Source organism: Anastrepha ludens, chromosome 5, assembly GCF_028408465.1.
Source record: "Anastrepha ludens isolate Willacy chromosome 5, idAnaLude1.1, whole genome shotgun sequence".
Lineage (NCBI taxonomy): Eukaryota > Metazoa > Arthropoda > Insecta > Diptera > Tephritidae > Anastrepha > Anastrepha ludens.
The window spans coordinates 86,043,788-86,184,529 of NC_071501.1; the positions used below are offsets into that span (position 1 = coordinate 86,043,788).

The 140,742-nt window shown below is 37.1% G+C and overlaps 1 protein-coding gene and 1 long non-coding RNA gene across 2 annotated transcripts; one reads left to right on the plus strand and one right to left on the minus strand.

The window, feature by feature from the left end:
- Window positions 1-47,199: 47,199 nt before the first annotated feature.
- LOC128862841 (uncharacterized) lies at window positions 47,200-110,846 on the minus strand. Its single transcript, XM_054101612.1, has 3 exons — window positions 110,645-110,846; window positions 51,779-51,979; window positions 47,200-48,525 (listed from the first exon to the last, which is right to left on the minus strand). Exons 2-3 carry the CDS (start codon window positions 51,876-51,878, stop codon window positions 47,966-47,968), a joined length of 660 nt encoding a protein of 219 aa, XP_053957587.1. The 5' UTR covers window positions 51,879-51,979; window positions 110,645-110,846; the 3' UTR covers window positions 47,200-47,965.
- On the plus strand, window positions 102,161-114,359 carry LOC128862842 (uncharacterized). The gene is made up of 3 exons (XR_008454555.1): window positions 102,161-102,604; window positions 113,916-114,007; window positions 114,271-114,359. It is a non-coding gene; the product is annotated as an uncharacterized LOC128862842 (long non-coding RNA).
- The last annotated feature ends 26,383 nt before the right edge of the window (window positions 114,360-140,742 follow it).

Here is a 140,742-nt window from a genome sequence, read left to right on the forward strand (position 1 = left end):
TCTGAGAAGATTTTAGTGCTAATGAAAATTTTTTTACTCTTATAAAATTTGATAATTTAAAAGTGCAAATTTAATTTTTGGCTCCATTTAAGGCTATGTAAAAATATTAAATGCCCCTCTCTCAACTCTTCTTAAGATTGAAAACCTTTTTACACATTTTAAAAAGCCTTTGAATTTATTGAATGCAAATTAAAACCATAGAGGTGTAATCGTTTCTTCCGGTCATCAATCCTTGGTGAGACATAGGACATTAAGAGTTATATTCATTTTAAAAATACACAAGAAAATACCAGAAAATACTAAAGAAACCATGTTGACATTTTTACAAAAAGAGTACCTTATCTAGTTATTGTACATAACTTCAAATATAGCAAAAAAATCGTTCCCTTAACAAAAGAGTCTCGCTTAACAAAAAAACCTCATAAATTAAATTGTACATAAGCATAACACATTTATTTAAAAAAAACGCACATTTTAAAGACAATTTGTCACGCATACAAAGATCTTTAAGTGATTAAATTAAAATTTGTTGGGTTATTTTCTTTGAATGGGCATTTTAGTGCGTTTTTATAGCCAAAGCTAGGCAACACTGCAGCAGCGAGAGAGGTATTTGACTGCCGAAAGCAGAAGAACACCAACAACACCGGCAATCGCGGGCAATGCCACCAGATGTTAAAAAAAGTAAAGCTAAATAAAACTGAGTGAATTGTTTAAATAATTATTAAAAAATGTATATTTTACAAAATTATAAACATGACATTTTAATTAGAACAGCTAGAAAAATGTCATGAAGAAAGAACTAAAACTTGGTAATCTGGCCATACTGCAGCTAAAAATCACGTAACTATTTGTCAAATTCGCTGAGCGCAAAGTAACGGGACCATGATAGGCACCATCTCATTATTCTTTCCATCATGTAGTTGGAGTAGTAGTAAAGAACTTGGAATCAGCCAGAGTGCTACTTGCGTAATTATTCTCTATGTGTTCTCCAGCTACCGTTACTGCTCTCGCTTCTGTTCATCCGCTGCTACTACCATAGCTACTATTTGGGCACTGTTCGTTGTTTTTGTTTTGTGAAATACATTTTTTATGCGTTGCAACACCTTAGAATAATTATGTTGGGTATATTTTTAAAGCCTCTAAAATGTTACGTCAAATAAATTCCATCGATTGATATCTTGACCATTTTTTAACGATTTACATATTTATAAATATCTAATTATTATTTATTTGAATATTTTCTATGATTATTATTATAGAGTTACTCCATCTCGGTAGGGTTCGCAACTACCGGAGATAACATGTGTCCCGGATATCGGCATCAAGGGACAATGCTCTGTTGTTTTGTGTTACGATGTAGTTATGTTGTAAGAATGTAAAATTTTAATAGATCTGGTTTAGAAAGGACCTTACTATATTACAAGTTTTCAGTATAACAGCTTTTTGTATTTGTGCGTGTGTTTTCTCGTTTATATTTATTGATTTTAGGTTTTGTACGAAAGTGTTGTGTAATATTCCTGTTGCTGAAATAATAACACTAGTCTACAAGGAAAAGTATCCGAAATAATTTAAACTAATATCTGCTTCTCTGTCCATGCAAAATTCGGATTGATAACTAAAATTAAATTATTAGTTTGAGTTTTCGAGATATCCTAACCTAAAAGTGCAAAAAACCCCATTTTTGCCCATATTTGAGGTTATGTAGCCTTGCAGATGTTTTCTTTCACCAAAATTAAAGGATGGCATCTTTAAATACAATCCTTCTTTTTTCAAATGGCGTTTTGTTTGCTCAAATATCATTTTTTTTCGCAGAGATATCGCATTTTGAAATTTTCATGTTTCGAAATTTTCCTACACCTGAAAATCGATTAAGATAACATAGACATGATATAGTCGATTACTAATTTTCTTGGGTTTGAGGGCCTGAAATATATGGATTAATAGTATGTAAATTTGGAGTTTGTGGGTAAGCCTGCTTGCGGCATGATAGGGGTGGTTACTAGGGGTTAGGGCTGTGTGTGACTCGGTACCCAAAGGTTAGATAGTGTAGGGGTGTGGAGAGTCAGCACACTTATGGTGTGAGACAAAATTTTAAGAAAAATAAGACTCAATTCAAGAAAATTAGTAATCGACTATATCATGTCTATGTTATCTTAATCGATTTTCAGGTGTAGGAAAATTTCGAAACATGAAAATTTCAAAATGCGATATCTCTGCGAAAAAAATTGATATTTGAGCAAACAAAACGCCATTTGAAAAAAGAAGGCTTGTATTTAAAGATGTCGTCCTTTAATTTTGGTGAAAGAAAACATCTGCAAGGCTACATAACCTCAAATATGGGCAAAAATGGGGTTTTTTGCACTTTTAGGTTAGGATATCTCGAAAACTCAAACTAATAGAGCAATTCTGAGGCCAGATTTGGATTCAGCGCATCATAAACCTTCGGAAATATATAGTCTGGTTTCTGGGTCTGAATATTGGTTAAATTTTGTCGGCCTGTGTAATTGGTACTATTTTCACTTCATTTTGTTTCCATATGTTTTTGATTTCTTGTGCAAGCTCGATGTATTTTTCAATTTTTTCTTTATAGTTGCTGTGTATATTAACGTCATTAGGGACACTTATGTCAACTAACTGTGTGATTTTTTATTGTTATATCTGGTCTATTGCATATTATTGTCTTATCAGTATATATGGTTCTGTCCCAGTATAGTTTAAAGTCTTCGTTTTCTAGTATGGTTTCAGGTGTATATTCATAATATGGTGCTGTGTCATTGGTTACGTTGAGAAATGTGGCTATTTCCTTGTGGATGATTTTGCCTACTGTATTGTGTCTTTGTGTGTATTTTGTGCCAGCGAGCATTGGGCATCCTGCTGTTATGTGATCTATAGTTTCTGTGTGTATGTTACATTTACGGCATCTGTCGGATGCGATGGTTGAATATTTTATTATGTATTTTCTGTAGTTTTTTGTGGCTATGATTTGGTCCTGTATTCCAATGATGAATCCTTCTGTTTCTGCTTGTAGATCTCCTTTTCTTAGCCACGTATATGTGTTTTGCTGATCTATGTTGACATTGCTAACTATATGTGGATGTTTTCCGTGTATTTGTTTTTGTTTCTATGCTGCTAAGGTTTCTTCTATTGTATGTTTTGTTAGAATAAGGCTTTGGTTGTGGAGGTTAAGAGGCGTTAGTTCTTTGTCTGCTAGTACTATTGCTTTATGAAGGGATGTGTCTTGGTTGTAGAAGTATGTTCTTAAGTTATTTATTTGGTTGTTGTGCAGCTGATGGATATCAATAAGTCCCCTTCCTCCATTTTTTCTTGGTATTGTTATACGCTTTTTACATGAATGTGGGTGACGTTTATTATGTTTTGTTAATTTCGTTCTTGTGGCTGAATACATATGTTAACAACGGTATTGCATATGTATTCATGGCTTTAAAAAGGTTTTTCGAGCTCAAGTAGCTTTTCAGGATCTAATTTATATGCGCTAGATACGCAGCGGTTAATTCTTTTTTAGTTGTTGTATGGACTATTTTTAAATTCTGTTTGAAACCTAGGTATGTATAAAACTCATTTTCTTCCATGTTTCATTATTTAGTGTTTCTTTTGTGTTTCTGTTTGTCCATTGTCCGTGTTATATATGTTGGGTTTTGTATTTATCTATTCCAAATTCCATTTTTATATCTATAGGAAATTTCTCAGTTATTTTTTATTAATCTTTGTAGTTCTTGTTGATTTTTCGCATAGAACTTTATATCGTCCATGTATAATAGGTGATTTATTTTGTGAATATTTTGTTTTTGACTTTTTATATCAAATCCATATTTTGTTTTATTGAGTATGTTTGAGAGAGGATTCAGACATATACAAAACCCTAGCGCACTTCGTGCATCTCCTTGAAATATTTCGGTTTTTATTTTAATTGCATTTGTTGTTATATTTTTGGATGGAGTTTTTTAGAAGTATTTTTGTTGTCCAGTTTTTCATATTTATTTTAAGGAATTGTACATATTTTGGGTATTTTTTATATATTTTTAGTACTTGTAATAGCCAGCTATTATTATTACTATTACTATTGTTATTTATTAAAATTTAACTAAAATTATAGATTAATCTAATGTAATCGCACTAACTACCAGGAACTATCGGTTTATGCTTTTTTTCATTTTTATTTTATTTTTAGTAAGACTTGATGGCAGAAGCTATTAAATATTGAGGAAACAGCAGTAAATGCAAAAAAAGCTGGATATTTCCGGGGAAACCTCAAGTGATTAATATTTACTTCGAACAAATGATCTCTTTTGAAACATGAGAGCATGCGGACAGACCATAGAAATCTTAATTTTTACGGTTATGTTTGGCTCGCCGATAATTCCATTTTTATATAATATACTAGCAAACCCGGCCCGCTTCGCTGAGCACACTAAAATGGAATAGATGTGGTTTAGAACAGAAAAGATATGGTTTTCATTTTATTTATTTCTTTATTCTTTATTCAAGCGCTTTGGCATAAACAATATTTTTTGTTTTTCTATTTGTTTTTGAGTAAATATATTATATAATGTTGTTGGCTTCCCAACACGTGAACAGCCAACGTATAGTTGACCATGGGTGAATACTGGTTCTTCTAAATTCATCCCGCATATTTCTAAAGTTTCCCCTTGTGATTTATTGATAGTTATTGCAAATGCTAAACGAATGGGCAGTTGCAAACGCTTGAATTCAAATGGCAATTCAGGTGGAATCATTGGAATTCTTGGTATTAGAACGTCTTCATTCTTGAATTTGCCAATTAAAATAGTTGCTTGGATAACATTATTCATCAATCGTTTGACTACTTCATTTTGTTCTTGACGTTCTTCTGATGTCGCGTTATTCCGGGCATTTCTCATACGCCTATTATTATTTGTCGAACGACCAATATGATTACGTGATTGTCTTGGCATTTGTACTGTAATAAACATGATTGAGACCCTAGTCACGGAACGGTATGAAAAATACTCTATACTATAGAAATCATCAACAGCTTCCATTTGCTACCCATATTGTACAAACACATCCTAGGGTTACCCGGGTCCACGTTTTGGCCTATATCTCGAGACCCTGGTATCCGATTCTTAAAATTTTAAAACACAAACCTTCTCCACATATGTCCTTTCAATGTGGCAAAGTTTGGTTAAAATCGGTTGAGCCATTCTTCATAAAGTTCATCACAACGCGAAAAACGGCTGAATTTTTATATATATAGATTTGGAGCAGATAACAGCTGCACTAATTACCTCATTATTTGTAAAAACCAAGCATTTCTTTTTTTTTGCAATGTGCCGCTAGCCTGTGTCAAGAGTGTCAATCATTTGTTGTTGTTGAAGTATCATTCACAATATCACAGATATGCCTTAGAGGTAACAGCTAAAGTTACTCTCCCAACTGTGCTTTCGATGCGTGGTACCATTACTTTGCTCTCAGCGAGTTTGACAATGAGTTACGTTGATTTACCTTTTTTTTTTGTTATTTAGTCTCGGAGTTTTAGTTCTTCTTTCATGGCATTTTTCTAGCCTGTTCTAATTAAAATGTAATATTTATAATTTTGTAAAATATAAATTTTTTAAAAACTAGTTCAATAATTCACTCAGTTTTATTTAGCTTTACTGTTTTTAGCATCTGGTCGCATTGCCGGCGATTGCAGTTGTTGTTGGTGTTATTCTGCTTTCAGCAGTCTAATCTCTCTCTCGCTACTGCAGTGTTGCCTAGCTTTGGATATAAAAACGCACTCAAATGCCCATTTCAAGTAAATAAAATAACAAATTTTTATTGAGTTACTTAACGAACTTTGTGTGCGTGATAAATTGTCTTTAAAAAGTGCGATTTTTTTAAATAAAGGTGTTATGCTTATGTACAATTTAATTTATGAGTTTTTTTTTTTTTAAAGAAAGTCTTTTATTGCGGGAACGACTTATTTGCTATACTTCAGGTTATGTAACCAGATAAGGTACTCTTTTTGTAAAAATGTCGTTATGATTTTTTTTAGTACTTTTTGGTATGTTTTTGCTTATTTTTACTATGAATACACCTCTATCTATGCCCTTTATCCCACTAAGGATTCAGGACCGGGCGAAACGATTACACCTCTATGGTTTTAATTCCGCATTCAGTAAATTCAAACGCCTTTTAAAATGTGTAAAAAGGTTTTCAATGTTAAGAAAAGTTGAGAGAAGAACGTTTAATATTCTTGCATTAACTTAAAAGGAGCAGAAAAAATTAAATTTGCACTTTCAAAATATCAAACTTTATAAAAATCAACAAATTTGCATTGGTACTAAAATCTTCTCAGAGTGACCTTTTTTAGCATTCTCTTGTTTAATAATATAGTTTTTTCTGGTATTTCTGTATTTTCAATTCTTGTGGCTTGTATGCTTTTTATGCTTTTTTAACCGGAATATGTTGCTCCTTCGATCTCTTTATTTCTAAGTCACTATCGCCTTCTTGTGACATTATTAATTCAGTTCCTTCGCAACATTTTTCCAAAATTCCTATGCTTCTTCCTTGGAGCATTTTGTAAAACCGTGTGCCATTCTGGTTTTCGCTGTAGCAACTCCAGCAAGGCCGCATATTGTTGCTTTGCAGTTATAATTCTAGACCTGTTAAAGGGTATTTTTGCAAATTAAACACTGCAAGCATATTTATGTGATAAAAACTTACATTTTAACGTTTTTGCTTTTTAATATTCGTCTTTCTTTTAATTTTTCTTTTTGTTCCGCCACCCAAACTCTATCGGAGAAAAATTGTGGGAAAACTGACAATTTGTCGTTTGCAACACTAAATAGGATGAGCTGTAACTCGATATTATTATCGAATACTTTGGTATTTTTTAGCACGATCATATATCTAATACTTTCTCTATTTATTTTTTTTTCAGTGAGCTGAAAAATTCTTCCCGCCCAAAAGATGGAAATAATCTGTGAAAATTTTCGTGTGATGACTTATTATGATTTTCGACGTGGATTATGGAGACATGAGTGCACTGATCAACCTACTTTGACTTTTGACGTTGAAGCGCCACACTTAGCCAGTGTGAAATGCTGGTACGACGAGTATCAACGTGGCCTTCGATCTCTGCAGTACGAATTTCGTAAGGAGCGTCCAAAAACGGTTGTTGTACCGAAAACAGTCAATACTCTGCGTCAATCGCAAGATCGTCTTGTTACATATTGCAAGATAAAGGCAACCGCAGTCATTAGTGGGACCAGCCAATATACAATATTGCGTAAACATTTGGTCGTGAGGAAGTTTTGTTCTCATTGGATGCCACATAATTTGATACTTACGCAAAAAAGGACACGAGTTGAATAGTGCAAAGAAAGGTTGAAGAAATTCAGTTTCGGAGGTTCAAAGCGCGTCTATGACATCGTAATAGAAGACGAATCTTGAATTTGAGCTCGAAACAAAGCAGCAATCAACAGTTTATATGTTCCAAGACGAGCTTAATCAGACAAAAGTAGTTCACGAAAGAAGCACCTCAAAGCAAATGGTCGCCGGTTTTCTCGTAAAATCTGGTTATGTCCTAACTGTACCACTACAGAAACTTAAACAGTCCATTCTGAGTGGGACACAATCATATGTTTGCCCGAAGTTTCCGCAGGAAAACCAACTGCCAAAGAAGAATAATCATTCTTCACCAAGACATTGCGACAACGCATCGGCTCACTCAAGCGAGTTTTTGAGTACTCTAAAGATCTAATTGATAGGTTACTCGCTTTACATCGCTGATTTTGCACCTAATGATTTCTTTTTTTTCCCCTGAACATCACAAATAAAAAGCGAGGTAAACGTTTTTCAGCACCTGAAGAAGTTGTTGAAGTCTTCAAACGGCTCGTTTTAGAGGTATCCACTTGTGAGTGGCAAAAGTGCTTTGAAAATTAGTGCAAGCAACAGCTAAAATGTATTGATTTCAAAGCAGAATATTTGGGAAAATAATAAAGCCATTTTCATTACTATTTTACTATGTTTTCATTATTGGGCGGAAAATATAAAGGCAACCCTCGTATATGCTGGTACGCGTACTCTCGTATTTCCTTACAAGATTTGTGCCATATGCGACGCTCTCATTATCTGACTGAGGGAGTTGTGGCGCGCGCCAGATTCATGTCACGCTAACTCAAACTTTCCAGCTCAGCTTTGCACAAATATAACAAAAAGATTCTGCTGTGATGCAATTTGATAATTGACTCTCCTTCACCGTTCCTAGAAATGTTACGAAATATTAACACACCCTCTGCCTCTGCAATTTGGCGCACCCTTCACTCAGCTTACGACTTTTGGTGTCGGTTTGCTTTAAGAAGTCAGTAAAAAATTCACCTTTTAACTCCTATTTCGTTCTGCATTTAATGAAAATACAAAAGCCGGCGCGGAAAAGTGGGAGAAAGCGGTAAGGAGTTGAGAAAGTAATGGATTGAAATCGTAGAACGCGTGACGTGACGAGTAGAGCGCGCGAGACAGACTTTGCATGATTGCTAATGTATTTTCTATATCGCAAGGGTGCGTGTGTGTGTGACTGTACGTATTATCTTAAATTGCACACACTTTTATGAAAAATTTTACATACATACATATGAACGTCTTGAATGCTTTCATCACTTAAGGCGATGCTGCGGCGCGTGCGTGACACGCAGCCATGTTGTTGCCAGTCGAATGGACTTTGCCACCTGACAAATGACATAATTAAAAAGTCCAACAACACGCAACGTCAACGGAGACAACGCACGATTCACCTACGTCGCCATGGCTTGTATGCGTATTCAAGAACTACCAACACAAACAAAGCTATAATCATCATCATTGGCGTCTCTGCTTATTCTCTATGCTGCCATGGCTGTGAAATTGAAATATTCTAGAAAACATTCGCTAAATGTAATATAATATATTCACATGTGTGTGTGTGTGTGTTTCATATGGCAAAACAACGTTTTTTCGACAAAGAATGGAGGTAAACATGTCACGCACGGCATTCTTGTCTGATATGTGGTTGCTGATATTTCTTAATTTTCTCCTAAAGGGTGATCAGATGGGAGGTACTTTTTTCCATTAGGGTTTCTTTGAAAGATCACGTGTGACTGCTGTCAAACTAAATACGTAATTTTTTCAGCAGGATTACGAAAATCGACGCTTTGTGGACGCTCTTATGGTGTACATAGCCGTCCTACCGAAGGCACTATTCGACAAATCCTCGGCAAAATTGAGAATAATTTTACACTAATGGTTGATACTCGACCGATTTGACTACGTATAGCCCGAAGTGAAGATAATATTGCGGCTGTAAATGAGGGTTTTGCCGAAGACCCGGAAGAATGGATTCGGTGCCGATCTCAACCCAAGTAGGCTCACCTTATGGCACGACTTAGCCGATTGTACACAAAGAACTTGGTTTGGAAGAGTTCGAAATATAGTTAGTCCAGCCGCCTAATATTTCAAAACGTCATAATTGCATTCGCTGAGCTCTTGAAAAACTCGCCAAAGATCCACATTTTGGGACCCGAATTTTGATCAACGATGAGGTCGATTTTTGGCTTAATAGCTAAGTCAATAAGCAAAATAGCCGCTTTCGGGCTGAAGAGCAACCCGAGCCATTCCCGAAAAGCCATTACATCTATTGAAAACAATCGGTTTGTGCGGCCTACGGGCTGGAGGAATCATCGGCACAGGTTTCCTCAAAGACGAGGCTGGCGCCAAAGTAACAGTAAATGGCGAACTTTATCGCGCCATAATAAACGACTTTTTGGTGCAGGAAATTCAAGCCTCTGATCTTCATAACATTGGGTTCCAACAAGGCGGCGCTACTTGCCATACAGCCTGTGAAACAGTGGATTTACTGCGTCGTCGTTTCGCCATTTGGTGAGCAATTTATCTCTCGTCTCGTACCAGTGGATTGGCCAACAAGATCGTGTGATATCGCACCTTTGGACTTTTATTTGTGGGGGTTTGTAAAGTCTATTTGCTTTGTGGATAAACCGGCTTCAATTGAGGCATTTTTTTTTTGTGGGTAAGGTGGTGGAAAATGTCTAATGCCTCATCAAGGCTACCGTCGTAGCAATGGTATGTCCGTAGACTAAAAAAACTCCCTCTCGTTTGGAATCGTCGGCCACTCTGGAACCGCTTTCGCATTCCTTCAGAGTGACATTCCACCTTCCTCATTACAAAGGTCTATACCTAGGTACCTGCTCGATTGAGGCATTGGAAGCCAACATTACTAAAGTTATTCATGAGATAGCGACCGAAGTCCTCCAGAAAGTCATTACGGCTAACCGAATTAAGGGCAGTTGCGGCCAACATTTGAAAGGGATTTTCTTTAAAAAGTATAAATTAATGTCATGAATAATAAAGACGGCCCAATCCATTTGAATTTTCGTTGCTTTACTCCAATTTAAAATCCGATACCTCTAAATCCATCACCCTTTACAAGTATTGCAGATACACCAATCACACACGCATTTCTTTCCAGGATTTGTCTTTGGAACTTTAGAAATATTAGTCGGTTTTTGTTGTTTCTTTTTTTTTTGTTCTCTTTAGTTCTTTGACTAATTTATTTGCACGCAAATTTTCAATTAAATTCTCACATCGTAACGAATTAATTTAATATTCTGTGAACTCGTATGCGAGACGGGCAGCATAAAATTTATCAATTCGTTCAATTTAGTACTTGAAAAAGGCCCATTTAAGATTTGCACCTCCTCATTCCGTTAACACTCTATGGTAGTCTTTTAAGTCAAAACTTTTTAACAAAGAAATAAAATATAAAATAGGCTCACACATAACTGGATTATCCACTTTTTCGAGCTTGACTCCCAATCCGTATTTAAAAAGCGAGATTAACCAAGCAAAAAGCAAAATAACCCATACAAAATTGCTCTCCTCAAATCTGAGACCTTAAAATAAACTTAAATTATTAAAATACATTTTTCCATGCAACCCTGTGTTTTCTATATTGTCGATAATTGTTTTTACGAATGTGAGGAAAAAGATCGAAGTAAAAACAGATCCACCACCATCGCTATCCCACAGCATGCCGCTATGTAATGCAAAGCATCCAATACGCCTTTGGCCAGTTTTCCGCGCAAAAGGGCCAGTAGATAGGCTTCGAGAAGCGCTTTTGGGCCACTATTGCGCGAATTGCTTGTCAATGGCCCACAAATCGCGCACTACACAAGCGAGGGAAGGTGCAGACGATGCGCCGAGAAACACCACACCGAGCTGCATTTCCCGGAGGAACGACGCTCGTGGAGCGAGCAAGTAGCTGAGGAGGGCAGCGATATAGTATCGGTCAATGCGTCGGACATTACTACGGAGACACCGTCTCCCGATCAAAATGCGACTGGAGTGGAAAGCAGGACTTTCCGCCCAATTGAGTCCACAGCAGAAACAAGCCCTTTCTGTTCTAGCGAAGACAGGGAATTGGTGACGAGGCCCCTCCGACCACAGCTATAGCATCAACGACGGCGCCAGCGTGGATCGGAAACCAGGCCTTTTCGATCACCTGCGCAAACGACGTTGGTGCGTCAACAACCAACACGCAATGTTAGACTGGCGGCTAGACGTCACCAGCTAAGACGACCGCCCGGTTTCCGTGCAGGATGTTTAATCCCCGGGGCAGGCGCTACGACCAGTGACGACGATATTTCCAACAGCCGTTATAAAAATCGGAGCTAGGGGGATATCTCATAGTAATAAATTTATTTACAGATGGTGAACTTCCTTCAACCAGCAAAGCAATTCCAACGCCAGGCAATATTGCTTTGCCAACTAGTCTCACGGCCTTGGAAATTAAGTCCATGTGGAATAATACAAAGACTGGACACAACAGAAAAATGTGTAGCATTTGCCGAAGAAAATGGGCTTTTGATGCGTTCCAAGTTGTGTTCCACCCACAGGACCCAAATGAAAGTACAAATGTGAGGGAATAATTCTTTGGGTACTTTTAGGTGCAGTAAAGGAGAATGTAAGCGCAAATCAGGAGTGTCCAGAGCTACTGGAACTTGGTTTGAGCATGCCAAGATAGCGCTGCCACACATTTTTTATTTAATGTACGCGTATGCTCACCGATGGTCGCAGGAAAATGTTCTACTATCTACACGAATCGTGTCACTAATCTACATAGAGCATTGCTGACAAAAGTTCTCGAACAGCAAAGCCGTTGAATTGTATCACTCAAAATACCAATCATCCTGTCAAAGACGAAGTGCCACGCGAGCGAAAATACTTTATGTATTTTACGTGAAACATAAAAACTTGTGTACCAATAATTACGGCAATCACTGCATGGAAGGGAAAACATTTGCTTGCACCTTGCTGCGGGTGATGACAAATTCAAAAAGAATAACGACATCAAAAAATTCACAATGTTTTAATGTCACTCTCATAATACTGCCAGACCAGTTCTTGGGTTCTTTCGTTGCATAGAACAACAAATAAAAGTACGCATTACCTGTGTGATCGGTACAATGAGAACCATTCAGGTTATATCTCGTGCCAAAGTCACAGTCCGAAGCGTTAGAAGTGTTGTGTGCTCTGTTTCCGAGCCACAATTTAATAGGCGAGAAGTACTCGCAGCTTTTGGCGCTCATTTATTGGAGGGTAACAACAATTTTTAGTGTTCACATGGCTGGTGAGGGGAAATAAGTAAGCGAATATTGTACGCGCATAACTGAAAGTTCGAGCATATCAAGGTGGGCAAGTTAGAGTCGCAAATTAAAGCGAGTGCAAATCGAATTAATTTTGGAGTTATTTGCACACATACATACAAACATTCACTAGCTATGGGAGAAATGCACTTCCGCACTTGGTGTAAGCTATTGTATAAACAGCTCAGTAGCTGCCAGGCTAAAGAACCAGAATGTCAAACTTCGTTCGACCGACAATTAAAAGAATTAAAGAAAAGCCCGCGAACTAACTTTCATTTGTGTACAGAAAATATTATAAACATGTGTATCTGGTTAAGCTGAATATTTTCTTATGCTCGGGTGTGGAATTTTTATTTTACACATTTTCCATAAGCTCTGTGCACATTTCACAATAATTTGATTTTAAATCGTTGGCTTTGTTTGGGATTTTTGTTGATTTCTCTCGTTTTGTTATTGACATTTTGCGAGCTTCACTTTCTTATCTCTGTTGTGAAAATGGATTTAAATAAGAGGGGTATTTTAATTAAAAGTTTAATTTAAAAAAATGCATCAATATGGAATAATGAGGTCTTAAGACTTAACCAACTTGAGGCCGGCGGGCCAATTAAAAGGTCAAAAAAATCGATTTTTTTTTTCCTGAAATCAATAGCTTAGATATTCAAGAACATGAGACACAAATTTTCAGAGTTAAATTCCAAGTATTTGCAGAGCTACAGAGCCGAGCGTAGTGGGGCGTCGAGCAACCGTGCGCTTATTGTTGTAGTGCTCCGCTCATTGACCGTTTACTCCGAATTTGAAAAGGCTCAACGACCTTTCCAAACGAGGTTTGGCGTTTGGGTAAGGATTAGTTTAGTCCCTTTTATTATAGTATATACCTGTATACTCTTTCTGTGTACGTCGCTGTAAGTGTTTGTTTCTCCTCTGCTTCTTGCAGTAACGGTCGTTTTAGTTTAGTTTTTCTCTGACTCTCGACGAGTGTACATTTAAATAATCATGACAAGTTATCCGAAAACTGAAGCAGGCAGCAGCAAACGCTCTTCGAGGCCTAATAAACGTAAATTTCACGGCAATCGTTTTACTACTAAAGATGATGAAGAGTCTTATGATACAAGCACTAGTGGGAAAAAACTATCAATGGCGAGTACGGAGGATATCGTTGTGAATCCGCTCCATTGTTATAGGATAGTTGAATTTTTAACAGTGTTTACTGCGATTGCAGATATCGCAATCTGCAGATCTTGCAAACAAAAAATAACATTTTTGGAGAGCGGGCATCGAGGCTTCGGATTTAAAATTGTAGTATCGTGTATGTGCGGTCGAAGAGAAATTAATTCGGGACCGTTAATAAACACCGGTTTTGAAATCAATAGACGGCTTGTGTTTGTCATGAGACTTCTTGGTGTTGCACGAGAAGGGATCAATCTGTTTTGTGGACTTATGGATATGGGTCAAGGTTTATCGAAGTCATCATACGAAAATATAGTGCGGCATGTTCTATCGGCGTCGGAATCAATGTTCGAAACCACCACTAAAAAAGCTGTGGAAGAAAAGAAAGTAAAAAACTTGGAAAATGGAAGAATTGAAACGCATTTGAAAGTTTCCGGCGATGGATCATGGAAAAAACGTGGTTACACTTCGCTGTTCGGTGTAACGACACTCATTGGGTACTACACAGGCAAGGTCGTTGATCTTATTGTCAAAAGTGCATACTGTCAGGCATGTGACCAAAAGAAAAAAATACTTGACGACGACGCATTTGAGGAGTGGTACGAAGAACATAAAGATTCTTGCTCCTCGAATCACGAAGGCTCCGCAGGGAAAATGGAGGTGGATTCCATTGTGGAAATGTTTTTGAGTTCCGTTGCCAAGTTTGGTGTAAAATTTTTGAATTACATCGGTGATGGCGATTCAAAAACATTTGCAGGTATTTTAAAGATTAATCCATACGGTGAGGAATTTCCTGTTGTGAAAAATGAGTGCGTGGGACACGTCCAAAAACGTATGGGTACCCGACTCCGAAACAAGAAGAAGCAAGAGAAGCTCGGTGGCAAGAATCGTCTGACGGATGCTGTCATTAAAAAACTTACTATATTCTATGGCTTGGCTATCAGGAGAAATATTGATTCTGTTCAAAACATGAAAAATGCTATAATAGCAACGCTGGACCACTATTGTTCAACGGAGCAAGTCCCTCGGCACGAGAATTGTCCAGCAGGCGTCGACAGCTGGTGTGAATGGCGCAAAGCTGAAGCTAACGATGAACTGAAATCCTTTAAACATCCTGCTCGATTGATCAACGAAGAAATTGAGGAACACATTCGCCCAATTTATGAAGATCTTTCAAATGATCAACTGCTAACGCGATGCTTAGGCGGCCACACGCAAAATTCCAACGAGGCGTTCAACTCGACCGTCTGGCGCATTTGTCCAAAACATCTGCATTCTGGGAAAAAAATTGTTGAAATTGCCGCCTACCTGGCTGTAGGAATTTTCAACGAAGGTTATTCTGCGATTTTGAATACCATGCAGTTACTGGAGTTGAGTATCGGCCAACAATGCAAGATGTTTGTTGATAAGGTGGACGCGCAACGGCTCCTTATCTAGCAAGGAAGCTCGTACAACAAGAAGACTTGATCAATCACAACAAAATGAATTTTTTGAGGCAGAGGAAGGACTGCTATATGGTCCAGGAATAGCTGACTAGGAGGTTATTGGTGTAAGTAATCACAAATGTATAATTTTTCCTATCGAAAACTTTGAAGCGCGTTTTCTCGGCTTTTCATTTTCACGATTTTACCTAATTTATGTACACGATTGCAAAAAAACTAAACGAGCTATCCATTTCATTCAAAATGCGTTATCTTCAGTATTGTTTTCTCTTCTATGTGAACTAAAAAAAACATCCAAAAACTTTTTTTAAGCGACTTTTTTACCCAGTTGAAGAGTTTTTTTTTCCTTGAAAAACCACTTTTTTTTCTACCTTCCCCAAAAATTCGAATTTTACGTGTTTCTCCCAATTTTCTTAGTTCACATCGAAGATAATTACATCAAAATTAATAATCTTTTTTTTTTTGTTTTCAGATGAAAATTGCAAGTTGTATCTTGTACAGAAGTTGGATACTTCAGTGGCAAGGCGCTCTGGGAATCTATTGATAACTCGGCTTACAATATATTGTTGGAGATTGTACAAATTTTTTTTTTTAGTTCAAATATATATTAAACTATCCCCAAAACTTCATTTGGCTAATTGTTTTTTTCTCATCCTACAACGCTTCGCGAAAACTACTGAATTTAGGACATCTAATTGGCCCGCCGGCCTTGAGTTTGCTTTTTAGCTGCTTAGTGTTTTATGGTTTTGCTTCTTGCGACATTATTGAGTCGCGTTTTTAAACAAACAATTCTTTATCCGACCAAAAAAAAAAATCAATAAATAGTTAAAAGTAAGAAAAAACAAACAAAAAATTAAAAAAATTTAATAAAGTAAGAAAAACAAAATAAAAAAAAAAACAAATAGAATAAAATAAGAAAAACTAAAATAATTAAAAATTAAAAAATTAAAATTTTTTTCAATAGTAAATTTGACAAATTAAAATCGTACTGGCGTGATTTGTATAGCTGTAGACACTTCTTTCGAGGAGGAACTGTTGAGGTATTCCACTCACAATTTAAACCGCTTTTTCACTGCACCGAATGGTTCAGTGTGAGCGGCGCATCCAGACTGAGCGCCGCTGAATACTCACTCAATTTTAATAGATCGAAGTGGCGGTTTCAAATGGCACAGAGCCCGAAATTGATAATAAAATGTTTAACTTTTTCTAATGCCTCCTTTGTTTTGTTTTTCGCTTAAGATAAATATAGACAAAGTTTTATAAAAATAAAAGAAATATAAAAATACTTACTGTACACCTTGGCACTACTTGGCAGTTTTTAAAGCATTGGCTATTGAGTTTGTTAAAATAACAGCGCTTTAGAAAAAAGAAAAGGAAATTTTTTTTTGCTTTTTGCAGAAGGGCACAGAATATTTGTAGATTACTAAATCAATTTGTGAAATTCTAATATTTAAATTTTTAGTAATGGTACGAGGCACGCGCTGCACGGCTGATCAGCGCGGCACTAATAAGCGAAAAAACTAGTTTTACCAGAGAAAACTGATGAGAAAATTTTAGATTTTGTTAGTTGTCCATCGACGATAATTCCTGCTGCAGCCACTGAAACTCTTGTTTCTTGGGCATTTGCTGGAATACCAGTTACCATTCGCATCAAATAGTCATGTGACGCCAAATTTAATAGCGGAACTACAACGGCGGGAGTAAGACGGTTGGCTGATGAAGATTGAGGAAGAATCCATCCTTATGATAAGATCATATTTTTGATTATATGGAACACTTGGATTAGCCCACATCCCAAGCAACGCAGACAAAACTCTTAACTTTGGTGGAGGCAGCAGAATTATTTGGGCAGGCTTTCCATTGCTATAAATTCTATAAAATCAACCTGCTTTCTCATAAAACAAGGTGCTCTTCTCAAATATATGTATGTAAGAGGAGATTAAATGAAGAAGATCTGTTTAAGAAATATCGAAGAGAATAAAATATTTTCTAAATAGCAAAGAGTTCATTTTTCATTTCATTTCTTTTATTTATTTTCGATTCATTTTCTCAACGTATATTTTAATAAAAATGAAATTCAAACAAATTTCAATCCTTCTCGGCACACCTCAGGAACACAAACAAGACGTGTCCCTAGTAAAAGTTCGTTGTATACACAACTTCGGTTGGCCATACTAAGTAGCCGATAAAACGCCACCTATCTTCCGATTGTATTGTTCTTCTTACCAATCATAAACCAAGTTTTTTCACTACAATTTTTTCTTCACGGGTCCACTTAGTTACTCATTCGCTGATTTATGTATGTACATATGTATCATGATTCAATTATTAAAGGTTTGCTCAGTAAACAGCTTTCTCGTTCTCTTTTATCAAATTGACTCCATTAGCAAGAAGCTGTGTTGCTAACTTTAGAAATTATAAGTAAAAGTAGAGCAAAAGTAAAATTTGTAGAACAAACATAACCGTTGACATCATTGCTATTTGATTCCTTCATATTCGCTGACATTTGAATTTCTGAATTCGTGAATTTGAGTAAGTATTTTAGTAAATTCGAATTATTTAATAAATAAATTATAATTTTACATTGATTAGGTTATTTCCGTGCTGATTTGAGTCTTTTCCTGCCCCTGTTTGTAAGTGAAGCTGTTTTTAATCGTTTTCCTGCCAGAGTGCACGTAGGTTCAAACCAGTGGTCAATAGACTGTGTATAACTGTCTATAGATTGAACCCTTTCGTTTACAGGTTTCCAACTGCCCAACTACAGCGCAGAGGATTTTGTATCTGGGCCGAATCGGAAACGTTTGAAATCATCTCAAGATGCTTTACCATACCTATTGCTATTGAAAGCATTTGCAGTTGGAATGAATTAAATAATAATTTTTTCAAATTCGTGGATGTTTCAACCCAAACCAAGTAAATAATAATATAATTTAATTTCACAGCATGCTTTTTTTAATAAATAAAGTTTGTACTCTAGATCATATGAAGATTGTCGAGTATCATTTCTTGAAGTAGAAGTAGAGAAACTTAAAAACAAACTCGCTGAATATCAGAAGCTCGAAACTAGTGTGCACGGAAGGACAGGTGCGTAAACTAAGAGATGGCGACAAAAATGTTCACTGGACTTGGAACGATATTTCTTGCGCTATTTCTCTACATGCAGCCGAACCAAGGGCATACGTGCACTTGTGCAAGAATGGGTATCCATTTCCAGGAGAATCGACCATTCGAAGATGGCATCTGAAGGTAAAGGTAGACGATTGAGTCTTGAACTTTTCCTTAAATGTAATGCGGAGAGCGAAAGAAGCATCTTTTGATGATAAGCTGTGCATAATTAGTGAGCAAACCTTTAATAATTGAATCATGTGTATGTACATATATCCTGAAGTAACTAGTCACTCAATGCTGCTGCTCCGTCAGTCGCCCTATGCCGACTATTGACAACTGCCGCCTAGCAGCCCTTTATATAGTAAGCCGCTAAAATGTTTTTATTGCAGTCTATAAATTTTATTTATAAATTTCTTCCAAAAATAAATCAGCAATCATCCTAACCACACGCCCATAAGCATAGCTAAGCTAGTAAAAAAAGCAACGGTCTGTGGCTCCTTTATGTATGCAATCTGCTTTTTCCATAAAACTTCACTTATTTACTTGTCTAGTCCTGCACCGCAGCCCTGCATAAAGGAAACATGAACTAATAAATTGTGGAGTTCTAGTTCAACAGCAGTGACACTTAATTTAAAAAGCGTCTTTCAGGCTGAAAAGTTAAAAAAGATTTTAACGAATGTCGGAATCGACTCCTTGAGTTGGCTCCACTTCATTAGTTTAAAGTTAGACATGGGCATCTTATCCATTCATTTGGCAGCCGTTTGCGCGGATTTCTTTTTTTAATTTTAATAATTTTTTAAAATATTTTGGAACTTTATTTTATAAGAAAATGAGATATTTCCCTTTATTTTAGTTTTGCGAACAACTTTTATGTGCTTCGGCATTGTGTTAGACAAAGTTTTTATTAATCGTCCTACAATTTGGCTATAAAAAACTTCTTAAGATTCTATTCATATATGATAAAAATAAAGTCTTGGTTTTCCGTTTTGAAAATGTACCAAAATTTCCATTGTCGAAGTGATTTTTTTTTTAATAAAAGTCGTTTCTTTTTCAATAAAAGGGATTTTTTCCATAAGATGTTTTTAAGTAAAACTTGTAGAAATTTTGATTATTTCAGGTTTCACTACTTTTATTTAAAATACGGCTCTTAACAATTATGTGTGAAAAATTACATCATTTAAATGTCCAATATGAGCAGGTCTACAGGTAAAATGTGCCAAACAATTGATTCATAGGTTAAGCTAGGTTACGAAAAAAGGCTGCCGAAGCAAGGCCCCACTTAGACAAAGAATCAAATTTGTCTCTTGAGATGTCATAAAGTAGATTCATGAATGCCTAATTGTTGAGAACGTCGAGATATTGATGTTGAAGGTTGTTCAGCAATACTTTGTTACACAGCAGCAATATTCTCAAGCGATCATCCAGTTTTTAGACTGCCAGTCCTTTTTCTATCCTCAACAGCTCCAGTTTGTGGAAATTTTTTCACCAACCTTTGAAATGTCGACTCATTCGGACGATTATTTGCACGAAGAAAGTGACGAATCTTGCTGTTGTCTGTTCTTAAAGATCGACCATTTTCAGTGAGTTTAATGCATTGTTCGATCGTGTAAAATTGCATATCTGTCTACTTTACAAATGTCAAAAATGCGATAAAAGAAACGTACCGTCTACTGACATCTAGGTAAAAAACATCTTTTGACTCTCTTTTCTCTCTTTACTTTTTAATTTATAGATATAAATAAATTAATAAACTTGTTTGTGCTCAACTTAAACTTAAAAAAATTCACGTTTCAACGAAAATGTGCCGTCTCGGGTTAAAAATCTAAACAAGGATTGAAAATGAACTTAACTACATTTATTAAAAGGTTAATTATTTAATAAAATCTCTGTTTTTCACATTGCTTACATAAGAACATTTGTTGCTTCAACTCAGTATTTGTGTTGCTCGCGATCTGTAAGCGCCCTTTGTCTTCTCGTTCTGCTCAATGTAGTTATTGTTATCTGTATACTAAAAACTAACTGCAAGAAACGGAGTTCCCGTGTGTGAGCACGACGTGAAACACCAGAAGAGAATTCGCAAAGTTGAAGCAACCAAATTTTGCTCTGTTTGAACGCAGCCTACTGAAACTCTCTTGGCAGAGAGTTAGCAGCATTGAAAATAGATTTATGAGATACATATAACCATACTCTCTAACGGCGAATCTTACTTGATAACTTTGTTGTTGCTTTCAGATGCGAATTTTTCGTTAAATGAGCAGAGCTCGGAGATATAGGCAGAAAAGTGACGAATCATAGGCGCCCTGTGTGACTTTACGCAAGCACTGTTTTAAATCATTGAACCGAGACTTAAAAAAATGAATTTAACTAAAATGAAACTTAAAATATAAAAGAGAAGTTGAAAAAATATATTTCGTAAACAAATGAAATGTTTTCCGTTCTGGAACAATTTCATTTTTATTCACTATTGTCTTAATTCAGAGATAATCTTATAATATGCTGCTACTGGCATCGACATCCTAACCTGTTTCCAAGATTTTTTTCCCAATAATTTATCCAATGCTGCAAACAGGTCTACAATTGACCTTGGGGGAATGTTGTTGTTGTTGTAGCAGCATAAACATTCCCCATACTTAAATACGGTGAATGCTGCTGGAGTGACATTATTTGGCCGGATATAAATCCGGGTCGTTTCGGTAACGTAGAACCGACTGTCGTGGAAACGAACCGCCAATTATGTTTTCACCTTGGGGGAATCTTACTTCCCGCTATAAATGCAATTATAATTTCGTTTTATGGATGACTTTTGGGGACGTCACTTGACATTTCAGTACCGCAATTTCAAAACTGCAGTGATGTATTTCAAAAACGCCACTGTGATATATCGAATGAATGAGTCGGTTCGGAATTAAGATAGATGCGGTCCAAGAGACAAAACTGCACGCTAACTCCCCCCTGATTACCAGGGACGGCTATAACGTGCACGGAAAGGACCGCGAGCGAGACAACGGTGGTGGCCGAGCGTTCATAGTACACCATTCAGTGCAGTATCGTCTTATTGATGAAGGCATCGACCGCAGGGACAGCACCTTAGAACGTCAAGGTATAGCTGTCCGGTCAGGCGATGCCGAGCTCGAAATTTACAATATTTATATACCCCCTGTCACCTGCTGCCCGGCAGGATATCTCCCCGATATTGGTGCGCTCATCAGGGGAGAAAACCGATTGGTAGTAGGTGACTTTAACGCGCATCACGATCTTTGGCATTCAAGCCTACCAAATGATCGTAGGGGACAGCTATTGGCAGAGCAGATAGACGATTCGACGTTCAGCACTGTAAACGACGACGCCCCCACTAGGGTAGTGGGCAATTGCAGCAGCTCGCCTGACATAACAATTGCTAGCGCTGGACTGATAAATAGCATAACCTGGCGACCTATGCTATCGCTTGCATCAGACCACTTGCCCATTATCATCTCGATCGAGAGACCCGCCGATTTTGTTTCCGCGGATCACCGGTCATACATCAACCTTAACAAAGCTGATTGGACCAGATTCGCGGAATTTACTGAGAACATCTTCGCAGCCCTACCCACTCCCACCGATGTGCGCGCAGGCGAACGCGCACTCCGCAAGGCGATTACAGCCGCCGCGGCTCGCTTCATACCTGCTGGACGGATCCGGGAATTACGTTCCAATTTCCCAGCCGAAGCAGCCGTTATGGCAAACGAGCGTGACCGTCTACGCCAGGCCGATCCCGGGGATCCTCGTATAAAGGATCTCAATTTGGAGATCCGGCAACTAGTCACCCAACATAAGCGGACCAAATGGGTAGAGCATCTGAAGTCCTGTAACTTCACCTCTGGTGTGAGCAAGCTCTGGTCCACCGTAAGGTCCCTGTCGAACCCGACGAAGCACAACGACAAGGTGGATATCACCTTCAACGGTCGTACTTCGTCGGACCCGAAGAGATGCGCGAGCTACTTTAGCCGGCAATTTATATTGCATCCTCCGGTCGACAGATCCAAACGTTGTGCCACCAGACGGCTGCACAAACAGCCCTACAACAGTGCACCGCTTACTTTCACCAGCGACGAGGTTCAGGGGGCCATCAAACACATGAAACCATCAAAAGCCATTGGCCCCGACGGACTAAACATGCTGATGCTGAAAAAGCTGGGTCCATTGGGAGTAGAATATCTCACAAAGGTCTTCAACCTGTCTATGGCCACTCTCATCATTCCTGATAAGTGGAAATTAGGGAGAGTGGTCCCACTGCTGAAGCCTGGGAAACCCGCCAACCAAGGGGAGTCTTATCGTCCGATAACTCTCCTTTCCCCAGTAGTGAAGACACTTGAGGCCCTTCTACTCCCACTCCTCACTCAACACCTGACTCCAGCCCCACACCAGCATGGTTTCCGTAGAGTGCACAGTACCACCACGGCACTCACCGTCATAAACACCCAGGTAAACCGCGGCCTTAACCAAAACCGCCCCTGCGAGAGGACTGTCCTAGTAGCGTTGGACCTACAAAAGGCTTTCGACACAGTCAGCCACGCCACGCTACTAGATGACATTTTACAGTCGACACTCCCGCCAGGGCTGAAGAGGTGGACCGCGAACTACCTGAGTGGTCGTCACTCGTCGGTAGTATTTCGAGACCAAACCTCAAAACAGAGAAAAATAAAGCAAGGAGTACCGCAGGGTGGTGTCCTTTCACCCTTGCTTTTTAATTTCTATATTTCGAAACTCCCCCAGCCACCAGAGGGAGTCTCACTGGTCTCATATGCCGACGACTGCACGATAATGGCGTCGGGCAATGACATTGATGGCCTATGCTCAAAAGTAAACGACTACCTCGCCAGCCTTTCTCGCTTCTTCACTGCGAGAAACTTAAAACTTTCTCCCATTAAATCCACGGCGACCCTATTTACCACCTGGACAAAGGAGGTCAAGCTGCCACTTCAGGTACACGTCGACGATACCCCAATTCCGACGATAAACAACCCCAGAATTTTGGGAGTCACCTTTGACAGCTTGCTCTCCTTTTCGGCGCACACAACCGCTATTGCAACGAGAGTACAGAATCGCAACAAGGTCCTCAAGTCGCTTGCCGGCAGCACTTGGGGCAAAGACAAAGAAATGTTGCTGTCGACTTTCAAAGCAATAGGCCGACCGGTTCTGAACTATGCCGCGCCTGTCTGGTCGCCTGGAACCTGTGATACGCAGTGGACGAAGCTTCAGACCTGCCAGAATACTGCCATCAGGACCGCGACTGGATGTCTCCTGATGTCCCCTATCCACCATTTACATGACGAGGCGCACATGCTCCCGGTTAAGGAGCATAACAAAATGCTCGGCAAGCAGTTTCTGCTTGGGTGTCACCGTAGGCCTCACCCATACAGACACCTGCTCGAGCCTGAGCCACCTCCCAGGCACATCAGGAGACACTTCCTCAACTACGTGGACGAGATCCAGGACAAAACGGACAGACCTCTCCAGGATCGGACAGTATACAGACAGGCTATTAACGACATTCATCGGGAGACACTTACCACCTTCCTAAGCTCCCGACCCCCGAATGCCGTTATCGGAGTCCAACCACCACCTATCGCAGACGAAGAGCTCCAGCTTCCTCGAGAGTCCCGCGTAATCTTGGCACAACTACGTTCTGGATATTGTAGCAGGCTAAACTCCTACCTATCCAGAATCGACCCCGACATACTAAACATATGTCCTGCATGTGAAGGTACCCCGCACGACACTAACCACCTCTTCACATGCCCCATCAAACCCACTCATCTAACACCTCTCTCCCTCTGGACCCAACCCGTCGAAACTGCCAGTTTCCTGGGCCTACCGTTAGATGAGCTAGACGAAGACGACCGGTAATTTACCCTACACTGACAGGGCGAAGATACTGCTACAACAACAACAACAACAACAACATCGAATGAATTAAGGTGGCATCATTACGTTTCCCATACAAAGCTGGTGCATAGCTTCGAGTCCAGAAATATTAACAAAAAAATGCGTCATTAGATTCGAAAAAAAAAGTAAAATTAGTAAGAAAAATGTAAATGTAAGTCTGCGAGCGTTAGGTTAGTGCGCAAACGTGTAAAGTAGCAAGATCCTTCTGGCAACGTGTAGACCGAGGACGCTTGGAAACTTCTAAGGCTAACAAAGCCGCGGCTCTCGAATTCGGTAGGAACCGGAAATTGTCCGTTAGATGTCCATGCGGTGAGTCCTAGGATTGCTTCAAGTCGAAGCAGTCTGAAGGAATCATCTCAGCACCTTCTTCTCAGTTGCCCTGCTCTTGTCGCGCAAAGATTTAGACATGTGAAAATTTCACTACGCCTGTGGAGATTGCGAGTTTCAGTATCACACATCTGGTGAAATTCATCAGTAGCTTGAAGCGGTTAATACGAACGTAAATCGCCACTGTTGGTTGTCTTCCTCTAATCCAAAGCAGCGTATTTTTTCCATCTGTCTGGTTATTTTCGTTCTCCTTAAAAAAAGGCAACTCTGGTTTAGTTTCTTTCATTTTCTGAAAAACGCGCTAGTGCTTAGTTATTTCTTTTTTTTTACTTATATGGTTGCTCTGTTCAGTCTTTCTGTTTTTTAGCTAAAAACTGCATATCTCTTTTTGACTTAAATATAAAAAATTCACATTTAGTTAAAGTTTTATGTCGATTAAAAGACGTTTTATCGTACGACTATGTATAATCGCAAATCCACTGCTCCTTTTTGTCTTTATATGCGCATTATTTTATACACGCCTGCAAGTATGCAGCAAATCTCTCTAAATAAAAGGTGTGAACTGCTTGGAGGGCAAAATCACAGAAGGTGACTTCGCTAGAGCTATAACAAAATTTATACACATAACACACAGTATTTCCCGGATAGAAGCATCGAATATTCCAAATATGATATATGTATGCTTAAATGAAAATCCTCAGTTATAAACCTAATCGATGGATATAATTGAATGAAACGGAAAAACTACTTTTTTAAGTTAAATAAATTTCTATTTTTAATTGAGAGTTCTTGTATTTATTTTGGTTCATTCATTGTTTTCCACATACATATTATTTTTGCTGAAAAAGAAACCATTTTTTTGCGTAAAATGTTTACGCAAATGGCTCAAACCTGTTTATTGTCGATCTTTAGCTCCTGCACGATGCTATTACTATTAACATGCCGGTGAACTTTGATTATTTCTGCAGTGTTATCGACATTTTATTTAACATCAAAAATCCCTGAACGGACGCGACGAAATCAAAATTGCACGTAATTAGCTGTTACAAGATCGGCACCATTCGCAATTTCAACGGCCTGACTTTTATTTTCGCGTTTATCAAAGAAAAACTCTAAAATGTACCGAATTTTCTCTTTGTTGACTTCCACTGTTAACACCCTGTAACTCACAACCAAATAGAAGAAAAACAAAAAACAGCCAAATAACTTTTAATGGATTCTTTTCAAAGTGAGCCACACTTCCTAGTCATCAGATTTAGTAGAAATTTGTTTAAAAATACCACGGATTGGAAAAAAGGTTTATGTGTTTTTATTGTTTGAATATTAGCTCCAATAATTCATCGCTTACATGAAGAACTTTCTTTGTTTATTATGAATGAACAAAAACTAAAATAATTCACAAATCTATCTCACAGTGAAAGTGAGCCTCCTTAGCTGAACTGAACTTAAATAACAAATTAATACTTTGTTGGGCCACCTTTGGCGAAAATTATAGATATTCCCGCGCAACAAACGACTTGTGCTTAGGATCATTGTCCTGGTAAAAATAGAAGTTGCCTTCTATCCCTAGTTTTTCGACACTTGGCTTAAGATTTTGCTTCAAAACATCTATATAAACGTATTTATCCATTATGCCTGGAATATGTTGAAGATTTCCAGTTCCACCACCTGCCATGCAGCCCCAAACCATGACGGAACCACCGCCGTGCTTCATACTGCGAGTTAGGTTTTTCGGCTGAAACTCAGTGTTTTTTTGTCGCCATACCATCTTCTTACCGTTATGAACCTTTTGCCAGAAACTCATATCCTTGTAGACATATTTCAGCGCAAACTCCAACCTTTTTTTTCGATTTTCGCTGCTAATAAATGGCTTGTTTCTGGCCGTACGACCATTATAACCATGCTTTCTGAGGACTCTTCAACTCCTCAACCATCTTCGTCAATTTTGGAGCACTAAGATGAGGATTTTTCTTCACTTCCCGCAAAATAAATGCATCGTCCCTTTCTGAAAACGCCTTTTTTTGCTTTTTTTTCTGCTTGTTTCCTACTCTTCCTCCTCTAGTAAAGTTCCTCGACTTTTATTCACATATTCCGCAATTTTTCTTTGGGATTTTCCATTTTTAAAAAGATCAATTACTAACTGTCTAATTTCAACACTTGTTTGTCGACCCATCTTTATAACCCGCTTAATAATAAACAGCTAAAATACTAAGAATAAGATGCAAGCGAAAATTAATATCAAAAAATAAATATCCCGTTATTCTAAAAGAAAAATTGTTAGGTGGCTCACATTGAGTGTGACGTTAGTTTGTGCGTTTGTTTTTGTTCTTCATTATTACTCTTACTTCGGCAGCAAACAAACAGAAAAAATACAGTTAGATTACACAAGCATGCTCCCTTGATAAAGTTGACAAAAAATAATGGGTGTTTGAAAGTATTTACAAAAGTTGTTTAAACAAATATCTTCAAGGAATTGGTGGCTCACTTTGACTGTGACTCACTGTATGTATTCATAATATTATAAAACTTCACAACAAAAATGTGGTTTCAAACATGGAACAGAGTTTGTACATACTTATGTGTGATTTTTTTGTTTTTGCTATCAATTGGTTTCCACATTCGCTTACTGCCTAAGTAACAGCTAGTAGCAGCGAGCATAAAAGCGCACAATTCTCAGCACAGAGAGAGCTTTTGCCTTGTCCGTGTCCGCTAGGCGTTGTAAAAGCATTCAAAAGCTTCCCTGCGAACTATGCTTTGGTTGTTACTGTTTTAGGTACATTTTTCCGTCTGGCATGTACGCAAATAAATCAGAAGGTTTTCCGCCTGTTCGCTTGTCACATGCGACTGACCATGAAGCAAATTTATTCCACACATCTGAGATGGTTCTGCTTTTGTTGGGTTTAAAGACTAAAGGTGGCAAATGGCATATTGGAAAGTGCGCCAACGGACACAATTTTAAACTTTTTTCGGCAATGGCGCTTAAGCCAACAAAATAAAATGTGTGTAAGTATTTGTGGAAGATTTGTGGCTGCTTGAAAACCCCAATAGATTTCAACTGTTCGAGTTTAAGTAAAATTATTCCCCAGCGCCATTAAGGACGCATTCTTTTTCCTTTTTTTTGCAAAACATAAATTTTTATTACTGAAATTTGGAAAATATAACATTTTAGTGTTCGTCACGATGTATTAAAAAAATATTTTCATATTTCTAAACACATAACGACATCCTTTTATTAACATAATTTTGCAACGAAATATTGATAATCTATTAAACGACACTCATTTGCTAATTCATTTAAATCAAATAACCCCCCGAGTGTCTAATTCGCCAATGGCGCCAACAAATTAAAATCAAACAAGAATTCATTTGCGTCCAACTGTTTCTCATTTATTTTTGTACAAATATCAATTAAACTGAATTTGCATAAAAATAAACGAAGTACCGGCGATGGATAGGACACACGACAACGCGTCACACTCCTCAGAGAGCGTTCAGTCCTCCGGAGTGATGTGACGGCGTGGCGGTGGAGTCATTGAGCAAATGGAATTAAAGGGCATAAGAGGAGAGAAGTTAAATTGAAATAAGTATCGAATGAATATATTTACCTATTTAGATTACACAATTTTCATCAGAAGGTCGTTTTCGTGGAAAGAGAGAATAGAGAGTACGGAGAAAGGCGCTCAAAGGAGTTTGTGTGTGCTGCTGTGTGTGTTTATGTAGTTGTTTGTTTGCAATAGCGATAGCACCCATGATGCAAAGAATAATGAGATGGCGCCCATCGTGGTCCCGTTACTTTGCGCTCAGCGAATTTGACAACTAGTTACGTGATTTTAGCTCCAGTATGGCCAGATTACCATTTTCGTAACTTGATTTATGATTTTTTTTTTCTTATTTTTATTATTTTGTGTCTCGGAGTTTTAGTTCTTTCTTCATGACATTTTTCTAGTTGTTCTAATTTAAATGTCATGTTTATAATTTTGTAAAATATGCATTTTTTAATAATTATTTAAATAATTCACTCAGTTTTATTTAGCTTTACTTTTTTTTAACATCTGGTGGCATTGCCCGCGAGTGCAGGTGTTGTTGGTGTTCTTCTGCTTTCGGCAGTCAAATCTCTCTCTCGCTACTGCAGTGTTGCCTAGCTTTGGATATAAAAACGCATTAAAATGCCCATTCAAAGAAAATAACCCAACAAATTTTTATTGAATCACTTAAAGAACTTTGTATGCGTGACAAATTGTCTTTAAAATGTGCGTTTTTTTAAATAAATATGTCATGCTTATGTACAATTTAATTTATGAGGTTTTTCTTAAACGATACTCTTTTGTTAAGGGAACGGCTTTTTTGCTATATTTCAAGTTATGTAACTAGATAAGGTACTCTTTTTGTAAAAATGTCAGTATGGTTTCTTTAGTATTTTCTGGTAGTTTGTGGCTTATTTTTACAATGAATACAACTCTTAATGTCCTATGTCTCACTAAAGATTTATGACCGGAAGAAACAATTACACCTCTAAGGTTTTAATTCGCATTCAATAAATTCAAAGGCTTTTTAAAATGTGTAAAAAGGTTTTCAATCTTAAGAAGAGTTGGGAGCGGGGCAAATAATATTTTTGCATAACCTTAAATGGAGCCAAAAATTAAATTTGCACTTTCAAATTATCAAATTTTATAAGAGTAAAAAAATTTTCATTAGCACTAAAATCTTCTCAGAGATCTGGTCACATTGCCCATGATTGCGGTTATTGTTGATGTTTATGAATATTCGTTTCTTATTTGAAATGTGCGTTAATAAGAACAAACGGTAACAAACGTTTTAGTGAATATTTACGCAAAAATAAGATATTTCGTGAAAGTGTACTCGTATAAGTGAAAAATAAGAAAACATGAAATGTGCAGTGAAAAATTGTGCTAGTAAGAACCTCAATAAAGCGTGTGATATAAGCTTTTTTATATTATATTTCCAAAGGATGAGGCGCTCTGCAAACAGTGGATGCATTTCTGCCGGCGAGGAAATACCTTCAATCGAAAAACGAGCTTTATATGTATGAAGCATTTTACTAGTGATAGCATTGAAGCATTCGGTAGCTTTAAATTAAACGCAAAAAGAAACAAACACGAAACTTCAAAATTTTCGCATTTTCGGTATAAAAAAGCACTAAATTTATTGCGAAGAGCAAATGGTTGGCAATACTGCACAACTCAGCAAACGTGACGACACGTACGCTCTGATGGGCGCAATCTTGTTTATATCATTCTTGGATAGCACCCAAGAATGATAGAAAGAAGATTGCGCCCATCAGAGAGTACGTGACGTCACGTTTGCTGAGTTGTGCAGTATTGCCAACCATTTGCTCTTCGCAATAAATTTAGTGCTTTTTTATACCGAAAATGCGAAAATTTTGAAGCTTCGTGTTTGTTTCTTTTTTTTAATTTAAAGCTACCGAGACTTTAAGTTAAAAACCAAACTATATTATTAAACAAAAAAAGGTTAAAAAAGGTCACTCTGAAAAGATTTTAGTGCTAATCAAAATTTTTTTACTCTTATAAAATTTGATAATTTGAAAGTGCAAATTTAATTTTTGGCTCCATTTAAGGTTATGCAAAAATATTATTTGCCCCGCTCCCAACTCTTCTTAAGATTGAAAACCTTTTTACACATTTTAAAAAGCCTTTGAATTTATTGAATGCGAATTAAAACCATAGAGGTGTAATCGTTTCTTCCGGCCATCAATCCTTAGTGAGACATAGGACATTAAGAGTTATATTCATTGTAAAAATAAACAACAAAATACCAGAAAATTCTAAAGAAGCCATACTGACATTTTTACAAAAAGAGTACCTTGTCTAGTTATATAACTCCAAATATAGCAAAAAAGTCGTTCCCTTAACAAAAAAAACTCATAAATTAAATTGTACATAAGCATATCACATTTATTTAAAAAAACGCACATTTTAAAGACAATTTGTCACGCATACAAAGCTCTTTAAGTGATTCAATAAAAATTTGTTGGGTTATTTTCTTTGAATGGGCATTTTAGTGCGTTTTTATATCCAAAGCTAGGCAACACTGCAGTAGCGAGAGAGAGATTTGACTGCCGAAAGCAGAAGAACACCAACAACACCTGCAATCGCGGGCAATGCCACCAGATGTTAAAAAAAAGTAAAGCTAAATAAAACTGAGTGAATTATTTAAATAATTATTAAAAAATGTATATTTTACAAAATTATAAACATGACATTTTAATTAGAACAACTAGAAAAATGTCATGAAGAAAGAATTAAAACTCCAAGACTAAATAACAAAACAAAAATGCTAAATCAAGTTACGAAAATGGTAATCTGGCCATACTGGAGCTAAAATCACGTAACTAGTTGTCAAATTCGCTGAGCGCAAAGTAACGGGACCACGATAGGCGCCATCTCATAATTCTTTCCATCATGGATAGCACCAGCTATTACTGTTACGAGTACAATTGAAATATTTAAATTTGTATGACAGACTGCCAAATGAATGCTTTTTTATGAGTTCCGGTCTTCTACATTAAAATATATAATATTATTACACACACGTGAGTACGAAGGTGGCGCCTTTTCAACAATACGTGTGATGAGCTGTAATTAGATATTTTTATGGAAAAGTTTGATATTTTTCAGATTTTACGCTTTTTTTTTATTCGGTATACGACTGGATTTCTTTATGAACGTCTTCGATTTATTTAAATATTTTGCTGCAGATACACGTCCCATTTTTAGACCTTTAGGGTGGGTAAAGAGATCTCTATGCATTAATTAATTAATTTTCGTGTAGCAGTAAAACTAAACTCCCACTTCAATGAATTCTCAGCTAATTAGAAAAAAGGGTAAGGCTAAGGCTAAAGGGTAATTTGGGGAAATTTCGAAAATAGTGGAACTATACTCCCACTTCTATGTATTCTCAGTTAGTTTCCCAATAATAATAATGAATATAATAATGTTTTTTTAAATTTAAAAAGGATTTTTTTTCCAAAATGATTTTAAATAATTTAAAAAAATAATTTTCATCATTATAGTTGGAAAAATAGGTTTTGAAAACAATTTGTAAGAGTGGGTTTTAAAAATAATTTTTAAAATTTCGGTATAGTTTTTCTAAATAATTGTAAAAATATTACTTTCATGTATTTTGTCAAAATAATAAAAAGGTTTTTTAATATTATATTTTTTGAGAATAAATTAAAACAAAAATTATTAAGGCGTATTTGTGGGCGCAATTTTTAAAAATAGTTGAGTCAAAAAATTTTTTTTTTTTATTTTTGGAATCTATTTTCGTATGTCAGCATAACGAAACGAAGTTGTATTCTCAGTTAGTTTCCTAATAATGATAATGAAAAATAATTCAAAAAATGATTTGTTAAAATTGACAAAGGAAGTTCTTTCGAAAATGATTTGGAAATAATTTAAAAAAATAAGTTTCCAAATAATTTTGAAAAAGTTTTGAAAATAACTTGGGAAGATATGTTTTGAAAATAAGTTCTAAATCTTCAAAAAATTATGATTTGTTAGCATTTAAAAAGGAAATTTTTACGAAAATGATTTGGAAATAATTTCAAAAAATAAGTTTCCAAATAGTTTTGAAAATCTTTTGAAAATAATTTGTTATAATAATTTTGTTTTGAAAATAATTTCGAAAATTATCTTTTGAAAATATTTTTTGGAATTAGTTATAAAAATTATATATCGGATATTTTTTCAAAATAATTAAAAGAAAAAATTAAATATTGTTTTTTTAGAATAAATTTAAAAATAAAAATTATCGAGAGTGATTTTTGGGAGCCATTTTTAAAAATGCTTTTGAGGCAAAAAAAAAAATTACCTGAAAATAATTTGGGAAAATAGATTTTGAAAATAATTTCTAAAATTAACTTTTGGAAAAGCTTTTGCAAATAATTCTAAAAGTAAAATAATTTTTAAAATTAACTTTTCAAACAAATTTGTGAAAGTAGGTTTTGAAAATAATTTTTAAAATTGTCTTTGGAAAATATTTTTTGGAACTAATTGTAAAAAAAATATATCGGATCTTTTTTCCAAATAATTAAAAATAAGTTGAATATTTTTTGAGAATAAATTTAAAAAAAGATCAGACTTTTTAAAAATAGTTAACAGGCAAAAAAAAAAATATTTTCGAAAATGGCTCTTCGAATTTATTTTCTTACACCAGCGGAGCTATACTCCCATTTCTACATAGTGAGCATTTATTTTCATTCTCATTTACTTTTTAAGGGGAGCCTGCTTTAGAGGCTTCAAAAAATAGATTCTTTCGTGGATTTTTTTGGGAAGGAAAGAAATATTCGATTCAAACGAAACTTTTAGGTTTTATTGTTATATATTTCAACAGTCTTTTCAAATTTTTTCATTAAAATATATGTCATATTATGCCTGGTACAAGCATTATGCCGAGGCGCCTCGAGTGTGGATGTGTCGTGCGACGGGAAAGATGCAGGTCGCAATTTTCATCTCAAACCAAAAACCCAAAAACATTTTTATTTTAGTATAGTATAGCTTCTGTTAAACCAAGAAAATTAAACAAAAAGTGAGAAATTTAACAATTTAACAAGGTTTTTGTATATAAAAAATTCGCTCGTATACTTGCTCGACGCTTGGCCACAATTTCTTCTGTAACTCCGAAAAAATTTTGAATTTGCTTCTGATATTTTGAGAACACATTCTTAGATAGTTGGGGAAGACATTTATGCAAAAAACAAAATCGATTTTTTGAAGCCTCTAAAGCAGGTTCCCCCCTTAATAGGAAAACGAAAAAAAAAGATTTGTTAAAATATCATTAATGATAAATGTCGATCAGTTGATTCTAGTTTTGGCGACAAGATTATTCTTACTATACCCTTCCGGGTATTTGTTTTGAGAATGAGCTTATTTTCTTAAAAAAAATTTTTTTCTTAAAAAAAACTTTCCAAAATACATTTTTTCCGATAAGTAGTTTTCTTTAACATTCATTCTTCAAACATTCAAAAGCACAAAAAATTTGTCAGGGTTAAGAATAAAAAGGAATTTTTAATTGCAAAAACTTGGTTACTTAAGTTAATTTGTCAAATCATTTTTCGGAGCCCAGTTTGATAAAATCGACAAAGGCTATTTAAATTTCTTACCAAAATAACAAATCGCACAACAGGAATTAGGAAAAGCGTACGCAGCATTTAAATTTTCGAACCAGTGCAGCCATAACAGCCGTTCGAGAAAGAATTCGCAGAAATCCCCTTAGAAAGCAAAAATCATGTCCAGGGAAATGAATGAATCGACCAGATCCACATGAAAGCTTTCCGTTACTTAAAACAACAAAATCTATGCTAAAACTTCTAAACACGTAAAAAATGTTGTTCCAAGGTTCAGCGTGGCCACCATCCAGCCTCTGTAATATTTAGTTTGGTAGGGAGCGGTGTCTTGTAAAGGCTTTACATCTCTTCATCTCCGCGAAAAAGGGAGTGAGGCAAAATGTACCAAAAGGATGTCTTAGAAGGCGTGGTGAAGCAGTTGAGCAGTACTCTTTTCAATGGAAAGCGTTGGATCTTCCAGCAAGATCCCGCTCCAGCCCATAACGCAAAACCACCCAACAGTGGCTAAAAAACAATATTCCTGGGTGCATAGCCGCAGAAGATTGGCCGTCTGGAAGTCCAGACCTGAATCCATTGAACTACAGTATGTGGTCAGTATTGAAGAACATGGCCTGTCGAAGGCCTCACACAAATTTGGAGAGTCTCAAACCATCTTTGGCACAAACAATCTGAATGGCGACATCAACATCCATGAAAACCGTGCGTGCTGAAATACCTGAATGACCTAATCGTTTGAAGACTTGTGTAAAAGCAAATGGTGACCATTTCGAATGAAAATTTTAATGTCTTTTTTAACATTTACACATTTACATGATTAAATAAAACTCACTTCATTGAAAAAAGTACATATTGTAATTTCATATCTATAACGGACTTAACTTGTAACAGAAATTACGGCATGATTAAGTACTGGGTTGCCCATATTCGCCGGACCGATGACATTTTGGGCCCATTCCGATTGACGAGGCTTGTCCGCAGGCAACAATCTTTGCGTCAATTGAATCTTATACGGGAATAAATGCAAATCAATGCGGATAATTCGTTGTAAAGTGGTCCGAGCAATGTCCAACTGCTGAGAACGGCGATTTTGGGATGTCCTTGGCGACGTCTCAACACTGGCCCGTACAAGAGCAATATTCTCATCCGATCGTCTTGGTCGGTTTTGATTTGACCTCTTTGGATTAGAAAGAGCATCACCAGTCGAAAATTTTTCGTACAAACGTTTAATGGTGTTCTTAGAAAGCGAACTTTTCCACTTATTTAATTTTTTATACGCAGGTTGACTCTTCACGATTGACTTCTTTTGTTGAATGTAAATTTCTACAATTTGGGAGCGCTCGCGTTGCATGTACTGTTCCATGGTAAAAATCTGCTTGGACTGACGCTTCTAACGCGGTATGTAATTTAGCGATCTGACGTCTCTGTCAAAAGATACAGGGTTGGCAGATGGGTCCGTCGAATATGGGCAACCCTGTATGTACATTCCATATTTCCATAAACAAACTCAATTTTAGCTTCGTTCGACCCTATCAGCTATGTTAATTAAAGTTATTCAATTATTTATTCTTACAATATATCTTATATTAGATGTGTATGTCCGTCTGCTACAACAAATACTTATCTGCACTGCATCTCCACAAATGAGTTATGTGAACTTGCGTAGCTGCACGACATAGAAAGGAACGCCAACCAAAAGCCTAAACGAAAAATATCATTTCTTATGCACGTGACATTATCTCGACGGGCTTAATTTAGTACTCACACACACACACACGCACACATACTTACCCACACACAGAAAAAAAACCCATAAACTCTCTTTTCCAAGAGACTTCCCACGTGACGCACAACTCAAAAGCGGTCGGTCAAACCAACAAATATTTCTGAATAATCAGAAGAACGACCATTTCCTTCAACACTCTAAGAAAAATATAATAAAATTAAAGAAAATAACATAAAAGAAAAGAATCACTACAAAAACATTTACTCAATTTGTAGCGAACCTAATTCGCAAACAGTAATTAAGTTGACCCGAAATATACGCACCAAGACCCAAAGTTCTTGTCGCCAACAACACAATGTCACACATATTTGCCCTCGCAAATCTGGCGTATCCCTTTGATGCGTGCTGGCCGTGTCGCTGTTTCGGGGCAATTGCCCTTCCCATTTATTTAATTTTTTCCATTTCATTTTATTGTTGGTGCTTGGCGTATCCTGCTCAATACGTTCCTTTGTTTATTTGTTTATGTATTAGTGTATCTAATTTTGGAGCTTTGTTTAAAATTTATTCTGCTACTTAACCGAGAAGTGTGGAAAAATAGTGAGGGCAAGAAAAAATTACGGAAACGACAATAAAACGAGGCAATAAAAAGCGTAAAAATTAAAAGAAAAAGTGGGAATCAGAAAAAAGGAGAAAAGTGTAAAAAAATGTTGTAAAAATAAACCACTTTTTGCTTATCCTCTCAAAAAGGAATTGTACCGAAATGTAACTGTAATCCAGTTACTTTTGCAAATATGCACTGCTTTACTTTGTATGCATAAGCATCTGTGTGCTTGTGTGTGTGTGTGAGCTAATTTTTCTCCTCAGGCGCGCTTGTCCATTTTTTTACGCCACCCTTCACTTCAATTGGTTGGGCGCATATCGTGTAAGGGACAATTTTTGAAGGCCTTGAGTCAAAAGCAATTTTTAAAACAAAAAGAAAAATATTTAAAAAGGGAAATTTGTATGTAGCCTGAAATCTGTGGGCATAATGCAAATATGCCTTGCAGCTGATTAACAAGCGTGGGAAAGAAACAAAAATTAAACTGAGCCCTGAACTTCAAGCAAAATTCTAAGCACAACAATGAAAAGTTTAGAAAGTATAGGCCAGCAGGAATTTCATTAATAATATTTGCATTAGGCATGCATACTGCGATTTGTTTATTTTAAAGGGTTAGGGGTAGCCACTTAAGAGATTTTCTTAGAAAACAATACGATGATGCGTTGATGATGCGATGATGCACCCATTGAAGCTGTGTAATTAACAACACATTTTGGCTTTTCCACATTTTGTTGTTCACCTCCTCTTAAAAATCTGGTTTTTGTAATGAATTCCGCGCTATCAATGGTGCTTTTCAGCGTAACCACCCTTTTATCTTTCCAAGAAAATATCATCGTTCTTCCTGTTTTGTAAGCGACCGATTTATTTTCACCGAATTTGTGACGTTTGATTTTTATTGTACCTTTTAGATGGCATTTCATTTGTAATAATTCTTCTGCCAGCACAATGCTAGTGTGCATCTGGTGCGTTCGACAATAAATTGTTATACAGGTGCAGTGGAATTCTAAGGATTGAAGACTGGACGAAACGATTACACCTCTGTGGTTTTAATTCTCATTCAGTAAATTCAACGTTTTTTTTTTAATTTGTAAAAAGGTTTTCAATGTTAAGAAGAGTTGAGAGAAGAACATTTAATATTCTTGCATTAACTTAAGAGGAGCAGAAAAAATTAAATTTGGGCTTTCAAAATATCAAACTTTATAAGTATCAACAATTTTGCATTAGCACTAAAATCTTCTCAGAGTGACTTTTTCTTAACATTTTTTTGTTTAATAATACAGTTCTTTTTTTTACTTACAGTTTCGGTAGCTTTAAATTAAAAACAAAAAGAAACAAACAGCTAACTTAAAAATTTTCGCATATTGGGTATAAAAAAGCTCGAAATTTATTGTGAATAGCCAAGGGTTGGCAACTTAGAAAAAGTGACGTCACGCACTCTCTAATGGGCGCAATCTTCTTTCTATCGTTCTTGGGGGATATATATGTATATACTTAAGTATTACATATACATCAAAATTGGTATTCATAACAATTAAACCCTAGAAGTCGGTTGCTTGCAGCTGCTGCTAGCTACTTGCTCTCGAACACTCCGGAGCACCCGAGCGCCCTTTGTTAATTGTTGAATAACTCGAAAAGTATTTGTCGGATTCTCTTGAAATTTTCGCACATTATTTCTAAGATATTACATTTCATCTCACAAACTTAAAACTCCTCAATCTTCCTGCTGTGGGCAATCGTAAGTTGTTGTTAGGAATAATATTTATAGTTAAGTTGCTAACAGAATCGATTTCAAGCTAGTTTCTTCAGAATAAAGCTAACAATGAGCGTGCAAGCCACTCTAATGGCCGAAAATTTGATTTTATTTTATTAAAAGTTGCCCTCAAATGCCGCCATATCTTGCGTTTTCCCGCTTCTTTTCTATCTCGCATCTATTTTAAAATTTGTCTGCCCTTTAGTTATGCTTTCTTTTATCCTTCATCCAGCCAATTTGCTCGTGGGTATCAATGCTTCTTTTGAAGGTTAAACCATAATACAGACGTACGCTTACAAATACACACTCACACACCCATACCTATGAATATGCGCATATTTTTTCAAACCGCATTATTATTTCTGGTTGCTTTTTGTTTGAATTTCACAAAGCAACTATTGTAATTTCTTATCTTAATGGCCAGGCAGCCGGCATTTTCTTTGCGGATAACTACAATGGAGCTATCAACTATTGCACACATACATACATACATACATGCATACATACATACATGCATACATATATTTTTAATAGCAATGTGGATGAATGCTCTATTTATGTATTGCTGTTGTTGAATAATTTGAATCCGGAAAGGGGAAATATTGGCTTATTAGCCGCAGCAAAAGTTCAAGGATCTTCGATTGACAGCAGTGAGATGGAAAGAAATCGATTTTATTATTCAAATAATGTTTTTATTTTTTAAAAGCATTACTCAAATTTAATAAAATAATTAGAAAGAAAAATTATAATTTAATTTTTATGGCGGTAGGCTTTGATGAGCTTCTGTCCTTAATGATATTTAAGTTATGTAATTGATTTATTGATACTTTTTTTTGCCGAGAACGATTGGTATTAGGAAAATATATTCAAAGGCATACAAATTATTGGTAAATTTCTTCGAGGTTTGCACTTCGACCTCATGCCGTAATGGTTTTGCTTTACTGGTTACAATTGTTCGACGACGGCAGGACAGAGGCTTTGAAAAATATTTCAGTGGATGAGTAGAAACATAATTCAATACTAAAAGGCTGTGTATTAGCGCGGGTCGATTTAAAAATCGCTCATTGCTCTATGAAAATCGTATTCTAGGGATCAAAATAAGAAACTTTGCCGAAGGAACCATACCTCTGAAACGAATTCTGATGTCCCCCAATTTGGGTCGAACGAAAAATCCCACTTTAACCCATTTAGAGTGCTCCAATCGAGTCCAAATGTATGACCGACCCCCACTAACTTTGGACGGCCGATCCACCCATACCAGTGGCACACCCCCTGGAACTCCCCTGGGCGGTTCCCCATACAATCATTGAAAATATCACAATTTTTGGCCTTTATATGAGAAAAGAAACTAAAAAGTTCGACCCAAATTGGGGGACATCAGAATTCGTTTTAGAGGTATGGTTCCTTCGGCAAAGTTTCTTATTTTGATCCCTGGAATACGATTTTCACAGAGCAATGAGCGATTTTTACAGAGCAATGGGCGATTTGTTTGCCTCCCCACAAATCGACCCGGCCTACTGTGTATGGTTTGGCAACTGATTTCGGATGCTCGTCAATCCATGAAATTTAGAAGCAAAGGAAAAAGTCGCATAAAAAATTAAAGAAAAGTCTATGTAAACAATAAAATAAACGTATGATATTTTGAAAATTTTACTTAAATTTTCTTCTTCTTGTTTGCCACGATAACCGCTTAAGCGATTTTGGTCGAGTTTAACAAGCTTTCGTTTCATTCTGCTAACCGGCGCCAGTTGGATACGCCAAGTGAAGATAAGTCCTTCTCCAACTGAACTTTCTTACGCAGAGAAGGCTTTTCTCATCCTCTTCTACCCCCAGCAGGTACCGCATCGAGTACTTTCAGAGCCGAAGCGTTTGTATCCATTTGTACGATATGTCAGTCAGCCAACGTAGCCGCTGGATCTTTATTCGATGCGCTATGCCTATGCCGCTTCTTATACTATCGCCTATGATTCTCACCCCTGCCAACGTGCAAAGGCCCGAAAATCCTCGGCAGAATCTTTCTCTCAAACACTTCAAGCGTCGCTTCATCGGATATTGTCATCGTCCAAGCTTCTGCGCCATACGTTAGGACGGGCATGATGAGAGCCTTACAAAGTGTTAGTCTCGTTCGTCGAGAGAGGACTTTATTATGTCAACAATTGTATGCTCTTATTACAAAAATTGTGTCAAAGCGATTAAGTTCTGCAGGTCGCACGATCTTTTCCAGCATCAGGTTAAAGAAGTCACACGAGAGCGAGGACCTTTCTCCTTCTCTCTTTCTCCAAGACTAGGCGTATTGTGAATATCTGGTCGATGCTGGATTTTCCAGGTCTAAACCCACACTGATAGGGTCAAATCAGTTGGTTCATGGTGAGCGTTAGATTTTCACATAAAGCGCTCGCTAGAACCTTCATCATCTTTTGGCTCTACAGCTCTTTGTGAGCTTTGGCTTGCTGCACATGGGACTTCCATACGTCTCGAACGCTTGCGACTTTTTTCCAGTTCGTTATCCTAAGTTTCTTGATGTTGTCCTCTAGTTCGACGGTCCATCTTGTTCTCGGCCTTCCTCCCCTCTAGTTCGTCGGTCGCTAGAACCTTATAGACGATATTTATAAGACTAATCCTGCGGTAACTGGCACAAATTGCAGGATCACCCTTCTTATGGATGGGACAGAGCACACTTAAATTCCAATCGGCACGCAAGCTGTCATCCGACCATATTTTGCACGAGAGCTGATGCATCCTTAGCTCAGCCGTCAATCCGTCGGCCCCCGTGGCTTAACAAATTCAAAAAGTATGCCATCTATAATTTAAGTACGCAACTGGATGTCAGTCAACAGATTGCCGCCTTTGTTTCTTCAGGAGAACGCCACGATCTTGAAACCTTCTGTAAACCGTCGGACTTTCCGGTAGAACTTTCGGCCAGCACCTGAAGCTCCTCGCACTCACGCATTCTTTCTCTCTCTTCCTTTTTCACCTCTCAGTAGCGATCCCACATAGCTTGCGTTGCGTTCGATCGCGGCGTGGCCCTATAGGCAGCATCCATTCTTAGCACGGCAGCGTGGCATTCCTCGTCATACCATATATTTTTTCGAGCTTGTCGCAATCCGGTGGTACTTAATTAATTATATTTTTAGCTCACTTGATTTTTTATTCCGAGCGCTTTAGTGTGGAACGAGCTATCCTCGAACTAGCCCTGATTCATCAACCATCCCCCAGCACCCTATTACAATATATGTGCGCAACCAGCAGTAAGTGTGAGGAAGCCGAAACGTTCCCAGCTAACATCATGACGCGTCTCCGCCGTATTAATTGGGAACGCAAGGCGATGCATCAACAGTTACAGCAGCAGTGAAGGCGGATGGTTTATGACGAACCAACGACAAGCGAAGGCTTTTGAGTCAAACACTTACTTTACTTACTTTAGAACCACCTATGAATACAGTGCGAGCGATTGGCACTATCGACGGTGTATAGTCTTCTTATGTCTGCAGGAGATGTACCTGTTGTGTCTTCGGACATAAAAGCGGCTCTACCCAGATGTTATACTTTGTGGTCCCAGGGTAGATTTGCCGAGAGGTGGAACCACTTTAGTAAGAGGATTATTTTTCATGTACTGTGGAGCAAGTGTCTTGAAACCACAACTTCTTCAAATAGGACACACACTCCCAACTTTAACTTCAAGAAAGTTTTTACGATGTACGTTTTTCACCGTGAGCCGTATGGGGCAAAGGGCAGGTGATTAGAAGATACGATATTGAAATCTACACTGACCGTTCTAAGATGAGCTGTGGTGTGGGAGCTGGCTTCCATTCGGAGTCGCTCAACCTATCTCAGTCCATTCGACTTCCTGAATATGCAAGCGTGCTCCAGGCAGAACTATGTAAATCGCTAAAGCTCTACAATAATTTGAGTGGCTACCTTTTCAGACAGTCAAGCAGCTATCAAGGCCTTAGATTTTAATTCCATTTTATCCAAACTAGTTCTACAGTGTAGAGAGGAACTAGAATTGCTCAGACATTGGCTTGAAATTACTCTGATATGCGTTCCCGGTCATAGGAAAATACGGAGTAATAAGATATTGGATGAGCTGGCAAGAAAAGGTTCGGCATTGGATATAGCAGAGACGATGGCAGTTTCTGCCCCACTCAACACTATCATGCTTGAGCCGAGAGAAGGTGATCATTGGAAGGTAGGGGATATCATGCCGCCAGACTCAACCTCTCTTTGAATCCCATTGGCAGAAGCTGTCAAGCGGAAGGGGTGAAGGAAAGTATTTTCCACTACTTACGTTAATGTCCAGGGCTAGATAGGGCATGACTACGCTCTTTCGGTAAGCCTTTCTTACAGCAAATTAATGAGATCTCAAACATACTATACTAAACTTGAATCTCACAAAATGAATCTGACTTACAAAAAAAAAAAAACAGGATATCATCACATGAGAACAGGATTCGGATTATTTCAGTAGAAATACTCAACCACTTCAACAACAACAACATTTTGTTTTTATTGAACTTTATTTCTTTCTCTGGTAAAATATGTCTATTCAAAGCTGTGTGAACAGATGTTTACGCAGGATATTGAAGATCTAGTCCAACACCATAAGTAACGACGATCTATACGAGAGGTGCAAAATCCACCCGGTAGCTAACATGATAAAACTGCGAAAGTGGAGGTTGATTGGGCATACGCTTCGCGAGGACTCAATTGAAATCTGTCGTCAAACATTGGATTGGAATCCACAAGGTGCTCGGAAGGTTGGCCGTCCAAAAATATCCAGGAGAAGAACTGTGCAGAAGGAAGTTGAAACGTCAGGAAAACCTTGAATCAGATGGAGGTGTTTTACTGAGGCCCTATGCTTCAGTGGGAGAAACAGAAACCGATGATGATGAAGTGTTTGTGCCGCTTATGCGTCACTGCAGGGCATAATGCCAGCACAAGTTTGGCGGTTTCCCTACAGAACCTGCAAATTCCATTGAAGAATACTCCCAGGTTAGTAAGATGACGATTCAATCCAAAATACCCTATTAGTATTCCTGTGGTGATTCTGAAACTATTCTAATTTAATTCCTACCAATCTTTAGGAGGATGGTTCCATGTGTAGAAGTCCACGCAAGTGGGGAAAGTTACTGATCGCCATTCACTTGGGAGTGGCCAGGACGATTCTTCTACATATGGTTCAAGCAGCTCACAACGGCCGGGATTAGCCCACGTATCCTCTGGGTAGCTTCCGAACACCCGTTCGGGAGTGAGCTAAAGTGAGAAGGCGAAACATTCCAGGATAGCTGGTTGTGCGTTGGGTTTGGGACCCGCCACTTAAAAATCGCCCCCAATGAAAACTTTAAAAAAGCCTCGGATGAGACCTCCCTATACTGATGACGACCCCTGCAAACGAACTAAGGACTATGATTTGAGGACATGCACCTGGAATGTCCGGTCCCTTAATGGGGAGGGTGCCTCTGCCCGGCTGGTTGATGTCCTCGTGAGAGCAAAGGCTGACATCACTGCCATCCAAGAGATGCGATGGACGGGGCAAGGAAAGAAAACCATAGGACCTTGCGACGTCTTCTACAGCTGCCATGTAAAGGAGCGCAAATTCGGTGTCGGATTTGTTGTGGGAGAGAGACTTCGTCGCCAAGTACTGTCGTTCACTCCGGTGGACGAGCATCTCGCAACAATCCGGATCAAAGCCCGTTTTTGTAACATATCGCTAATTTGCGCCCACGCCCCGACGGAAGAGAAGGACGATGCGACCAAAGATTCTTTCTATGAGCGCCTGGAACGCTCCTATGAGCGCTGCCCCCGCCACGACATAAAAATCGTGCTTGGCGACTTCAACGCCAGGGTGGGCAAGGAGGGAGTTTTTGGTCCCACAGTCGGAAAATTCAGCCTACACAACGAAACATCCGGTAACGGACAGAGGCTGATCGACTTCGCCGGGGCCCGAAACATGGTAGTCTGCAGCACCAGATTCCAGCATAAAAAGATACACCAAGCTACCTGGCTGTCCCCTGATCGAAAAACGCGAAACCAGATCGATCATGTTGTGATAGATGGAAGACACGCTTCTAGTGTATTAGATGTACGTACGATCCGAGGACCCAACATTGACTCGGATCACTACCTTGTTGCAGCCAAACTGCGCACGCGCCTCTGTGCAGCAAAAAACGTGCATCTACCTACGCAAAGAATGTTCGACCTAGAAAAGCTGCAATCACAACAGACAGCCAGAAGATTCGCCACTCGACTCTCACTCCTGCTCTCAGAGAGTACTGCCCAACAAACCGGCATCCACGAACAATGGAGCAACATTTCTCGTTCTCTACGTACCGCCGCCGAAGAAGAAATCGGATTCCGGCGAGCCCGAAAAAACAATTGGTACGACGAGGAATGTCATGCTGCCGCAGAAAGAAAGGATGCCGCCTATAGAGCCACGCTGCGATCGGGCGCAACGCGAGCCATGTGGGATCGCTACAGAGAGCTGAAAAAGGAAGAGAGACGTATTATCCGACAGAAGAAACGAGAGGCCGAAATACGTGAGTGCGAAGAGCTTGAGATGCTGGCCAACAGGAACAACGCCCGAAAATTCTACCAGAAAGTTCGGCGGCTTACAGAAGGTCTTAAGACCGGGGCGTTTTCCTGTAAGAACAAAGACGGCGAACTGGTGACCGACGTACAGAGCAATCTTAAATTATGGAGGGAACACTTCTCGAACCTATTAAACAGTGACAGCTGCGCATGTCACCGAGAAAGTGAAGATCCCGATACCCCAATCGTTGACGACGGAATTGTCGTTCCGCTACCCGATCATAACGAGGTGAGAATAGCGATAACGCGGCTAAAGAACAACAAAGCCGCGGGCGCCGACGGACTGCCGGCTGAGCTATTCAAACATGGCGGCGAGGAGCTGGTAAGGTGCATGCATCAGCTCCTATGCAAAATATGGTCGGATGAAAGCATGCCTGCCGATTGGAATTTAAGTGTGCTCTGCCCAATCCATAAGAAGGGCGATCCTGCAATTTGTGCCAATTACCGCGGGATTAGTCTTCTAAATATCGCCTATAAGGTTCTAGCGAGCGTATTGTGTGAAAGACTGAAGCCCACCGTCAACCAACTGATTGGACCTTATCAGTGTGGCTTCAGACCTGGAAAGTCTACCATCGACCAAATATTCTCAATACGCCAAATCTTGGAAAAGACCCATGAAAGGAGAATCGACACACACCATCTTTTCGTCGACTTCAAAGCTGCATTCGACAGTACGGAAAGGAGTTACCTGTATGCCGCGATGTCTGAATTTGGTATCCCCGCAAAACTAATACGGCTATGTAAGATGACGTTGCTCAACACCAACAGCGCCGTCAGAATTGGAAAGGACCTCTCCGAGCCGTTTGATACCAAACGAGGTTTCAGACAGGGTGACTCCCTGTCGTGTGACTTCTTTAACCTGATGTTGGAGAGCATCGTGCGAGCCGCAGAACTTAATCGCTCAGGCACAATTTTTTATAAGAGCGTACAATTGCTGGCGTATGCCGATGATATTGACATCATCGGCCTTAACAACCGCGCTGTTAGTTCTGCCTTCTCCAAACTGGATAAAGAGGCAAAGCGAATGGGTCTGGTGGTGAACGAGGACAAAACGAAGTACCTCCTGTCTTCAAACAAACAGTCGGCGCACTCGCGTATCGGCACCCACGTCACTGTTGACAGTTATAATTTTGAGGTTGTAAAAGACTTCGTCTATTTAGGAACCAGCATTAACACCGATAACAATGTCAGCCTTGAAATCCAACGTAGAATCTCTCTTGCCAACAAGTGCTACTTTGGACTAAGTAGGCAATTGAGTAGTAAAGTCCTCTCTCGACGAACAAAACTAACACTCTACAAGACTCTCATCATGCCCGTCCTAACGTATGGCGCAGAAGCTTGGACGATGACAACATCCGATGAAGCGACGCTTGGAGTGTTCGAGAGAAAGATTCTGCGTAAGATTTTTGGACCTTTTCACGTTGGCAACGGCGAATATCGTAGACGATGGAACGATGAGCTGTATGAGCTTTACGACGACATAGACATAGCGCAGCGAATAAAGATCCAGCGGCTTCGTTGGCTGGGTCATGTCGTCCGAATGGATACAAACGCTCCGGCTTTGAAAGTATTCGATGCGGTACCAGCTGGTGGTAGCAGAGGAAGAGGGCGGCCTCCTCTGCGTTGGAAAGATCAGGTGGAGAAGGACTTGGCTTCACTTGGTGTGTCCAACTGGCGCCGGTTAGCACGAGAAAGAAACGACTGGCGCGCTTTGTTAAACTCGGCCAAAATCGCGTAAGCGGTTATAGCGCCAATTAAGAAGAAGAAGAATCTTTAAATAGGTTTAAGTTAAAGCTGACTATCATTGGATTTGATTACTAGTTACCAAGCTGCCTATTTTATTGCGGTATATTGTCCTAGTATTAAGGGGGGAAGCTGGTCTAGAATTTTGAAAAAATCGAAAAATTTTTTTTTGTCTTAAAAGGTGCTTTAGGGTCTTAGAAATAATATACCAAATGAGGGATGCCAGCAAAAATGTCTAAATGCCCAAATTTTTCATTCGACGGCAGTGCCTCGCAGGTATGCCCCGAACGCTAATTACAACTTTAAACGCGTTTTTCTCGAAATCACTTTTTTTAAACTGGCCGAAGACATAACTCGAACAAATCTTTACCGATTCTTACAAAATTTTGACAATACATTCGAAATACCTTTCTCCGGAGACGTACGTAGGATTTTTTATTTATATTACATAGTTTTTTTTTTAATCAACAATTTTATGTCGTTCTTTATAGTGAAAATTGTAACTTTTTGTTCAAACGTGCACCATTTCGCGAAAAAACAAAATATCGAAAAATCCAACAGAAAGAGACGTTCTGTTGTTATATAGAAACTAAAAAAATTTTATTTTTTGATCCAGGACAAAAATTAAGGAGTTTACGTCTTCGGCAATGGACCCAATAGAAAAAAAGGCGCCTTAGGAGAACTGCTGGACAGCGGCCATTTTGAAATTAATTCTGACGAAAAATTTTGAATTTGTATCATGAAAGCTATATTATTAAACCTATTTCACAGATTTTCGATTGATTCCTTTGTTGAGTCAAAATAAATTCATAAAATATGCCCATTTTTTGCGCTCTAGACCAGCTTCCCCCCTTAACTTCTTCGCCTTTCCTCTACTTGCGGAATAAGTGCGGAGAAGTTACCCTTCCCTGATCCACCTATAAATAGCGCGGCCACTCCTTTCCTGGCTAATTCATTCTTTGGTTACTTCTGTATTTTATCCTAAATTAATTCTGTAACTTTATCCTAAATATCACCACCTTAACCCAGAAAAACACAATAATTACTAATGCAGAAATTTATTTCCAATTTTCTATACATTTTTAAATACTCATATAATTCAATTATATCATAAACTTAAGTGTAAATTTTTTTACTTCATTTTCGGATTTGTTATTAAAATTAGTTAAATGCGTTACCCTCAGTGAACGGAAAGTCGGTCGAGACGAAACAATTCAATAGATCAGGAAAACTTTTTATATATGATATAAAAGTGATTATATGCATACAGGCGTGAACTCGTTAGCCAATTTGGGGTGTACAGAGTAAGTAACGGTTACATGCAAAAGCTTAAACCAAAATAAAATTTTTCTAAGTATATTTTATTTGAGAAAGAATTTTAGCAGAGAGCAGACTTGCAACGAATTTCAACAAATCGAAAATTATAATTTAATTCGAAAATATTTAAGTCACTCGAATAATGCAACTCGTTTGGCTGATATCATTTTCACATTTTCTCGATTTTATTTTATTAAACATAAATTAATTTTAAACTTCACTTAAGCTAAAACATAATTCTGCTCAAACTTAAGAAATTTCTTGCCAATTAGAAAACTTTTTAAGTTGTGAACAAAAACTTTACAAATAAAAATAAAACATCAACAAATACGTTTCAGATTTTACACTCCACATGCCACAATCCACATTCCACATTCCAAGCGTACCTCGCCGCGTATGCATTCACATCCGTTACGTCGTTACAAAGTCCAAAACAAAAAAACCAAAAAACAAAAACAACACATATACAAATGTTCCTATGCAGTGTTCATTTACAGACGAATTCCAGCATTGCGCGAGCGCACAAAGTTCAACAACTCGTCGGAGTCCTCGCACACGAATGGCTTCAAGTGATGGCAGGCCACATCGTGCCACTTGAGTCCGTCATTGTAGAAGTTGTTCAAAATCGACAAACACGATTCATCGTTACCCTGTGCGGCTTCACGGTTGTCCGGTTGTGGTTGATTGTAGCCGCCAGTGTGCGACCAGTCGCCGGTGTTGCGCTGAGAGGTGGGTCCGATTTTGGCACCCGATCCCGACCAGAACCAGCCATTCTCATTTGGTGGCTGTAAGTCGGGACGATCACAGCCAGCGAAGTTGCACTTACGTCCCGATGTCCAGATGTAGCGCACATTGCCACGTGCTATGCGCTGCTTGATGAATTCATTCTCCTGAGGTGTTTCCAGTGAGACGGCATCCATGCAATGGCGACGGCAAATGTTGCGCGCATCCAACCAATCGACTTCGAGACTACGTGTCGGCGCATGCTCCCAGCTGAAGAAGTACGAATGGGCGACACCACGCGCATCGCGGTAAGTGGCATGGCGAACACCTGCAGAGAGAGAGAGAGGGGAGAAAGAGGTAAAGTGAGAAACTATTTTGAGTAAAAATGTAGGAAAACGTATATTACAAGGTGAAGCAAAATAAATAATCTAATTTGGTTTTTGAATAACTTTTTACTAGATAAAAAAAAATTATTCTGAGTGATGAAAATCTTTATTTTGCGCTTGTTTAGTTAGGAGTCTAATAATATATGATTGACGTACGACGCCATTTGCTAAAATTACACAATCTTCCGTTTGCTGGTGGATGTATTATATGTCATCTTTTCCTATAGTTAAGCTGCGTTCAAGGCCCTGTCGTCGCCTTGTTGCAGCTCTCTTTTGGTCAACTCGTATAAAGAAGAGATCAATCGTCTCGAATGTGCACGAAACATTTCTCTTATCTGAATTCCAGAGCATAGGAACATAAAGGCAATTGAAATTGCTGATGAGCCTACCAGGAAAGGCTCGACAGAACTGGCTGGTAGTTGTCCCCATCTCAGACATCGGTGTCCCATTGACAGTTGTGAAAGGGAAACTGCGCAATTTCTTTCTTAAAAAAGTGCAAGACAAATGGAGTTCTATGTTTTCTTGCGCTGTCTCAAAAACACTTTGGCCTCAGTACGGCATTCCCAACCATTCAATTTCCAGACCCATAGCGGTTGTCACCGGTCATTGGGTGATCAGAACTCATGCGGAGCAACTTGAATTTCCGTACAACCACCATTTCATAAGCCGTGGGGATCCGGCAGAGAAAGAGACTGTTGAATCCAAGGTTGCTGGGTGAATATCTGGTTCCCAAGAGAGATCTGAACAAAGACTATAAAATAAGAAAGAATGCCCGAAAGGATTTTCAGGCCAGAGTCAAATCAAATCATGGTAGTCACCATATTTACACTGACGACTCTAAGATTGGCAATGGCACTCGAACGGGAGTGTACCCGGAACAATTATCCTTAAATTACTTCTTTAGACTCCCAAACCGGTGTAGCGTTTTCCAAGCTGAGATCTAAGCTATAGACAAAGCAGCAAAAACGATAAGACGAATGGACTTACTCCGGCAAACCTTATCGTTTTTGTTGATAGTCAAGCAGTGATCAAGGCATGTGGCCTCAACACGTATCAATTCAAGATTTGTTAAAGGGAGAAGGAGGTCGCTCTTGCTTGTCCAATAACACAATGCCACACTTTGTTCGATCCTCGGCCACTCTGGAGTAGAAAAAAAATTATAGAGCGGATGAGTGTGGAAGGAGAAAGGAGAGGCTATGAGCTTGACCTCCAGCGAGTGGTAGACGGCATTAGCGTTCCTCTAAACGATCTGTACGATGCGATTGACTTGAGCGTGATCGCGGAAACCAATAGAAGGTCGTTTCAGTCTACTAACTGCAGAGTCTCCTAAGCGCTCTGGCCAAAACTAAATCTTAAAAGCACAAAATGTCTGCTTGGGTTCAACAGAGCAACTAAAAGCATCCTCACGAACTATTGCACTGGTGACTGCACTATTAGCACCCTAGCCGGCAAAATGGGTAGACCTCTCAATGACTTCTGCAGGAGTTGTGGAGATGAAGAAAAAAGCGAGTTGGTGTAACACCTTCTCTGCGAATGTCCTATACTTCAAAGAATAAGTGACAACTATCTTTTCGATTATTTCTTTGAAAACCTGGGAAATTTGCAAAACGCCTCACTGGAGGGATTAGTTATCTTCTTAAAAAGATCTAAGTAGTTTAAGCAACTTAATTAGGGAATGAAAATCAGATGTATGTATCACATGGGCCTTAGCACCACCGAGTGTCGTGTCTTAGACAAGCAACCTGGCTAACCTAACCTAACCTAATCTACCTCTACCGGCAAGTTTTGAGTCATCTGTGCATACATGGATGGACTCCGCTCTTCCGCCTGCATCCCTTTTATACTTTTCCTTTGCTTCTAAAAGATATCTGAACATTGTGAAGGGAGTAGAGATAAACAGCGCATATTTCATCGGTTCAGATAGCTCAGGAATGCGGCGAATATCCTCCTATGGCCGCAGCTTGCATTTAGCTCCTGTTTAAGGCAATGACTTAAGGAGTTTGATACGGGATTGATACTAGCAACTCTAAGCTTCCAATGTCATTCCTAATTTGAATCACTAGGAAGACCTCAAAAAGTCTTCTCGTTCTTATATGAATCAATTCTTATAGATATAAAATCCCCTATTTCAATTTGTGATATAGTTACAGTTTTTAAAAGATGATTTTTAATGCATTTAACCCTCCGTGGGAGAATTTTATGGAGATTCGCAACTTGTAAGCTTCTTATTAAGGATGCACTAATCAATTTTGCAAATCAGAGATGGATTAGCGCTAACACCTGCGAAAATGCTAGGCAAACATGGCCAAGGCTAAATTTACGTCTGTCCAAGAGTATTATAAAACTGAGTAGACTTCAAATCAGGACCTTAGTAGGGGCCCTCACAGGACATTGTCTCATAGGAAATCATGCAAAGAGATTAGGCGTTTACACGCATGATTTCTGTCGTAGCTGCAGAAATGAGGAGGAACTGGAAACAATTCAACACCTTTTTTAAACATGCTCGGCTCTAGCTAGAAGCAGAAACCGATTTGTAAAACCCTACTTCTTAACGAATATAGATAATCTATACACTTTAGGTATCAACAACCTTTTACGCTTTGTCAAAAGCTCAGGATGGTTCTATATGGAGAGGGAAATGTAGCCCAGCCGTCGCGGCTCACAACGGACCCATTCCGTGGTCTAAGTGACATCGTTGTCTCTATGTGCGATGCGGCTGCCAAACCACCTACCTACCTACCCTCCGTGGGACAGCTTTTTTGAAACCTTCGATTGGGCAACCGGGTCTGGCCTTTTTTCGCCATATTCGATGATCCTTTTTAAATGAAGCTACATGGACGGTCAAGTCGTTAGCTGTAATAGACCTATTTTAAACTCACGTCCAAAGTCAAAAGAGTTTGGCCAGACCGAGGAAGCTTCGAATACGAACCCATTTAGCTTTGTCAGCTTACTTCACTGTCAGAAAATGTGGAATCGAGAGAAAGATTGCCACAAACCCAAGTTGAGTATAATTCCTAAACTCCTCTGGCTCAATTCAACAGTTTTTAAGACAATAAAATTCATATACCCTCCTTGATTTTTCCTCAACTCCGTAGCTCAGAAGCTTTCAAGGTACCTTAGGCTCAAGCCTCAGGCGTTTCAATGCACTTGTTTGTAAAACCAATTAGTTCACTTATGAATATCACATCTACTTACGATTGGCACAGCTGCGTGGATCCGGCAACGCTAGGCGACGTTGAGCCAAGGCGACAGTGGCACCAAACGCCAGCAGCAACACAGTGCGCAACAGCGACATCTTTCGTAGTGTATGTATTTTTATTCTAATTTCTTATATTTTTTTATTTATTTTTTCCTCTCAAAGTCGTTCTTCTGTTGCTGAAACCTGGAACGGACTGACTGCGTAAAAAAAGAAAGAAGAAAACCAAGTGGTTAGCTTGAATGCTCAAATGAAAATGAAAGTCAGGCTAGTTAGGAAAAGCGTAAAAAATGCTCACGAATTGCGAAAACAAAAACAAAAATTTAAATAAAAATGAGGAAAATTTAAAATAGTACAAAACAATGCTGAACAAAGTGCCTAATGAAGTAGTTTATCAATTGGAATGCGCTTAGTTGGGCTGCTAATTTGGGCACATAAATACATGCATACACGCATACATACATTCATTCATCATACATTAACATATTCATACATACACACATTCATCCATACATACATTCCCATACAGTTGGCGTGGGGCTAGCGGCGGACGATGTTTGTTTTGATCAGCCACCGCACACCCAGTTCGCACGCTCCATTGGCGTTGATGAATGGGAGAAAGAAAGAAAAAAGTACAAATTGTACATATGTATGTATGTAATATGGATATGTATGTAATATGGTAACACATTTAGGTACGACCAAAAAATGGGCGCTGGTGTGCTGGTTATAGTTTACAGCAACTTTTTAAGCCAGTCAATATTTCTCACATCATTTTTAGGCCATATTTTTATTACACATAAATACTATTTTAAATATATACTTTTCGTGGTTTTCAATTCCTCTAATTTTGTAGTATCTTAACTTTTTATAGCAAGGGGGAAATAGTATGTGAAGGAAAAGTAAGCTCCTACTGCTATCACAAAAAACCGAGCCAGCAAAAATGTTACTTGACTTGACTCCCCCAACATTTGGTGCGAGCAGGTGGCGCAAAATTAATCGTCCGAAGATATTGGATTGACCATAAACACTTACTTAAATATACTACAAGGTGGCGCACAATTACTCATATTCAATTGTGTTTGTTTATAACTGTTTTAATAAAAAAAAAAATATTTTGAGTGATGAAAGTCTAAATTGTGATCTTTACGCGTTCCATTGCTTGTCTGTTTGTACTATATTCTACAGCTGTCCAGCTCACAGCTATCGAATTTGAGTGATGTGCGACGTCATTTGCAAAAATTTTGAATCTTCCCGTTGAGTAATTAATTTTGCGCCAGCTTGCTAAAACAGACTGCACCATGCCAGGAACGAGCAGAATTTATATCCTGCAAAGAGCTTGCACTCCAGTTTGAAATCTATTTTACTCTTTGTCGTGAAATGTGGTCGGATTCTGACTGCAGACTTTTATTAAAAGACGCATTTTGCGAATATGACAGCCAGATAGACGGAATTTCCAGTCGCGTATCTCTAACGCGGCTTTATTTTTCAGCTCGCTCACGGAAGCGCCGTCTTTCATTTTACCCTTCAGAGCTTCGTTGGATTGTGATCCTGGTTTTACACATTCGTCTAGTAACAAAAAGGAGCGCGTCCGTTTTAACTTTCCTTATTCCTCAGACTTTCGCCCGGTTTTCGTCTGTTTTAACATCTGGGCGGAAGTTCTGCTGCTTCTAAACACCGTTGGGTTTCCTTTCGCCCTTTCTTGTCTGAGACCTCTGTTTGATTTGCGTTTCTGCCTCTTGTTTCTTTGTCTTCCTTCTCTTTGCCAGTTTGCCATTCCATCTTTCTAGTCTCGCATACTCTCCTCCCCTACCTTGCCCAGCCGAGCTGGAGACCATCCGTTTTGATGATGCAGCAGTCGGGGTCGACGAATCACTTGGGTTAGTTAGTGCTTCTGCTGGGTTCGTCATCTTTATTTGTTTGACCTCTTTTTCCGCTTTAATCCAGTTTCATCGCAAGCTTTCAATAATGTCGAAAAGCTCGTCTAACTCGGATACCCCAGTCTTTACAATGCTGCTTGTGTTTTTCTGCTTCTGCATTGCCAGCTTCACTTTATTAAGCGTGAGGCGGCACTTTGCGAGAGCTTCGTCTTCTTCCACCCTCATCTTAGCGGTAAATTCCTGTTCCGGGGAGCTTTATTCCAAAGGCAGGCTTTGTTCAGAAATGGGAGTATCTAGCGCGGATCGTCTACTTGCTTCGCTTTGGGTTTGGTGTTATAGAGCCGTCCGCTTCTTCGTTGGGTCTGACTTTTTCATCAAGAATTTGCGGCGGTGAATGTTGGATTTTGTTTCTTCTTCAGAAGGCTTCCAGGTCTTCATGTCCAGGTGCTCCCTCCTGTTGCAAAGCTGTCACACAGCGTCAAAGCCATTTGTGAATAATGTAATGTAATATTAAATGTATACGAAATGTTTCATACTTCTATACCCCAATGCACTCATATCGACTCCCTTAGAAACGTGGAAATATCTTTAATGCTGCTATCTTCCATTGGAGGCAATCACCTTTGCCAAATAAGCAGGCACACTTGGCCAGAATGGCACCATAGCTGCACAAAATCGCTACTGAATCTTAAGAGACAGGATATGATAAATACGATACGGATACTAACAGAGACTTGTCTAATTGGAAGGCATGCGAATAGACTGGGTGTACCTCATATTGACTTTTGTCGAAGCTGTCAAAATGTTGACGAAGAAGAAACCGTGCGACACCTCCTCTGCACATCCACTGCTCTATACAGAAAGAGTTTCCACGCTCGGATTCGCCTCTGTTGACAGCACTGAAGATGTCTTTTAAATAAGGTTGCCGAAATTAAAAGAAATGCATTAAATCCACGGGTTGGTTCAGAGAAAACTCAGGAGTATAAAGGACGAGCTACAGTGGCTTCACAAAGGGACAATTAAGGTCTAAGTATGTCGGATGATAGCCACTCAACCTAACTTAACCTATACTTCTAGAGAACTGCATTTACTGTCCCATGTGGACGACGGAAAATCATTCTTAGTAAAAAATTACTACTTTGATCAATAAAACGTTCTCTAATCGCACCTTACAAGTTTCTCGTACTACTACATAGCGCTTAAAGACGGATAATGACAACATTCGATGACTTGACTTTTGCTCGAGTGCTCGAGAGCGGGGTCCATAGACAATTTTTGGGAGTTTCCGGGAAGATTAGAATGCTGGCGAATACCATAAGCGGTGGTATGGCACACATCGAAAGATATGTATATAGAGCGAAGGTATTTTAGAACGAACTGAGATGGACACTGAAATTCGGTGTAAATTTCATATTTTTTCTAGAGCGCGGCTGATCAGGCTTGACTATTTAGTTGATGCTATTCAAAAGCAATGGCATACAGTGGGGAACTTAAATTTACATGTAGCCGCAGTTTTTCTTATTTTCTAACAATCTAACTTCATTAAATTGGAGATTATTGATTATGGATCTTGCGATAGTGTAATTAATTTTTCATATCTCTGAAACACTACGCCAACTGACTTTTGATGGTAATGGTAATGGTGTACGTGTTAGGCTAAGGCCTTGATGCACCTATTTAATTATAATTATTTAGTATATCGAGAAATCGAACCAGCTCCTTAGGAGGGAGCAATTGTAGGTCTTCCTCCTCTAGTAGGTGCGAGCCCAGGATTCTGTGTCTCATGTGGCCTAATGCCTCACAATTGGTGATTAAGTCTTCCATAGACTCCTCTTCATCACAGAAGAACCTGCATAATTTTGTACTAGATAATCCAATTGTTATAAAGTGTTTATTACAGACAAAGTGATCTGTAAGTGCTGCATAAAGTAATCTGAGGCCCTTTTTATCTAGAGTTAGAGCAGATTTTGCTGTGTTGACCCTTAAGTTCAAAAACTTTTTGGAGGGTTTAGGCCGCTTGTGCCGTTCCAGTGTTCCCGGATTCTAGTTCGGATCCATTTTTTGGTTTCTTGTTTTATATTATTTTTGTTGATAGGGTTGGCCCAATAAATATATGACTTTTGATAATATTAGCCTTTTTTCTAAAATTTCGACGGCCGTTACTTAAGACACTCCATACACATGCATTGGGTATAAAATGTGCAGTTCCACCCGAACTTACATTACTTCACAGGTTCACCTGTTCATTTACCTATTTGCATAATTCATTTTATTGTTCCTTTTCTATGTAATTCTTTACAAGATTTGAGTAATTCTGACTGCTCCATTGAATCGAGATTTTTTTGCCTCGATAAATGTGCACTATTTATTTTTGAAGCTTTGTTTACTTATTTCGCTTTTATCTTTGTTTTGGCTTGTCATTTTCATTGATGTACTCATTTTATGGCAAACCATTGTTTGATGGCTTTCAAGTACACACATCTACACACAACGGCCCCGAACTATCCCTGGCCTGCGCTAGGCAAAATAGTAAAAAATTTCAAACGAAATGAAGTAAACTAAAATAGGAGAAAAAAAGCCAAGCTCGAAAAAATAAAAGCAAAATCATGTTTAGTGGAGGTTTTTACATGTTCACATGCATGTACATGAGGGTGGTGGCAAATTCTGAAATTTTTGATAGTGTTCGAGACACTCTCTAGAAATATGACGTTAGCCGAAAACTATTAAGTAAATAAAGTTTTAAGTTGCTGACTTGAGCCTGAAGTTTGAAACGTAGTATTTTTCGAAGGTAAGATCATGAAATATAATATAAAACAAATAGTTAAGAATTTCTGTACTTAAATTTAACTTCACAAGTTATGGGTATCTCATCATAAACCTTGGGTGGTATTACTGAGCATAGTTGTAGCTATAAAATAAGATTTTCTTTTTTTTTCAAAAGCGTTTTGCACACCTAAGGCTCTAGTCAGCACCACTAGATCTTCTCCGAACAGCTTAAGACTTTCTATTTAGTAGTTTTTTATTTATTGGGTTGACAACTAAGTAATTGCGGATTTCACTCATAGCTGGCTTCAGTTCAATTTTTAGGTTTGCAGACGTAGTACAAATCTAAAACCAATTTTATTATTTGTTAGTTGGCAATTCAGCTGTCAATCAGTAAAAAAAAGTTTTTGGATCGATTGGGTAGTTTTCCTTTGGCGTTCGTTGAAAAATAGAAAGTGAAAAGGAACATTTTCCGCCAACCTCATCGACAGCTCATAAAAAGTTATGTGCTGTTTATGGTGGCGAAGCCTTGACATTTTTTTCGGCTTTAATCAAGTTTCATTGCAAGCTTTCAATAATGTCGAAAAGCTCGTCTAACTCGGATACCCCAGTCTTTACATCGTTGTTTCTGTTTTTCTGCTTCTGCATTACCACCTTCATTTTCTTAAGCGTGAGGCGGCTCTTTGCGAGAGTTTCGTCTTCTTCCATCCTCATCTTAGCCATAAATTCCTGTTCCGGGGAGCTTTTTTCCAAAGGCAAGCCTTGTTCAGAAGTGGGGGTATCTAGCGCGGGTCGTCTGCTTGCTTCGGTGTGGGATGGTGTTATAGGGCCGTCAGCTTCTTCGTTGGGTCTGCTTTTTTCATCTGAAGAACGGCAGTGTCAAAATTGGTTTGCCAAATTTCGTTCTGGTAAATTTTCACTGAAAGATGAAAAACGCTCTGGTCATTCAGTTGAATTTGATGACGCCTCAATAAAAGCGGGGCGATTCGGATCGTCACAGTACAACACGTGAGATTGCAGAGAAGCTTCATGTATCAGATACACGCAATTAAAATCCCTTAAAACACATTGGTTATGTTCAAAAACTCGATACTGGGTTCCTCACGAACTGAAAGAAATGCATTAACAGCTACGATTTGCTAAAGAAACGTAATGAAAATGATTCATTTTTACAACGGCTGATAACTGGCGATGAAAAATGGGTTGTTTACCAAAATATCAAGCGGAAAAGATCGTGGAGCAGGTCAGGTGAACCAACTCGAGCAACATCAAAAGCTGATATTCATCAAAACAAGGTTTTGTTATCAGTTTGGTGGGATTACAAAGGAATTTTCTACTTCAAACTCTTACCACCCAACCGAACGATTAATTCTGAGGTCTACATTGAACAACTAACGAAGTTAAACAATGCAGTTGAAGAAAAGCGGCCCGCATTGACAAATCGAAAAAGTATTGTAATCCATCATGACAATACAAGGCCACACACATCCTTGGCCACTCGGCAAAAACTATTGGAGCTTGGTTGGGATGTTTTGGCTCATCCACCATATAGTCCTGACCTTGGACCTTGATTACTTTTTGCTTCGATCTTTACAAAACTCCTTGAATGCTAAAAATTTCAATAATGATTAATGTCAATTCGTACCTTATTCAGTTTTTTGCTAATGAAAATCAGAATTTTTATGAACGTGGGATTATGATGCTGCCTGAAAGATGGCAAAAGGTCACTGTTCAAATTTGGCAATACATTACAGAATAAAGTTATTTCTTTCCATGAAAAAATTGTCTTTGATTTTCTAAAAAAAATCCGCAATTACTTAGTTGCCAACCCAATAGCTACTATATGTCGATAGTCTTACATTTCTTGAGGGTTTTCCACACAAAAAAAGTGAATATGTTTTTTTTTCATTAAAATTATGGTCACCCTAATGTACATACATGAGCAGGTCATACCATTAAATATTATGTCAAATGTATGTCGCACTTAATGATATGACCAGCTCATTTGTGGAGACGACCTCAAATGGGGCAATTTGTTTTGGCCAATTTTTTTTCAACTTATTTATTTTTTATTCTGTGAATAATTGGCCACACGAAGATCGCGCTGCCGAGCTAAACGTGAGATTACAAGCACCAAAAATGGATTTTACGGAACATGTAGAAGGAAAAAGTCACTGTCACAAGAAATATTACAGAGAAGAGGCGACAAGGCATTGAACTATATGCACAAATAAATATTAGAAACTATTAAAAATATTAAGTATTAAAGCGAGGCGCTAAAATAAATTCTAAAGTCTTTTTGATGTTTCCGAAGTTTTCTGAATTTATGATTTATTTCGTGTCTGCTTTCGTTTAAGTGCTCGCTCGTAATTACTGACAGTTGGTCAGAAGTCACGTTGTGGCTATTAATTTTCTATCGACCCAGATAATTCTATGCTGAGAAACTATGGCTTTACATGCCATGTAAATGCATGCCTGTCTGTATGTATGGTGCGCAACTAAGTTCTCGCTGTTTGTCAATAGATGCCGCCAGCGGTGTGTGCTAGTCGATTCTAACATAACCTAAACGTCATAAACCAAGCTTAGACATGGGGTAAGCAAACTGTTTCAACGCATTAGTGATTTTGTTTTGGCATCAAATACTTTTGGTTTTGTGAAAATGTCTGATTTTGTGCCGAATCGTCATTTGCGGGAAGTGTTGATTTTTCGAGATTTACAAAAAGTTTATGGAGCTGCTGTTTTAAACGAAACAACGTGCCAAGATTGGTTCCGTCGCTTCAAAGACGATGATGCTGGTTTTAATGATGACGACCGTCCGCGTGAAGGAAGGCCAAAAACCTTCGAAGACGCTGAATTGGAGGCATTGCTCAATGAGGATCCGTGTCAAACGCAAGAGAAGCTTGTTTCAGTAGGAGTTACCCGCCAATCCGTCTCCAAGCGATCGCATGCTTTGGGAATGATTCAGAAACAGGGGGCTTGGGTTCTTATGAGTTAAAACCAAGAGATGTTGAGATTCGTTTTTTCACCTGTGAACAACTGCTCCAACGGCAAAAAAGAAAGGGTTTTCTTCATCGCATCGAGACGGGTGATGAAAAATGAATTCATTACAGCAATACAAAAAAAAAAAGTCATTGGGACCGCCCGGTTGCTTGCATGCTTCTGCGTCGTCGCCTCGGCCGAATATTCACGCTGCGAAGGTTATGCTATGTATTTGGTGGGACGAAGTTGGTGTTATTTATTATGAACTGTTAAAACCAAGCGAACCCATCACTGGGGATCGGTATCGACTTCAATTGATGCGATTGAGCCGAGCACTGCGCGCGGAGCGGCCGCAATACGCCGGAGAGGCATAAAAAAGTGATTCTACAGCATGACAACGCTCGGACTCACGTTGCCAAACCCGTTAAAACCTACCTCGAAACACTGAAATGGGAAATCCTACCCCACCCGTTATATTCTCCAGATATTGCGCCGTCCGATTATCACCTGTTCCGATTGATGGCACATTGTGTAGCTGACCAGCAGTTCCATTCATATGAAGATATCTAAAAATTGCTTGATTGGATAGCCTCAAAAGATGAACAGTTTTACTGTAGCCAACGCTGGGCAATACTTTCAGTGATTCACTTGTAACCATTTTTTTCAGAATAAAGTTCTATTTTCATCAAAAAACAGCGAGAACTTAGTTGCACACCTAATGTATAGTATCCTTTTTGGCTTAGACACTTCGTCCAATGCTCTTCTAGTTTATCAATTCCTTCCGAATAATAGGATTTATGCAAGTCTAAGAGTTTTCTGCAATCACCTACTCGTTTTAATAAAATCTTTTTCTCGCAGGCCATTTCTTCAAATTAGCCATCTAATAGTTCGATGGATCTGAGGGAGCCAAGTCTGGAGAATGGAGAGGATGTGAAATGCGTTGGAACCATATTTCCATTAACCACAACTGCTGAGGCATGAGCTGGTGCGTTGAAGTGATGGAAAAGAAAAAACACTCGACTTCTTCGATTCAAATGAATGTCAAACACAAAGGAATAGACGAACTCACTGAAACTTAGTGTGTATTCTTCCAAGAGACGCTACTAACTTAAAATAATCTCGGAACGTGCCAGTAATGCCATCTCTCTGACTTTGCACGCACTTTTCAAAATTCCTTCATAAGAACGTACTTCCAATAAATGCAAATAAAGGGTGATTTTTTAGCTATTATATTTTTAAACAGTTGGTTTAAACAGCTGACGCACGTTTCGTGTTTTGTTTCACTGTCAAACATCTTTAGTTTGGTCTATAATTTAACCATGAATCGTCTTACAAACGAACAACGCTTGCAAATCATTGAATTTTATTATAAAAATGCGTGTTCTGTTAAGAAAGTTTATCGCGCGCTTCTTCCATTTTATGGTCAGTTTAATGGGCCCACTAAAGCGGCTATTCGAGCTATTGTGACTAAATTTAGAGCCAAATTTACATTATTGGACATCAAACCACGAACACGCTTACGTAGAGTGCGAACTGAAAAAAATATCGCAGCTGTATCGACCAGTGTTAATGGTGACCATCAATTATCGATTCGTCGCCATTCGCAGCAATTGGGTCTGCGCCGAAGCTCATTTTTGGATCAATGGGTACGTAAATAAGCAGAATTGTCGATTTTGGAGTGAAGATCAGCCAGAAGAATTGCAAGAGCTACCAATGTATCCAGAAAAGGTTACAGTTTGGTGCGGTTTATGGGCTGGAGGTATCATTGGACCGTACTTCTTCAAAGATGCTGCAAATCGTAAGATAACTGTGAATGGTGAACGCTACCGTGAAATGATATCCAACTTTTTTTTTTGCCCAAAATGCAAGAGCTTGACTTGTATGACATGTGGTTTCAGCAAGATGGTGCCACATGCCACACAGCACGCATAACAATGGACTTGTTGAGAGGCGAGTTCGGTGAACATTTTATTTCACGTTCGGGAATTGTCAATTGGCCACCCAGATCGTGCGATATAACGCCTTTAGATTATTTTTTGTGGGGCTATGTTAAAGCTCATGTCTATTCAGACAAGCCAGCTTCAACTAACGCATTGGAAGACAACATTAAAGCATTTATATGCAAGATACCGGCCGAAACATTGGAAAGAGTATACCCGAATTGGACTAAGTGGATGGACCATTTGAAGCGCAGTCGCGGTTAACAATTGCTTGAATTAATCTTCAAACATTAAATTATATGGACTGTACTATCGATTTAAATAAAAATTGCATGCATTTTTTCTAAATTTTGCATGTGTTTTTTTGAAACACTTTCTTATAGCTCTTAAAAAATCACCCTTTATATACGTAAGTGATTTTACATTTATGTGTGCATTATTGAACCCAAGTATCCAAGTTACTGCACAAAAACTTAACTCTTACTTTCGTACTTTTCGGTTGCATAAGTTCAATGTATTACAGTTGAATGAACATAGGAAATTTTTCATTCGAATTTCGCATATTGCCCCATCTAACAAGATAAGTGAAACGAAATTCAAAACGAAAAAAAAATTAACGCTTGTTCCAAATAGTTTTTTCTTTTTTCTTTTACGAGTACACAGAAGCGCATAAGTATTTGCTCGTCCACAACCAAAATTACGAACGCATTGTACTTAAGCAAAATTGATTTCTTCATCAGCCTGCAACCTGCCATTGCAACAAATCATTGACCAGCACCAGATAGACGGTGCAGCTTTGAAGTGGGGGAAAAACAATGATTTCGAGCATTTTACTGGTATACAAAGTCTGTCTACATACCTACTTAGCCACTGTTTACTTAGCCATTTCCGCAGTTGCATGCGTTGCGCAAACACTTTTTTATGCTTGAATGGAAATTCTGCATGGAGAAGTACTGTTAGGCATATCTTAGCTATGTCGTTACGTAAGTATTGGAAACTACTGAAAATAGTTATTGAAAAAAAAAACCAAGAAACCAAAAAAAAAAATCAACTAAAATGCTTGCCAAACCCACTTCCGTCATTGCAGACCATTAATAGCCGCTTAGTTTTTTTTATTTAAAAGTACCAAGCACAGAGATATTAGATATTCGTAAGTATGTGTAAAACTATACCCACCTACGTAGGCACTTATGTAATACAGCCTGTGCTATTAAAAGCGCCAATTTTAAATAAAAAAAAAACCAACATATTTTATTTGGAAAGTTTTTATTGCTATGAAGAGTGCAGGCAAGGAGTTTTTGAATATAAAAAATCCATAAATGATCGCTAATGTCGATTTCGATGTTGATGTTGATGCTTTTGATGAAAGTTGCAATAAAATTTGGGCAAAGTAACCAGGCAAAATTGCATCAACAAGTGTCGACTTATGCAAGAGTTGGACCTAACACCTCTTCTATGCATTGCTCACGAGGAGAGATACAAATAAAGGGTTTTCCAATAAGAGGTGTTATTGGAGGTCTTTTTCCGTAAAATATCAATGGTTTCGTTGTTTTTGTGACACGTAGCGCCGTCTTGTTGAAAATAAACGTTGTCCAGATCAATACCCTCCAATTCTGGCCATAAAAAATTGTTAATCATCTCTCGGTAGGCTTGGATTTTCTAAGCCCCATTTCCGACAATTTTGCTTGTTGACGAAGCCACCGAGATGGAAATGGGCCTCATCACTCAAGATGATTTTTTGATGGAATTTCGGATCATTTAGATGCATTTCAACGACCCAATCAGCAATGACATGGCGTTGTTGATGATCGGCCGACTGAGTTCTTGTGTTAACTGGACTTTATAAGCCTTAAGACCCAACCCAATCTTTATGCAAAATACGGTGTAATGACGTTTGTGGCATGCCTAATTCCAAAGAACGGCGAGGAATGGGCAAACCTGGGTTTTATTCAATACTTTCAGCTACAACAGCAATATTTTCGGCTGTTCTTGAGCGACGTGCACGGGTTTTATTCTTCACATCACTAACTCGTCCCAACAGCTCGAATTTTTTCCCCAATTTCTGTATTGCGGTCCGACAAGGTGCTTCGCGATGACCCAAAAATGTTCGAGTTTTACGAACCGTCTCTGCCAAATTTTCACCATTTTATAGTGAATTTTAATAATTTCAATGCATTCCATTTTTATTACTGGCGTAGTTTCTACTTGTCAAATATCAAAAAATTACAGCTTCAAAAGTGACATCTACCGAAATAGCGGGCTATTCAAAATAACACCTGTTATTGAAAAACCCTTTACTACGTGAAGTTCTATTTCATTTCTGTGGGATTTTGGGTATCACAATTGCCTGTCGAACTACGGTCTTTTAGATTCAGAATATTCAACTTTCGAAAACCTGCAAACAATTATAGGAATTTGGGGAAGCATTACTATATTAAAGCCATACAACCAGGAGTTGGAATTGAAATTTGAATTGGTCGAGTCAGCGAGCACCAAGAGATTGCTCTTAAAACACTAAAACACTCAGGCTAAAAAGCCCATTGTATTCAAAGAAAGTAAAAGGGTAGATAGTCAAGGACGACAGAAGAAAAATTGCAGAGAAAGCGATAAGAAATAATAGAGACAAATACAGAGATAGTTAGTCATGTGAGAATTTTCCAGATTCTTTGGTAAATCTGTAAATATCCTCCAGTTATTGAGAACGCATATCACTCATTCTCACGACATCGGAACCCAAAACTCGTAGCCTTGCTCTAGCAAAGGCAGGTTACTCACAGAGAAAGCGCTAAGCGCTATCTGCCTCCTCCAAGCAAGACAGGCACATCGGGTCCTCAATGATTCCAATGGTGGTCATATGCTGACCCCATGGGTTGTGTCCTGTAATAATACTGACCATCAACCGAACGTGTTTTCTTCCAATCTTCCAAACTCCAATCTGTTTCCCGCTCCATCTCCTCTCGATTATCCATTCGGCTACTTTCAGGATGGCAAAAATTTCCGTTTGGAAAACAGTTGCCATTTTCCCCATATCATAGTGATACTTATTACTATCGCTTAAGTACCATCCGGCCCCAGACCCTATTTCATTCTTGAACCCATCAGTCAAGAAAATATCCGTCAAACCTCCCTGAATGCATTCTCGATTGCTCCAATGCTCACGCAATAGAAATTGGACATCAAATTTCCTCCCAAATGAAACTATGGGTATCAGGTGCCAAAAACAGTGGATGCTGCTCAGATAGCAACTTAAAAATTTCTCTGTGTCCCGAAGTTCCGTCTTCGTGCCAGAAACCATATTTATGGAGGCTATGTATAGACTTTTATTGCTTCCTGCCGTAACTTAAGATCCAAGTGGAGCAAATCAAGCATAACATTTAGGGCATCGCCGCAGGTTGTACTCATGGCACCCGTAATGCATAAACACACAGTTCTTTACAGCCTGCATAGTTCCCGGATTGTGGACTTAACTATAGGCCATCGTCACCAGACCACAGAGGTGTAAGTGATGATTGGTCTGATAAGTGCTGTGTATATCCATAGGACCGCCAACAAGGAGTTGGCTTCGTAAGAAGAAAATAAGTCCGCAATGGCAGATTCGCAATAATTATTTATACTTGTTTTTTCTTTATTACCAAAGCAATTTCAAGCCCCTCTTTACCCTATCAGTTAACTATCGTTAATGAAGCAATTCAAATACGAAACTACAATAAAACAACAAAACCAACAAAACAAGTGAAAACGGCTATTTGATACTTAATTAATTACGACGCGTGCCTTCAAAACCAGCAGCACAGTAGCAAAATAATCAAAAATTAATCAAAATAACTTTCGTTCGAGATTGTGACCCTCTGTTACTGCTTGCCCAAAGCTTAAACGCTGATAGGTTTTGTTACACCATTAAGTTGGGAATCTCAAATTTCCACTCAGAGTTTCGACAAAAAATTAAATAGTAAAAAGTAAATAGTTTGTACTCCTTTAATGGCAAATTCCTGCTATGTATATTCAGATGTTATACTAAAAATATTTATAAGCCTTAAGGTCATGGATTTTAATACATTTTTTTGCATAACAAAAAATAATTGATTACCAAAAACCTTCACGGTGCTTAATTTACTGAGCTGCATGCACCGAACCAAGCAGAAGCTGCTGGTTTGCAGAGGAAAATTTTTAATTTAAAAATTTATATAAGCACTTTTTGAAAATTTGTTGGGTTACACTTTAAAAGCAAAATTTTTTTTAGTGTGAATTGATTTTTGGTATTTTTCGGTAATGGTAAGAAAAGGTTCCCTAATGTATACCTCTGAAACTGGAATTTTTTAGTAACGAGCATTTGATAGAAAATATTTAATTTAAAGTAAAGGCCATTACTGGATGCAAATTGTTTGCATTTATCAGGCAATTTGTTGGCTGACTCACCAACAAAAAGAAATTTGTTAGCTTTTAAAACAAACCTGGCTGACTGGTTTCACGATTTTTTTACATTTTTTTTAAGAGACTCAGTGCTCACCTTAAAGACGGTTCGGGGTACTGGACGATACGTACGCTCAACATGCTTACTGTAAAGGCAGATCGGAGAGTCTGCTTTGCATTGTTAAGGACATCGAAGTGTCCCTCCATCAGAAGCAGTTCACTGTGGGTGAACATTGAGGGGGCTTTTAACAATGCCCTCCTGGAGGCAATCACCAGGTCTCTGGGTAAACTAGGAGTCGGAACCGAACTTATTAAGTTTATTCACATGGTGCTTAGCAATAGAACGGTCGCGGCAGAATGGGGCTACACCTCTTTCCGCCGGCAAGTGAACAGAGGCACTCCGCAAGGCGGTGTTCTCTCGCCACTACTCTGGATTGCCGTACTTAACGACCTGTTGGAGGAGATGGAGTGGAGGGGCTGTAAGGAAATTGCCTACGCGGATGACGTGGCACTTATTTTCAGAGGGAGGTTTTTAGATACCCTTATGGAATTGATGCAGGGTTGTCTGAATGTAGTTGTGAATTGCACCGAAATTTGCGGCCTTTCGATAAATCCTCTGAAGACGGAGCTTGTTTTATTTACGAGGAAATATAAAATACGTAGAGTATTTCTCCCTTCTATAGTGCTCTCTGATAAGGTGAAGTACCTGGTACTTATCCTTATTTAAGATTATTAAGATTAAATTATTTCTTGACTTTTCTCCATTAATTTAAATTCTAATGTTTGATGTAGTAATGTGAAAAATATTATTTATTTATATCGGAGTATTATTGCAAATATTTCTATTTATTATTATTATTTTTGCTGAAATATAAGTATTTTTGCTCCATACACCAACCGGTCAAAATTATTGGTGATTCAAATGATTATTTGAAAATTTTCAATATTCTTCAATTTCCTCTAATGGCCATCAAATAGGATGTACCCTTCCTTTTCTCAAAAGCCTGATTTTTGATTAAGATGATTATTGCTTGTGATCACAAAATTGTCAAAACAATTTTTCCTGGGTTTAGAAACTCAATCCAGATTGTAAGATTACAAAAATTTGTATTTTTCGCATATCGTAGTTTGGAAGCGCAAAACAAAAGTACAAAGCACGTCCAAATTAGGCCTAGCAAAAAAATTAATTTTAGTGAGAAACTTGCATATCTGCGATGTTGTTAACAGAGATCAAATTCATAAAACCACATCGAGATAGTGGATCTCAGTCTTACAAATTTGCAGTTAGTGACTTCTGTGCGTGAATTCCGGTTTCATAGGTATACAGCTGGTAACTCCAAACTACTCTTTCATGTTGTGTTTTTCAACAATAAGAGTTAATTTAATAAAACTGGTATTTCCTACTAGCAAATTTTAAAATATGTAATAAGCGATAATCGCACACGATTAGTTTTAGTGCCATCCAGCTGTATGCCAATAAATCACTTGCCTGTCAAAATAGCAAACCATAAACAGCCAACCGATTGACTGACTAGCCAAATATCGAGTTGTCGCATTGACTTATTTGGATGAAAGACTTTTTGAATATTCAGTTTGATTGAGTAATGAAAGAAAAATGCCTGAAAAATGCTGACTATGAAGAAATTCATGAAATGAAATAATTACAAAAGTAAGAGTGAGTGAATGAAATGAAAAGAGAAGTGAAATAAAATTTAATTAAATGCGGCGCAATAAAGCGGCCGAAACTAGAAAATTGCATACTAAGAAAAATTGCATCACCCTAACGGAAAATTAATCACAGTACGGAGGGCTTATACATTTTTTAAATGACGTGAAAATAAAGATTTCCATCACTCAAAACAATTTTTTTTTATTTGGTACAAAAAAATTGCATACAAGGTGGCGCAAAATTAATCACCCTAACGGTGGCCTTATAAATTTTGTGAATGACGTGAAAATACAGACTTCCATCGCTCAAAAAACATTTCTTTTATTTGGTACAAAAAAATTGCATACCAGGTGCCGCAAAATTAATCACCCTAACGGAGGGCTTATACATTTTGTAAATGACGTGAAAATAAAGACTTCCAACGTTAAAAACAATATATTTTTATTTGGTACAAAAAAATGCATACAAGGTGGCGCAAAATTAATCACCCTAACGGAGGCCTTATAAATTTTGTGAATGACGCGAAAATAAAGATTTCCCAAGCTAAAAAAAAAAATTTATTTGGTACAAAAAATGCTCAAAAGCAAAATTGTTGGATTAACTTTGTGCCACTTTGTATGTCGTCCCTCTTATGCCAGTAACATGGATGTATAGAAATGAAATTGAGAGAAAGCTCATTTTGCGAAAAGTGAGCTTATAATTTGTGCACACGGATTTAATTCTAAGAGGTAATAATCAGTGGAACAACATCAAGGCGCACACCACAAATACAACGAGAAGCTCGGCCATACACCCAAAAAGAGTGTACGCGTCAATTATATATATATTGGTGTAATATATATATAATAATCAGTCAGCCGCCACTAGACAATACTTTGTTTTTTTTTCTTTGTTCACTCTTCTCGGGAGAATGGGGCCTCGACAAGACTCTTCCATCGTACACTAGACAATAATAGTGGCACATTATTGATTCTCGCAGCCCCGTTTTTATACACAGTTTGTACTTATGACCTGGTTGTCAACCCCAGTCATCCAGTTTTTCTCACAATTGGGATGGTTAGAGCTGTTAAGCTTTGACTAAATCTCAATTTTGGCGCCGCACATTAGAAGCGTTTCATAAAAAAATGTAGGTTAGGTCATACAGCTATCTAAGCTTCTTTGATTGGGATTAGTAAAAGTTGTTAATATGAGAAAACTCTATGAAAATATGGAACTTAGAATGTTTGATTCCCGATATAAAAAATATATTTTTGGTTTCCTTAACGAGACCTGGTTTTGGTATAGAAGAATATAGAACAGCCAAAGGTTATTCAAGTCCCACACCTTAACGCACATTTGGAAAAGTTGCGCATGCATTCATAAGAGGCACGATTTGTATGTGTAAGTGAACGTGTGAGTTATTCTAAGTAAACCCGGGTTGATGATAGATGAGGTTATCAGGGTGATGAAGAGCAAAACAGCCCTCCAGTAGCAACCAAGTGCCAATTTGTTATTGCAGACCTCGAACCACCAAGCTAAAACCAGTGCAGGCACAATCATGAAATATGTTGCTGAAGTTGTGGTAGGTCAGATTCTCACGACTTGTATGTCGCAGCAGTCATCATTGATTACATCCAGTCTTCTAGCGTAAATCAATAATGAATATTCAATAAATACAGCAAAGAGCCTCACAGCGTAAGACCTGAGCTGTTGCTAATAGAGCGGATATTTTTCCCAAATCATGTTAGGGATTTTTGCTATTCTACAGCCTAACACCATACACCCTCGATGGTGCGATTTCTTTTGATGATGAAAAAGAATAAATATACCTGTTTTTAATTACGCCTAGTAATTTGAAAAATGGCACCAAAACGTTGAAATTGGCGCGTTCCATGAAAAGGACACAATCAGCTCTTCTTTTTCAACTTTTAATAGGCGAAGCAGTAATGAGTTATAAAGAAGCAACTGAATTTTTTATGGAAAAGCAGCTCTAATACATACTTAAGGTGATGTGAATCCCCCGCCATTCAATTTCCAAACTCATTGCGGTGTTCACTGGTCACTGGGTGATCGGTACTCATGCGGAGAAGCTTGGAATTCCGTACAACCCTTATTACAGAAGCTGTGGGAATCATGCAAAGAAAGAGACTTTTGTGCACTTTCTCTGCAAATATCCGGCTATGGTGGCTAGGTGCTTAGAGAGTGCCCTTTGGGGATGGCTTAAAGAAATTCTCCGGACTACATCCCTTTTCTCTCCTTCACTACATCAACAGCACTGGATGGCTGTAGACGAGTTTCTTTTTTCTAAATTTTTTCGCAGGTAGTGGTCCACATTATGGTATCAAAACGGCACATAAGTGCTACTTGTAGTGTACCTGGGGTACTCTTGCCATCTTACCTACCAGCTTTATTAGTTTCTCACTATGGAGGAAAATAAAAAAATGTACTAATAAATTTTAATGTTCGGGTATCAGCATGAAATAATTTTGCAAAAATTTGTATCATTGAGGGCAGGCTGCTGTAGTGTTAGGCTATGGTTTAATATGGATTATTCCCGGTTCACCGCCCGAAATTTTTGTTAAAGACAAGGCATATTAACTTGAGTTTGTTGTACTAAAATATTGCCCAATTGCATGCCCAATCTTTTATTATTTTTTCAAAAATTTTTATAAAAAAATGTAGTTCATTTTACAACAAATACAATAAAAAAATCAATTTTTAATGAAAATTTTTACAAGATTTACCAAATTATTACCAAATTACCAAGAAATTTGCATCAAAATTTTTAATCAGATTTTTTTTTTCAGTTTGGATACGCATAAAATATGATGGACTATAAAACTGCTTATCTAATTTTTTAATTTTTTTGCTTTCAAACATTTTTATAAAAAATGTAGTTCATTCTATAAGAAATAGCACAAAAAGTCAAACTTTACATCATAGTACAAGATTTACAAAAAAGCAAGAAATTTTCATTAAAATTTCAAAATTTTTGATTACATTTTTTTTTTTTTTAATTTGGGTACGCAGTTTTTTAACGATCAAAGTTCAAGCTTGTAGTTTGAAATAGCTAACAATTTTTGTCAGTTTTTGATAATTTGTTTCCACGCCAATTTTTCACATTTTCGGTGCATAAAAAAATGTGGTGCATTAGTTATATGGGAAAAAGTGCAATACATTCAGGGGAAAAAATTTTCAAAAATCAACGAGAATTTGCAGTGACTTGAAACTTGCACTTTGTTACACTAAAATGTGATGGTCTATAAAACTGTATAACCAATTTTTTTTTTTTTTTCAAATTAAAGAAATAAGGAGTTTGATTAAATCTTAAGATTTTGATTAAAAAAATTATGATTTCGGATAAAGTTCGAAATTTTTATAAATCTTATACAAAATTTGAAATTCTTATTAATATGGCATTTGTTTTAAGATGAACTATATTTTTATAAAAAAATTATTGAAATTAAAAAAACAGACAATTAAACAATCACCCAACCCTCCAAATAGTCAAAACTTATCAATATGCGCCGCCTTGGCAATAATTACAGGTTCTGCAGTTCCTGATTGCACCGAAAATTTTTTCTCGGTCTTAAAGTTGTATAATGACGAAGTGAATGCTTCTTTACTTTGTATGGGACAAAAATTTAATTATGGCATGCAAAAAAAAGGCATAAACAGAAATCGCAAGTGGAACAATAGCACCAAGTGCATCTTCAGCGCCGTTATGTGAAATTACGTAAACACGACTGCGGATGTTTTTGTTTTAAAACGTAATTGCTTTAACATTTCCTACTCATTTGCTATGCTTTTGGCTGTTCGGCTGCACAGCCAAGCATTGACAAAGTGACAGTGGCAATTAGCAAAAAGCCAAGCAAAAACGGAAAATATAGAAAAAATTACAGAAAAAAGTTGTAAAACATTAAAGAGTTACGTTACTTTTGTAAATACTCGTAGTTAACGCGCATGACAGCTTGGCTGTTGACCACAAAATAAATAATGGGAAATCCGATTGGTACTTGAGGGGCTTTACGCATGCGCCACCACCAAAGTAGGGAAGGGAGATAACTGGAAAGTAGAAAACAAACAACTTGGCAGCAAAAATGAAGAAAAAACGAAAAAATGGAAAAAAATTAAAAAAAAACGAAAATTCAAATATCAACTAAAAGTAGGTAATTGAATGTTGGCAGTAAATTAGCAGGTGGTTGGTGTTGGTTGACGGCAGGCGGCCAGTGGCACCGCGCTCACATTTCAATTACATACAAAGTCTTGTTAACTGTTATTATATTATTTGTGCATTGCCGCTGTCATTGGCTTTAACTCCATCTTCAAAATAGCAAAGTAGAAAACTGGCAAATATGTTAACCATCAGTCAACTATCATTGCTAGCTAACTAATTGTCAGCAACTGCTTCAAAAGGCGAGTGCAACTGATCGGCAGGCGGTTTATTAAGGTGACTGCTTAAGTAGAAAATACAAAACATAAAAAAAAATTAAAAAAACAGAAACACTCCCAGTGGCTCTTAATTAGTCAAATTACATTTTTGTTTTTCCATAAGGAAACGCTTCCGGACGACTCCCTTTTCGCCCTGTGACAGATCTGGTAGAGATATGCAAGTATGTGTTACTGCAGGTGTATGTATGTATGTGCATATAATTACTTATTTTCATTTGGCTGCCTAAACTCATGTATAGATTGTGAAGGAAGCATTTTTCTTCTTCTTTCTTAGCATGACAGTCCTGGGTCCAGTCCACTACTTCCGCGGTCTTTAATTTTTGCGTTGGTCTGCATTGTTGGGTTCGATTATCAATCCGAGGCTGTTTGCGGTTTCACGACAATCAGCTTCGGGTAGAAGGTTGTCGGCCACGAGGCCCTAGTCCGTCTGCGGACGGTGTTCACCTTGCTTTACTTGTTCCCTTACTCTTCACTGGAAGTTGCGATGATGGCCTACCCAGTTCGAGTAAAGGTTAACAGCACCACCAACGTGAAGAAAAAGCAAAGAAATTGTGAGAAATAGTGAAAGGTGCGAAGCATCATTTCGTAGGAGCAGCTATCAAGTTGCACATCTGTACCCTTTCGTCGTGGCCTTTTTACAAGGCAGAAAAATAAATTTTAAAATTTTATTTTTTATCTTCAAATCTATACTACGTTTGCAAAAAAGTGCTCACAAATGCCTTTCCTTCTGGTTCGGTGATTTAATGTAAATCCAGTTTAAAAATTTTTGTTTTCTCATTTTCTCTTTTTCCTTCTGCAGTAACTGAAGCAAGTGAAAAAATGTACTTATAAAATTCTAACTATGTTAGTTAATTGTATTTTTTGAGCTGCTTAACTTCCACACACACACACACATGCACAATTACTCATTTCGGCATTCAATGCATTTTGCCACCTCCATAAAGAAACATTCACTCATGCACATATTTTCACATTATTTAAATTAATTTACATTTTTATAGCGAAAATAATTTGAATGCATGCCTGGTAGGAAATTAGTCCACTCTCTGCTAATGGGCAGCTCTCTTAAGCGTTCACCTGCCATAAGCGGACACTTTTTTCAGTACATTCCACATATATTTAAGAATTTTTGTAAATTTTTTCTCTTGAGCAGACGACCTTCCCCTAACATATTTTTAACTTTTTTACACTTTTCTCACAAGCAGACAAATTTTTCGGTCCCTTAGGTGCACGCTTAAGATGCTATAGAGAACATTGTAATTGCTCCTTTAAAAGAATTTGGAATTATCTTAAGCGTTTTGCGATATGTTTTATAATTCAAACACAAAGGCTTATTGACAAGTTTTATCAATTTATTTGTTTCATATTTAATTTTAATAATTTTCTTATCAAACTATATGTAATTCGTTCTTCTACAACCATATAAATCCAAGCTTAAATCCAAGCTGTAAATCTAAAAAAAAAGATCAGCACTAGAATTTGTAGAAAAATGTCAAGTACGCAGTCTTAACCTCATTGAATTTAGGTTGAATAAAGTTCAAGTTGGAAGTAGTACAAAAATCCCATTCATTTAAAAAAAAAAATTTCAATTTTTTTCTTGCTAGCTGTCTTCTGCATTTTCTCCATGTAACGAATGCTCAATGTTTTTTTATATCCTCCAACCAACACGGTAATGTCAAATAACAAGAAGTTAACGATTGCCCCGACTCCAATGGAACTATCAGGTTCTGTAGAGAGGAAGCTAAAAACAATAAACATGTCTGGCACCATTCCCAGCCTTGCATAAACCGAACGAGCACCTGGATAAACATATTTGGCCAGGCAGGTAGGTAGAGAGAAGTGGCAGTCGGACTCTAGACTAACTCACTTAGACCATTGCCGATCCATTGTGATTCCACATTAGTAGTTTATCTGCTGCTCCTCGTTAAACCATTCTGATTTAAGTGCAAGCCCATTGCTCTGGTTGACTCTTTTGTATTTCCCTAAAATCATAAGTATCATTTAGAAACTATGAGCCAAAGTATCATAACCTAATGGCATGCCACGCGGGGCAACATAAGAGAATCTGTCTGGCGGACTCTTCCTCCTCCTCCTCATTCTTTCAGCTTCAGCATGAGTCGAAATGAGGTACCTTCAATCTTTGCGCATGCCGACCTAGGAGGCAGTAGCCTATGATCAAAGCAAGAGGAGGAAATAGAACCCAATCAAATAGCACAAATTATAAAATCTATTAAGGGAGTTGGGTTCAAAGATATATTCTGAGTCGATGAAGGGTAACTATAGATCTTTCAGGTTGCAGTGCTAAATACCCTAATAAAAATAATAATGATTATCCTCAAAAATAAGAAAGCGCATTTGGCACTCTTTATAGTCCTTAAATTGTCCAAGGAGATATCAGTGAAAAGAAAGAGGAGGAAAATGGAAATAATGGTAGGCAAGAGCGAAGTCATCGAACGGTGAGCGATTACTACCGACTTTGAAAGCCATTTTGCGCTGATAATAAAATTCAGCAGGAGGCGAATATCCATGCTTATTATTTTCGCAACTTTATCTAAACAATGTGAACCAAGATGCCTGAACATTAATTTCGCTAAAGCAGAGCAGCCGAAGAGTAAATGCTGAAATGATTTCATCTCATCCTCCAGACAGACGCTGAAAATGGTTTGAAGTAGTGCCAAGTCTAAGCGCATGAGCGTGTAATGGACAATGCCCGATTAAAATTTCCACTATAATCGATAGTTTAACATATGCTTTGATAGTCTTAAAAATTCCTTGAACGAATGCGATCTACGTGTAGTCAAAAGCATATCGTGACCCAACAGCTTAATGTTCTTGCACAGCACTCGCTGAATTGACCTGTAGCTCATCTTTTCTGGAGCAGGCCATAGGTAGCCAAGGGAGTCTCAATCCTCTCTTTGCACTGAAAAAACATATCTGGGGTCTCCTGCCTCGCCTGCTCATGTGTCAAGAACTTTTCTGCGGCCAGAAAATTGTATATCAAAGTATTTGAATGCACTTGAAGGAAGCCAGGCATTTTAGTATCGCGCTCACCATCGCTTGATTACCAACGAGTTCAAGACTTTAATCGTCACTTGGCTATCGGAGAGGATGATTATTTCCTTGAAACTTTTTCACTAGTGAGCAGCTATTCAACTGCTTTTTTGCTAGGAACTACCTCTGCTTGGAACTCACTGTCGAACTCACTTAAGCTTGATTTGCAATAGAGCTTAGCGCGTCCGTTTTCGTGAGGAGTTGCTTGTCTCCCATCGTACGCGCCCTCAGGTGGCGCATCAGCGAATACTCGACAGATATACAGGGTAGATGGGAAATAAAATATCACTCGGATTTCGCGGACCAAAATAAGCAAAATATCTGCTTGGAGGTGCTACTAGAATTCTATTTCAAGCTAAGATAGGCGGGCTAGCAACCTACTTCATTGAAATTTGACTTAATAACGAATCGCTATCGCTGGAAAGATATAGGGATTTTGAAGAGGATTATCACATAAATTTTAGAAAGGTGAATCGGAGAAACTTAAGTAATACAAACTCTAGTACCACAAGTTTCACATTTTTTTGTGTAAAACGACGCGAATTCGATTAGAAGCTCAATTAGTAGTCTCTTCATAATTGAAGAGGCTCGCTCCTGTAAGGATGTAACTTCTTTTGCCAGGTTCTTCACCCACGAAGAAATTACTGACTGAGCGTCTAATCAAATTTGCGCTGGCTTACACAAACAATTTCCTACTGAGCTTGCACTTTTTATTTGGAACAATAAAATTCGGGTTGCGTTAGGTCAGTAGTCAGTGGCTCTATGAGCACGAGAACAGGTGAAGAAGCCAGCCAATGTATGCCCAATCTAGCAGCTACCTATGTGTGAAGACATATATAAATATGTAAGTATATAACATGTGAGTGTATGTGTGTATATTGCCACTAAAATGTTAAGAGGGGCTCAGGTATTCATGTCATTGTAGATATGACGCGAGCATTAGTTTCACTAATTAATGTAAGCTATGCGGATACAGTAACGTACCCACATGTGTGTTTTGTATGCATGTATGTATGTGTGCACAGTACACAATTAGGTATGTTATATGTTTACTTTGTATCAAACAATAGTTGTGCATAATTATTCGTAACTATACATATATGTAGCTATGTATGTATGTGCGTACTTCCCCTAGTGTGTCTATTTAAAATGCTGTAGGGTACGCCATAAATAACTTTTGCTTTCAACAATTTTACTTTTTTCGATGACACACCTTAAAAAAATTAAAAAAAATGAAGCGTTGAAAACAGTAAGTGAAATATGTAATACATAACAAATAAATTTGGCTACTGCAAACGTAAATAAAATAATGCAAATGGCACATTAAATTATCATCGTTACTCGCATTTGTTGCATAATATTAGACGCAGTTTGGTTAAGCGGATTACTCATTATTGAGGCATATCATGTGCAACGAATCGAGTTATTTACGAGAACAACAATTAAACAAAGCCTAAGAGAAAACAGGAACAAATTAAGGTAGGTAGGTAGGGTGGTTGTCATAAAGACACACTTAGACCTTTCGCAGGTCCATTGTGATACCACTGGAGCTTATCCTTACTCTACGTGTTCCTTTTCAAACCATACGGTAGCTTTAATAAACGAGCAGAGCTTCGTTAGTTTTAGATGGGCTATGTCCGCTACATCGGTTAGAAATGCTGTATCAAGAGTGCGTAGCCTTCTCATAGCTAAGCTTTCACACTCACATAAAAGGTGTATGACTGTTTCCTCTTCTTCTGTATTAAGACAGCTTCTGCAGAAATTGAATTATGGGAGCCCTAACCTTCTAGAGTGGCTGCCTATCAGACAATGGCCAGTTAATACCCCTATCAGTTTTCTGATAGCTTCTCTGTTAAATCTTAGCAAGATCTTCGATCGACCGCTGTTCCAGTTCGGCCATGTCTGTCTGCTTAGTTCGCATGTTGTGAGGTTTTGCCAGTTTGTATTTACGTTTTTGATGGTTTCCCTGTCTATAAGTAATGTACAAGTGGATATAGGCATGGGTATCAGCACCTTACCGGGTTCGAGATCGAGCGTTGTACCAGTTCGTGCAAGTTCATCCGCCTTGCAGTTTCCTGCAATGTTCCTGAGGCCTGGCACCCAGATAATGTGCACCTTGTAGCACTTAGATACGGCGGCATCTAGTAGTTTAAAACATTCTAGAACTGTTTCTGACGAGTGCGTTTTTGATTCCAGCGCTTTTATTGCCGCTTGACTGTCCGAGTAAATGAAGACTTCATTTGTGGATAACACTCTCGTTTTTATTTCTGTAAGTCCCTCTTTTATGGCAGTGACTTCCGCCTGAAATACACTGCAATGGTCAGGTAGGCGAAATGATTGGCATACTCCGAGTTTATCGGAGTAAACCCCTTCACCTACTTTGTTGTCCAGTTTTGAGCCATCTGTGTAGATGTTTAAATCATTTTTCTTAACCATAAGCCCGTTATCCCATTCCTCTTTAGAAGGAAATACTGTGACAAATTTATAGTCAAATGAAAAATAAAATAGAGACTTTTGTTTCACGAATGGTGGAACAGGACTTCAGCTGATAGCTCATTGCGGGTAATACCCTATAGTATGCCTTATGAGTTGCTTAAGTTGACTCAGTCAATAGAAAGTTGCATTAGTGGTCCTCGGCTAAGCAATTTTGAAAGGCTAAAGAATTTTAAACAGAATTTAGTTCTCTTGAAGCTTTGTAAATGAGGTCTTAATAGTATCAATACAGTGTGGCGAAAAATTAATCATCAAATTTTCTTGCTGTATAACTTTTATATACATATAATTGGCGCGTACACCCTTTTTGGGTGTTTGGCCGAGCTCCTCCTCCTATTTGTGGTGTGCGTCTTGATGTTGTTCCACAAATGTAGATACCGACAGTTTCAAGCCGACTCCGAACGGCAGATATTTTTTATGAGGAGCTTTTTCATGGCAGAAATACACTCAGAGGCTTACCATTGCCTGCTGAGGGCCGACAGTTATTAGAAAAATATTTTTCTTCATTTTGGTGTTTCACCGAGATCGAACCTACGTTCTCTCTGAATTGCGAATGGTAGTCATACACAAACCCACTCGGCTACGGCGGCACTCTTAAATGAAAAAAAGTACTTTTAGTGCTTGTTTGTTTGTATTCAGCAGCTGCCTAGCGACATACAATAGTCAAATATGATTGATGTACGACCTTGTAAAGGGTGTTTTTACAACCTTAAGAACTTCAAATGATAATACAAAACAAAACAAAACAGAAATATTGTTGGAATGATTTTTTTATTTTTTTGTTTTTATAATCTGGTACATGATTTCATGGCATTTATTTTCTGAAAATCATACCCGGGACTACGAGCTACTTGGTCTATTCCATCGATCAGTCAAATTTTTGACTTTTTTTCAAAAAAATCTGGCCGTATGGTGTTAATGGTGGCTTGAATATTACAACAAATCGATTGTTGGAACTGTCTTGTTGGCACCAAACGTTGTCAATGTTTAACTGATTAATTTTTGGAAACAGACATTCAGTTAGCAGGGCTCGATAGCGCTCGTCATTCACCCTAACGACAGCTCCTTCCACATTTCGAAAGAAATAAGGACCAATGATTGCACAAATGCTCTATGAATTTCGCGAATAGATTTTTGTTGTTGTATTTTTCAAAGTAAATTTCCACAATTTGGAAGGGAATTTCAGGCGTTAAACGATTTGTGATGACTTGCCAAGCCTTACTGAACAGAAATGTCAACACAGTTGCCATTCAAATCAGCCTATCTAACCATAGTTATCGATATGGGTAGTTCTCATGCAACTAAAAAAGCACCGGATGGTTCTAACTCAGAATATGGTGTACAGATGAAGATGGCCATATTCAAGTTTAGAACGAATCAAAGACGTGTGTATATAAAAGCTTGAGAGTGATCGGGCTCCTTAAAATAGCAATGCAATGATGAAATTCATATGACTTTGAAAAAAAAAACCTGTCAGTGAAAAACAATGCACAGATCAGTGAACCCATTCAGGCTAAAGAGACGAGAGCTGCAAACAAATTAGAAAGTTGGGATCGTTGATAGAAATTTTGTGAAGGAAACTTGGAAACACTTGACACACGTGAATTTACTGATGCGATTTGGAAGAAAATTTTTTAGGAAAATATTCGGCCCAATATGATTAGAAGACGGTACATACTGTATACGGTGTAACCACGAACTCAGTGTCTTAAACGCGGAGCGAAATGTAAAGAGGTTTATAAAGTCGCAAAGATTACGTCGGTATGAACACGCCCTAAGAATTAGCAGCGAATTAACGACCAAAAAAGTATTTGAAGCGAAGCCAGAAGAAACGACAAAGAGAGGCCGAGCGCGGTGAAGATCGTTACAAGACGTAGAAGATGATATATGAAACTTGAAACTAATAGGGCTCACCATAACGAGTTCATTTCGTCCATTCTGTTGCAGCATTTCATATATTGTATGCATTTGGGCAGAGAAATGGGCAAAAGTCAAACAATACAGAACAGCTCATTTATTTATACACGCCAATACTTTCAGTGAGACATCCATCTGTCCATTTTGTTCGATATGTCTGTCGGAAGCGCTGTCTTGACGGAGCTGATTCTGGCAAGCTTTTAGGCAAACACTAAATTTTTTCTCGGAAGCCCTTGAAGGACGCGCAATAGATACTACGCGTGCAATGTTCTATACTCAAAAATAATAATAAAATAGAATTTACCGAAAGCTTCTATGCACTACGCCTACACTATCACGATAAACGGCGGAGCAGATGAAGATGTCAACTGCAGACTAAACAAGTCAAGGACGGCGTTCGGACGAACGCCCACAGCAAGGGCGAGTTCGCAAATCTCCACGCGCACTAAACTGCGAATATTTAAGTCATGTGTGAAGTCAGTATTCATGTTCGGATGTGAAACATGGCTGGTCTCTAACACCATCACACAGAGCCTACAATCTTTCGTCAATAAACGCCTCCGCATCATCCGAAGAATATTCTGGCCGTCCACCATCAGCAACGATGCGCTGTGGAAATTAAAGACAAAGTGGCGATGGACAGGTCTTAGCTTTAAAAACTACCATATAGCATCACGAGAATGGCACTAGACTGGAAGCCGCAATGGAGGAGACGTCGCGGTCCTTCAAAGAATGCTTGGAGAAAGTCAATGCTTCGCAAGCTAGCAGATGCCGACAACACATGGGGCGGCGCAAAAACAACAGCTCAGAAGCGTGGCGATGAAAGAGTCTTATCGAGGTCATATGCTCCCCGTGGAGTGAGCAAGGAAAAAAAAATGTCGCGCTACTTTATGTGATCAAAAGTGTAAGCGGCCTTCATACAACACCCTTTATTACACATTCATATGAAGATTAAAAATGTAACTCAAACATTCCCAGCAATTGCACACAACAACTTGATTTTGTTAAATTACCAATATTGCACTCTTCAAAAATGTTGACTTGACGCGCATAATCTGACTTGCCACAAAATTGTGTTGCGCATGCGCAATGTTTCTAATTTACTGCACTGCAACCTCTTGCATGTAAATAATAAAAAAAATAAACATCCAATTATGCATTTATTGTATTACACAAATTCTGCACTACAGTAAAACTTACAAACAAAAAATTGGTATGAACGTGCGGACAGACGGACAGAAATACTTGCACACATAGCTACATAAACGAAACCAGTGTCCAGCACGAATTTATAGAATTGGCAAATAAAAATGCACGTTCACATCTGCAGGAGTTGGCACATCCATAAGAGTATTATATATTTTTATATATATTTACATATGTCCATATGTATGTGTGTATTTATATAAAGATTTGCACACTTTACACTATCATCGTCGCCCCATACCCGTTTTTGTGTGTGTTTTTTTATTGCTCTTCTCTTAATTTGGTTGCTGTTCAATTTGATGGAAATCTTCTGAGCTGCACTACGAATGACTTAAAGTCACACTTTGGGCCTGTGGTAATCCAGCCATTACGTAGATTTTATTATAATGCACTTTGGCGCTGCATCTTTTGACTTGCAAATTAAGTTGTAAATAGAGTTAATAATAATCGATTTTTATTTGCAGGAAAACTATATTTTTTAATGACATCTTTTATGATTTTTTGCTCAATATTGCCGGTTTAGTGCAATTATTAATTACACAGCGGTACGCGAATCCGCTGCAGTCGGCGCATGTACTTAAAAAATATATCTATGTTTTGATGAATATGAATCTTTTTCCAGCTTGACGCAAAAAGCGAAGATGTTTGGCTTTGAAATGTGAATGTTGAAGTGATGGTTTGATCTGATCATGTGATCTATCATCGTATGATCTTATCACATGATCACGTCATAATATCTTAGATGAACATTTTTCCAACTTGGGTCAAATAAGAAAGATTTTATGCTTTGAACTTGTGTTGAAGTGATCGTTTGATCTGATCATGTGATCTCTCATCATATGATCTTATTACATTATATCATCATAATATCTTAGGTGATATTCTTCCAACTTAGCTCAAATAACGGAGATTTTTGGCTTTAAGCTTGTGTTGAAGTGATCGTTTGGCCGGATCATTGTGATCTCTCATCATATGATCTTATCACACGATCTTGGCATAATATCTTAGGTGAATATTTTTGCAGCTTGGCTCAAATAAGAAAGATTTTAGGCTTTGAAGTTATGTTAGAGTGATCGTGTCATCTGATCATGTGATCTCTCCTCATATGATCTTATCACTTGATCTCATCATAATATCTTGGGTGAACATATTTCCAGCTTGGTTCGAAAAAGAAAGATATTTGGCCTTTAAGTTCTCTTCAAGTGATCGTTTAATTTAATTATGCGATCATTCATCAGATGCTCTTATCATATGATCTCATCATGTGACTGGCATATATCTTATCAAATATAGGTATTTCTTTGATTTTATTGATTGATGATTCTTTGATTTATTTGATTGATGCCAGCCGAACTGAAATCATTTTTTTTCTTTTTGTTTTTTCATAAGGACTATACTCATTAGATGATATATCAGGCATAGAAGCAATCACATGAAGAGATCACATGTGAAGTAGTAACAAACAATCACATCGAGGCACCTAGCCACTTCAATGTTGAACATTTTTTTTATTGGAATCAATCTAAAAAACTGAATGTCGCAATCGCATTCAGCAAATCTTAAACATTTTTGGTAGGTGCATGCACCGAATACCGAAAAACGGGTCCTTTTTCAAGCGCAATGTCAAACGCCCCCCAAATGATATAAAGGCGCCACATATTGACAAGTCTTGACTGCTGGCATATTTCTTTTTTAATTTCAACTATTTGTTTTTTATAAAAATGTAGCTCATTCAACAACAAATGCCTTAATAATTCAATGTACGACATTTTTATGTTCGGAGAAAATGCGCAACATGGATAAGAAAAAAAATTGCCAAAAATAAACGATAATTTTGAGCGACTTCACACTTGTACTTTGTTATACTAGAATTTAATGGGCTATAGAACTGCATACCTAATTTTTTTTACAAATTTCTGTTCAAACTTTTTTTAAATTTTTATAAATCATCATAATTCATAATTGCAAATTTCAGTCACTATTTAACTACTCAAGGCAAGCGGCTATCAAAGCAAATATGGCTCCTTGCACTAACGCAGAAAGTGCTCAACAGTGTAGGCCCAAAATTAATGAACTTTAGGGAAATGGGCAGGTTACTATCATATTACCTGGATACCGGGACACAAAGGAATAGAAGGGAAAGAGAGAGCCGAATAGAAGGGAAAGAGAGAGCTCGCTAAGGTAGGCATTCGCTTACCTATATTGAGCACGTCATAGATATCACTCGTCTTTCTGAAAACGCAACTTAAAGAGGAATGAGCTCTGGAAACGCAGTCGATATGGCAACACTCAACCTCGTACAAAACTGAAAAAAGTACGATAAGTACTGCAGGAATACACTCGGTGGCTTGCCATTGCCTGCCAAGGAGCGCACGCTATTAAAAAAAAAGTTTCTATCACTTTGCTGTTTCATGCGCGGGGTTTTGAATCTGCACACTTCCGAATGGTCACGCAGCAACCCGATCGGCTACGGCGGCCGCCTGCAGCAGTAAGTACTTCAGTTCACAATGCGAAAAGTCAGTTGATTTCATGCCATTCACAGGAATTGACAATCTCTGAGCTCAGATTGAGGCGCAAAACTCTGACTTTAAACCTCTAAAACTCGAGATTGAAGCTTATTTTAAACAGAGACACTTCTTCGATGGTGCTCCGAAAGAGTTACGTTATGTCCCTATTGAAACCCCCTTCCAAACAAAAGCAAAATGATAAATTAATCTTCAATAATTCCAAACGCTTCGACTCTGAAAGTATTCGAGATGGTGGTAGCAGAGGGAGAGGAAAGCCTGCTCTGTGTTGGAAGTATCAGGTGGAGAAGGACTTGGCTTCACTAACGCCGGTTAGCACTAGAAAGAAACGATTGGCGCGCTTTGCTAAACTTGGCCAAAATCGTGTGAGCGGTTATCGCGCCTATCGAGAAGATGAAGAAGATTTTCAAATAACTCCTAGCTATACAAAATTATAAGATTATTTTATTAAATATTTTCGAAATATTTTTTGTTTTTTTTTTTTGGTTTGAAATCATACGATTTCCGGCACTTGCCTGTTAAAGATGACTTTTAGTTCGGTCAGAATTGGCGCATCAAACCATCTGCTCAATACTGAACTAGAAAAAAGATTATACAAAGATATTTTGTTTTAGTTTTTCTTTACATTTTTTTTTTTTAATTTTTTTCTGTTTTAATTTTTTTTCAATTTTCCTTACCACATTGTCACCACTCACAATTCGAGCCAACTCTTTGACCCATACACGCACCACAAAATTGTCCATAAAATGCACGAAAAAAATATCTCAAGTGAAATCAATCGTTTAAATGAATTTGTGCTAAATACCACAAACGGAAGCATAAAGAACCGAACGACATCGAAAACGTAGTCGCTACCAGCGGGCAAGATGTGCGTGTGTATGAGTAGGAATTCTAAAATGCGGCAAATGATGTGTTACAGTTTATGGACGGATACATAAGCGGTTTGCGTGTTGCAGCAACAAAACTCATTTAGTTAAGTGTTGTAATTATTATTGCTAAGCAAACGCAAAAACAAAAACAAAAAAAACGCTTGCTGACAAAAAAGGTGTAAAATGTTTTCCAACTAAACGTGCTGATGAAACGGATCTGAAACTGCTTTGTTGGAGGAGTTAAGTGGAACAAACAAAGAAAAAAAAAGAAAAAAAAACAAAAGCGGAAAATACGCAGCAGTGCAGCTAGACTAAGGTTTAAAACTAATAAATGAAAAAGCTTTGTGCAAAATAGTGAAGCACTTGACTGAAGTTTTTTTTTTTTTTTTTTGATTTTTTTATGTCTTTGTTTCTAGATACCATTTTTTGTTGCCTCATGCTCTTAAAGGTTTGCGCAAACACATGTGGCATACTCTAATCTATGTCTACGTGCATGCCCAGCTACTTCTAGTAAATTGCATGCAGAGTGCGGCTCACGCATAGCAGTCTGCCGTATGTACGAGCACACGAGCGCACTCGTTTTTGCATAGAAATAAAGTAGGTTTCAATTTTCCCAATAAAAAAATATTGCAGAAAAAATAACAATTACAACAACTGCAACGATATGCAATCAGCGCGTCCTCAAATGTACATCAGTCAACGTCGATCAGAAATGAGCGTCAGTTTGACTGGCTGCTTGCCTCATTTCTTGCGTCTGTGTGTGTATGTGTGCATACATGTGTGGGTATTTCTGCAGTAAAACACAGAACTGGTGAGAAAAAAAACTATTTTACAAAAAGAATTTCTAGACTGAAAAGGAACTAGTGTGAAAAGGACCAGTTTTGGACCAGTTATAATTTATAACTGTATTTGGATTGAACTTTTTTATTAACTTTATTTTGGTATAAAATATTATTTATTTTACTTAAAATAGCTAACTTTTGATGCCATGTCATGAAAAATGAAATCCATGGAAGCTGAATGTTCCAGACAGAGTAAAGAAAGCTATTACGACGCTTTACTCATGTAAAAAAAACTGTAGGCTTAAAATGGCGATTAGTCCCCAAATATGTCCTACGGAATTCTGGTCTTGCGGCCAACCCTTGCTAAGAAAACGTCAATCAAGAGGCTAGCTAGTATTCAAAGGGCGGCTAGCCTCGGTGTGACTGGGGCGCTTAAAAACACGCCAACTTTGGATCTAAATGCCATGCTGCATTTATTTCCTACTGACCTATATTGCAGACAACTAGCCGCCAAAGCGGCGCTAAAATTGCGGAAATCATCGCTGCTTGGATCGGAGTAGGCGTTAAATAAAGGAATTTGCACAAATCCGAGACCAAACAAAAAATTCTCAAAAATCAGGGTGATTTTTGATCTACTTGAGGAAATCCTGGATGCTTAAGTCAAACAACCAAGGACACCAGAGTGTACTTGGGATATTGCCTGATCATTGCAGCGTATTCCAAGCCGAAATCATGGAAAGCTCAGAGAGGCGTTAAACGCCAAATAAAAGCGTAGTCACAGTGCGAGAAATCTTCATTTACTCCGATAGTCAGGCAGCTCTCAAATCGCGTCTAAGACAGTAAAAGAGTGTTAAAAATTATTAAAAATACTTGCACTTGTATTTTTCTATTCATCTACTGAGGGTGACAGGGCAAAGGGACAGGTGCCAGGAAAATTTTATTAAAAGATGAGAAGACCCTATAAATATTTAAATTTCATATTATTTAAACTTTTTACTTTTAATTTTTTTATTTTAATTTTATCTTATTTTATTTTTATAATACAATATTAAATATTTTGTTGTGGTGATGTTAAACTTTAATTACAATAACTTTTAATTATTTAAAAGCATTCTTTTTTTCTACAAAAAATCTAAAAACATATTATTAGCAAACCTTAGGCTACTAAAAGAGTAATATTTGAAATTAAAGTCAATAAAAAGGTTTTATTGTATATTCAGCGCTGTATTGTAACGCTGGAGAACGCACACATAACCACTGAAAATCGACAAAATGCAAAGCAGCGAAGAAACGTGGGAGATCATCAGTGGTTTCGCGGAAAAAATTCTCCTAATGAAAAAGCGGGATCTTTACACAGACTTTTGAAATGAGGAAGATGGAACGCCACTCTGCAATAATGCGAAAGCAGTTCCAGGGAAAGTGACGGTTCCAAACAAGGGGAAGTTTTTTAGACTCCATTCCATTGCATTGGACACACGGACGGTAGATTTAATAAGGCATTTTAAACCCCTTCACCGACAAAAAACAAAAATAAAAATTGTGTATTCATGCATTTTTTTTAATTTTAATTACCCTTTTTTTTATCTGAAATTAGTGATTTTGGTCCATAATTAGACTATATTCTTTTGTCTCTATTTTGAACTAGTATGAGACTGATATATTTCTGACTGGTATATTAATTTTTAATTACAATTATAAATCTCCAATTTGTGATTTTGGCCCATAATTGAACTAGTATTTTTTTGTCTCTATTTTGAACTAGTATGAGACTGGTATATTTCTGATCGAAATCTGACAATTACCATCTCGTAGGGTTGCGCCATGCAAAAATACCAGTTGTTTATAGAAAATAAGGCAGTTACCGCACAAGTTAAGCTTGCGACTCATACTGGCTTTGAAGTAGTTTACCACCAGTACTTTTGACTACAGGGATATCAAGAAGCTGTGTATGTATGAGTATACATACATGTACATATTTACATATATATATATAGGCACTTCTTCGTGTACGTGCCACCTACTCCATACTTTTTTGTCTTAATGAACGAATGGCTGTTTGTTGCTTTATGTTTTAGCCTGTGGGGCTCATTACTTGGCTTCTGGCTGTTAGCTTACACACATACATGCATACATACATACATAGATTTGTGAGCACATCAAGATTCGATACCATGCAGGAAAAATTTCAGATTCTAGAGCCAAGTCTTTCAATACTCGTATAAGGCCGATGGCAAATTTTTGATGGTACTTCAAATTAAATGGGTTAGTTGGTATCTCTTGGAGGTATTTTTAAGATACAAATTTCGATACGTTCGAAATATAAGTTTCTATGATAGCAATTTGCTGAAAGTCGAGTTCCTAATAGAGGATAATAAGATATGAGGTATAATAAGGCGGCCGCCGTAGCCGAATGCGTTGATGAGTGACTACCATTAGGGAGTATGTAGGTTCGAATCTCCGTGCAGGAACATCAAATAATAGAAAAAGTTTTTCCGGTCGTCCCCGCGAGTGTATTTCTGCCATGAGAAAGCTCCTCATAAAAACATTTTTTGCCGTTCGGAGTAGATGGGAAAACTGTAGCTCCCTCCATTTGTAGAACAACATCAAGACGCATTCCACAAATAGAAGGAGGAGCTCGGTGAAAAACCTAACAGAAGTGTACGCGCCAATTATTCAGTTTTTTTTTGTGATATAAAGTATTTTTAAAAAATTTAAAACAAAAATTATTGAATCATTGTTGCACGAACTTTGCACTTTTGAGTCCGCATTCTCTTGCAAACAGCTGCCCTCAGTTGTTCGAACCTCCTTATTCCAGTGCCTGCGGATTTGTTAAATTTGCTACTCATAGACTTGTAGACAAAGCTGCTGCTACTAGTGCCGCATTAGCTTAAAAGACTCAAGCTACCACTTTGGTTTAAGCTTCGAGTGTGAGAGAAAGCCTAAAACAAAGGAAGTGACATCTAAAATTTATAGAAATTGTGAACTCATTCTCGCTGCAAATACCCACAGTTAATCTACGCTGCGTCCAACCAGATCCTTCAAGCGGGAAATGGATGTGGTATGAGATATGAGGCCAGTAAACCAATTCGGCCAGTAAACCTACTCGCGAATGTCTCAAAATTAGATGGAAAGTTCAGGGGAGAAATTTTCTGCTAGAACTTCCTGTTCACTGCAGTATTTTCCAGGTGAAGCTATAGAGCTAGACTGCTCACTCCTCCATTATAAATCGTCAAGCGACAACCAGCTCAGCAACCGCTGAGTGAGAACTCTCACATGCAAGATTGCAAGGTTTCCCTGACTGCATGTGGGTGGAAAGCATTCGAGAGAGCTTCTAAAACCTACGAAGCTGCGGGACTAGCTACTGATGAGAATCCTAACTCTTCACTGTTCAACAGGTAATGACAAGGTGAGACTGAATGTGACTTTGAATCGCTTTTGTGAAAGCTAACTGGAGTGCGTTGGAACCACCTTAGTATCTACGCCACACGAATTATCCTCTTCATCTTAATTGTAGATCCTATTTTTTTTCTCAACGAAAAAAATTATTGTGTATTTCTCAATCCCATGGCGCCCAGTTCAACGTTATCAGAATGGCTCGGGGTTTTCCCAACCTGCCGCCAGAGTACCTAAACTAGCCCTGTCTAGTGTATCGTACCCCAGAGTGTATTTGCTGTTTTTTTCCAATAAAAATATAATTATTGCATCAGACTGGACGACTGACACTCATGCCAATGCTTTGGTGGTCTTTCTGGAGATGGTCATCCTTCAAGTTAACCCTTCATCTCAATCGTTGCCGACCGATCGGATCCCATTCTCTTTACATGCTAGTTTCATTCTTTGCTTCTCTTGCGGCGCCATTTTACTACGTCAGTAGTCGTCTGGATCTCGTATCTCCTCGTTTAAGAACGCGTCTTTTATAGCCAGCTATTGCTCTCAGCGTTTGCACGAGTTATAAGATTTAGATAATCCACATCTGCGTAATTTAAATATTATCATTCAGCATTTTCCAATACGTAGTATCTAATTGTCATCGTTCGTCGATAACTACCCTCTCTTTTTTTTCTTTCACTATCAAGCTCAGATTTTACACTTCTGCCCAATATTATTTTTTAGCATTTTTCAGCAGCATTTTTTAATTAAATTAACTCTCATACTTGTCTCTCTTTCCTTTCCCCTTTTTCTTGTGACTGGCCAAGTAAGCGCCCCTCTTTCCAAGCCAACCAACTACGCACCTCTACACAACTGGTGGAAATGTAGTCACTTCTGAACTAGAACGTATTGGCAGCAAAAATACCTAGATGAGCAAGTGGAATATGCTTCACTAGTTCCAGCTTTTTTGCGGTCGTTTTGTCGACGGCTGGTTAGCCCATTTTGTTACTCGTTTACTTGCTGGTTGAGCGAAGGTGGGTTGATTAGTTGATGTGTTGCTTAGTCGACTGCTTAGACAGACTGTAGTGGTTTCCTCTACTTTGCTTGTTTAATTCGTATTATTGCTATTCTTTCAAAACAACAACAACGCAAAATAAAAAACACATTTTCAATGCAATTGCAGCAATACCGATCAAGTTGCACTTCTTCATGGTAGTCACCATTATAATCTAACGGTGTTAATTAGAAAAGTTCTGTAGAAACGTTTTGCTGCAGCTGTCAAGCAATGAAAAAAGCGTAATAACCACTTTGCTGGCTCTTCAATTCAATTGCTTTTCGCACATATGTATATGTGTACGTGTGTGTGTGTGTGTGTATGCATGTAATGCAATATGTTGCAATCGCTGGCTTGCTGTCACTAGCACACGTTGGTTATTTTTTCTGCATCTTCGATTGGCAGAACTGCATTGCCACTTTTAATAAAGAACTAATGTTTCTACATATACAGTAAAATCTCGATATGGGGAACTTTCTATAATAGGGAACTCTCTAAAATATGCCAATTTATATGCCCTTTCAACCAATTTTGGGCGAGATTTCTCAAGTAAAAAAAATATATTCCATAGATATAAGGAAGAAATTTTGAGCTTATAAATCTCAAAGTTTGAAGAACATTTGATCTAACTAATCGTGAGTCTAGGCCGCCATAGCCAATGGGGCGTTGCTTGACTACCACTCGGAAGGGCGTGGCTTCGAGTCTCAGTGCATAAAACACCAAAATGTTGGAAAATATTTTTTCTAATAGCGGTCGCCCTTCGGCAGGCAATGAAAAAGCACTTCATAAAAATCATCTGCAGTTTAGAGTGAGTTAAAGCTGTAGGTCCCTCCATTTATGGGACAACGTCAAGACGCACGCCACAAATAGGAGGAGGAGCTCGGCCAAACACCCAAAAAGGGTATACGCGCCACTTATTTATTTATATATTTATTGGTGGGTCTGAAATTTGAAATGGGCCATACTGTGGTCGATGATTAACCGATTTGCCTCATTTCGGGCGTGAATACACCTCTGTGACTGACGAAAACATGGAAAAAATTAGAGGAAATTGTGCTCGAAGATCGGTTGGATGGATATTGAACGTTGCTAATAATACAATAATTTTTTAAGAACAAGTTAAAATACCGATGCTTAATTTTTAGGAAAACATTTCTTACTTTTTTTTATTGTACCTGTCGAAATGCTTTCTTTGGGCGAAAATGTTATCGAAGTGATCTCATTATCAGTGATTAGATAGAGCAAATCGAATGTATAAGTGTTGGAATGGAACCTTTTAGGCGAGCAGAATTCAAACAAAACATTCGTAAGCAAATACACTGTAGATATTTTGGCAAGGTATAATTTCGAAGGAGCTTTCTAAGCTTTTCCGAGCTTTCATTTAAGCATAAGGCAATTTTTTTTAATTTGTCCCAAAAAACGATTTTTTAATTTTTTAATTTTTTTTTTTTATTTTTTATCGGAATTTTTTTTTTTTGTTTTTTAATTTATACCAACAATTTTTTTTTAATTTTTTAACAGAAAGTACGAAGGAAATCCTCCAAAAAATTCCTCCACACAATTCATGCATAAAATTTTGTCTCTCCACCGAAAGTTGGGTATCATTTGAAAGATAAAATTTTCAGCTTTTATTTGAAATAATAAAAAAGAATTATCAAATATGCCGACATTTGAAGAATATTAAAAAAATTGTTCGTCTATTTATTTAATTTTTTTTTTATCGGAAAGTGCAAAAAAAATTCGTTAGAAAAAATGTATTTCTTTTCTTTTAGTACGATAATTATTTAACTTAGAATTCAGAGAAGTAAGGCTTGCACAAACAAAAACCAAAATGCCAAACTTTCACTTTAGCATAATTAGAAAAAAAATATGTTGAAATTTTAAGAAAATTAAAAAAATATTTTACAAAATTTTACAGGTGAGAAAGACTTGCAGAAACAAAAATTAAAATACCAAAAAATTACAACCAATTCGTATATAAAATTAAAAAATTTGATTAGCAATACATTTTTTTTATTTAAATTTTTTTTTTTTGTCGTAAGGTACGATTTTTACTTACTTTTCTCTTACGCCAATAACTATCTGACTTCAATTCAGAGAAAAAGACTTGCCAAAAGGACTTCAATTTTGAGCCCCTATATCTCGGCAGCCACTCAACCACTTCCTCCACCACTTTGCTAAATTTAGGTAGCTGCATAGTAGAGCATTTTGACCAAATTTCATCAAAATCAAAGCTTTAAGGTTTTTAGTAGGGAAGACTTGGCGTGTTTCGCCCCATATGTACAAAGTACAAGTATTTGTATGTATATGTGTGTGCATTAAGCTTGCGGTGTCTTCGCTCTCTATTCGATTTATTTTTAACTCATTGCACATTGTACTTTCCATTGGTGAAATGTTTGCACGCAACGTGTGATTTTCAATAATTTAAGCCATTTATGCCTGTTTTGCTATTTGACAACCAATTTGCAGTCTACCCAACCAACCGACCAAGTCAAGCAGAAATTAACTTTAGCTCGTGACGTTACACTTCAGTACGCGTGTCTTTCACTTAGTCACTAACCACCATCAACTACCTGCACACCAACTATTTTGTCTAGCATATATTGGCCTCCTCCTAATACATCCTACCACCCAGCCATGCAACTGGCATTTCCATCCTCAACGGCAACTACTAATACCAGCATATTTATGCACATGTATGTATGTTGGTGTGTATGCACTTACACATTCGCACTGCAATTAGCCACCGGCCGACCGTTCAATCCACTCACTTGTCGCCTCAATTGACTTTGTTTCTTTGTTTAACCTGCCGCAACGGCCTCAATCACCTCAAGCAACTCTCCTCAATAGATAAATATGTACATATGTATGTATGTATGTATATGTGGTTGTTAACTGTATGCCGCCTCATTTGGTTGCGCTGCTAACTCGTAAGTTACACTTTTCTTTCTTTCATCATTCCAATGCATTTCTTCCAATTTTGTTTGTTTTCCTTTGGTTTTCTTTTCAGTTGATTGCTCTGCCATTTCATTTTCATGTCTTTGTTGATGGACAGATTTCACTCAAAAACCAATATCTATGTTGCTTTTGTTGCTTTTAGCCTGTCGTTTGCAACACTTATTTATGGTTACAATTTGTGTGCGGCTCCTGAATATTGGTTCAAAATATCTACACACACACATATCCACATACATAAGTATGCATGCAGGTATGAGTGAGTGCCCCACCGCATTTTTATGCCATTTAAATCATTTTCAATTTGGTTTAGTCACTGCCGTTTGGTGTTTATTTTCGTATTTTGCGGCATGACATTGAAAAAGAAATCGCACCGTTACTTGTTTACCGCTATGTGTGAATATGGAGAAATGCCATATGGGGTCATATGCATAAAAAGTAGCTGTAGGTCATAGAAAGGGTGCGTTTGCGGCACATAAAAATTGCTTAACTCGCCGGCTCATGACCTTAAAGGCCATAAATAAATATTTGGTAGCGAGTTAAGCAATTTGTATGAACACTGGCGGGCATAAGTGGGTATATCTGATTTATTTTATTTACAATGTTTTTTGAGTTAAAATTCTTTTTTAAAGTAAATGCACTTCATAAAAACTGACAGCACTAATTTTTCAAATTTTTTTCATATTTTCTTCAACAAAAAAAAAAACTATCCAAGTAATATACACAAACAGAAGGTATGATCCACAAATATTGACTATAAATAATAAAGTCATTAAATATGATACAAAGGCTAAATATTTAGGCATAATAATTGATGCAAAACTGACCTGGAAGGAGCATATACTTCAAAAGAGAAACGAAGTTAAAAACAGATTCAGACAACTCTACTGGCTACTACGAAACGGCTCGCGACTTTCACTTGGTAATAAATTGTTAGTCTACAAAACTCTTATAACTCCGATCTGGAAATATGGCATCGAACTATGGGGATCAGCAAACAAATCAAACATTAAAATAATGCAACGACTACAATCAAAAATCCTAAGGACTATCACAAACGCAGCCTGGTACATAACTAATGACGATATACACAGGGACCTCAAAATTAAATTTATGGAAGACGTCATTTGAGAATGCAGCACAAAACATATTCACAGAATACTAACACACACAAACGAAGATATGCTGAAAATTCCACATTCAGAACTGCAAAAACGAAGACTAAAACGAATAACTCCGACAGTCCTAGCAGATACTTCATCACTAAAATAAACATCAACCTGTTCTACGTTTTATGTCATATAATTCTTATTTGCATTATCCCTCTTATGTTGTAAAAAGTAATGATTTAATGTTACGTTTATATTTCCATAATTTTTATAAATTTTACTAAGTGTCAAAAATTGGCCACAAGCAAAACAAAAAAAAAATTGTAGAACACCGTCAGGATTTTTTTTTGTTTTTTTTTTTTAAATCACCACAATTTTTTAGCCAGTTAAAAGTTCACTTTTCTTTACTTAAATTTCATGAGTATATTACAGCGTACCCCAAATTTTTCGCAAGATTCAAATTAATCCCTTAAACTTTATATAGAAATTTGCTACATTTTTCTAAATTTTGTGTAAAGTTCGAAAGTTTGATATGTATGGTTTTGTTTAATATCTGAACAATATTTAAAAAAAACAATACAAATTACTACAAATACAAAAACAAAATCACTCGCATCCAGTTATGCTCGCCAGAGTTCATAAAAATTGCTTTACTGGCTTTCAAATATTTATTTATGTGCATTCAGGTACTGCCCTTTGATATCTAAAACACTCCTCTTACGAGCAAGATCGTTTGACGAAAACATGACTGAGCACAAGGCGATGCATATCTATGACGTGCTCCCACACTTCTGATGAAGAAAGTATGTCTATTTTGAAAGATGTTTTCGTGCTTAAATTTATCAGCCCCTTTAGCCTTTAAGCCTACAAATCTTTGTACCCATCTTTTGTGGTTAGCTGTAGTCGAATGGGTTGGTGCGTAACTATCATTCGTAGATTCACAGCTACGAAACCCCAGGCACGAAACACCAATTGATAGAGAAAAAAGTGTTTCTAATAGCCATCGCTCCTTGGCTGACAACGACAACCCTCCGAGTGTGTATTTCTGCCATGAAAGGCCCCTCATAAAAAACAATACTATGTTCCGGCATCCGATAGAGATTGCCCATGCATGACCAACAAGACTGCTATGATCTTGTATTCTTCAACTCATTTCGAGTTGGTCCATATCGACTTAAGGGCCTTGACTGCAGCTCGAATGTGTGTAAGGAAAACGTGCTTTGAAGACATGAGATCTATCATGCCTAACAGCTTCGCCGTCTTATCACTACGCTGGCATAAATCTCGGTTTTGAAAAATGCTACAGAAGTCTGAAAATCTGTAAGCTTCTCTTAGAGGATGGTACAAAGGCTCCTACAGAAATCTAAAATTCTATGTAAGTAAATCATTCGCACAGGATGGTTGTTGTTGTTGTAGCAGTGAAAGAGCCTACTCTGCCATTGTGGTGTAGTCACCATCGTCATCGTCTAACTCATCTACATAATGGTAGGCCCAGTAAACGAGATGTTTCAATATGTTCAGTCCAGAAGGAGAGGGGTGTTAGGAGAGCGGATTTTAGAGTGCATGTGAATAGGTGGCTAGTACCGCGCGCTGTGTCTTCACATGCCAGCATATATTGAGTATTTCGCGGTCGATTCTGGATAAATAGGAGTTTAACCTGCTACATTATCCAAACTGTATTGAGCCAAAGCTACGCGGGTCTCACGAGACAGCAGCAGCTTTTCGTTTGCAACAGATGGTGGTTGGCCTCCGATAATGGCATTCGGGGGTCGGAAGTTTAGGAAGGTGGTGAAAGTCTCTCGATGAATGTCGTTTGGAGTCTGTCTACATACTGTCCAGCCCAGTAGTTGCAGTTGTATTTTGTGCTACATCTCGGCGGTGTAGCTGAAGAGATATCTCCTGACTCGCCTCCTGACACCTGGGAGATGTATCAGGCTTTAGAAAATGTCTGTAAGGGCATTCCTTTGGTAACAACCAAGCAGAAATTACTAAGCATTTTACTATGCTCCTTGACCGGGAGCACGGAAGCCTCGTTGTGAAGGTGCTACCGGGAAGACGACAGGAGGCATCTCGTGGCTATCCTTATAGCAGTATTTTGACAGGTCTGGAGCTTTGCACACTGTGAATCACTAGCGCTAGGCGACCAGATCTGCGCAGCATAATTCAGGCCGGTCGGTCAATTGCTTTAAGTGTTGGCAGCAACATTTCTTTGTCTTTGTCTTTGCTGCAACTGCTGCCGGCTAGCGATTTGAGGACCTTGTTGCGGGTTTGGACCTTGATAGCAATTGCTGATGTACGCGCTGAATTTCACCCTTCGCAGGTTGACCTCACCTAAAGCTCTCATTTGAATTTTCCACAACTAATTGAAAGTTATATTTCCAATTAAGCAAAACTCATTAATAAAAATTCTTAAAAATATAAAAAAGGTTTTTTTTAAGATAGCCAGTCGATGGCCTTTGCTTTGATGTACACTCGAATTTGTTGATGATACATTTTAAGTAAGTTCTGCTTACTTTTGAAAGCTGACAAACTCAAATTTGAGGCACAGCCTTCTAGTTAAGTGTGTACGTAAAGGGAAATATTTATGTAAAGAAAAACTAAAATATTTATTTATGTAACTAATTTGTGCTTAAAACAAATATCAGAAGATTAATAGCTGAAGCTGTGAAAAGCAGAACAAAAAGAAATAGTTTTGCTTCTAAATAAAATACCATTAATTACGCGCTTATTCTAACCAGATTCTGCTAATCCCCCTCATGCAAGCCCTTGAATTACTATGAGACCCCCTGCAGCCGTTAAAACGCAAAAATAAATTAAAGCAAACCAAATATGAGTAATAAAAAATGCGGAAGTTACATAAAACTATTGAAAATTACATTTCAGGAAGAATAAAAGACAACAAGAAAAATCACCAAAAAGGTCATTGAAGGCCTAGCGAATACTACGTGGATTCACAGCTCTACCGCGACAGTAAGCCATGCACTCGTAAAGCTCAAATCAATTGAAAATATTCACCAATTATTTTTGCAGTTATCATAAAATAACACAGCATTTTTGCACGATCAATAATAAACAGTTGCAGTGCTACAGTAAAATCTTTTTAGCAATGAAAGTGAAAAAGTGAGCAAAAAATGAGAAAAAATTGCATTAATAAAAGATAAAAACACACAAATAAGCGAAAAATCGAAACCTGTATAAATTCCAACGAAGAAATCACAAGTAAACGCATGTTTTCAAGAAAGCAAAAATGTGTCGCGTCTGCATCAGCGAACGTCAGCTGGCCGCATACAGCCGCCGCCGCCTACAACAGGTACCAGTCACAAGGCACAGCAACATTAAAATTACAAACATTCGATGCTTGGATGCCTTAAGCACAGGGTATTTCAAGTGTGAATTACAATATTTTTTTTTTGGTAATTCAAGTTAAATGCATACATACATATATATTTATAAGTTTATGTATTAAAAGAGAATTCATTATGCACATATCGGCATACGCAGTTAGTAAGAGGGTCAAAAATTTAGGAGTGAAATATGATTTTTCCTAAGTGAATTTTGCTTGGATTGATGAGATTTTCAATGAAATTTAGACGTAAGTGGAGCTCTATCTTGGCAATTTTGCTCTATTTTGGCCTTTTAAAGCTTCGGTTGTTTCTCATTTATTTATGTACAAAAATTATATCCACGGCACCACAAAAAATAGTCGGAGCACGTTAATTCGAGCCGATATTGAAGGCCGCATTGCTGGAGAATATTGTGAAAAATATTCTTTCAGGGAATTCGCTGGTTGTAAAGCTCAAATCAAATATAGTAAATAAAGGGTTTTTCAATTGGCGCGGGTCGATTTTGGCGCCCTGTGGCAGCCATTTTGTTTTGGTGACATCTGTCATATCTTTTGTTTATTATTCAGTTGTTTATGCCAAATCATCATGGCAGGTTACACGATTAAATAGCACGTTCAAATGATAAAACTTTATTATCAAAATGAGTGTTCATTAACGCAAACGTTGCGCGCATTGCGCCCATTTTTCGGTAGACGTGGTGGCCCTTCCAATTTCTTATGGCCCATATTGAACCATATGGACCTTGACGACATGTGGTTCCAGCAGGACGGCGCTACGTGCCACACAGCAAACGCCATTTTATTCCATTTCAACATCTACCCGCCCTTATTGAAAAACCCTTTATAATCGATATTCATAAAAATTACTCCAATAGGCCAAAAACATGTTATTAGCATATCTCGCACTGCTCCCAATAGCCTAATGTTATTCTCTTTGAAAACTTCCCCTTAAAGCAGCGTTTTTCTCAACGGATCCGATGGAGACGACCATACTCTGTTATTTTTATGTTATTTGACATTGATGTTATTACTAACATCTCTATTAACAACAACTCTCTCAATGCATATTTTTTATTAAGACAGTTGACAAAAGTTTGTCTTACAAATTTTTAATTCCAAAAAAACAAAAAATTTTATTCCATTGGTGTTTTTTTTTATTTTTGAAAAAAAAAAAAAAAATTTTTCTATCGTTTTTTTTAATATTTCTTTATAATTTATTATATATTTTTATTGCAAAAAACGAAAAATTTTATTCCATTGGTGTTTTTCTGTTCCTTCTTTTTATTTAAAAAAAAAAAAAAAATAATTTTTCTATCGGTTATTAATATTTTTTTATATTTTTATGCGGTTAACAAGCGAAATCGAACTCATTTCATTAAAGTATAAATTTTCTGCCCAACATCCGTCAAAAGTGGTGCCATCGAACTGCGTTAATTGCTAAAACTAGTCACTCTACTAAAAAATCAAATCGCATTTTAAACACCCTGTACTTCTTTATTGGCCAGTTTTGGCCGTGACTGCGCAATTGAGGTGGAGGCTGTGGTCTTAAATTGTTACACAGACGCTACGAAGATGAGCCTATATGCGCAGCCATGTATAAAAAAATGTCGCACCAACAACAATTGCAACAACAACAACAATAAGGCTAACCAACGGCAATTGCATGAAATGCGAAAGTCTTACTTGTGAAGTCATGAAATGCCAAAAACAAAATGAGTAAACAAATAAGGAATAATTTACAAACAGATGCTGCTAAACGACAACAAGAAGGCTAAGCAACTACGAAAAGCCAATGGAAAAAATTTTAAGTGAACGAAGCGAAAATAATCGAAAGTACAGCACGTCGAATGCATACGAGTGTAATTTATTTTTTATTTGCTTTTCGCTTTTTTTCTTTTTTGTTTTTGTTTGTATTTTTCTTTCTACGAAAACCACACGTTTTAAGCTTTTTATCATGTTTTCTTTTTTGCTTTTTGGTGGCAGAGTTCACTTAGTGGGTTACAAAGAGTGGCTTTGTTGTGACGTTGAGGTGGTAACAGTTAATGACAACAATTACACAAATTTTTTTTTAAATCTAAACACTTTGCGTGAGGAAAAAACCGGCGATAGGCCCATTAATCAATAGCAGTTAAGGAAATCTGTTGTCGGCGACGATGGTGATGACTTTGATGATAGTGGAAAAAAGCAAAAATGTTTTGAGAGACATTGTTCAGAGGTCACGAGAGTCAAGAAAAAAGCGCAGGTGCAGGGGACAGTAAACCCTTTGACCGAAAAACATGAATGTGTAAAAATGAAATTGCTGGAAAATCAAGTTGGAAAGTTCATTGCTCTATGAAAATTAGGAAATTAGAAGATTTCGTTTCTGATATAAAAAATTATTTGCGGTTTCCTTGTACGCATGATTTTGGTATAGAAAAGAGCATTCGAAGGTTAAACAAGTCAATCCATTGACACAAAATTGGAAAATCTGCGTACTCCAACACCTGGCTTAGGAATCTCGAACATTTGTTACATGAAAAAAATGCATAAAACTGCCAACAAAACAAAATTGCCAAAAATAAACCCGATCATTGAGCCAGTTAAAATTTGCACTTCATAATATTAAAATTTAATAGGCCATTCTTGAACTTCTTTTAAATTTGCGAAAAGTTTGAAACTCGAATTTATATGGTTTTTGTAGGAGAAAAGATAAAAAATAATTAAAATTAAATAAGAAAGAAATAAATTGTCAAAACTTGCCCATAAAAATGGCACCGGAACAGCGTTATTTAACGCAGTGTATATATACAAGGTGGCGCAAAATTAATTATCCACTTTTGTTTTTGTGAATTATTTTTTTCTTTAAAAAAACGAAATGATTTTGGGTGTTGGAAATCTTTCCGACTGATATCAGGACTCTTCACCTCAGTCATGTCTGAAATTTTGGAAGGAGCATTGGCTGTACTCAGTCGTAGGGCTAGCAGTTGCTGCCTCAAAGTCAACTCTGACAAAACGGAGTGGATGCTTTGACCAGAAAAAAACAAGCCTCGACCTTTTCGACTTCCTAGAACAGCCTTAGAATAACCTATTTCTTAGTCTCTCGCCGAAAGTCAAGTATCTTGGTGTAATGCTTGACCCTAAGCTCCACTCGAAGCTGCATCTTGAAAGTTAAGAGTGCCAGTATAGCTTTCTACTCTTGTAAATTTATGTTCGGCAAAAAATGGGGTCTCAAACCAGTGGATGTGTAACTTTTTCACATGTGGTTTCCCAGTTTAGTGGGTGACTCTTCGGAAGGCTATAACACCACTAAATTAGAGAGAGTGCAGAGTGAATTGTTATCACTGGGTACCCACTGCCGCGCTTAACGTCATTCTGCACTTACTTCCCGTTGATCTCCGGCTCAAGTTCAACCCATTGCCACTCAGAGCGCTATTAGGTTGGAGGAAGGTTGAACTCTGGAGGTAATCTCTCCTGTAGGACATGGTAGCATTTGAAGGCAGATTTCTCTGTCCTTCTCTGTACTACATACAGATCTCTCCATCCGCAAACTAGGTTTTGAAGGTTGTGCTTGGAAGGAGGGGAGAGTCTGCAAGGACATGGGTGCCTCTGTGTTCACCGACGCATCCAAGATGGAATATGGAGTGGGAGAGGGGGTTTTCTCTAAATCAGCCAATACTTCAGTCCTTAAGCTGCCCAAAACTAGTAGTATTTTTCAAGCAGAGGTCTTCGCGATCCTGCAGACATGCAAAATACCGTCGGATTGCTGTTGGAAGAGAAACATAAATTTTTTTTCCGAAGTCAAGCGACGATCAAGGCTCTGTCGTCGCCATATTGCAGCTCTCTTCTGTTCAACTCAAACGTCTCGAACGTGTCGGAAACATTGATCTTATCTGGGTTCTAGGGTATAGGAACATAGAGGGAAATGAGCTTGTTAGGAAAGGGTCGACAGAACCGGTTTCAGTTGTCCTCATCTCAGGCAATGGAGTCCTTTGACCATTGTTCAAGGGAAACTGCACAATTTCGTTCTTAAAAAGCGCAAGACAGAAGTAGTTCTATCTTATCGTGTGCTATCCCAATTCTTTGGCTTCAGAATGGTAGAAACAGGACGGTTAAGTGGCTGGTGTGCGGTCACTGGTGTTCGAACTCATGCGGAGAAGCCTGGACCTCCGTACAACTCAAACACTTATCTTGCAAATGTTTGGGTTTGGCGGCTAGCCGCTTGAAGTTTCTTAGTCTGCCTTTTGGAGCCTAAATCCTCCTCCTCCTCCACTACAGCAACAGCACTGGATGACTGTAGATGGTTTTTCTACCTTTATATTTTGTAATTTTTCGCAGGGAGTGGTCTACATTATAGTATCAAAACGGCACTCTAGTCCTACTTGTAATATATCCGTGGTACTCTTACCATCTTCTAACATTTACAAGCAATGAAGTCTGTTTGTATACTGCAGCTGTATAGTTCACAAGTTTCAAATATGAGTGACGTAAGAAGCCCTTTGCAAAAATTATAATTCTTCCGATGGGGTGATTAATTTTGCGCCACTTTGTACTATACAAAAAATTGTAGCGAAATTGTAGAGCGAATCTGAATGCTTAACAAACTCATACGTTGCTTGAATCTGCACCCGAAAAAAAATCTAGTCATACGTCATGCAGACTGCGCCACTCATACAAGACGGGTGGGAGGAGGTCAATCGTTGGGTTTATTATTAGTATAATTAGTTTTTTTTAGACTCAAAGTGGAACACCGGCTCTACGCCAACGACACGGATGCATTTTGTACTCACGTAGTCGCTCATCGCAAGATTTCATTTTCGTATTGCGCTACAAGCAGCCAACTCTCTTACACTTTTCCCGCCAAACTTGCCAACATGTTGCAACTATTTTCGCTTCAATCCGTCGATACGGATTGTAGCGAGTTTTTGCTTCGTTTTTGTTTTTGTTTTGTTTTTTTCTGTAATTTTGCAACAAGTTTGTAAAAGTGACTGAAAAGTAAAATGTCCCAATAACCGAGTCCCGGCAACGACTAAAGCAGCAACAATCAAGAAACGAGTATGCAACTGCAACCATTTTAATGCCTTTTTCCACAACTAAATATGTGTTATGCATGTACATATACGTATTTATTATATTTACAGCCTAGTTACTTGAAAAGCGCCATCATAGAGGCTCAAAACAAAGTAAACGCGTAAGGAGAAGTTAAACGCTCCCGCCTGTCGCCCGTTCAATGAAGCTGATGAAGCTGATTGCTGCCACTTACTTTTACTTTAGCAACATTTTCGATAACACAATAATAAAAACAAGAACAAAAACAGTAACAACAGTAACTTGCTTTGGCTGAAGTGACAGCAACTTTTCATGCAGCAGGTTTAACTTGTCCTCTGTCCCATTATCAGCAGCAGCAGCAACAGCAGTAACGCTGCCTTGGCGACGTCTCCTTTTTCATTTCATTGCACATAAAACACAAAATGCGTTGAAAGAAAAGCTTCAGGAAAAATTGCAAACAACATTTTTAATAACGACACTTTGCTGGCGTGATCGATTGATAGTGAACATTTTTCGCTTTTTAGAAAAATCTAAATTTTGTACAGAATGCGAAACGCGAAAAGAAAATTGCGTTGCTCAATTTCTTTGTGAATTATCTGTATAAGTACAGTAAGTTACTCACAAAAACAAAAGCAACAAGAAGAAAAAATGTTTCGCAATGAGAAGTAGCCAAGTAGGCTATGCTCATATTTTACTGCTATCTGATGAGTGACGAGAACTCTCCTACGAACAGGGGAAAGCACGCAGTGAAGCAAGCGAAAAAATGTGCAAGTCATCGACTTGTCGAAAGAAAGTCTTTAATGTACTTATCGAGCAGACTGACTTATTACTTACGTAGCAGAGGAGCAGCCGTAGCTGCGCACATCCGTGATGTTCGACAATAAATATCCAGTATACCAGTATTTGCACTATAAATCATTAATGCCGTCGATTGTCTGTACTCACAGATGACGAATGTGGAGATTTATACGAGTGTAAGCAGTTTGTTAGTGCCTATAATTACAGTAATAAAAGAGAGCTAGAAACTTTTTACAGTGCATCTTTACATACTTTATGTAAGTACTCGTGTACAGGTGTACTGAATTCTTTTGGTTGCAAAATTTTGTTAGTGCAACTTTGCATTACAAATCAGTTCTTCTGCAAGTACTATAATTTTGAAATTTGTATGCAAAGCTGATAATGCCCTTCTCTTTTTCCAGAAGCTGTAGAGGGGTATCATCACTTAGTATTTTTCGAGTTGTATTCTAAATGTCATGGAAGTCTTTACGGCTGTACGTGCGACTTTCACTAGTAGAATAAGGCATTCTTGTTTTTTTTTTAGTTATTCGAGTTAATGCCATTGAGGCAGTGTATTATTAGGCGTGCGACAAATGAGATCATGCCAATGCTGTTGTATGTAAGAATTCGCAATTTAGACTACTCCCGTACAAGCGTTGATCAAACGATGAAATACCAAACGATTTTTCTCTACAGCTCGCAAAACTTTACTTTAAGTTTTACTTATTTAGTATGCGGACACTAATGGATTTCAAAGTAGCTTTGTATTAATGTCAGACCGATTGGGTCATTGTGTACATAAGCGTCACCATATTGTGCACGGAGCCATCCTCTATAAATATCAGGTTGAGCTACGATGAGATCTTGGGCATAGAAATGGTAGAAGATACATATATATCTAGTGGGATACGTGGACGATCATACCAGCCGGAGACATTGAGAACGCTTGGAGGAAGTTGAACCAAGTTATGATAAGGTCGCAAATATGGCTTGAGTAGCATGGCGGGGCACTCGCCAGACATAAGACCGAAGAGATCCTTATGACGCGAAGTCACATGCCACTTGAGGTCAGCATGCAAATAGGCGACACGTCCCTAGGGACGCGTCACTAGACGCAAAACGTAGTGAAATACTTAGGTATTCAACTTGACTGCAAGCTTACTTTCTGAGCCCAGATACGGCATGCGACTACCCAAGCAGCAAAGGTCACAGGATTAATGACAAATATCGGTGCGCCAACACAGAGCAAAAGAAGGCTAATCCTGGTGGTGACAAACTCGATTTTCCTGTACGGCAGCGAAGTATGGCGAAGTGGGCTTAACTGCAAAACCCAACGCAAAGCGCTGAAGGCTGTGCAACGAACAGCGGCACTCAAAGTTGCCTCAGTTGTGATCAGCGAGGATATAACTGTCGATCTCAGGGTCCGAGAACGAATGGATGTGTTGGACTCCAAGAAGAGACATGTCACCACTAGCGTCGCGGAACGGAGATGCCAAACCATGCTGCGGTGTCAAAGCCGATGGGACACTGAACCGAGTGGCAGTTGGACGCCCAAAACTCATTCCATAAATAGGCAAATCGTCCCAAGGAACTTCGGGGCAGTGAATTACTTCTTAACTCAGTTTATCTCGGGCCGCGGATACTTCTGGAGATACCTATAACACATGGACAAGTTCAACAATACCAAGTGCATACACAGCGAAGCGCCGAGCGATGACGCTACACACTCGTTTTTTAGTTGTAACAGATGGTTCCCGTAAAGAGATGCTCTGAGGAGCAGATTGGCGACATCGCGCCGAGCGACATAATAAGCAAAATGCTCGAACGCGATGACAGCTGGAACGCGATAAAGAAATGGATCGAGAACGTGCTACGGAAAAAAGATAGGCCTCGCCACAGTGCATCAAAACGAAGCCTCACAGACAGAGACACACGAAGACGAGCCTATAGCACGAAAACTGGCTACAAATGCGGTGGACCCAGACGTGGTTCAATAGAATTTTGTCTTTTATGGTTGCCGTTCTGCGCGCACCCGAAGTAATGCAGAAAATAGTACCGGGAAGGGTGTCTCCCCAGAAGGAGAGGAGGAACTGTTTTAGTGGGAAAATTCCAATTGGAGAATAAAATATAGCCCGACGGACCTGAGAGAGCTAAGTCTGGTGAATAAGGGGGGTGTGAAACGAGTAAAAGACTTTGTTTATTTTGGAGCCAGCATTAACACCGATAACAATGTTAGCCTGGAAATCTAACGAAGAGATTCTTCAACAACTTCTTGCCAACAAATGCTACTTTGAACTAAGTAGGCAACTGAGTAGTGAAGTCCTCTCTCGACAAAAAAAAACTAACACTCCACAAGCTCTACAAGAGTCTCATCATGCCCGTCCTAACGTATAGCGCTGAAGCGTGGACGAGGACAATATCCGATGAAACGTGGCTTGGAGTGTTTAAGAGAAAGATTCTGCAGAAGATTTTTGGACCTTTGCATGTTGGCAAAGGTGAGTATCGTAGGCGATGGGATAGGGAGCGGTATGGGCTGTACGGCGACATAGACATAGTGCATCGAATAAAGATCCAGCGGCTACGTTGGCTGACTGTCATATCGTGCAAATGGATACAAACGCTTCGGCTCTGAAAGTGTTCGATACGGTTCCAGCTGGTGGTAGTAGAGGAGGAGCAAGGCCTTCTCTGCGTTGGAAAGATCAGGTGGATAAGGACTTGGGTTCACTTGGTGTGTTCAACGGGCGGTTAACACGAGAAAGAAACGACTGGCGCGCTTTGTTAAGCTCGACCAAAATCGCGTATGCGGTTATCGCGCCAATTAAGAAGATGAAACGAGTTGGATTCCTATTTCCATGAATTTTGCGACCGCAACTGCTGCTCGTGATGGAAAAAAGCTGTTTTGATAGCCACTTGACTTCCTCGATTCAATTGAGTGGCAAGCACAAAGAAATAAGCCGTTCAGGCAGAAACTTGGTGTGTGTTCTTCCGACAGATGCTGCTAAATAAATATAACCTCGATATTTACCAGTTGTGCCATCTCTCTGACTTTCCACGGACTTTTCATACGATCCTCGTAGTTTTCGGGGTTTGGGGTTGTTGTTGTTGTAGTTGTGCTAGCAACATAAACATTCCCCATAGGTTAGGTTAAATGGGTGCACTTGCTTTGGGCCCACTTAGACAAATCTTCAAAGTTCGTCCATTGTGATGCCATATAGGGGAAAGGAGAAAGGAGAAGGAAGAAGGAGCCTTGGCAATAGGGGATGATGGCCATGCACTTACGACGTTGCTGACGGTGGCTGATTTACTTTCGCAATTAGCCGCATCAAGCTACTGATGAACTTCACCTGATGTATAATATTTAAACCCGCTATATCCGCAGGCGTAGCGAAAAAAATGAGAGCCCAGTTGTCGAAATCTTTGCCAGACGAGAGCAGGGCAGTTGAGAAGAAGGTGCTGAGATCATTCTACTTCGTGCTCAAGACAGCTTCTGCAGAAAGGACTTGAGGCAATCCCAAATCTCCCCACACGGACAACTAACGGACAATGTTCGGTAAGGATACCCACAAAACTCGAAAGCAGGGGCTGTATTGGCCTCCTAAGGCCAGAAGGATCTCGCCACCTTGCACGTTCGCTCACTAGCCCAGCGCCCGCTGAGTTGATTCAAGGCCCATATTTCCAGGAGCAGACCACAGGTTCTTAAGGGAACCCCAATCTTCTTCTTTTGCACTGAAACCGTCTCTAGAGTTCCCTGTTTAGCCAGCTCATCAGCCCAGCAGTTTCCCTATAAGCCGCTGTGACCGGGACATTCCCCATACATATGTATGGGAATACCGCTGAGGTGATCGGATATAAATCGGTATCGTTTCGGTTTCTTAGAATGGCTCTTCAGATTTAATTAATGATTGATTTTTACTATGCAACTATTTGCATCGATACTCAAATGTTTCTTCTCACCACAAACTAGAAGTTAACAATCATAATTGCATCTCATTTTCATTTATATACAAAGTCTGCTGACAACTTGTCATCGCTTATTAGTCCATAGAAATATTATAAAAAATTCACACTTGCAACACACATCAGCCATTAATTTGCTATGCATTAGTACGTGCATGCTCATGTGAATCTTTAGTTTTTATGTTTATATGTGAAAAATTATGGGTGAATAAATTAACATAGCGCGGGTTTTAATTAACGATTCGCCATCTAAATGTAATTGCGAATTTTATTGCAACACTTCGTTGCATGCACTCGAGTGCATTGCAATGAGCTTAAAGGAAAGGAATTTGCATAAAAAATAATTTATGTACAAAAAAAAAAACACAAAAACAAATTACAATTAATTAAAACTGCAAGTTTTGTGAAAATTTTTATTACTTCAAAAATTGAAGCCACACTGCTTTTTTTAGATTTTCAAATTTTATTTACTTATGCAAAGTGAATCTGTATTTGTATGTATGAGCACACTTATGCATGTGTGCCTGAATGCATAAATGCAAAGTTAGCTGTCGACAAATAGGAATACATAGTTGGCTCTAAATATGCAAATGCCAGTGAGTAATGAAGAGATTTATGCATAAAAAATATAAAACTTCGCACAGCTGGTGCTTTCGCACAGAAGTTGGTGTACTTTTGAGCCAGCTGGTTGGTGTATTGTTGCATTATGCAAATAGGTGCATAATTTATTTTATAATATATTTTGTATATATTGACATACATATACATATACGAATACATGCACGAAGGCACATCCCCGAGTGCGCTTGCTTGCTCTGTATAAGTGCAAGAGGCAAGCGCGACTACTTGCGTTGGGTTGGCGCATGCGCGTTAAGTGAATATAAATGGCAAAAAAGCGTATCAAAAGCAAATGGCAATGGAAAAATATTCTATTTACCAAACCAATGCAGATTTAATTCATTGAACTTTTGCGCTAAATTTCTTAAGTAATCTAAGCACGCATTCGAAACCATTTCTCTTTTTTCCAATTCTTTGAACTGGGCATCTGTCATGAGATTTTAACGGATATGCAGCTTTGCGTGCATAGATCTGCATGCGCGTGCGGAAAAAACAATTGGAGAAACGTGCAGTGCTCACGAATCACGTGCTTAAGTGGCTGACACAGATTTTAGCAGCACGACAAATTTAAAAAAAAAAATACCAATTTTTTTCGTAGAAGCTTAGAAGCATTCGGCAGCGGGATTTGTATTTTAGAAAATGTGTGATAATGTTTGAGTGGTCGGCGTGGAGTTGGATTAGAGATGAAGCTGTATTCATTTAATTTGAGAGTGTGAATAACATTTTATTGTATTAGAAAAAAATATTAATATATGTTTCAAATTATTTAAGCGTATAATTTTAAATTAGTTGAATTTAGCTGAATTTATTGTCTATTATTTATTAATTTTTTTTTTGTTATCGTCTTTTTTTGTTTTGCATAGGATTTTGATTTATTCTAATTAAGTTGAATTTATTTACAAAATTTATTATTTATTGTTCTCCATTTTATTTTTATTTATATATTTTTCGTAGCTTTTATGGTTTTAATTGAGTTGAAATTAATTATTTAGTTTATTTATTTATTTTTTATTTTTTTTTTAAATTGGAAAAGTAATCAATCAGAATGAATTAAAAAGCATTAGCGGCTAGGCCATCAGCTTTTGTTTAGTTTAAAATATTTAGTTTATTATTTATTTTTTTTTATTTTATTTATATTTTTTCGCAATTTTTATGATTTAAGTGGAGTTGAATTTAATTATTTAGTTTATTATTTATTGTTTTTTTATTTTATTTCTATTTTTCGTAATTTTGATGATTTAATTGAGTTCAATTTATTTCCTTAATTTATTATTTATTGATTTTTATTTTATTTTACTTTTTTGTAATTTTTATGATTTTAATTAAGTTGAATTAATTTATTTAGTTTTTTATTTATTATTTTGTATTTTATTTTAATTTTTTTCGTAAGCCCCTTTTTTGTAATGTGTATGATTTCAACTTATTATAATTTAGTTGAATTTGCTTATTTAATTTATTATTAGTTGTTTTTATTTAATTAATTTCATAATTTTTATGACTTTAATTTAGCTGATTTTTTTATTTTATTTATTTTTTATTTATTTTATTTGTATTTATTTCCTTTCTGTTTACCTTATTTCCTTAATTCCTAACATAACTTTATTTAAATTTATTAATTTCTTCTAATTTATTTAATTTTTTTGTAATGTATTTTAATGGATTTTTTTATTTTGCTTTAAACTGTTTATTTATTTAGTTTTTGTATATTTTTATTTTATTACTTTCTGTTTTCTTTTGTCTTAATTATTGTTTTGTTTTATATATTCGTAATTTTCTACAATTTTTTACATTTTATTTTGCTTTATTTTTTTATATTTTAACTCATCTTACTTTTGATTTTATTTATGATGTTTGATTTAATTTATTATATTTTATATAGAATCAACTTGACGTTTAATTTATTTTTTATATTTTTTTTTTTGTTTTGTTTAATTTTGTTCGATTTTAATTATTTCTATTATTTCAAATTAACTTATTTTTTGTAACAAAATAAAAATTATATTTTATTATTACTTTATTTAATTTGATTTAAATTAAATTTAACATGTTTATACTTTCTTATTTTTTGAATATTAATTTATTTATTTACTTATTTATTTTTTATAATTTTTCTCTATTATTTAAATTATCTTATTTTTGTAACAAAGTGCAATTTCTATTTTTTTATTTCTTTTGTTGAAGGTTCTCTTATTTATTTATTCCATTTTATTTAAATTCAATTATTGTACATTTTTTATTTTTTAATTTTTATTTTTTTTTATTTTGTTATTTATTTATTAATTTATTTATCTACTTATTTATTAGATATAATTTTGTTATGTTTCATACTTAATTTAAATTCAAATTGATTCTTATTTTTTTATTTTTTGTTTATTATTATTTTATTTATTTACTTATTTGTTGGATTTATTTTACCCTATTTCCTTCAATTATTTTAAAATATCTTATTCTTTTTTTTAACAGTTATATTTTATTTACTTATAGCTTTTAACTTATTTTATTTTATTTAAATTTTAAATAATTCGTTTTCTTCAATTTGCTATTCCTTATTATTTGATTATGTACTTACTTAATTATTAGATTTACTTTATCTTAAGTTTTTCTACTATTTTAAATTAACTTATTTTTGTAACCAAATAAAAACTGTATTTTTTTAATTTAATTTAATTTTTATTTAAATTTAATTTTATTTTATTTATTTGTTTTATTTTATTGTGATTTCTTTGAATTTTTTTATTTTACTTTATTTATAGTTTTTGATTTATTTTAATCCATTTTATTTGTTTATTTTTATTTTTTATTTTGAAGTTTAATCAATTGAATTTTTTTGATAATATCACTTATCACTTTATGTAATTCAACTTAAATTTTTTTTTTTTAATTATTCCATATTCTTTTATTTTTGTAAAACTTATTTCTTATTTGGTTAATGTCTTTCATTTTATTTTATTTCATTTTGTTTAGTTCATATTATTTTATTTCGTTTAACTTCAATTCGATATATTTTTTTATTTTCTACTTTTTGTTTATTTTTATTTTTTTTCAATTTAGCTTAGACTACACATTTTTACTAGCTTATTTTTACGTAATTTTACTATTTCATCTTATTTGGTTTCGTCTCAATAAAATTCATATTTCATATTTAAAAATTATTTTATTTCAATTAATTTATTTATATCTTTTATTTTGCATTTAATACTTTTACTTTGTGTTGTGTAATTTTATTATTTATTTTTTTTATTTTATTTCACTTAATTTTGTATCGAATTTTAATTTTTTTTTCATTCGTTTTTATTTATTATATTTTTATGTTTTAAATTTTTTTTATTTACATATTTTTACTTATTTGTTTATTTCTTGTTACTTTTGGTTAGTTCAGATTTAGTCTCTTTCGTCTTATTTTATTTTGCTTTTTATTTATTATTGTTTGAAAGTAATAACTTTTAGCATCAATACTTCAAATTTGTTTCTTTCAAACTCTATTTCCAATAGCCGGCATCTCAAACAATCTTTTTTCCATTCAACAGTTGCATTTAACTTTCTTCTACATATTGTATTGCGTGTCCCATTTCTCATTTAAAAATACATTCACATAAGCATAGACTCATCATTTCACACAAATTCACAGACTGTGGCTAATTTAGTTCCTTGCCACTTCATGCACTACTCCCACTCATGCGCATTCCATCCCTTTGCACTCCTTTACGTACACACTCGCACTCTAAAGTCACAAGGATATTCACCTTCTGTTGTTGTTGTATTCAATTCACAGCTGCAATATACTTTTGTGAGTTTTGTTTTTTCGTAAGCCTCTGTTTTTCTTTATTGCACAGTTCCTTTAGGATTATTTGTAGCAGATTATGCAGTTATATTTTTCAATTTGAAATCACTGCGGTAGTTTCAGCTTAAACCATACGCAACGCAACACTTTTACCAACTGATCGCCTCAACGATCTTACCACAGTTTATAGCTGTCCCCAAAAAACGCGTCATTCACACCAACATCACCACCACCATCATCGTCATCGTTAAAGTCATCGTCACCACTGCTTATGCTGCCTTTGCTGCTTTATTACCGACGCCACCACAGCAACGTCCAGCAGACTGTTAGGCGCAGTAAGCTTCAGTGCGTCAGCAGCTGCGTCAACTCTATTCACGAAGTAGCACAGGGAGCGCATCACTTCGGCTAAGCAGACGCCTCACTTTGGCTGGCTTCGGCGTAGCAGCATTGCCGATTTGTGGTGCTGCATTGCATATGAAGTTTTGCTTAGCAGTTAGACGCTGCGACTGCTCTGTTATGCTGCGGCTGACGTTGGCGTTGGCAGCGCATGAATGGCGAGCTTTTTTGCGTTGTTTTCTTGTTTTGTGGTCTCATCAAAAATTGCAGATACGAATTAAGACTTTATAAAATAATTATTTTTTGAATTTATTCATCAATTAAATTTACATACTTCTGCAAGCAAAGAGTTCTGTAGTGAGCAGTAAGGAAATCTCGGAGAGACACTTATTGCTGAAAGTAGCTTACGTTGTAGAAGGGGCTTCAATAAATAGAGTGGGTTGTTTCAGTATATCGGTGAACGAATTTTTCAAATTTACAGAATAAATAATAAAAATTAAACGTTTTACGTAAGTTCCATCAAATTAAATTATTCTTTACATTAAGTCATTTCTTCCAGCCAGCTAATTCCAAGAGTGTCTTGAAATATTTTATTTGCTGATGCTTTAAAACGAGCACTATTAGAATCAAACATATTTCCTAACATATTTAAAAAAAAAAATTTTTATTTTTTTGGAAAAATTTTAATTTCATCCAAGTTTCTAAGGAAATCTTTTATCTGCCAATTTTTTGCACTGATTGTTTCCGCGTTCGCTTTATGTATTTGAATATAACTCAAAAAAGTATGGAAATTTTATATTAAAACCTTAGGAATGACAGCACATAATTGACAGGGGGTGTTCTCCAAAAACGAAAAAAAATTTGCCAAAAATTGTTAACTTTCCTAATAAAATTTTCTATTTTTTTTTATTATTAGTATTTTCATTGCAACTAGTATAACATTACATATATTTATATACTAACGAGCAATTTTTGTGAAGTTTTGTTACAACAAATAATTTAAGTTAATCCTCAGCAATATACAATTCATACTTTTAACTGATTTTAACTGATTTTTATTTATTTTTTAGTTTAAATCTAGAGGTTTTTTACATTTGATACTAGATACTTTGCTGTATTAGAGTATGGTACTTTAATGCTGTTTATGTATATTGGCAGGTAGTTGGTCTTTTTGTTTGTAAAGTTGTCCAATTGTATATTTTATTGATAGCAAGCTGCAGTTGTGTAGTAGACTCTATTTCTGTCTTACCGACAATTAGTATTGCAGTGTCATCAGCAAATGTTGTTGTAAAGCAATTTCTGCTGTATGGCAGGCCGTGAGTAAAAAGTAGATAGAGCAGTGGCACACTTCCTTGCGGCACACCAGATTTTATCTCTTTCAGTTCAGAGAACTCATCTTCGTATCTGACGCGAAAATAGCGCTCGGAAAGGTGGGTTTTTAAGATATTAAAACATTTCGTTGGCAGTACATTCTTTATTTTCCACAGCAGACCAGCAAGACATACTTTATCGAAAGCTTTAGAGACATCGAGAAATACAGCCGAACAGAAATTTTTTTCTTCAAATGCGTTCTCGATGATACGAGTAATTCTGTGAATTTGGTCAATAGTTGAGTGGCGCGCGCGAAATCCAAATTGGTGTGTTGGTATTATTTGTTCATTTTCTATGATATTGCTCAGGCGCTTAATCAAAAATTTTTCCAACAATTTTTGATAAGATGGGCAACAATGATATTGGTCGATATGATGCTACATCGTTTGGAGGCTTTCCTGATTTTAGAATCATGATGACATCAGCTATTTTATTGGAAAGTATTGCAGCTTAAAGCAAGCATTCATTATGTTTGTTAGCTTAGTAATGATGTTTCGTGGAACTTGTTTGAGGACTTCGGCAGTTATTAAATCAAACCCTGGAGATTTCTTCGACTTCAACATTCTAATGAGTATATTTTTTTATAATATTTTACTACCATGAAATTTGGAGGGATTACTGCACATAATCTTAGCAATTAAGGGCGCGGGAGTGTTTTCAAAAAATGATAAAAACAATTTTTTCCCAAAAATTAACAAAAAAATGTAAACTTTTCCAAAAAAAAAAATTTCATAAGTATATTTTAAACTAAAAATTAAAAACAAAAAGTTTTCTAGAAAGTATATTTTATTTTAAAAATTAAAAAAAATGTTTTTCAAAAAATATACAATATTTTCTACTAAAAATTAAAAAAAAAAAAATAAATAATTGGCGCGTACACTTCTGTTAGGTGTTTGGCCGAGCTCCTCCTCCTATTTGTGGTGTGGGTCTTAATGTTGTTCCACAAATGGAGGGACCTACAGTTTCAAGCCGACTCCGAACGGCAGATATTTTTATGAGAAGCTTTTTCATGGCAGAAATACACTCGGAGGTTTGCCATTGCTAAAAAAACTAGACTAAAAATTAAATTGAAAAAAAAATGGTTTCCAAAAAGTATTTTTTTACTAAAAATGAAATTTAAAGAAATGTATGTCAAAAGAACCGAAGATATTTCACTTTAAAAAGCTCTTTACCAAAATTTTTAACATTGAATAAATCGCAAAGTTATTATTTTTTTTTCTTTTTGAAAAATGTTTAAGCTTACTCCTTATCATACCTAATCAAGCCTAAATATAAACCAATTTTCAGAAAAATTTACGCCAATGTCTAAAATACTCGAATCACTTGCCAAAGAAGCGCTCTAATGAGTTATTCATCTCATCGTCTGAGTTCGCTACTTAAGTCTTTTGTATAATTTCTCCCATTGTTTAGAGTTTTGTTGTTTTTTTTTTCTTAAGTCTGCAGATTATATGTATATTTTTTTTTGTATTATTACCCTTTAAAAAAATTATAATAATTAAATCTTTGAGCCTATTTTGCCTTTACAGTTATAATTTGTGTTATGCGCCTTGACGTTGTCCAGCCATGGCAAGGCCTACAGATTTATGCCGCCGTTGACAGTTTTTTAAATGCAGTTCAAGTGAGTAAAGCAACTTCTTGCAAACATTAATTTTCGTTTAATTCCAACTCCAACAAAAACACTAAGCAACTAACTGAAGATTTGCTTAAGTCTTGTTTGTTATACTTGGTTTTTAGAAAATTTTTATTATTCTCATTATTTGCATGATTTTTATTTATCGCATCTCCTATGTTTCATATCTTTAATGGTTTTCTTACCATTTTGTGTGAAGGCAACTAAGCAAATAATTTTAAATTATATATTGTTCATTCATATAATTATAGGATGACGCTAAATGGAGTAAATAAATGCCGTGCCACCATTGAATTACTGGATGACAAGGACGAAAGCCAAAGCCAAAGCTTTGTTATCGATGCCAGTAAAATGCGAATAGATAAATTTAGGCATTGACACGAAATAAATATATGTAAAATAAATAAATTTCAAATTTTTTTTTAGATACAAATTTTAGAAAAAACATATATACGGCACTATCCACTAAAGTTGTTCACAAAATGCCGAAGTTCTGAATATTTGTTATGATACGTTCAGAATTATTCTGTATTGCCAAGGAAAAAATACGTATTTTTTATTTCGAGATCGATTTATATTTATTTTTTGTTTCCTAAATCACTTAGCTCGGGAGCTAGGGCCTCGGCAAGAACCTTCTATCAACCCAGTTCTGAGCCGTTCGTTTTTGCACTGTCCCATGTGATATTAGCATCTGCTAGCTCGCGCAACATCCACAGAATATTCTATAAATGACGAGGAAGCATTTGTTGACGAAAGATTGTAGCCTCTGTGTGATGGTGTTAGAAACCAGCCACATTACACTTCCCTACAAACATACTGGCTTCACGCATGAGCTGAATAATCGCTGAACTTAGAACGTCTGGAGATTTGCGAACTCGCCCATAACGCATGCATTCGCCCGAACGCCGCCTTGCTTTGTTTAACCTGCAGTTGATATCTTCATCTGTTCTGCCGAGGTTACAGAAGCTTTCAGGGAATTCCACCGGGCATCTGTCATCCAATATATGTGTTGCTTTTTTGTGGTTGACTCATAGCTTTGGTATTGGCGATGTTAACCTAAAGTCCGACTTGCATGTCAGTGAGTGTGTGAGAGAGCGAAGTTCAGGTCCCCCAGATATCTGGTAAAACTCCACACGATGACTCTTTTATGCAGAGTCAATTGGCTTATAGCGCGCTCTAGGACGATGGTGAACAGAATAGTTGATAGGGGACAATCTTGCCTTACGCCTGCATTGGTAGTGGATGGGCCGCTGAGTTTGCGTTGTGAAGCATTGCCAGTTCGGAGCTCTCGTAAAAGGTTCTGAAGAGGTATATTATCTTAGCGGGAACTCCCTTTTTACTCAACACCAGCCTACTGATTGTGTGGAATGCGTTCTTAAAGTCAACGGACAGCATGTAAAGCGAAGAGCACCATTCAACTGATTGTTATACTATAATAAAGAGAGTGTTGACCAGCCAACGCAGCGATGAGGGCGAAATTCAGCTTGCTCGTCCCTTAAGTGGCGCTCGATACATTGAAGTCTGCTTTGTAAGAACGCGGTTAGAATTTTTTAGATGGCGTTGAGTAGAGTTATTCCTCGGCAGTTGCCGTAGTCACGCAAATCGCCTTTCTTGGACAGCTTCGCGAAGATGACTTTTGCCCAGGACGGAGGCAGTTTTTCATTGTCCTAGGCAGCGGTGATGTGGAGAAGAAGAATTACTGCTGAAATTTGCTAGTCGGCAAATTAATATTTACCACAAAATTTTTCATGACTTGTCTATCTAAGACTTTTCGGCTTCATAAAAAATATTTGATAAATTACTAAAAATTATTTATTTATAAAGTCATTTTTTTATTAAATAATTTTTCAGAGCCAAAAAGTACTGATTCATAAAAAATAAATTTAAATAAAATGTGTTGCTAGTTCATCTCTTAGTTTGAAATAATGAACTATTTTATGATATTTCACCCAAAACGGTTCATTATTTTAAGAGCTGTATGAAGATCAAAAAAATTTTGGAAGCGAACCCCTTGAAGTTTCTAATTATTTATATTGGATCGCATTCGGACTGCATGAACTACTTGGTAATCAACAGATTTCTTACGACTTCGCTACGGGAAAGAAAGAACTTATAACAAAGGATTTATACAATAAATATTCCACAAGCTATTCACTATCTGCTTTTACAAACTGCCCTCATCTAATTTAAGCATATAAATGAAATTTTTTAAGAAACCTTTTTTTCGAAACACAAAAACAGTTTAGTTCCTGTATTTTCAAACTCAGAAACAATTATCAATGACCAAACTAAGATGATAATCCGACACATGAAGGTATGAAAAATACGAAGCATGCAGTGTAATATTTCATCCTAATAAAGGCATCACCTCTAAATTCATTCCTGCTTTATGAAGCTCGAGAGTGTAGGTGCAAAAAAAGCAAGACCGCACTAACAAATCAAGGATTATAGATAAAGCGAAGGCTGCATCTTTACATAAATGGCAGCAGCGTAGCGGCAACTCGACGGAAGGAAAATTGACCTATACGCTCCCCAAACATCGGAAGATGGCTAACTCAAAGCTATAGTGAGCTTAATTTGCAGCTAAGACAATTTCTCACAGGTCATAGCTGCTGCCAGAAGTGCCTACACCGATTCAGGATAAGTGAGTCGCGTTTATGTCTAGTATGTCATGAAGAGGAAGATGCAAGGCATTTGTTTTTTGTATGCCAACGATTTGCTACTAGCAGATGTGATTTAGTCGCACTGTCAGAAGATCCGATAACACCAGAAAACATAACACAAAACTTCGTGATGGTTTCAAAGTATGCGTGGGACAATGCAACAATCAGTGTTGTACATTATGCTTTAAAGCTCGCAGACGTCTACGAGGGTAGCGGCAGCTAAACAGATGATACTTGGCAAAAAAAAAAGACTCCTAGATGTGAACAGGCTCAACTGGGGTGGTTTCCTTGTGAAATAGGCAAAACAAGAGAAAAAGTGAGGAGATTAAAGTATATACATACAACTTTTGACGCACTGCATGAGAATACTAACTGTCGTAAATCCTACTGCTTAACCGCTCCCCGACGATTTACTTAACGTCAGTACCGGGAGGGAATCGGTACATGGGCGGTAGGAGGCCTGTTTTTTTTTTAGTCATCAAAAGTGCCATCACACCAATGGTATGTGGGGCATACTCCCACAAACACTATAACATTCCTCCTCCTTGACTGATTTCCACCCTGGGAGCGCGTTAACATATCTTCTAGGTGGAGCTGCGTTTATGTCAATAGGCACAACAGGTTCCTGCATCCAGGTGCCGCTCCTATGGGCGTATGGAGACTTTACGCCATCCATAGTATTCACTTCTCCCACTGCCTCTTCAGACCATTGTGGAGGAAGTGAAACATCGGAGAATGTGCAATAGTCCGATACTCATAAACTATTGTCTTGTCTTCAGTTTGGTACTGTTGTGAATGTTTGACTCAAGCGTCTGTACCTGTCGTCCGTTTGTCTAAAACAGTTGATCTCCACTGTCCACCTGCTAGCAAAGGTACAAAAAAAACTTACTAACAAACGAATAGACTATATTATAAACTATATTATTTATAAGGCTATTTTTTTTCTTCCTTTCTTCCTGAAAACTGGTGCATTATGACTTAGCTGGATCAAGTACATTACGTAAGAAATAATGTAGCTGGCGTTGGTAGCTAATTAATTAAATATTTTAATAGTATTGAATACTTAATCTATCTTTCTGCTTCTACTGCTGCTGCCGCTGTTGTTGCTGCAGTTGCAACTGCTGCTGTCGTTTCTGGGCTTTCCTCTCCCAGTCAATGCGGTTGAGGCTCGTCACGACTGTATGGTCGGTAGTGATGGTCGAGCACATATTCTGGTTAAATCTTGTGTGGGATGGCGGGTGTTCAAATGCCCGCGTAGAAAGCCTTGTTCGGGATAAACGCCCACGCCTACAGGGTGAAGGCTTTTGATGTTTCCTCCTCGTAACCAAATAAAAAATACTTCGAGCTTTCTTAAACCCTTGCTAGTCGAAAATGTCTGATACCGCTTTACTTTGTTGTTCATTCACTTCTTCAAACGCTCTACATATTTTTCTGTCCATATTTTTCTGTCACTATTCCTTGTTACTCAATTTGTACTCACACATAAAATATTGCTTAGATGTAATGTTCTATACAAAAATAATAGAAATAAGATTGAGCCAATCAGAGAGTGCGTGACTGCACATTGATGCATTTACATGAGAGAGATGTAAAAATGCAAACAGGACTGCAAGAAGAAGAAAAAATTACACAAATAACTCACGAATAAATTGCACAAATGCGACGTTCCACACACAGTGATTTTATCGAATTCGCTGAGAGCAAAGTAGCGGTACCACCTTATTATCCTCTCTATAGTGTGTTCTATATATAGTAGTATATATGTATGTATCTCCAGGGAGAGACAAGCCTATTACAACAAGGAAAATTATGGCTGTTTTTAAAGTCCCTCGATCTTACTTGTCTCCCTTATATATATATATGTATATAATTGGCGCGTACACCCTCTTTGGGCTTTGGCCGAGCTCCTCCTCCTATTTGTGATGTGCGTCTTGATGTTGTTCCACAAATTGTTCCCTTACACTTTGAAGTTAGTAACGCTTCGAATATCTAGTGCAAAAGTTTTATTTATGAAATATGAAAAACTTATTTAAGCAAAAATGTTATTTATAATTGTACAACAGCTATGCTGCATTGATATTCTTATTTCTTAATTGTTTAAATGCTTTGCTTTACTCCTCTTAAATTGTAGCTCAAGTTCAATACTTTCACTTGACTTTGAAATATCCAGATGTACTTACTATAAATAATACTTGTAAAATTACACATATCAAATAGTAATTAAAAGCATCTTCGCATCGCAAAAAATAATAAATGAATACTTCTCCATACATACAGGCATGTACACATACATACATATATGAAGCTAAAGGTATTGCAGAAAAAAGCGGTAAGCCCAGTTTGCAACATAAGCTAAAAAGAAAACTAAAACTTGAAACTAGCAAATTTATAAGATTTAATTATATAAGTACCATGGGTAGTTTAGAACATATCTGGTAACACCTTTATTTTTATTAATTATTTTATTGATTTATTTTTTTTTTATTACCTTAAAGTATCACTTCACATTTAATTTTCACCCCACCACACAAAAATTGCATAGCCGAAAAATTTCTGTGATAAAAATGTTTCAAATTTCAAATAATTTTAAAATTTATTGATGGAATTTGAAATTTAATGAGCTTTACGCACTGCATACCCGATAAATTCTAAATACGCAGATTTAAATTTTGATAAAATATTGTCAATATTTTTGATAAAAATTTTCTCTTCATTATTCTTAAATGGAATGAAAGGCAAAACTTCACACCTTAATATTTCTAAAAATTATGACACAAATTTCTGAAATTTTTATGGCATTTTGTTTATTTTTTTATGCATATTTTCACTGTATTATTCTAAGATGAAATGAGATACAAAACTTCAAGTCTTGAAATTTGTAAAAAATCTGATAATAATTTCTTCAATTTCTAATGGAACATTGTATATATATTTTTTTTTTTTTGTTTCGAAATTCCATCACATTATACATAAATGGAATGAGATTCACCATTGCATACTCAACAAATTTCAAAAAAACTAGTTAAAACTTTAAAAATTTTAGGTGTAATATTCGTCTGATTTCTCGAAAATTCACTGAGCTTCAAAAGAAGACTAAAAAAAAAAATAAATTGGGCTTACAATTTTTTTTACTTAAAATTTTCATAAAATTAAAAGAATAAACAGCTTAAAATTTCTACAAAATCTTTTTAAAATTCTTTTCAGTTTTGCGATGGAATTTTCACTATACATATTACACTAAAATTGAAATCGCTTGAAACACTGGAGGCCTCATAATTTCTAAATATTAAGATTAAAATTCTTAAAATTTTGATGAAGATTCCACCAGATTATACACAAATTTTTGAAAACCAAGGAAAATTTAAAAACAAACTCTGAATAAAGTTCGTCGATGAAATTTTCGCCACATTACCTGAAAATAAAATGAGATTCCATACTACATACCCGAAAAATTAAAAAACACATCTTAATATTTTAAAAATTTGGATAGAAATTTATTATATTTATATAAAAACTCTATGAGTTTTAGGAGACGATAAACCTTAAATATTCCGATTCAGACTTTGCGACTTTTTTCTTTGAAAATCTGCCTGCTCGAAAATTTTCAAAAAACCTTAATTACAATTTTGAAAATTTTAAATCTCTTGTCTCGAAAATTTAATGAACTTTAAAACTGAATGTACGAAAATTAAAAAAAACGGGTACAATTTTTTAAATTTTACAATTTCCTTACCTAAAATTTTCACTTTATTATTTTAAAATGGAATGAGCTACAAGATTGTATACCTTAAAACTAAAATCTGTTTAATTTTTTAGGATATTACATGGAATTTTCACAATTTTACACTAAAATTTAAATCGCTTGGATCACTGCAGGTCCCATAATTTCTAAATATACAGATTAAAATTTTGATGAAAGTTTGTAAAGTTTTTCATTTAAAAATTCCTCTATATTATAAAAAACTTTAATGAAATTCAAGACTTCATACCGGAAAATTTCAAAAACCTATATATAATTTTGAAAATAGTCAATGGAATTTTCGCCATATTATATATACATAATTGGCGCACACACCCTTTTTAGGTATTTGGCCGAGCTCCTCCTCCTATTTATGGCGTGCGTTTCGTTGTTGTTTCACAAATGGAGGGACCTACAGTTTCAAGCTGACTCCGAACGGCAGATATTTTTTGTGGAGAGCTTTGCCGAAATTTTAATGAGCCCAAAAATTTAATGAGCTCCAAGACGGCATACACGAAAATTTAAAAAAGGGATACAATTTTTAAAAGTTTTCCAAAGATCTTCCCTAACATTATATTAAAATTGATTGAGATTCAAGAATCGATAAGATCTAAATATTTCGGTTCAAATTTCTTGAATCTTGTTAATTTTTTTTGTTAAAATTTTCACTTTATTATTTTAAAATGGAATGAACTACATAGAAGACGTCACGCCTTAAAATTCTGATAAAAATTTCTTAAATTTTCGAAGGGATTTTCTGGATTTTTTTTTTTTTTTTTGTTCAACTTTACACACAAATTGAATGAGATTAGCGACACAAAACAATTCATTGAATTTTTCAAATTTTAGATGGAATATCCGCCTCGTTACTCGAAAAATTAATGAGCTTCAAAACTGAATGTACGAAAATTAAAAAAAAATTAAAAGTAGTTATAATTTTTTAAATAGTATAGTTTTTTTTACAAAACTTTCACACTATTATTCCAAAAGCCTTCGTCAAAATGTCCCATATGGTGTTGATCGACCAGATCGCTTGGCTGGATTTTTATTCTACTTTTCTGCTTAATCCTATTTCGAATGCGCTGGATTCTCACACTCGATGACCATCAATCTGAACCCTTTTGCGCCACCTCTGACGTAGCACAAAGTAGCATTCAGGGTCTATTGCTGCTATAAATGGCATTGGTTCTTGCAACCTTCTATTATACGGCGACGATCTGGCGATTTAATCAGTAGTCGGGAATACAGCAGATATGATGAAACTCCAATCCAAACTAGGTAAATTATATCCTTCGCGCTTGAGATCACATCTTTCTTTAAATATAACAAAAATGCGTCCATGATTCTTTTAGTTTATTAAAAACCCAGTTCAGCTCCTCCGGAGGAATATTGCAATGGCTTCAAGAATTTCAGGCTCTTGGCGTTGAAATCGCTCGTCAAAAGAAGGTCAATGTTATCTTTAACTTTTATTTTTTTCATTGTACAAGCAGTTTATGACTGTCAACCGCATTTGGAAACAATAAATTTTAATAAATAAGCAAATCAAATAAAATAGGCTACAAAATTCCTCGCCTTAAAAATTTAAAAACATCTGAACAAAATTTTATAATTTTTTTTGGAACTTCGCTGTTTTTTATTAAAATTTCAACCATATTATTCTAACATTGAATAACAGCAGTCTTGGAGAAAAATTAAAAAAAAAAAAACTCATTGAAAGCTTTTGAAATTTTCGAAAAGTGTTTTTAATTTTTTTGATTTTTTAAAAATTATTTTTTTATTATTAGTATTTGATTATTAGTGGATTACAAAAAGTATTTATATAAAAAAAATAAATAAAAATATTAAATTTTAGAACATTGCACTAACAACACCTGACCACTTTTCCGTGGCACTCACTGTGCTTGCACATAAATCAAATTGCCTAATGATCGAGCGCCATAAAAATGGTTGCACAAAAATGCAAAAACAGGTCAACAGCTAAATTAATTTTGTACAAATGTAGTTAGGCACTTTACAACAAATTGACATTGACAATGAAGTGAAGATGAGCATAACAGGTGCAACTGAAAAAAATAAAAATATTTAGACTCATATTTTTTATATGCATTGAGGTGCATCAGGCAAGTCAGCTAAGTCGATTTGAGCTGTTGAACTTGAACAAATGCATTTTGCGATTTTAATGCGTTCAAGTGCGCGACACTTAGTGACATTGGCAATTTGCAAAAAAAAATTGTAAATCAAAAAGTCAAAAAAATCAAAAAAGTGTATACTTCGCATCAGGCAACCTAACCGAAGCAGGCGAAAGGTAACATCAACCCAAAGCGCCCCCAAGCTGGTTGCACTTGCAAATTCACACTTGACCTCAAGTATCAAGTACTAAATGCGATAGCCAAAAGCGCCAAACACAAACAAGCAATAAACTAATTTTCAGATATGAGAAAAATGTAATAGCAAAAATCGTAGAAGCGTAAAAATTTGCTTTCAAAATCTGCATCATAGTATTTGGCATTTGCAGTAGGCGCTCGATTCAGTGTAAATTTTTTTGAGACTTGCTGTATTCCAATGTTTTGAGGTGATGGATGCTTGAGAAGTTCAAAGTAATGCTCTATAATTAGGAATCTGAAACTTAAATGCGTAAAGCGAATATCGAATGCTTCAGGGAAACATAATTTATATCACAGGTAATGGGAAAAGCTGCGGCAACGCACCTTACGCGGGATCTATACCGCACTGTCCGACAAATAACAAAAACTGATTTTGAAACCACCAAGCCGCTCAACGACGAAAATGGCAAGTTAACAACCTCCAAGGACAAGCAAATGTACATTTGGGATCGTTACAACCAAGGCGAATTTATTACAGGTGACAGCAAACACATATAAGTAAAACCCTACATGTATTTGTTGTTGCGTTTGGTGCAAGCATCATGTCAAAATCAGCAAGCAAATGTAAACATACGAATGTAAACCTACCAATACATACAAACAAAGCATATCATTTTGACGTAAGCCATACCTACGGCGAAAAATTCAGCTGGGTGAATGCTGTCACCTTATTAAATCCACCTTGGTTACAACCAAAAACCTGCTCTCAGTGCCACTCGTAGTCCTTTCATCCGTATAGTTGCCTACGTCACATCAAACGCCATGATATCCCACATACCCCCATGAAACGTACCCCCGTCCAACGTAGAGTACAGGGTAAAGAAAGCGAATATTGCACTTTACACATGTAAGAGAATGTTGGGAAAAAAATGGGGTCTCCAACCAAACTTATCCAACTGGTCCTACACAGCCATTGTAAGGCCAATACTAACATATGCGGCACTAGTTTGGTGGCCTGCAACAGAAAGGAAATACAACAAAACAAAGCTGAACAAGATACAAAGAACAGCGTGTATCCTAACTACAGGAGCGCTTAGCACCAGTCTTACTGAAGCGCTCAATGTACTAACACATCTATTGCCATTAGATTTACACATTAAAACAATAGCTACTTGCAGCGCGGTGAGACTCAGAGACATAGGAAACTGGACAACAAGGCCGTATGGTCACAGTAAGATCCTCCTACAGGGACCCCCGCTGCTCACAAACGAATCAGACTACACAGTCCCCGACCTCAACTTCAAGAAAGGCTTTACGGTACGCTTTCCACCGAGAGCCGAGTGGAGCAAAGGAGAGGTGATTGGAAGACACGATATCGAAATTTATACCGATGGCTCTAAGATGAGCTGTGGTGTGGGAGCTGGCTTCCATTCGGGGCCACTCAACCTATCTCAATCAATTCGTCTTCCTGATTATGCCACCGTGTTCCAGGCAGAACTTTTAGCGATCAGAGAAGCATGCAATTCCCTAGAACTCTACAAGGAAGTTGGTGCAAGAGTAGCTATCTTCTCAGACAGTCAAGCAGCTATTAAGGCCTTAGACTCCAACTACATTTCATCCAAACTGGTCTTACAGTGTAGAGAGGAACTGAAACTGCTCAGCCATTGGCTTGAAATTACCCTGATATGGGTTCCCGGTCATAGGAACATACGGGGCAATGAGATAGCGGATGAGCTAGCAAGAAAGGGCTCGACACTAAACATAGCTGAGGCGGTGGCAGTCTTCACCCCACTGAACACACTAAAAGCATCCATTGCTTCATACTATCATGCTTTAGCCGAAAGAAGATGGAAGCAAATACCTACATATATTACAGCAAAAAATACATGGCCGTCATACAAAATCCAAAGGACGAATGACCTCCTAGGATGTTCTCGGCCAAACATTTCACGTATCACTGCAACCTTTACAGGACTTTGGAAAGTAGGGGATCATGCAGCTAGACTCAATCTACCCTTCAACCCTATCTGTAGAAGCTGTCAATCGGAAGGGGCGAAGGAGAGTCTGTTCCACTATTTATGTGAATGTCCGGGACTAGCCAGGGCACGACTCCGATCCTTCGGTAAGCCTTTCTTACAGCAAATTAAAGAAATCTCAGACATAGAGATAAAGGATTTGCTGCTATACTTGGACCTCACTAAATGGATCTGACTTGGAAAAAAAAAAAAAAACAATAACAACAATAACAACATCATCTTCACACGAGATAGTGGTAGTAAAACGGTGCTGGTCACTAATTAGGAGCATTTTCAGCTAAGAAATGTTCAACCACCTCAACAACAACCCCCATGAAAATGAGATAGTAAATGCGATCAGTTCACTAAAAAACAACAAAGCACCCGCACACGACAACATTAACTCGGAACTACTTACAGCAAACCATATGACAAGCGCTTGATTTCTTTTGTATGTATTAAAAAACATCTGCAACTCGGAAAAGATACCAACTGATTTGAAAGAAGGAGCTATCACTCTTCCCCCGAAAAAGGGTAATCTATCCGAATGCTAAAGTCATCGTAAACATAATCTACAAAAGGTTATCCAATTCACTGATGAAGGGACTAAGAAAAGAAAAAGCCGGCTTCAGCCCTCGTTGCTCATGTGCTGACCATGTAAACACCTTCAGAGCGGTTATGGAGCAGACGGTTGAATGACGCACGCCTCTCTACCTCTATTTAATAGTGGAAAATAACATCAGGGCAAATTACCACGACGACCACGCTTACAGGATAATATCCATTTCATTAAATTATCCATAACCGAATTGCAAAGTGGCTGCCCTATGTCCTAGACAGCCTCACGAGTTCCATCTTTGAGATCTTGAATCGACCCTGGACTGTTGGCGTAGCCCTTCTCTTCCACGTGGCTCCAAAGAAAAAAGTCACAAGGTGTTAAATCACAAGATCTCGGTGGCCAATTGTGATCACCTCTTCGAGAGATAACACGGTCCAGAAAATTTTCCCCTAAAATATCAATGGTTACGTTGCTTGTGTGGCACGTAGCGCCGTCTTGTTGAAAATAAACGTTGTCCAGATCAATACCATCTAATTCCGGTCATAAAAAATCGTGAATCATCTCCCGATAGCGATAGATAACACCTGTTATTGGACAACCCTATAGTATTGGACCTAGTAATGCGGCAAGCCACACGTGCAGGCACAGAGATATCTTCTGTGGTTTGTATGGTCCCCAAAACTACAAGCGGTAAGCGACGCTGCAGCACAAACTGGACTTAAAATCAAAATTCCAAAAACAAAAGTAATGCGCATCTCCTTCTTCTTTAATTGCAAATTCTTAATACAGGATGCAAGTGATCACAGTAATAAATTATTCCTTAATTTTAATACAAATATGTTAAAAAATTGTTTCTTCTTTTTTACATTTAAAAAACCTATAAAATATTAGATATAATATTATGCTAATTGCCTTTGCCCAATAGTCCTTATTCCTGTCCACTCTCTTATGTTACGTAGCCAAGGCATTTGCTTCCTTCCGATTCCTCGTTTGCCTTCGATTTTACCTTGCACAATCAGTTGCAACAACTCATATTTAGGACCACGCATAATATGACCAAAATATGCGGTTTTGCGGCGCTCGTTAATAACAGCTCTCTATCCTTTCTAAGTTTCGTTAAGACTTCTTTGTTACTAACTTTGGATGTCCACGATATTTTCATCATCCGTCGATAGTACCACATCTCAAACGCCTCTAATTTATTTATACTTGTAACCTTTAGTGTCCATGTCTCCACACCGTACAACAAAAAAAAAACAACAAACGTAACATTTAAGGTACCGAAGACGTAATTTCATGTTCAAGTTTTTATTGGAAAGAACTTTCCTGTAACTAAAGAAGGCTTTCCTCCTCGCTTCTTCAATCCGACAGCAAATTTCTCTGTCACTTAAATCAGAATACTCTGTGGATCGGATGCGTATCAACATCTCCGAAACGCAAGCTCATCAAATTGCCGGCACACCATTGGAAGACATGGATGAATTTTGTTACCTTGGAAGCATTAATACAAAAGCTGCGGGTCAGCAGCAGACATACGCAACCGAGTATCTAAGAGACGCGTCGCATTTGGTATGCTTGACAAGGTATAGAAAGTGACTCCCATTTCCAGTAGACCGAAGCTGAAGAAATTCGGTCCTAAGTCGAAGTAATCAGTAGTATTATATGGGTGTGAAATGTGAAACATAACAGCGCGCTCACTACAAACTTTGTAATCATTTCTACATCGCTGCCTGCGTGGGATTATGCGAATATTCTGTTCCTATCTTATAAGTAATGCTGACTTTTGGGATGCGACCAAGCAAGTACCAGACCAAAATCGTAAGTGGAGATGGATCACGCATACATTGCGTAACCCCCCCGGACGATATTACAAGAACTACAGTGGACTGGAACCCCTAAGGGAGTCGCAGACGCGGAAGTCCAGCCATCGCATGGAGGTGACAAGTTGAAGCTGAAGTCCATTCCTGGAGTCAAATTAAATTCTTAGCTTTAAATAAATAAAGTTACAATTTGTTTATTGAGGCTCTATGTTCCACCTAGGAGCTATGGGAATATATATTGTATATATACGAGTATAGGAAAAGAGGTTCTTCTCTTCTTCTTAGCGTCACAGCCCTTGGTAAACCATTGCTTCCTTCATAGTTTCTTGCCATCGTTCTGTATTTGCATCCACTTCCCTCCAACATTGCACGCGCATTTTCCTAAGATCGACTTACACATCTTCTAGCCACCTTTCCCTCGGGCGTCCCCTTTTTCTTTCTCCAATTGGGCGAAGATCTAGAGCTTTTCTCGTTGATCGCTCCCTTGGCATTCTAGCCACATGTCCCAGCCATCTAAGTCGTTAAGATTTAATAAATCTTATTATAGTTTCTTTCTTAACTATGTCTTCCAGGTCGGCATTGTGTCTAATGCGATAAGTGCCATCTGCATCCTACTTCAGAGCCATATGTATGCACAGGTCGTATCAGTGCTTTATACATTCTTAATTTTTGCTCAAGCGATAATATTTTAGATCTGAGTAGTTTTAGATTAGCATTTTATGCTTTGTTGGCTGCCCGTATTCTGTCATTGATTGCTACCGACATGGCTTGGTTCGCTGATAATGTGAACTCATTTACACATTGGAATGTGTGTGCCTCAAACCCCAGATCATTGCATACAATGTTTGATCTTGATCGGACCATATATTTAGTTTTTTCGGCATTGATACTCAGTCCAGCTAGATATATTCTTTCCTCCAGCTTTTTGAACGCATCCTACAGCTCATTTCTAGTTTTTGTCATTATTAGTATGTCATCTGCATAGGCACACATTTGGAATGGCATTATCATTTTCCTTGCACTATAACTTTTGCTGTCGTATTTGTAAGGGTCATAATAAAAAGTTCAAGAAGCTTTGTTGGTATACCTATAGACTGCAACAAGTATTCTATTTTACTCTGGTCTATGCTATCAAATGCCTGCTGCAAATCGATAAATAGACAGTGAATATCAATGTGGTTTTCATATATGTACATAGGTTTTCAAAGGTTGGACTAGTTGCCTCTAAGGCCCGCTTGGTAGTCATCTAGTATTTCTTCAGCATATTGGCTCAGCCTTAAATATAATATATTTGTGAAGACCTTGTACGCTGAGTTCAGTAGCGATATGCCTCTGTAATTCCAACAGTTTGCTTTATCGCCTTGCTTATGTACCGGAACAATAATGCTTGTCAACCATTCTGTAGGTAAGGTGTTGGTTTCCCATATTTTTATTATTAGGTTGTGCAGATGTTTGGCCGCCGAGTGTATTTCTGCCATGAAAAAACTCCTCATAAAAATATCTGCCGTTCGGAGTCGGCTTGAAACTGTAGGTCCCTCCATTTGTAGAACAACATCAAGACGCACACCACAAATAGGAGAAGGAGCTCGGCCAAACACCTAACAGAAGTGTACGCGCCAATTATTTATTTATAGATGTTTGGCCAACTCTATTCCACCATAATTTAGTAATTCAACCGGTACCCCATCATCGCCACTAGTGGTTATTTCATATACAATTTCCATTTTTCCACATTCGCTCTCTACGTTAGTAAATGATTGATATATCTACTTACTTCTCTTCTTCATTCTGCTTTGGTTCATATAAAAATAAAAATAAAAAATTTCTGAGTACTCCTTCTCCACGCCACATAATCGCGCGCTACTGTACTTATATATTTGCTGAATATTCCTTACCCCAGCGACTCAAAGAGTCAACCAGAGCAAAGCATAAAATGTACCAGCAAATGCAGCAATTCGCTAGACTTCAAAACTATCAAGATTTCCAGCATCTAACACATCAAAAAGCTTAACTACAAAACAAAAAATCTGAAAATCGCCATTATAATCTCAGCGTGTGAAAAAAAACAACAAAGTCGTTTATGATACTCAATCCGGCAATTAAATCATAAAACTGTAACCGTCAAGTAACACAGTTAATTTGCAACCAAATATTAATTAAAAAAGTTATGCTCGTATCATACGCACGTGAGGAATTCATCTGGGGTCGTCTGGTGCCCGCTAAAAAACAAACAAAAAAACTACAAAACGCTGCTAATTTGACCGACAATTAGTGAAGCTTACAAGTCGTTAATTTCGCGACAAGTGCTACGCGAGTAATTATAATTAATAGGGAGCCAGCTTGTGGTGTTTTTTCGATATTATTTATTAGATTTTTCATGGCTCCAATGCAGCATAGAAAAATGTTGACATAAAAACATAAAAACTATCAGCTGCACATTTTAAAAAGCTTTACGAGCGCTTGGAAAGAGAAGTGCCGTCATATTAATGCAAAGCGGATATCTTTTAATGCGGCGCATAGATGTCGACACAAATGCCACAGTCTTGAAAGTATTTAAGTGGCACAAAAATGGCACAATGGATCCGAGCGAGCTGAATCTGTAGAATAGAGAGGCTGTGAAATGAACTGGAACCCCATTTCCATTAATTTTGCAGCCACAACTGCTGAACGTGAGCTGGTGCGTTGTCGAAATGACAAGCGAACAACACTCGACTTCCTTGATTCAAACGAATGTCAAACACACAAAAATTTACAGATCTGCCTAACACTTGGCGTGTGTTCTTTCAAGAGATGCTACTAACTATACCTCACCTCGATACGTACTAGTGCTGCCATTTCTTATTTTTCATGGACTTTTTAATAAAATATTAATAATAATATATTAAAAGTAAAAAATGAAAAATAAAATGCGCTTCTTCTGAAACTTTCAATCAATTTTCGGAATTTTCTGCATCTAATTTCGAGGTAGATTAGATTAGATTTGTGGGAGGTTGGACAAGTCCAAGCACTTAGTCAGGAGACCATTGTACTACACCCGGATAAATTTCAGTAGAAAGAATAGGGAGATAGGAAAGATAAAAAGTGGGTGTTAAGACGGAAAAATTAGTTTGAAGTCACTCTTCCACAAATCTCTTGGGTTATTTGGTGAAACTTAAGAGATCCGGAAGAGAAAGAGTATAAACTTTATCCATACTCAGTATACCGCAACCTAACAGCCTAAGTCTGATTTAGGAAAACCCCGGACAGCTACAGAGAAAATGCTCTGCAGTGTCGTTATCTTCAAGACAGGATAGGCATATCGGGCTGTCGACGACCCCTATAGCGCCATATGCTGATCACAGGCGTTGTGTCCCGGGATTACACCCACCAGTACTCTCAGGTTCTTTCTGCTGAGTTTTAGCAGAAAGGTCGCTATTTTCCTGTTTGGTTCTTTCACAAAGCACTTGGCTACTCTGCACGAGTTCAACCCAGACCGACATCCTCCTGAATCGATCCATTTCGCAACGCAGTTATATGTCACATTTTTAAAGCACCAGTGTCAAAATGCCGTGTGATAATAAATCAACTGATATCCCAGCCCTAATGCGTGTATTATCTCTATTAAGTTTTTTCAAGTAATTATGCGCTTTTCATGTGAAAAAAAATAACGCTTCACGCATTAAGTACCGAAAGCAGTTGTAGTGCCATATCAATTGAATTAGATTGTTTCAATGTCAGCCACTAGCAGCCGTCGACGGCGGGAGGCCGAGTCGCTCACACCTTCTTTTTCAACTCTTCAGCTTTTGCAACATTTATGCGTAGCGGTAAAATGGTAAAGAAATTGCGTTAGCAAAGCAATTTGAAGAGGGCCATCCATCCAACTGCTTGACCTTTCGTTACACTTCAAGTGAATCAAAAACTAACAAATCCAACCTAAATTTCCAAGCACTCATTAAATGGAGCAGCAAAGCGATTTAGCAAATGCGATGGTACTTTTATTGAGGAGCAGACATTTCGGCAATTATTTGTATACGTAAGAGAGACACAAGTGACAGACAGTTACGATATTATTTTTTAAATTCAATTAGAAATGAGTTTTGGGCGCCTTAACCGGCGCAAGTTTATGTCTTATGCAATTATTACTGCGAAATATGCTGCATTCAGGGTATTTCAAATTAGAGTTTAATTTTTAGATTCAAATTAAACAAATAATCTGTTTATGAGCGTAGCGTCTACAAAATATATTAATCATTTTTATATTTTCCAAATTACATAAAGTTAAACAAATGAAATCTACGAAAATTGCACCACTAAATTCGAATAGTTACGCACGTAAATTCGAAATGTGTATGTAGTGGCATCACTGAATCCGTTCTGAATGCCAAGTCGAAGAGCTTCGTAGATATTGAGACATGAACTTGATCAGCGTACTTGGCTCACCACTCACGCTAGATAGGCTTCAACTGGCAGCCAAAAGGGCAACAGGACACTCTCTCTTGCGCTTAGGCATCGGCGGTGATTCAATTTTTAAGCTTAGTTTTAAAATGAATGCAAGAAATGTGTATTTATTGAAATTAAAAGGCGAATAAAAATTTTGAATTAAATACCTTACTCACTTTTCCTTCCCAAAAAAAAAATATTTTATTGATATTGGAATTTCAAGAAATTTGGTATAGAGTTTTTAAAATGAAATATCTTCGGTTTTTGTTAGCAATAAAACTGTTTATATTTTAGAATAAAGTATATTTAAAAAATAAATGTTTCTGTAAATTTTTTTGGAATAAAGTTTCCTTTAAAATTTTTTAGAATAAAATACGGAAAAAAAACATATTTTTTAGTTAAAAATTTGTGTTCAGTGTTGAAATTCAGGCGAAAACTTAAATTTTTTAGGACAAAATATACTTAAAACAAAGTCCTTCAAATTTTTTAGCATAAAATATGAAAATATTGAAAAATAAGAAATAAAAATACTTTTTGGAAAAAGCATATTTTTTTGTTCAAAATTTAGTTAAATAATGAAATTCAGCTCAAAAGCTTAATTTCTACGATAAAATTTACATTTAAAAAAGTTTTCTTTAAATCTTTTTAGGATAAAATATTACCAAATAATAGTTTTTTGAAAAACACTAATTTTTATGTTACACATTTTTATTTAATGTTGAAATTCAGTTCAAAAGTTTAATTCTTTACGATAAATATAAAATAAAAATAAATAAATAATTGGCGCGTACACTTCTGTTAGGTGTTTGGCCGAGCTCCTCCTCCTATTTGTGTTGTGCGTCTTGATGTTGTTCCACAAATGGAGGGACCTACAGTTTCAAGCCGACTCCGAACGGCAGATATTTTTATGAGGAGCTTTTTCATGGCAGAAATACACTCGGAGGTTTGCCATTGCCTGCCGAGGGGCGACCGCTATTAGAAAAATGTTTTTATTAATTTTGCTTTCACCGAGATTCGAACCAACGACCTCTCTGTGAATTCCGAATGGTAATCACGCACCAACCCATTCGGCTACGGCGGCCGCCGATAAATATACTTTTAAAAAAAAATTCCTTAACACGTTTTAGGATAAAATATGACAATATTAAAAAATTAGAAATACAAATATTTTTTAGAAAAAGCATATTTTTTAGGATAAAATTTACATTTAAAAAAGTTTTTTTTAATTTTTTTAGGATACAATATTAAAAAAATATAAAACAAAAAAGAAATTATTAAAAAAAAGCATATTTTTTTGTTAAAAATTTTTGTGCAATGTTTAAATTCAGTTCAAAAGTTTAATTTCTTACGATAAATATACTTTAAAAAAAAAGTCTTTAAAATTGTTTAGGATAAAATATGAATATATTAAGAAAAAGCTAAATTTTTTTATATTTTTTTGTTCAATGTTGAAATTCACTTCAAAATTTTAACTTTTTAAAACAAAATATACCTTAAAAATGTTTTCTCTTAAATTTTTATAATAAAATATAATTAAAAAAATGTTTTCTTTAAATTTAGTAGGATAAAATATGCTTAAAAAATTGTTTACGATAAAATATGAATGTATTACAATTTTTGTTTTCAATGCTGAAATTCAGTTCAAAAGCTTAATTTATAGCATAAAATTCACGTTATTTTTTTTTCATATTTTACGATAAAATATTAAAAAATAAATTTATTTTTTGGAAAAAACGTATTTTTTTATTTACTGTTAAAATTCATTCAAAAGTTTAAAATTTACTTAAAAATTTTTTAGGATAAAATATTAAAAAAAAAAAAGATTTTGAATAAACAAATGTAATTATTTGTTCAAAATTTTTATTCAATGTTGAAAAAAACACTCTTAAATTAGGTGATGAAATTTCGTAATCGTAGCTTTTCTATGATGGATTCAGTGATAAGGTTTAAAGTTTTAAAATTCTTAGTGAGTTTTATTTGTATTTTTATTTTATATATTTTAGATAAAACCTTTTACGCTTAACTCCCAGCCTATAATGGAAGGATTATAATAAATCCAAGCACTTCCTCGGGCGTTTTGTTTCATACTACCAATATATTTAGAGTGACGCCACCTAGATGAGAGAGTACTGGTCTTGCGAGAGTTGCCATTTACAGACGAGTGCCCTGATGTGTCATCCGCCAGCTCGCAAAAACGGCAGGCGCTTGATTGTACTAATCCTGGTTTCCTGAAATAATAAAGTATAGACTTCCTATATCCCATAGGCTATCCAGCGAGAGTAAACGTAGATGTCTCTATCGAGAGATAGAGAAGAAGGATCAATCTCTAGTAGCAAGAATAAATTTCTTTGCCTGCCTCTGGATTGTAAATATTGATACAAGATTTGAACGCCGTTTGACGATCAATGTATGATTTCGCCTAGAATTATGAGTGGCTGATTTTAGATTCAGCATCTACCAATTAGTTTTGAACTCCTTCTGTCCTCTTATTCCCTTCAGCTTTATTTATTATTCTCTTTGCCTAACGGTCAGACTCACTGCCTTACATCAGCAACGCAGACAGTTGCTGCTGGTGGCCGTGAAAAAGTTTCCAAAGTTTTCGGCTAATAGCTTTCGGCGTCACTGGCGCGTGATAATTATTATTATTATTATATTTATTTTCATTATTATTATCTGTGTTATTGTTATTTCTACCATTAGGCAGCAAAACATTGGGCACATAAAAGACATTAAGATGTGATAACAAACTGTGCAGACGGCGACAGACAAATATTTGAAAACATGGAAAATGGCAAATAATTAAAAAATGTATTGCATACATACACACATTCATACGTGCATACGTATGTAAGTAGTACAGGTATATTTACGTATAACGGTGCCAAAAGAGGCAGGTGTTAAAATGAAGTGCGGGCTGTTTGACATCTTAAATTACTAAACAGGTAACTCAATTTTGTTTCATATTTAATTTTTTAAAAAAAAGCTTTACATATATTTTTTTATTTTATACGCATTTTATGCCATTTATTTATTTTATTATTTTATGCATTTTTTTATATACCTATATATTTTTTTTGTAAGCTTTTATACTAACCTTTTTCCTTCACTTACGTTTTTCGTCACACTCTTTGTTGGTTTTGCCTTTGTTTTTTTTTTTTCTTTTTTTGTTTAATCAGCGCGCACCACCTGAACTGATCTCGTTTGCAGAAAATAAATGAATTATTTGACATTGACTTTTGCCTGGCGCGTTGCGCGTTGCGCTTTAGCTTCGTAACTCATTTGGAAACGCAACCGAGATTTCAAGCGAATATATGTAAATGACACATATTTATAAGTAACATACATACATACACATGTACAAGCGTAGGCTTATAAGGGAATGCCTGTTACAGGTACAATAATATTTTGAAGCTTTCCTTATAAAGGTAAGATTTTGTCTTAAGTACATTAATTTCGTTTGCCATTTAACTCCTACGCCATGTCTAGGCATATTTACTCAAAAAACACGCGACTGAAGACAACCAAATGTAAAGAGATAAGAAAATAATCCAAAAGTTATCTGACAGTAGACTTGATTTAGACAGCGCCACTGTGGGTATGCCAAATTGAGTTTTATAAATACCGAATAGCATTGAGTGGCCCATAGAGAGTGATTGAAAGTATAGTAAACTGAATGAGAGTAAAGCATAGGTACTTGCATATTCCAGCAGGTGGCTGATTTTGCTGATTATTGGCGCATAACAGGAAAGGTAGTCCTGGGGTCTCATTAATCAAGTACACTGGGTAATCTCGGATAAGCTCCCGAAAAATGCGCGGCTAGCTGGACGCGTGCTCTCTCCTTCTCATCGCACTGGTATGTGCGATCTGACTTTATGATGTTCATTTCTTATTTATTTGTTTTTATTTAATTTCTTTTCTAAATACACTTTATACTACAACAAAAACCATAGGACTTAAAGTTTTCAATTTTGTGGAAAAGCCATATAACCCCTTGGCCAGGGCGTTGTGAAGCCTTGCATCCAAAGGCGATGAGCTGATTTCCGCCCAGAATTTTCTAAAGCCACCACTCTTCGCTTTCCCAATCTCTTTGCTATATTTTCTTAGGATGATCGCATACTCGTCACAGCACCCTGCGCGTTCAGCGTTATTAAATTGCTTGCGCATCCGCCTTACGAAGCGTTGGGAGTTCCTTTTAGCTCCAAATCATACCGAGTTTTTCTCTCGATTTGGCCTCAGAACAGCCGCAAGCAAAAGGAACAGGAAGTAAGTTGTGCGTCAGCCTTTGTTTGCTCATTCTTCTAACTCTTTATAGTCTGTAAATATAGGAAGGTTACCTATAATAGCTTGTTTTTGTTGAGTGGCCTCTATCCCTAGTTCGAACTGGATGAAAATCAACTCGAAACCTTCATTCATTCAAATGTCGGTGTACAACAAGAATGATAGAAACAAGATTGCGCCCATCAAAGCGTGCGTGATATCACACTAGGCAAGTTGTGCAGTGTTGCCAACCTCGTGCACTTCGTAATAAATTTAGTGCTTTTTTATACCCAAAATACGAACATTTTTGAGTTTGGGGCTTATTTCTTTTTTTGATTTGAAGCTACCAAAATTGTATATTAAGTTTAAAAAAAATGAGTATAATTAAAAAAAGGCTAGAAAAGATCACTCCGAGAAGGTTGTAGTGCTTTTAAAATTTTGTTGATTCTTATAAAATTTGATCTTTTGAAAGTGCAAATTGTTTGCGCCTTTTGAGGTTATGCAAAACATTGAAGAAAGAGTGAAAAAAAATAAATACATTTAAATGCGAAAAAATCATGTCGAATTTTAAACTAGTACTGCACCCAAATTTTACGACTTCACTCCTTTCTTGTTTCTCCCTTCTTTTCACGCACAAACAAATACCATACATGGCAATCATATTTTTTCGCGTTCCATGTTTACTCAGAAACGCACAACGTGAAACTAAAATCGCCAAAAAATGCACGCGTATGTAACGAAATATGTTTCAACCGATTGTTTCGATTTGTTTCCCGTCTGTGGCCGGCTTAACCCACGCACAAATAAAACACGAATAATCATCAACAATAATTGCAATCGCCGATAATGTGACCAGATGATAATAAAAGTAAAGCTAAATAGCTAAACTGAGTGAATTATTGAACTATTTTTAAAAAAAAATGTTTTTTACAGAATTATAAATATGACATTTTAATTAAAAGAGGCTAGCCAAAATGTCAGGAAGAAAGCTATAAATCTCCGAGGCTAGAGAACAATAAAAAGTCAAGTTACGAAAATGGAATTTGGTCACACTGATCACCAATTGGCCTAGTGTGATGTCACGAAAATCGGTACCTCAATAGACCCCACCATCGTGCATGTATAGCCAACATTCAGTACTACTGTGGGCAAGAAGTAAGGTGAATTTGGTTGTAAAATGAAAAATCTTTATTTATTCTTGTAAATCAATTTCATCCCCTTCAAAATAATCCCCTCTCGATGAAATACACTTATGACAACGATTTTTCCAATCCCCGAAGCAATCCAAATAGTCCATTTCCGGTATAGCCATCCGCAACTTCTTCGATTCAGCTTTTATCTCCTCAATCGACTCGAAACGCGTTACCCGGAGTGGTCTCTTGAGTTTTGGAAATAGCCAGAAGTCACACGGAGCCAAATCAGGCGAATACGGTGGTTGTGGAACGATATGCGTGGAATTTTTGGCGAAATGGTCACGAAGAACGAGTGCAGTGTGAGACGGTGCATTATCGTGATGCAAAAACCAAGAGTTGTTGGCCCATAATTCTGGTCTTTTTAGACGAATTGCTTCACGTAAACGAAGCATAATGCTCAAATAATATTCTTTATTAACAGTTTGGCCAGGTGGAAGGAATTCATAGTGCACCGCACCACGAAAATCGAAAAAAACTGTCATCATGACCTTTATTTTTGAACGACGTTGACGTGCTCTTTCCAGTCTGGCCTCGCCTTTAGCACGATATTCGCTTGATTGGTCGGTTGTTTCAGGGTCGTAAGCATAAATCCAAGTATCATCTCCCGTAATGATGCATTTGAGCTTGTCCTGATAGTCTGAAAGCATTGTTTCACACACATCAACGAGACGACTTTTTTCCAAGAAATTGGGAGTTTTCGGTACCAAACGAGATTTGACTTTTCGTAGGCCCAAATGGTCTTTCAAAATGGTTTTCACAGATCCTTCTGATATTCCGATCATATCAGTAAGGTCTTTAACCGACGATTTTTGAGCACTAACTCCTTCACTTTATTGACGTGTTAGTCATCTGTTGACGTCGATGGTCGTCCGGAGCGCTCCAAGTCATCAACACGTTCTCGACCCTCTTTGAAGTCTTTCTACCACTTATAAACATTTTTCTGCGACATGGTCGAATCACCAAATGCCTTCTGCATGCTAAACGTTTCCGCAGCCGAAATTTCATTCCGTAAACAAAATTTGATGGCACTTCTCTGCTCAATCAAATCAGACATTGTAAAAATCGAAAAATGCACTCTTGGTCGTTTGGTAAACACAAGCGTAAATATATTACTGATTTCGGCAGCAGAATTGTGCCCGCTCATTTCACACGTATTCTATGCTACTCATCCCATCAGTCGTTGTTCAAACACAATCTCAATTTTGTCGTAAACAAAACTCTATCAAATCTCCTGTTACGTCGGCAAATCAGCTGATTCCTTCAAAGTTGGTTAGAGCCGATTAACGGTTTAATGTTGGTCACACCTTCTGAGTTCTCCTCCGTGCAGTATAATTATATACAACACAATAATAGCAGCGTGACTTTTTTGTTTATTTCTATTTAATTTTTTTTATTTACTATTTATCTACTACAACAAAAGATTTTAAAATCTTAAACTTTGTGCAAAATTAAAAAAAAAATTGTAACCTATAAAATCTCTTATTATCGTTGCTTAGTAAATGTTTTCTAAACCTCGTTCACATACTTTTTGCTACCAAACATCGGTCAGTTGCACCAGAATTATTTTATTTAATTTTTTACATCGCCGCCGCAGTCATCTTCATCACCATTTTTTAATGAAAAATCTCATTTATGCTATACTTGTAGTATAAAGTATATAAAAATATAAGATATGTATGTATGTATGCACAGAGACTTTTATGTGCGCTCTACATATGCAGATGCTTAAGACCACAAAGGAAGGTACCGAGTATTTTCTGCAGGTGCAAAGTGCAACTATTTTTTAATTATGGCTTTTCACCTCAAATGGAATATTTTGCATTACCGCCAAATTGTTGTTGCATATGCATAAATCCAGCGACTACTTACGTAACAACTGAGGTTGGGTTAAATATTTTTATGTTTTTCCATTATTACTGCACAGATAAATAACATTAATTTCAAAAAAATTATTATGACAACCGCTTGACTTCCTTCAATTGTAAGCGGATGAAAATACAAATTAATTGCACATTTTTATGTAGGTGAGCTAATGGATGGTTACATAACCGTCAAGCAGTTGTCATCAACGTCAAGTGGTTTCAATGAAAGTATGTGAGCTTTCGAAATTGGATGCGTTTATGTAAGCAATTAAATATTTGTATGTATTTATGGCCGCACATTTATCTTCTTCATTTTTATTTACAACTTAAATGCCAATACAATCATGGTTTATAAATTATTTTCTCCCGGCGAAAGTACGGCGAAGCAGCATTCGATAACTAAATACGGTAGCATTTGGTTCTTTTCACATGACATGACACGACATTACATGACTTAACTTGGATATCAAAATACGGGATTGCGTCATAAGCGGAGCTTGCCGCCGTCTAATGGCCCAGTCATCACTTTGTACTACAGCAGTAATTAAAATGTTAGATACAGTGCCGCTCAACTGAATAGGTTTGAAAATTATTTCTTCTATTTTTTCTTCTCTCTTTGTTCCTATGGCATTTTTTCCTTCTTTTTTTTTTGTTTTGCACATTCATTTGTTTACTCGTAATATGTATGACAAAAAAATGTAACGGGTTCTATGCAACGGTAAATCAGAATTTTGTTTTCATCGTGAAATTCGCTAAATGTGTGGTCTATTTTTGGCTCGTCTGATTAGGTTTGACAACTTTGACTTCACTTTTTGATTGACTGCGTGATTGAAAACATATAATTTCTTTGGTCTACTTAAATTTAAAGTAATTGCTACCATTTTTTTTAACATGAGTCGGGGAAAACCTTTAACCGATTTTGAAAAAGGTCAAATTAAAGGCTATATTGAATCTGGCCTAAAACATAATGAAAGAGCAAAGAAGATTGGTCGAAGCCAAAACGTGGTAAGCAATTTTCTTCGTAATGAAGCCGATTACGGAAAAAATATGCTACAACGGCATCAGAGAGGCGACTAATCCTTCGAACTGCTTCGAATTCCCGCCTCTCTGCCAGTAAAATCAGGGATGAATGCGGTAAAACTACTTATTCGGAGTGCTAAACACTTAAAAAGATTAAAAACAAAAAACAAATCTCCTCTCAAAGATGCATGGAAGGAAGCGCGACTTCGATTTGCGCGGGATCACATGACCTGGAACATGGAGTGGAAGGCTGTGGTCTTCTCCGACGAAAAAAAGTTCAATCTCGACGGACCGAATGGCTGCAACTATTATTTTCAAGATATGCGAAAAGAGGAAAGCTTTTTGAGTCGTCATCACTCCTGTGCAGGAGGCGTAATGGTTTGGGGAGCCATATCGATTTATGGAATTTGCGAGCTGCAGTTTGTTTCATCAAAGATGAATGCAAATGTCTACAAGACTGTGCTCCAAAAGGCTTTTCCCTAGTTTTCCGAAATTTTTGGACCTATTCAATGGACGTACCAACAAGACAACGACCCCATCCATACAGCCCTGCTACAAAACAGTGGATTAAGGACCAGAATGTCAACGTACTCGAGTGGCCGCCATACCCCCCAGACATAAATATTATCGAGATCATTTGGGGACTTTTATCCAGGAGAGTGTATGAAGGGGGAAGACAATTTCAAGACTCGGCGACCCTGGTTGAAACGATTAAAAGAGCCTGGTCAACTATTTCACTGAGTGAAATTGAAAAATATTACGATTCCTTATCAACTCGAATGTTTGAAATAATTAAGAATAAGGGTGGTCATGCCAAATACTGGGTGGCTGATGAAAGCCGCTACCAAAAAA

What these genes read in the sequence shown, in the direction of transcription:
- LOC128862841 (XM_054101612.1), bottom strand. Translation starts at nt 51,878, where the DNA reads ATGTCGCTGTTGCGCACTGTGTTGCTGCTGGCGTTTGGTGCCACTGTC. An exon ending in TCCACGCAGCTGTGCCAATC is followed by an intron (nt 48,526 to 51,778) that starts GTAAGTAGATGT and finishes CTCTCTCTGCAG; the next exon opens with GTGTTCGCCATGCCACTTAC.